This window comes from Rana temporaria, chromosome 5 (genome assembly GCF_905171775.1).
Source record: "Rana temporaria chromosome 5, aRanTem1.1, whole genome shotgun sequence".
NCBI lineage: Eukaryota > Metazoa > Chordata > Amphibia > Anura > Ranidae > Rana > Rana temporaria.
In genome coordinates this window covers 105,921,883-106,043,778 of record NC_053493.1, presented here as the reverse complement: position 1 = coordinate 106,043,778, position 121,896 = coordinate 105,921,883, and the positions used below count along the sequence as shown (strand labels likewise).

Genomic DNA, 121,896 nt, shown 5'->3' with positions numbered 1-121,896 from the left:
TGGACGCCGCGCAAGACACAAAAACTGTAAGTACAAAAATAACCTTTTTTCCACAGGATTGGGGGTCACTTTAGGGGTGCGTGGTATACGCGGGAGCGCGTTATACCGCGATAAATACGGTATGTTTATTGTGATTTTTTTTTACCAAAAAAATATGTAGCAGAATACATATTGGTCTAAACTGATGAATAAATTAGTTTTTTACTTTTTTTGGAAATGTTTTATAGCAGAAAGTAAAAAAATTGGATATTTTTCCAAAATTTCAGCTTTTGTTTTGTTTATAGTGTAAAAAATAAAAACCGCAGAGGTGAACAAACACCACCAAAAGAAATCTCTGTTTGTGGGGAAAAAAGGACATCAATTTTGTTTTGGTACAACATCGCACGACCTCGCAACTGTCAATTAAAGCAACACATGATTAAGCACTAGTTAATAGTGCGAAACGCGTCAGCTGTATATCCCATCCCTGCTGCGATTTGTAGTGCTTTTATCCTTTTTCCAATAAAGGCAACCGTAAAGTTTTTTTTTGGAGTGCGGCTGTCCATATATCCTTTCTATTTTTGCCTTGTGCATTGCTGGCACCCATGGTTTCCTGAGAGTGTGAAAAAGGGGAAAATACTGCGCTAATCTAGAAATATGAAATAAGCAGCTACACAAGCAATATGACAAAAATTGAAATAGAAACAGTGAAAAAATATGCAGCGCTAAAAATTCTTTTACAAAAATGCAAATTATGCGTCAATGTGAAAAGAACACAGTGACCTGTGAATATGTGTCCATTTTGAAATAACACACACAAAAGAAAACATAGAGACAAAAAGTCCATCAATAGGGGGTGTATGACCACATCCTCATCATTGGAAAAACTTTCTGCACGATAAAATCAGGAGTAGATGGAATACTCTTACCAGATGACGTGGATCTGCTTGTCAGCGACAACAGATCGTAAACGCATGGAAGGACTCCACTCGACTCTGCTCGGCTGGATGATGGCACAATAGTAGACTCACCACGGGGTATCCTGATGGATGGCTGTGAGCCTGGACTGGAACCTCACCGTAGGTGTACTTGCTCCAACTCCGATTCGTGAACAGGAACAGAGGATCAGCTTGTTTGAGCGACAACTGGTGATGTGAACAGTAGTGTCCACTGATGCAAGGTGCACACAGACATGGAGTTTGAAAAACTTTGTATCCAAGCAGGTCATGCAGGGAAAAGAAAGAAAACAATGCTCCGGATGGTGCAGGTAAAAGAGGATAGGTTTTATTGTAATAAAACCAAAAACATAAAAGTGATCACTTCAGTATAAAAAGAGAATAAAAGCAATATGGGGTGCAGGTATAGCAAGCTGAGAGGACATTGATTGTTAAAACACATCCACCTGGAGCGGTAACTCCCTTTTCCCCCTTAAAGCAACGCAGTGCCGTATTGCAAAAAATGGCCTTGTCAAGAAGTGAGTTAAACCTTTCGAGGGCTGAAGTGGTTAAAAAAAATAACAAACATGTTATACTTACCTGCCCTGTGCATTGGTTTTGCACAGAACAGCCCTGATCTTCCTCTTCTCGGGGCCAATGGCTCCCACTGCTTCGTCTCAGCCAATAAGGAGGGAGAGCAGGGTTGCCACCTGTCCAGGATTCACCCGGACAGTTCGGGTTTTGAATCATGTGTGATTTCAGTCCTCCTGAAACCTGGACACAATTGTCAGACAGGAATGTGGCTCAGAACAGGGCCTGATAGGAGGGTGAGAGCCGGGGGCACTATGCACACCACATTACTGTTTTTTTTTTGGTACGCACAAAGGTGTCCCAGGTCTTTTACAATCCTCTAGTCCAGTGGTTCTCAACCTGGGGGTCGGGACCCCCTTGGGGGTCAAATGACAATTTGCCAGGGGTCACCAAATCCTGGGCTGTTCCTGAAGCCCGCAGCACTCACAGACTTTTCGCAGATGCCCAGCAGGGCAGTTCCTGGAGCCTGTGGCCGCCCATTCAGTTCACAACATGACTGTGGGGCAGGCAGAGACTAGATGTCAGCTGACTGGTGAGGAATGTGAAGTGGGAGGGGCTGGAGAAGACCCTATCTTCTGATTTCAGCATAGGGGTCACTGCTGCAATACACTATAGAGCTGGAGACACAGTGGGTAACACCACTTGTGATAAGAGTTGCCATTTAAAGTCCCCACTACAGTTCTCAGGTCAGCAGGTGATCTTGATCAAGAGCACCCAAGTTGGCTGATCAGAACTCCCCGCCGGCACTGCCACTCATCCCGACTCCCCCCAAGGAGTAAGAGAATGCATAAAAATAGAGAATACATGGAAGGGAGATGGAGAGGAATAAGAGAAAGAACAGAAAAGACAGCTAGAGGGGATGGGAATAAAAAAAAGGGAAAGAAAGGAGAACATAAAGAGAGTGTAACATCCTAAAATTTACCAGAAGGGGTTTTAATATGGTCAGGGGCGGACTGACCATTGAGGCTCTCGGGCACTGCCCGAGGGCCCCATGCCACTAGGGGGCCCCATCAGGGTTGCCAGGCTCAGTAAAACTAGGGACAGTATGTAAAAATCTGTGTTTTTTTTTACATCTGTCCCTCATATGTCCGAAACCGACATGCTTTTGATGTGAAAATCCCGAGATTTTAGCTGCCCCGCCTCTGCACTGCCTCCTGGCATGGTGGCCATCTGTAAGCCCAGGGGGCCCCATAATCTTCTATTGCCCGAGGGCCCCATGAGTTGTCAGTCCGCCCCTGAATATGGTACGAGTGGAAGGGACTCAGGGAGCCCTAAATGTCCGAGGGTTAGGGGCGCTGACAACCCACGCTACGAAAAGTCTACTGTTGGGGGTCCCAACAGCTTGGGAAATTTTATTAAGGGGTCACGGCACTAGAGAGGTTGGGAAACACTGCTCTAGTCACTAGTGTATGCTAAAAAAAAATGAAAAAAAAAATTGAAGTGTTCGGGTTGGGCTTGAAGAAAAAGTGGCAACCCTAAGGGAGAGAACCCAGAGAGCCTCAGGTCTAGTGCACATAGCTGGATCGAGATCAGGCTAAGGTAAGTAATAGGGGGAGCTGAAGGATCACGCCAGTGGCCTGACTGATGTTTGCTCAGGGCCGGCACCAACCTTGCCTATAGGTAGCACCGGTATTCCGTCAGAATCGGCGGCTCCTCAGATTAGGTAATGGAAGTGATGTTCCGTCAGCTGTGCATGCGTCCACCTCTAACAGGTTTGCTAATCTGACAGAACACCTGCAGTCAGAAGAAGACGGCAGCGGACATCTTATTACACCCAGCTACTTCTTGAATTTAACATAATTTTTGCAATAAAGTGGGCGTATGTAAATAAATACATTCTGTTGAGATGTGTGATGCTGTTTTGTAGTTACATTTTGAAAGAAGCTGGATGAGAGCAGTAGGAAGGTGGCGGAGGCCATGTTGGTACACCCCGCACTGCTCAGTGCTAAACATGTATGCCGCGTACACACGACCATTTTTAATGGTCTTGAAAAAAGGCTTTGCCTACACACGATCATGAAAAAAAAATGCTCTAGCAAAGCGCGGTGACGTACAACACGTACGACGGCACTATAAAGGGGAAGTACCATTCGGATGGCGCCACCCTTGGGGCTGCTTTTGCTGATTTTGTGTTAGTAAAAGTTTGGTGAGAGACGATTCGCGCTTTTCAGTCTGTTACAGCGTGATGAATGTGCTATCTCCATTACGAACGCTACTTTTACCCGAACGAGCGCTCCCGTCTCATAACTTGCTTCTGAGCATGCACAGTTTTTTCGACGTGAAAATTTAGCGCATGTTCTACATTTTTAATGCCCATTTTTTACGTAGTGAAAATGCTCTGGAGCCCACACACGATCGTTTTTAATGACATAAAAAAAAAGTTATTTCTTACATCCCGAAAAACGGTCGTGTGTACGTGGCATTAGACTTTACAAATTAAACCTGCAAACAGCATCACAGATATCAATAAACTATATTTAATGATATACGCTCACTTTATTGCTAAAATTACTGTTAACCACTTCAGCCCCAAAAGGATTTACCCCCTCAATGACAAGGCCATTTTTTTGCGATACAGCACTGCGTTACGTTAACTGACAATTGCGTGGTTGTGTGATGTTATACCCAAACTAAATCAACGTCCTTTTTTCCGCACAAATAGAGTTTTCTTTTGATGGTATTTGGTGCTTAGCAGGAAGACAGATATTAATGTCATCCACGTTCTGTCTCTTTTGGGGAAAGATTACGAGTGGCTGGCGGACATCGAGTCTGCTGGACCCGCTGATTGGCTCCCCCGCTGTCCAATCAGAACGCTCCCACGAATGCCAGTACAGGAATCGGTGTACCGCTACGGCAATTTGCACAACCGAGCCACCTTGCCGCAGTACATCTGCGGTGGGTGGTCGACAAGTAGTTAAGTTCAAGACGTAGCTGGGTGTAGTAACACCTGGTAGTGGTGGAACGCATGTGCAGATGACGGAACGTTACTTCCGTTACCCAATCTGACGGGTCGCCGATTCTGACGGAACACTGGCCCTAAATCAACAAGTAAAAATATAATGAAAAAACTGTTAAAACAGAAATGTAAGGGCCTTTTTTTACATGGGCGATCCGCTTGGCAGGCTCTGCTTTGCTCAACAGAGGACAGACCTGTCATAACCCCGCTGTCCTCTATGGGGAGATTTGATGAAAATGGACTGCCTATCCTTTTTCATCAGATCTGATCCTGATTGGATCTGACTTAATCTGATGCTCTATTCGATCAAGTCAAGGCTTGATCGGATGCTCCATTTATCCCTATGGAACAGCGGTGACATGTCCTCTGACACCCGCCGATATCCGATCCAATCCTGTCTGTGAATTCCAGATGGATGGTGACCCTATTTTCCATCCGTCTGGATTTCAATGACACAATGGGATCGGATATCGGCTGGTGTCAGTGGACATGTCACCGCTGACATCCGCTGCTCCATAGCGATGAATAGAGCGTCCGATCAGGATTGGATCTGATGAAAAACTGACAGGTGGACCTGATTGGACAGCCTGTGTGGAAAGGGGCTTAACCACTTGAGATCCGCGCTATAGACAAAAGACGTCTACAGCGCGGCTCTCAAGTGCCGAGTGGACGTCTTTGGACGTCTTTTTCTTTGCATTACCCGCACGCGCCACTGGGGGGCGCGCAGCGGTTAAACACTGTGCCGGCGCATCGCTGGGAAGCCGATGCGTGTACCTGGCGTCCGCGATGTCCGCCGGGTACACGCGATCGTCGGTGACAGCAGGGACGGGGACCTCTGTGTGTAAACACAGAGCTCCATGTCCTGTCAGGGAGAGAGGAGACCGATCTGTGTCTCTTGTACATAGGGACACAGCATCGGTCACCTCCCCCAGTCAGTCCCCCTCCACACACAGTTAGAACACACCCAGGTAATACATTTAACCCCTTCCTCACCCCCTAGTGGTTAAACCCTTCCCTGCCAGTCACATTTATACAGTAATTAGTGCATTTTTATAGCACTGATTGCTGTATAAATTTGAATGGTCCAAAATTTGTGTCAAAAGTGTCCGATATGTCCGCCGCAATATCGCAAACCTGACAAAAAAATATAAAAAATCGCAGATCGCCGCTATTACTAGTAAAAAATAAAAAAAAAAAAAAAAAATCATAAATCTATCCCCTATTTTGTAGGTGCTATAACTTTTGCGCAAAGCGATCAAATACGCTTTTTGCTATTTTTTTTAACAAAAATATGTAGAAGAATACGTATCGGCCTAAACCGAGGAAAAACATAAAAAAAAAAAAAAAATTGGGATATTATTATAACAAAAAGTAAAAAATATTGGGGTAGATTCAGAGAACAATTACGCCGGCGTATCCATAGATACGCCGCGTAATTGCTAAGCTGCGCCGGCGTATCTATTTTCTGTATTCAGAAAGATAGATACGCCGACTTTAGCCTAAGATACGACTGGCATAAGTCTCTTATGCCGTCGTATCTAAGGCTGCATTCACACCTGAACGCGGCGTATTTTACCGCGATTTGCCGCGACAAATTGCAGCGTTTTGTCCCGCGATTTGCCGCGACAAAACGCGGCGTTTACATATGCCGGAGGGGTGATTAACATTGTCGGCTATGCCGAACGCCGAAAGCCGCCTGAAAAAAGGGTACGGGACTTGTTTTGAGCTTCAGGCATACGGCGTTTTTCGGCGTTCGGCGTAGAGATGTGAACCATCTCCATAGCCGACAATGTTAAATCACCCCTCCAGCGTATTTCAGGCTGCAATAGCGTTGCGCTACAGGCGACAAAAGGGGCGCTTCCGTTGTTGTCGGCGTAGAATATGCAAATTGTCTACTTACGCCGATTCACAAATGTACGTGCGCCCGGCATTCGTTTTTTTACGTCAAGGCTTTTTCGGCGTAAGGCTGCTCCTGCTATTAGGAGGCGCAGCCAATGTTAAGTATGGACGTCGTTCCCGCTTCGAAATTTTAATTATTTACGTCGTTTGCGTAAGTCGTTCGCGAATAGGGCTGGACGTAATTTACGTTCACGTCGAAACCTATACGTTGTTACGCCGTACCTGGAAGCAATGCACACTGGGATATGTACACGGACGGCGCATGCGCCGCCCGTACAAAACGTCAATTACGTCAGGTCATCATAAATTTAAATAAAACACGCCCCCCTTCCACATTTGAATTACGCGCACTTACGCCGGCCCCTTTTACGCTACGCAGCCGCGACTTACGGAGCAAGTGCTTTGTGAATACAGCACTTGCTCCTGTAAGTTACGGCGACGTAGCGTAAATACGAAACGGTGCGCCGCCGTAACTATGCGCGCCCATACGTGAATCTACCCCATTGTGTTTTTTTTCCAAATTTTCTGTCTTTTTTTGTTTATGGCGCAAAAAAAAAAAAAAAATCGCAGAGATGATCAAATACCACCAAAAGAAAGCTCTATTTGTGGGAAAAAAATGATAAAAATATAATTTGGGTACAGTGTTGTATGACCGCGCAATTGTCATTCAAAATGCGTCAACGCTGAAAGCTGAAAATTGGTCTGGGCACGAAGGGGGTTTAAGTGCCCAGTAATGAAGTGGTTAAAGCAGTCACATCTAAGAATTGGTAAATTACAATATGACACATTTAAATTTTTGGGTTTAAATTTCTTACATGACAATACAGATTTTATCCATAACAACCCTCCTTCAGGATCCAGCTTGGAAAATTACATCTAAAATCATCGGTTGCCACTGTTTCCCTCTTTTGATCCAGCTATGAGACATATTTCTTTAAGTTTAATTGAACTAAATGTTTTAGTAAAAACAATAAAAATAAAATGATAGAAAATCTGAAGTTGGTCTGTGCCAGGGTGATTGATCAGTATTAGAAGCTCCCATCTCCTAGGAGGGACAGCAGTAACACGATCCGTGCTGCAGAGCGGGCCACGTGACCTCCTCCTGTTGCCTGGTAACAGTAAACATCGGCCGGTGCCCGGTGCGGAGCGGAGGGTGCTTTTGGTTTGGCATACAATGGGCGCCCCCAAAGAAGAGATCCCGGTGCCCATCTACGGGGGAAGATTTCTAGATCGTTCCCCGCATGTCCGTTCTGTGAGTAGAGAGCTCGGGAAGTGTGCCTGATAAACGTTGTCATCTTGGGGTGCTTATCGCTGCGTGCTTCATGTTCTGTACTAATGATGTGCAATGCTAATAAACTGGCTGCATGTGGTCACCCTTATTCTATCCTCACAGACACTAATACTCATACTGATTACATTGAAGGAGAGTAGAGATTCATTAGTGAGCTGAACTTATTATGACTGTGATAACTTTATTATATTTACAAGCTGCTCTTTTCATTTTTTGTTTGGTAACATGGAAGTAAGCTCTGATTTACAATTTGTACCCATAGGTAAGCTTATAGTAAGTCTAAGGGCCCTTTCAGACGTGCGCACCGTATGTCCGCATTTTCATCCATCCGTTGCGGATGAAAACGGGACATACATTGGTCCCTATGGGATTGCGGGTGTCAGCGCATGACCATCCGCTGACACCCGTAATCGTCCGCCTCCGCAAAGATCCGATTTTTCGGACGGAAGAAAATCCTATTTTTCTTCCGTCTGGCGGATCGGATCGGATGAACATGGATATACGGTCCGTGTTCATCCGATCCCCCATAGGGGAGAGTGGAGGAAAGACAGGGCGGTCCCTGCACAGTGTGCGGTGCGGCGGGGACCGCCCTGTCAGCCGACGGCTCAGCAGGGATTTTACGGAGGATCCCCGCTGAGCTTTTATGGACACACAGAGCGGATCATTCACCTAACCTGTAGGTACGGTGAATATCTCATAAACTTGGGCCGTTTAGGAGATATTCACATTCTGAGTGTGCCCAGAATGCAGAGCGCCATGGGCACACTCTGCGAGGATGACTCCCATGCACCAGTCACAGTGTCCCTGATCACCTCCGCGTCAGTCATAGTGTCCCTAATCACCTCCACACCAGTCTCAGTGTCCCTGATCACCTCCACACCAGTCTCAGTGTCCCTAATCACCTCCACACCAGTCTCAGTGTCCCTGATCACCTCCACACCAGTCTCAGTGTCCCTGATCACCTCCACACCAGTCACAGTGTCCCTAATCACCTCCACACCAGTCACAGTGTCCCTAATCACCTCCACACCAGTCTCAGTGTCCCTGTCTGATCACCTCTGCGTCAGTCACAGTGTCTCTGATCACCCCAGCACCAGTCACAGTGTCCCTGATCACCTCCACACCAGTCTCAGTGTCCCTAATCACCTCCACACCAGTCTCAGTGTCCCTAATCACCTCCACACCAGTCTCAGTGTCCCTAATCACCTCCACACCAGTCTCAGTGTCCCTGATCACCTCCACACCAGTCTCAGTGTCCCTAATCACCTCCACACCAGTCTCAGTGTCCCTGATCACCTCCACACCAGTCTCAGTGTCCCTGATCACCTCCACACCAGTCACAGTGTCCCTAATCACCTCCACACCAGTCACAGTGTCCCTAATCACCTCCACACCAGTCTCAGTGTCCCTGTCTGATCACCTCTGCGTCAGTCACAGTGTCTCTGATCACCCCAGCACCAGTCACAGTGTCCCTGATCACCTCCACACCAGTCTCAGTGTCCCTAATCACCTCCACACCAGTCTCAGTGTCCCTGATCACCTCCACACCAGTCTCAGTGTCCCTAATCACCTCCACACCAGTCTCAGTGTCCCTAATCACCTCCACACCAGTCTCAGTGTCCCTGTCTGATCACCTCTGCGTCAGTCACAGTGTCTCTGATCACCCCAGCACCAGTCACAGTGTCCCTGATCACCTCCACACCAGTCTCAGTGTCCCTAATCACCTCCACACCAGTCTCAGTGTCCCTGATCACCTCCACACCAGTCTCAGTGTCCCTAATCACCTCCACACCAGTCTCAGTGTCCCTGATCACCTCCACACCAGTCTCAGTGTCCCTAATCACCTCCACACCAGTCTCAGTGTCCCTAATCACCTCCACACCAGTCTCAGTGTCCCTGATCACCTCCACACCAGTCTCAGTGTCACTAATCACCTCCACACCAGTCTCAGTGTCCCTGATCACCTCCACACCAGTCTCAGTGTCCCTAATCACCTCCACACCAGTCTCAGTGTCCCTGATCACCTCCACACCAGTCTCAGTGTCCCTGATCACCTCCACACCAGTCACAGTGTCCCTAATCACCTCCACACCAGTCACAGTGTCCCTAATCACCTCCACACCAGTCTCAGTGTCCCTGTCTGATCACCTCTGCGTCAGTCACAGTGTCTCTGATCACCCCAGCACCAGTCACAGTGTCCCTGATCACCTCCACACCAGTCTCAGTGTCCCTAATCACCTCCACACCAGTCTCAGTGTCCCTGATCACCTCCACACCAGTCTCAGTGTCCCTAATCACCTCCACACCAGTCTCAGTGTCCCTAATCACCTCCACACCAGTCTCAGTGTCCCTGTCTGATCACCTCTGCGTCAGTCACAGTGTCTCTGATCACCCCAGCACCAGTCACAGTGTCCCTGATCACCTCCACACCAGTCTCAGTGTCCCTTATCACCTCCACACCAGTCACAGTGTCCCTAATCACCTCCACACCAGTCTCAGTGTCCCTAATCACCTCCACACCAGTCTCAGTGTCCCTAATCACCTCCACACCAGTCTCAGTGTCCCTAATCACCTCCACACCAGTCTCAGTGTCCCTGATCACCTCCACACCAGTCTCAGTGTCCCTGTCTGATCACCTCTGCGTCAGTCACAGTGTCTCTGATCACCCCAGCACCAGTCACAGTGTCCCTGATCACCTCCACACCAGTCTCAGTGTCCCTGATCACCTCCACACCAGTCACAGTGTCCCTAATCACCTCCACACCAGTCTCAGTGTCCCTGATCACCTCCACACCAGTCACAGTGTCCCTAATCACCTCCACACCAGTCTCAGTGTCCCTAATCACCTCCACACCAGTCTCAGTGTCCCTAATCACCTCCACACCAGTCTCAGTGTCCCTAATCACCTCCACACCAGTCTCAGTGTCCCTGATCACCTCCACACCAGTCTCAGTGTCCCTGATCACCTCCACACCAGTCACAGTGTCCCTGATCACCTCCACACCAGTCTCAGTGTCCCTAATCACCTCCACACCAGTCACAATGTCCCTGATCACCTCAGCGCCAGTATTATACTGTATTATACTGTTTCTGAGATGGTCCATGTCAGCTAGGATGCTGTTATATATTTACCCTACAATGTATTATCTTGATACAGCAGTTATATGTTTATTATACAACGTATCATTTATTGTTGTTGCCGGTTTTCTAAATACCATGTTTGTTACATGTTGTCATTGTGGACACAAACCTATGAATTCATTTTCTTACATGTTATGCAATTATTATTTAGCAATAAACATTGTGTTTTATATTGGCTGTGTTTCTGTTGCAGCACATACAGTACCTCATATAAAGTCCCACCCCAGTTCTCTTTTGTTTCTATTGGATCAGGGATGGAGACGTATTTATATACATTTCATATAAAGTCCCAACAAGTTCCCTCCCCCCCCCTTTTTTTGCTACCCCTTAGGCCCCTTGGGCGGGGGCGATGTCGGCAGTAAAGTGCCGCTATTTTTTTACCGCCAATTTCACTGTGCTATTCGGCCGCTAGATGGGCGGTTTTACCCCCTGCTAGCAGCCGAGGTTAACCACTTAAGCCCCGGACCAATATGCTGCTAAATGCCCAGAGGTGTTTTTACAATTCGGCACTGCGTCGCTTTAACAGACAATTGCGCGGTCGTGCGACTGGCTCCCAAACAAAATTTGCGTCCGTTTCTTCCCACAAATAGAGCTTTTTTTTTAATGGTATTTGATTGCCTCTGTGATTTTTATTTTTTGCGCTATAAACAAAAATAGAGCGACATTTTTGAAAAAAAATTAATTTTTTTTTTACTTTTTGTTATAAGAAAAATTGAATAAACTAAATTTTAGTCAAACATTTAGGCCAAAATTTATTCAGCCACATGTCTTTAGTAAAAAAAAAATCGCAATAAAAAAAAAAATTAGCTTCCTAGCGGCAACAGTGACACTAATACAGCGATCAGAAAAATGATCGCTTAGTGACACTGGCAATAGGGAGTGAAAGGGTTAACTAGGGCGGTGATCAAGGGGTAAAAACTTTATTAGAGGGGGGGTACGGGGCTACCCTGGACCTAACACTAACTGCCTGTCACACTAACTGTCAGATTGACACTAAATGCAGTGATCAGTACGTATATGATCACTGCATTCAGTGACAGTGTGACAGGGGGGGGGGGTGATCGCAAGGGGTTAAATGTGCCTATGTGTACTGGTGTCAGTGTAGTGTTAGGTGCGACTTACTGTGACTCTTCTCTTATCTCGGCAGTTTGAAAATACCGCCGAGATGAGAGCTGCATCACTTCCTCTGCCTATGTTTACAGGATTGGCTGGAAGCGTTCACGAGGGGGCGGACAGAAACGAACAGCCGTCCCCTCGAGTCGGATCGCTCCCGGAGGTAAGCCACCCGCCGCACGCAGCGGAGGGGGTCCCGATCGGACCTCTGACCCGCTAGAAGGCAGGGACGTATATATACGCCCATCTGCCTGTACGTGCCATTCTGTGGACGTAAATAGTCGTGCGGCGGGCGTTAAGTGGTTAAAAACCACCGCAAAGCACCTCTGCAGAGGCGCTTTGCCGGCAGTATAGCCGCGGTGCCCCATTGATTTCAATGGGCAGGAGCGGTGAAGGGGCAGTATACACACCGCTCCTTCGCCAATCCAAAGATGTGGCTAGCAGGACTTTTTTCACCGTCCTGCTAGCGCACCGCTCCAGTGTGAAAGCCCTCGGGGCTTTCACACTGGAGACACAGCAGCTGCTGTTTCAGGTCGGTTTGCAGGTGCTATTTCTAGTACAATAGCACCTGCAAAATGACCCAGTGTGAAAGGGGTCTTATAGCTGCAAGAGCAGTGGCTGGGGATGAACATATGCTGCAGCTGCAATGCTTTGCTTCTCAGCTGTGGCAGCAATTATACCTCCTATATGCCCACCAATCGCAACCCATTTAAGTGAATGGGGGTGCTTGTAAGGGGTCCAAGGTGCTAAAGCAGACTGTGAGGAGGCAATGCAATCCCTTTTCACTGCCTGTCAAATGCTCTCTGAAGAGGAATCCTGAAGACTGATGTGGCGGTATTCAGGGGGCACTGTGACACCACACTCCTCATAGTACTCAGCCTTGTAATGATGAATACTTACATAGTTACATAGTTAGTCAGGTTGAAAAAAGTCCATCTAGTTCAACCAAAAAAATAAATAAAAATACAACCCCATATAAACAATCCTTCATCCACAGTTGATCCAGAGGAAGGCGAAAAACCCCAGCAGAGAATGATCCAATTTGCTACAGCAGGGGCAATAACTCCATCTTGATCCCCCGAAAAATATTTTTTTTTTTCACTGGATCAACTTTACCTATAAGTGTCAGTACCCAGTTATATTATGTAAATTTAGGAAAGAATCCAGGCCATTTTTAAATACTTACGGACCACTCCCGCCGCAGTTGTACGTCAGGCGTTTGAAGTGGAATACCGTTGTTATGGCAGCAGATAGCTGCCATAACCCCAGTATGCTCTTCAATGGCGGACTGTCCTCTTTCAGATATAAGTCGTCTCCACAGTGGATTCGCCACAAGATCAACTTTTGAAAACGTGAGGTATCGCCATGATCGTTAGAGTGAGAGCAATAATTCTAGCACTAGACCTCCTCTGTAATTTAAAACTGGTAACCTGTAGAAATTTTTAAATGTCCCCTATGGAGATTTTTTTAAGGGTTAAAGTTTGTTGCCATTCCATGACCGGGCGCAATTTTAATGCGTGACATGGGTATCAATTTACTCGCATAACATTATCTTTCACAATATGACACAAGTTGGGCTAATTTTATTGTTGTCTTATCCTTTAATTCAAAAAAAGTGTACCTTTTCCCAAAAAATTGCGTTTGTAAGACTACTGTGCAAATACGGTGTGACATAAAGTATTGCAGCAGCCACCATTTTATTCTCTAGGGCAGGGATATGCAATTAGCGGACCTCCAGCTGTTGCAAGTCCCATTATGCATCTGCCTCTGGGTGTCATGCATTCGGCTGTCAGAGTCTTGCTATGCCTCATGGGACTTGTAGTTCGGCAACTGCTGGAGGTCCGCTAATTGCATACCCCTGCTCTAGGGTATTTGAATATATATATATATATATATATATATAATATTTGGGGGTTCTACGTATTTTTCTGGCAAAAAAAAATATTTTAACTTGTGAACACCAAGTCTGAAAAATAGGCTCGGGGCTTAAAAGGGTTGTAAACCCGTTACAACCACTTTTACCTACAGGTAAGTCTAGATTAAGGCTTACCTGTAGGTGCTCGAAATATCTCCTAAACCTCCACGGTTTAGGAGATATTTACTAATGAGACATCTTAAAGTGTTAAAGCATGCTTGTTATACTCGCTGTTAAATCTAAGGGGTTAATCCTTTGCATCGTGTAAAAAGGCTGTTTGAGCCTGTCTTCTCTGATCCTCCTCCCCTTCTTTTACAGTCCCCAGTCCATCTGCTGATAGTACAGAGCCTTGGGGGCACCCTGCACATGCTCAGTTTGGTGTGTATTGCTAGCCTCCTTGGCGGTGTTCCCGAGTGTGACTCGGGGTATTTTTTTATGCTAGGATCGGTTACCCCGAGTCACGCTCGGGGTAGCTGTGCAGAGCCTGCAGCGGCGTTCCTTATCTTCTCCTGGCGATCCAGCGATGATCTCCCATTGCTGTGATCGCCAGCGAGATCACCGCTGCTCCGTTCGTCGGTCTGCTGACTTCCTGGTTCCATTCCCTGCAGCAGCAATGGTGCATGGGAGCGGAACTGGGAGGGAAATTCAAATGTGAACACAAACACATAAAAGGAGGTGATACATTGTAATCTGAGAGGATTACACTGTATGACATTACAATCTGACACAGTGCCTTTACAGTGCCCCTTGCCTGTAATTTTTTGCCCATAATAAAAACTTTTGAAAATAGCATCAAAAAAGCGCCACTTTCCTACAAAGGCGCTTTTGGATCAGTTGAGTGACAGCGGCAGCGACACGGAGGTGCTCGCAGAACAGAGCGATAGTGAGTCGTGGGGAGATTTGTCATCTGACTCTGACACTAAGGCCGCGTACACACGGTTGGACAAAACCGATGAGAATGGACCGAGGTTCAGTTTCATCGGTCCAAACCGACCATGTGTATAGCCCATCGGTCTGCTGTCCTTTGGTCCAAAATTTTAAAACATGCTTCAAAATCGAACCGATGGCCCGCTGCCCGATCGGTCCAAACCGATGGTTAGTACAGAAAGCATCGGTTCAAAAGCCGTGCATGCTCAGAATCAAGTCGACGCATGCTTGGAAGCATTGAACTTCGTTTTATTCAGCACGTTGTGTGTTTGACGTCACCGCGTTCTGACCAGATCGGTTTTTGGAACTATGGTGTGTACGCACTTCAGACCATCAGGCCACTTCAGCGGTGAACCGATGGAAATGGCCCGTCAGACCATTCTCATCGGTTTGGAACGACCGTGTACGCGGCCTGACACTGATCCGGAAAGTGATAATGGCGATGATCCTGCACCTGACCTAAGCGATATGTGCACTTGGTGCCCTATAGACAGCGATACGGACAAGATAGCGCCCCCGAGATTCAGATTCACTGGATCAACTGGGGTGAAGGTAGATGTTGAGAGTGACAACCCTCTGGCATACCTGCAATTATTTCTTACTGAGGAGGTAATTTAAAAAATTGTCACAGAGACAAATCGCTACCAAGAGCAGCAATCCGCTACGCTGCATGCCAGGTTTTCCAGAACCAGAAAATGGGAACCTGTGACTAAAGAGGACATCTGGCAGTTTCTCAGACTCATCATTCTTCAGGGGGTGGTGGGGAAACCGCTCCAGAAATTGTACTGGACCACAAATAGGTTACTGGCCACTCCGTTTTTTGGCACCGTGATGTCCGAATACCGTTTTTCGCTCATCATGAAGTATTTACACTTCACTAACAATATAGAATTTAATGAGGCCATGCATCTTGCGCCCAAACTAAAAAAAATCTGGGAGGTATGCCAAATGATTGTGACCATCTTCCAGCAGGCCAACGTGCCAGAAAGGGACGTCGGTGTGGATGAAAGTCTGATGGCCTACAAGGGACGCCTAAGCTGGATACAGTTTATTGCATCCAAAAGAGCGCGGTTTGGTATCAAATTCTACATGCTCTGCGAGTCAGGCCTCGTACACACGACCGAGTTTCTCAGCAAAAACCAGCAAGAAACTTGCTGGGAGATATTTTTTTGTCGTGTGTACATTTTCGTTGAGGAAACTGTCGAGAAACTCTACAAGCCGAAAAGAGAGCACGTTCCCTATTTCCTTGACGGGAATGGAGAAAATTGGCTTGTCGAGTTCCTCGACAGCCTAACAAGGAACTCGACGAGCAAAACGATGTGTTTCGCCCGTCGAGTTCCTCGGTCGTGTGTACGGGGCTTCATCCACCGGATATATCTGGAATTCGGTCATTTACACCAGTAAAGGCACGAAGTTCAACCCCAGGTACAGCCGCTATGGGATGGCCACAAGCATCTGTCCTTACACTGCTGGAGCCATTACTGAACCAAGGATATTGTGTGACAACGGACAATTTCTACACGTCTCCGGAACTGTATGAGGTTTTGCTCCAAAACAAAACGTATGCGTATGGTACCGTTAGGCCTAACCGACGTGACATGCCATCTATATTTGGCAAGAAAAAAATAAAAACCGGAGAAATGGTTGCATTTCAGAAGGGTAAGATGATGGCAATGCGATAGCGAGACAAGAAGGACGTGTGTCTCATGAGTACCGTGCACAATACCTCCACTGCCATGGTCCATACAAAACATGGGAAAGATGTGCTGAAGCCGCAAGTCGTGATCGACTATAACAACACAATGGGAGGTGTCGACAGAGCCGATCAGGCAATGACATTTTACCCGGCTATGCGCAAACAGCAAAAAAAATATTATAAGAAGATTTCCAGGCATCTTCTGGAACAATGCCTTTGGAATTCTTATATCCTTTATAGAACAAAGAATGGCATACCTCTTGTTCATTCTGACTTTATCTGGAAGGTGGCTGAGCAGATTTTTGTCAACCACCAGACGCCATCAGTAGCTGCACACCCGGACGAAGTGCTGTTGACGTTGTCAACCCAGAACGCCTGACAGGTCGTAATTTTATGGACTACATAACGCCAACCGCAAAAAAGGCAGCACCTACCAGGATGTGCGTGGTTTGCTGTTCAAACAGAGATGGCAATGGAAAGAAAGTCCGAAAAGAAACAAGGTTCCATTGTCCTGATTGCGACATCTGACTTTGTCCAGTTCCATGCTTCAAAATGTTTCACACTCAGGATGTTTATTGAATTTCTTTGTTTGACAAATTTCATTATTTTTCGTTACATTATTGAATAAAATTATATTATTTATTAGATTATAATTCATGAGTTTGTGTTTCAAATTTATCACATCTGGGATATCTACTAGAGTTTTATTTGGTCAGGTTTGAGTAAGTAGGGCCGGATTCACATAGAATTGGGCTACGCTGCGGCGGCGTAACGTATCCCATTTACGTTTCACCGCCGCAAGTTTTCAGCGTAAGTGCTTGATTCACAAAGCACCTGCCTGTAAACTTGCGCCGGCGTAGTGTAAATCCGCCTGGCGCAAGCCCGCCTAATTCAAATGGGATGGGCACCATTTAAATTAGGCACGTTCCCGCGCCAAATGTACTGCGCATTCTCCGTCCCTAAAATTACCCGACGTGCATTGCGCTAAATGACGTTGCAAGGATGTCATTGGTTTCGTCCAGCGCCATTCACGGACGACTTACGCAAACGTCGTGAAATTTCAAATTTCGACGCGGGAACGACGGCCATACTTAACATTGGCTAGGCCACCTAGAGGGCACCCTTAGTTTTACGCTGCGTATCTGTACGGAAACTACGTAAATTTACAGCGACGGGCAAAGCGGACGTTCGTGAATCGGAACTAGTCATTTGCATATTCTACGCCAACCGCAATGGAATCGCCACCTAGCGGCCGGCCTAGAATTGCAGCCTAAGATCCGACGGTGTAAGTCAATTACACCTGTCGGATCTTTGTGAGATCTATGCGTAACCTGATTCTATGAATCAGGCGCATAGTTACGACGGACGGATCTCAGAGATACGACGGCGTATCAGGAGATACGCCGTCGTATCTCTTTTGTGAATCTGGCCCGTAATCACTAGGAATTGCAGGCCTATAATACATATCACCGAATTTCCAATGTGAAAAATTGTACCGCTTTTGGTACAAAATTCCAGACATAATCATACCGCCAGGGAGGCTAGAGAGTTTTTTTTTTTTGGGGGGGGGGGGGGGTGGGTGCTTGTGATCAGCACAGGGCCAATCAACACTGTCCAGACAGAGGCTCAGGGGTCATGCAGCCTCATAGGACAATCAGAGGAGATTGAAAACTCCTCTTACAAGATTTAACCAGTGCTTGGCCAGATACTGATAGAAGTCAAAAGACTGCTATATACTGCTGTTGATAAAAGTTAATTAGCAGTTTATATTTACAAAAATAAATGCATTTCCATGTTCTGTGTATTGTGAGAGACAAGATATAGTGAATGCAGGGTCCTGGGTTTAGTAACACTTTAAAAAGATGTAACTAAAATAGGAAGCATTTTCTCTTCTTTTCCATGAAAGAAAAGAATTAGCCACATAAAAAATTTAAATAGCAAAATATGTGCGAATCTTCAGTAGCAGATTTTAAGGTGTTTGCGCATCTCTAATTAAAAGTATATTTTAACACTAAACCTGACACAGATTGAGAAGGAGGAGACAAGGCTGATAAATGTCAAACCATTACTGGCCACTCTCTCAGTTACACGTTAACTGATTAATCATTTATACTTTGTTACTATTTCCAGTTGTATGTGCCTGAGGCGAACAGTGCAATGCAGCCTGAACCACCTCTTATATATAACCATTGTACAGTATCTATAAAAGAATAAGAAAAGGTTAGGAATTGAAAGGCATCTTTTAAACATCTTTACATTCAGCAGCTGCTCAAAAGATATATATTTTTTTTAAAACACTTTCACATTTTTCTTTATCTAACTTTATAGACTCTTTGCGCTCTATTGTAAAAAACATTATAGATACTCTATAGAGTATAAATCATTATCATTGTGTTTTTTTTATTACTTTTTAAAGTAATTTGTAAATACATGTCAAAAAATTTCTGACGTTTGCAAAGTTTTGGCCACTGGCTATCCTGACCATAGCTAGCCAGAAACCCCAAACTTACCTCTGCTAAGCCATATTGGACCAAAAATTTTACTATGAACTACCGTTACATCTAGTGGCAACCTACTGTGTTAAGTAACCCAAATTTTAAGTGAAACTGTATTTAAAGCTACATATATCGATATGTATGCTACTTTTCATGTATTTGCTGATAGGTGCAGAAACTGTTACAGTATAGATGCATATTATTGGAAGAGTATATTAAACAAATTATTATTGGTAATAATAATTATAAAAATAATAATAATATTTAACCTTTCAATAATTTGTACTTTATTATATTTTTAGCATATGTCTGGGATAGACTTACAAAACATATTGTTGGTAAATTAAACAAAACCAAATAGGATATTAATGGACGAGTATATTAAACAAATTATTATTGGTAATAATAATTATAAAAATAATAATAATATTTAACCTTTCAATAATTTGTACTTTATGCACTTTTTAGCATATGTCTGGTATAGACTTACAAAACATATTGGGCCAGATTCACAAAGGAGATACGACAGAGTATCTCAGATACTCCGTTGTATCTCTCAGAGTATCTATGCGACTGAAGCCTCGTACACACGGCCGAGGAACTCGACGTGCCAAACACATCGAGTTCCTCGGCCAGTTCAGCACTGAAGCCGCCGAGGAGCTCGGCGGGACGAGAGCTCCCATAGAACAACGAGGAAATAGAGAACATGTTCTCTATTTCCTCGTCGAGCTCCTCGTCGGCTTCCTCGGCTGAAAGTGTACACACGACCAGTTTCCTCGGCAGAATTCAGCCAGAAACTCGGTCGGAAGCTGAATTCTGCCGAGGAAACTGGTCGTGTGTACGGGGCCTCATTCTAAAGCCCCATACACACCATCAGATTATCTGCAGATTTTTGTCTTCAGATTTACCAAAACCATGTAGTACAAGGGCCTGCCTGATTGCATACAAATTGAAACTCTTAAGGTTTGACCTCATATTATATGGTTTTGGTAAATCTGAAGACAAAAATCTGCAGATAATCTGATGGTGTGTATGGGGCTATAGAATCAGTTACGCATAGATAGCCCTTAGATCCGACAGGTGTAATTGTTTTACCGCCGCTCGGGGGAGTTCGCGTCGTAAACCAGCGTCGGGTATGCAAATTAGGAGTTACGGCGATCCACGACGGTTTTTCGCGTTCACTACGTCGCTGCTAGTCTAGTTTCCCGTCGCAAAGTTAGTCGTCGTTTTTGGTGCCCTAACTTTACACAGTTAAAGTATGGCCGTCGTTCCCACGTCGAAATTCAAAAAAATGTTTTCTTGCGTAAGACGTCCGGGAATACGGAAGTACGATACGCACGTCGCCGTTTAAAAAAATTACGTCACTTCGCGCAAAGCACGGCGGGAATTTCGAAACTGAGCATGCGCAGTAGGTCCGGCGCGGGAGCGCGCCTAATTTAAATGGCACACGCCCATTTGAATTACGCGGGCTTACGCCGGAGGCCGCCAGCGTAGGTTTTCATTGCAAGTGCTTTGTGAATCAGGCACTTGCGATGAAAACTTGCGGCGGTGTAACGTATCTACAATACGTTACGCCGCCGCACTTCTACGTGAATCTGGCCCACAGTTGTTATATTAAACAAAACCAAATCGGTTATTAATGGAAGAGTATATTAAACAAATTATTATTGGTAATAATATTTATAATAATAATATTTAACCTTTCAATAATTTGTACTTTATGCTATTTTTAACATTTGTCTGGGATAGACTTACAAAACATATTGTTGGTAAATTAAACATAACCAAGGAGGATAACTGGGCTATAACCTACTAGGGCGCAGACAGGTTACATACTCCTGTACCCATGAGATCAAGGCACTTGGCTATTATTTATTTTTATTAGTTGCTGTTGTTTGCTTAGATTCCATTTTGCATAGAAGACTTGTATCTTGCTTGTCAGGACTCGAAGTGACAAGAAATATCTCCAATGCACTTAAAGGGAAAAATATTGACTGGGATTGGGCTTTAGAAGCTCCTACTATATGTTTTACTATTGGGAAATAAATTACACAAATCAATAAAAAAAATAGCACCCCCAGGGTATGAAAAATAATGAGGTGTCTCCAGTTTAAATTCTGTACAGGGTTGTGGGACTTAAAGAGACCTAGCCACAATAGATATTTATTTTTAAATATACTTATGCTTCTGGCTCCAGGGCCATCTTAATAGCATCATGGGCCCCTGGGCAAAGTATTGCTCTGGGGCCCCTACAATGAAGACAGTGCAGGTAAACAGATATCAAGTAGGTAGGAGGGAGACAAGCGGAGCTTCCCTTTTTGGCTGGAGCTCCGCATTAAAAGTGGTTGTAAACGCTTACAGACCACTTTATGCTACAGGTAAGCCTATAATAAGAGTTACCTGTAGCTACCCAGGATATCTCTAAACCTGCACGGTTTAGGAGATATCCCCTGCATGTGCTGATGTCATCGGCACATGCGCACTGGGGCAAACTGAAGCAATGGCAAAAACTGAAGCAATGGTCTGTGTGCGATTACCAGCGGCTCCCGCGCGCCAATGTGCGGGAGTGACATCATCCCAGCTCCGGCCAATCACATCACCGGAGCCGTGAAACCTGGGAGTAACCCCCGGGAGAGATGTCGGCCGCCAGAGCAGTGCACGAGGACGGCTGCAGGGGCTTCGATCTCAGGTAATTCATAATGAGCAAGTATGCTATTTTCGGGGAAGCGTGGGCTCAAGGACCAGCTGCTTTAGGGAAAGTGCAGGTTCCCCACATGCAGCTGGGGCCTCTGGGCAGTTCCCAGGTGTGCCCTCTCATTAAGACAGCCCTGTCTGTCTCCTCCCTCTTGAGCAGTTGCCCCAGAGAAAATTCCCACAGAGGTTCTTCCCCTAGTGAGTAGTTTGTGTTTTTAGCCTCAAGTGCATTTCCTTTCTCCACATTAAACCTCATCTGCCATCTAGTTGCCCACTCCATTATTTTGTTCAGGTCTTTCTGTAAAATGTCTATATCCTGCTGTGAATTTTTTGTGTCGTCTGCAAAAACTGAGATTGAGCTATTAATCCCATCCTCTATGTCATTTATGAATAAATTAAACAGATTTGGTGCGAAGATGGAGCCTTGGGGTACCCCAGTTACCACTCTAGACCAGTCAGAGTATATGTTATTTATCACCACCCTTTGGTTCGCGAACAAATCTTATGGTTTGCAAAATCCAGATACACCACATCCACAGGCCTCCCCCTATCTAGATGGCAGCTCACTTCCTCGTAGAACAGATTGGTCTGGCAAGAATGACCCTTCGTAAACCCATGCTGGTTACTACTAATGATACTGTTATCTTCACCAAATTTGTGGATATAGTCCCTTATCATTCCCCCCCCCCCAATAATTTACCTACTATTGATGTTAGGCTGACTGGCCTGTAGTTTCCAGAAATATGTCTTTGCAATTTTTTAAATATTGGTACCACATTGGCTTTTCTCTAATCAACTGGTACCAATCCTGTCAGTATGCTGTCCACAAACATTAGGAATAATGGTCTGGCTAGAACCTGACTGAGTTCTTTGAGGACTCTCGGGTGTAAGCCACCCGGCCCTGGGGATTTATTTGTGTTAAGCTTACTTAGTCTTTCCTAGTGTTCCCATTGGAAGATTTCCTTTTTATTACTTTTCTGGGGACAACCCACCAAAATTTGGGATTTTCTTACTTTCAATGATAATAGTATCTAGGACAAATAGAGAGGGTGAATGTCCTTAACGGGGACACAGACAGCAATAAAAATTTGACAGGTGTTCTAATCCACCTCCCTCTATCTAAAACGCAAAAATTCGGTATTAGTGGGTTAAAGTTTATAAGTAGAACAGCAGTTACTAGAAACTAAAAAATGTCATCATCAATTATAATTTTTTAATTGGTTTTTAAATTATTTATGTTGCAGGCTGGAAAGCTATTTCCTATTGGAGAGAGAGCAGCAAGGTGTCTGACTGAGGTCTACCCAAGGGTAAGGAAAGAGCACACCTCACCTGTCTCGTGTGATTAAACGAAAACTGACCATGATACACATCTTTCTTAGGCTATGTGAACAGACACATTACATTTTTAAAGTGAGTCTTCCATAAATACTTTTAGACAGGCTACAAGCAAAATATTATTTCTAGGGCTGTTACTGATCAAAATTTTTGTGTTCGATTAATCGATTTATTTTTTAATCGATTAATCGACTAATTTTGATTAATTTTAACGCACATACAGATCCAACTACTTTTAGCTGATCTCCTTGCAGGCTGATTCCCAACAACTGGAAAAATGGATAGCAGGATACAAAAAACACACAAAGGCAGCGCTCGATGGGAATAGCATTAAAACTTTTATAGTCTTCAAGTAGGTAACCAAATAAATATTGCACTGGAGATAAAATCGATGTAGCTACATAAACTGTAAAAAAGGTGCGAGTAATACCAAACGGTTACAAAAGCAGTCATGAAAACATGTAGCTAAGTATGATACTGGTATAAAATGTGTACATCGATGCCACTGCTGAATCCAGATGAGGAGAGGTTAACATCAGTCCGTCGGCATGCAGATGTCCCGTGAAGGGAACTATCACAACTCCCAGTGGATGGTTGTAGAATCCCAGGTTGATAGAGGGAAGTGTAACAGCCCTTGTGTGTGGCAGATAGTAAGGTCCCGCCGACATGCAGATATGAAGGCACAGCAAAGGAGCCCTTCAGATGGACACGGCAAGCCCTGCCGGTGGCCGTGACGTCACCGGATCTCCGACGGAACTCCCTGGAACTGGCGGAGAGGTGAGTACAAATCAAAATAATTTTGATTGATCAAAAAAAAATTGATCGATCAAAAAAATTAAAGATTAATCGATGAATTAATAGTTAAGTTCCACAGCCCTAATTATTTCCCATCAAAACTTACAGTATATATACTTAAATTTTACAGGCATGATAGAGAAAAATGCATACAAATTTTAGTTGCAAAGCATATGCAGTGGAACCTTGGATTATGAGCATATTCCATAAAGCGAGTTTCCCCATAGAAGTCAATGGAAACGAAGATAATTAGTTCGGCAATGACTTATATTGCATGCGATACCGCATTTGGTCAGAGGTGGGGGGGCGCTGGAGAGACCCGGAGAGACATAGAAATACTCAGAGACCGTTCGGATGCAGTCATAAACCCTCGGAAACCCTCGGGAACAGAGTATTTCCAAGTGTTTCTGAGCGGCTCTGAGTGTCACCGGCACCCCCGCACCTCTGGCCAAATGCGGTACTGCACACCGCAGAAGCTTGAATCCTGTTAGTTTTGGGAGACAACCCTCGCAAACCAAATCAGGATTTTGAAGAAAAAAAAAAAGCTTGTATTGCGAAAAGCTCGTTAACCACGTCACTCGCAATCTACTGTAATTTCATGTCCCTGATATCAAATATTATTCGTCAAGAACAGTCAAGTTATGTTTCACAAAAAAAATAATAATTTGCAGATCAGTTACATACATTGACTTTCTCCCATTATGAAAAAAGGTAGGAACCATAATACGTAGTATAATTTGCTACAGAGTTTAGTGAATGAGGTGTAGCTCTGCAGACTTCCATCATCCAATCATGTGCAAGCAAAATTGACTTTTTTTTCATTTTCCTTCTGCATAAGTTATACCTGTTTATCTGCAGTATTCTCTTCTCTACATCTGTTCAAAGTCCAGCATTTATAAAGCTTGTCTGAGATGTCAGAAAAAAGTGAACGAGAGCTGAAGTTACACTCTGCAGAGCACAGTGAGGAGCTCTGAGCGCTGATTGGAGGGTAGGGCCCCCCTTCACACAGCACACAGGTACAGAGCTGAAGCTGTAAATCAGCTGGAGCTGCCTCCCCTGTTACCTTGGTGTCAGGAAAATCATAAGAAGTGACCCATGCAGATAGCAGAGGAACAAAGCAGCAGACAGAAATGACGTGTAGTGCTCTGGATTGAGACAAGCAAACACTATAGAGGTATATGCGTTGTTCATATTTAATGTCTCAGGATTACAACCACTTTAAGGCTTTTTCTAGGCTAAAGGAGCATTTAACCCTTAGGGCTCATGCACACAGGATGTTTTTAAAATGCCAGCGTTACAGCAGTGCTAAAAATGCCAGTTTTACATGTTTAGCCACGTTTTTACATTAGCGTTATTGCACGATCTCCTGTAATTTTGGGTGTTTTTTCATTAAAAACATTATAATGTATAAACGGCTAAAAACGTCAAACGCGGCTTGATGCACCTAGCCGCGTTTAGCAGCGTTTTTAGGCGTTTTTCATTTGTACAGCTCGTTTTGACTGCTCCTGGAAGCAGAAACTGTCGTTTTTTTTCTACTGCCCCTAAATGCTTATACCTCCAAATGCCTCTGACAGTTATTGTGTACATAGACACATAAGCTAACATAGAGAGGCTTTTAGAGGCAGCTAAAAAACATCAAACGCCCCTAACAGAAGCTGTAAAAACATCCTGGCCCAGATTCTCAAAGACTTACGATGGAGTATCTCCAGATACGCCGTCGTAAGTCCGAATGAGCGCCGTCGTATCTATGCGCCTGATTCATAGAATCAGTTACGCATAAATTCAGCCAAGATACGAGCAGCGTAAGTCTCCTACGCCGTCGTATCTTGGGTGCATATTTACGCTGGCCGCTAGGTGGCGCTTCCATTGATTTCCGCGTCAAATATGTAAATGAGCAAGATACGCCGATTCACGAACGTACGTACGCCCGTCGTAATTAGTTACGCCGTTTACGTAAGACATACGCCGGCGTAAAGATAAAGCTGCTCTCTAGGTGGCGCAGCCCATGCAAGGTATGGACGTTGGAACAAGCGTATCTTTTTACGTCGTTTACGTAAGTCGTACGTGAATGGGGCTGTGCGTAGGTTACGTTCACGTCACAGGCATTGAGCCGGCGTATCTTAGGGCGTAAATTCAACGTGATACTGAGCATGCGTGCGCATGCGCCATTCGTTCGGTCATGCTTAATTTAAATACAACACAGCCACGACCTGCCTACTTTGAATTACGCGCGCTTACGCTGGCCCATTTACGCTACGCCGCCGTAACTTAGGACGCAAGTGCTTTGTGAATACTGCACTTGCCTCCATACTGCACTTGCCTCTAAGTTGCGGCAGCGTAAATAAGATACGCTACTCCCGCACAAAGTTACGCGGCCCTACGTGAATCTGGGCCCCTGTGTGCATGAGCCCTTACTGTGTGTGGACACACCATTGCAAGGGTATTTTTATTTTATTTTTATACTGGAGTTCAGCTTTGTCTTCATCTTTTTTCTTTCAGCTGTATTGTAGGTGTACTTGTTTCTATTCCTTCCTTTTTGGGTGATATGTTTTCCCTTTCAGTTAGAATGTATGTCTTTTTCAGATGCATATGCTTCTATTTCACTGAGAAAGAGAAAATATATATTTTTTTTCATTTGAGAATATTTTTTTCTGCTTTGCCCGAAAAGTATTGCTTTTATTTTAAAGTTGTTTCCAAAATGTCTTTCTTTGTACTTCCCTTTCCATCTACTGACTTGTTCTTTTTTTTATTCAGCACATTAGTGTAATTTATTCTCTGCAATTAGAAATTACCATCTGCTGACATCATTTCTTATTTGGAATGCAAACATAAACAAATATGATGACAATTATTAATATAAAAAAAATGAATATATCAAAGTTACAGATGTATAATACAGCTCAACACAATGGGGGTTATTTACGAAAGGCAAATCCACTTTGCACAACAAGTGCAAACTACGGGGCAGATCCACATAGAAATAGATGGGCGCAGCGTATGTGAGATACGCTACGCCGCTGTAACTTACTTTTGGCCGGTTTGAATCCCCAAAGAATTTGCGCCGTAAGTTACGGCGGCGTAGTCTATCTCTGGTGGCGGAATTCAAATCAGCAATTAGGGGGCGTGTTTCATTTAAATGAAGCGCGTCCCCGCGCCAAATGAACTGCGCATGCTCCGTTTCTAAATTTCCCGCCGTGCATTGCGCTAAATGACATCTCAACAACGTCATTTTTTTAAACTTAGACGTGAATTACGTCCATCCCGATTCACGGACGACTTACGCAAAAAAAATAAATTAATTAAAAATAAACGCGGGAACGACAGCCATACTTAACATGGCAGGTCTAACTATGCGCAACGAAATACCAGCTTTAACTATACGCCGGAAAAAGCCGACTAGAGACGCCGTAAAAAAATGCGCCGGCCGCTCGTATGTTCAATAGCTAATTTGCATACCCGACGCGGAAAACGACGTGAACGCCACCCAGCGGACGCCGAAGTATTGCATCTTAGATCCGAAGGCGTACGAAGACGTACACTTGTCGGATCTAACCCAGATGCCGCTGTATCTTGGTTTGAGGATTCAAACCAAAGATACGACGCGGGTAATTTGAAAGTACGCCGGCGAATCGGTAGATACGCCGGTGTACTCGCTCTGTGGATCTGCCCCTACAAGTGCAAAGTGCTCTTGAAATTGCACTGAAAGTGCAGTGGCTGTAAATCTGAGGGATATATCTAAAATGAGGGGAAGCTCTGCTGATTTTGTCATCCAATCATGCTGTTTTTTATTTTCCATGCATGTCCCCCTCGGTTCTACAGCGACTGCACTTCCAAGTGCACTTTCAGTGCAATTTCAAGTGCACTTTGCACTTGTAGTGATAAGTGGATTTGCCTTTCATAAATAACCCCCAATGGCTGACAACACAGCTGAGATGAGGGGAGAATTTTTTTTTGTAAATTATCCACTAGAGGGAGCTCTGTATAACCTTATTTCATTTCAATTATTTTGCTATCCCTTCCTGACCCTAATGCCGCGTACACACGATCATTTTTCGACATGAAAAAAACGTTGTTTTTAAAAAATGTAATTTAAAATGATCGTGTGTGGGCTTCACATAATTTTTCAGGTTCTGAAAAAGGACAAAAAAAAAAATTTGAACATGCTGCATTTTTTTAACGTCGTTTTAAACGATGTCGTTTTTCGGGTTGTAAAAAATGGGGTAAAACGACGTTAAAAACCAGCGCATGCTCAGAAGCAAGTTATGACGGGAGCGCTCGTTCTGGTAAAACTACCGTTCATAGTGGAGTAAGCACATTCATCACGCTGTAACAGACAAAAAAGCGCGAATCATCTTTTACTAACACGGAATCAGCTAAAGCAGGCCAAAGGCCAATGGAACTTCCCCTTTATAGTGCCGTCGTATGTGTTGTACGTCACCGCGCTTTGCTAGATGATTTTTTTTTAAACGATGGTGTGTGGGCAACGTCGTTTTAATGATGAAGTTGGAAAAATTACGTTTTTTCTACATGCTGAAAAATGATTTTGCAAAGTGCACAGTGTATTTTTCTTAGTAATTTTACCTCCGCATGCTATGCATAGCAAACTAAAATCAGCAAGAAGGAAAAAAAAAAGGCTTTGTAGTTTAACCACTTAAGCCCCGGACCTTTAGGCAGCTTAATGCCCAGGCCAGGTTTTGCGATTCGGCACTGCGTCGCTTTAACAGACAATTGCGCGGTCGTGCGACGTGGCTCCCAAACAAAATTGGCGTCCTTTTTTCCCCACAAATAGAGCTTTCTTTTGGTGGTATTTGATCACCTCTGCGGTTTTTATTTTTTGCGCTATAAACAAAAATAAAGCGACAATTTTGAAAAAAATACAATATTTTTTACTTTTTGTTATAATAAATATCCCCCAAAAACACATATATATATATATAAAAAAAATTCCCTCAGTTTAGGCCGATACGTATTCTTCGACCTATTTTTAGTAAAAAAATCTCAATAAGCGTTTATCGATTGGTTTGTGCAAAATTTATAGCGTTTACAAAATAGGGGATAGTTTTATTGCATTTTTATTGATTCTACTACTAATGGCGGCGATCAGCGATTTTTTTCATGACTGCGACATTATGGCGGACACTTCGGACAATTTTGACACATTTTTGGGACCATTGTCATTTTCACAGCAAAAAATGCATTTAAATTGCATTGTTTATTGTGAAAATGACAGTTGCAGTTTGGGAGTTAACCACAGGGGGCGCTGTAGGAGTTAGGGTACACCTAGTGTGTGTTTACAACTGTAGGGGGTGTGGCTGTAAGACTGACGTCATCGATCGAGTCTCCCTTATAAAAGGGATCACTCGATCGATACGCCGCCACAGTGAAGCACGGGGAAGCCGTGTTTACACACGGCTCTCCCCGTTCTTCAGCTCCGGGGAGCGATCGCGACGGAGCGGCTATAAACAAATAGCCGCGCCGTCGTCCCGGATCGCTCCCCGCGGGAACCCGACCGCCGCATGTAGCGGGGGTAGGGGGGTCCCGATTGGACCCCCCACCCGCTAGAAGGCAAGGACGTACATGTACGCCCATTTGCCTGTATGTGCCATTCTGTGGACGTACATATACATGCGGCGGTTGGGAAGTGGATATCAAGAGTTAGAAATATATTTTAGTAATGCCAAAATGGCTCCACATTCCAATCTGATTATAGCAACTCTTTTTTGTCTGCATAGTGTGAGGACCTATCTGTTCGGATATAAATTAAATATATTGTCTAGATATTTACATGATTGTTGACAGGTCTAAGGGAGATAATACAATTCTACTGTAACATGTATGGTCATAGGTGTGCGCAGCCTATGGCATTAGGGTGTGCACCCCTAAGTTCAAACACACATGAAAGCCACCTGCTGTCACAGGAAGGGGGCTCTGGTGGTGGGAAACAGTTGATTGGGAGCATGTTACAGTACACCCTAAATACAGGTGTTCCTAAAGTTTAACCTAGACTTTAATATAATGGGGGCATTTACACTGGCCACTAGTACCCCCAACCACCCACCTGGTTCTGCTCCTGGATAATGCTAATGCACATGGGGTGATTAGGGTGTGCCCAGGCACACCTGGCACACCCTGTGCGCATGCCTATGTGTATGGTCATTTTTATATTTTAGCTGGTACCTCTATATAGCATGTTTATATATAAATCAAAACGGAGCATCGATTTACATAGGAACATAAGCAGCTACAGCCAACAAGAATGCGACAGTTTATGCATAGTTCTGTTCATAATCCTCATCCCTATCCTGGAGAGCAGATGAACACAACAATTTAACATGGCATAATAATGTTATTATCTAAGCATGATGTGTATTCTGTGCATGTCTCAAGAACTCCATATGACATTTTGTATTTATCGCTGTGTAATTATTTTGCTATTTGCTGTAAAAGTAGAACACAAAAGACTGCTTTGTGTTTTTTTTTTTTTTGTTAAAACTGGAGACAGGAAAGTATGGTGTTCAGCCATAGCAACCAACGATTTTTAACTTCTAACTTTAAACATATGATTAGAAGAAAAGTTCCTGTTTGCTGAAAGGGGTGGAAATAAAAAGTCCTAAAATGTTGCTGCATTCGGATTGATTTCTGTATATTTATAGTGCAATTCTATGATCATATGTAGTATGTATCATGGTACATTGTACAAAGTAGCACAGTCCAGAGTATGTAATATTCAGCACATTTTACAGAACAAGCAATCTGGAGTGTTTTTTGCAGGCAATTTGTCGGGGCAATGGTTGGTGTTGGTGCTTCAATCACCACAGCACCATAGTTGATATGGTGTCAGGATGATTCAATCACATTATTTTTATTATTACATTGTAATATAAAATCAAATAGATCAACTCACCATAATGCAGAATCGGTGGGAGCCCTGAGCGTGTCACTTGCCACCATCACCTGCCACCAGATGCAGCTTGTGACTTGCCACTTCACCTGCCACCAGACGCACTTACCACTGTTGATAAAAAAATATAGTTGCGCTAAAATCAACCCATTAAATATAATAATAAAACATACCACCTGTTTAAAAGTATAAAAAGTGCTACTTTTTACACGGGTGTTATCTTTTATTATCATATTTAATAGGTTGATTTTAGCGCAACTATATCTTTTTATCATTCACTTAAGTGCCAGATACACATCTATTGTAGCTGCAGATTTTATCATTTGATTATCCATTATATATTTATTCATTCATTTATTAATTATTTATTTAGCGCTTTAGTCATTTCTATTCAAAACACTTACCTCTGTTGCCTACCACCAGATTTGGATTGTCACTTGCCACATCGCCTGCCACCAGATGCGGATTGTCAATTGTCACCTTGCCTGCCACCAGATGCGAATTGTGACTATCCTGCCACCAGCTGAAGCTTCCCATTGTTGCCTGCCACCAAAAAATACCAGATGCAGCTTGTCACTTTTTAAATGTGAGGCTCCGTACACACGACCAGTTTCGAGGAGCTCGACGAGGAAATAGAGAACATGTTCTCTATTTCCTCGTTGTTCTATGGGAGCTCTCGTCCCGCCGAGCTCCTCGGCGGCTTCAGGGCTGAACTGGCCGAGGAACTCGATGTGTTTGGCACGTCGAGTTCCTCGGCCGTGTGTACGAGGCCTAAAGGCAATTTGGTGTCTGGCAACTGTGACATCAGAGAAAGAGGCTTCTGGCAGTCTCTCCCCAACTTTTGAGCACATGCGCATTTGCTGGGTCCCAGAGTGAGGACAGGTAGTGAGAGCTGAGGAATAACCTCAACAGGATTCAGCATGCAATGTTGATGATCTGCAAATGGGCCACTTCTGATATCGACATATCGACCATCAGTAAATGAGCTCCATGAGGTGCAGTGATCCACATCAAATGTGAACTTGGTGATCCATGAAGATGGGTGTAAAAACATAAAAAACACACATAGTGTAACACTGTACAGTTGGTTTATTGTAAAAACATCAAGTTGACAGCCCAAAAAAGTTCCATAAAAGGCTAGTAACATACTTTTTAAAAAAGCAATGTGCTGAGCATCAACCGACACGTTTCGTCCGATTTGATATCTGGAGGGGTCACACCCCTAGATGATGTCCAATCGGATAAATGCATCCGATACAACCGTATGTTACTAGCTACTAGCCTTTTATGGAACTTTTTTGTATTGTTGACTTGATGTTGGGAAAGAATGGGATAAACTGCCCAGAAATAGGTGTGCCAAGCTTGTTACATCCTACGCAAAAAGACTGGAGGCTGTAATTGGTACCAAAGGTGCTTCAACAAAGTATTGAGCAAAGGCTGTGAATAATTATGTCTTTTTTTTTTTTGTTTTTTACTTTTAATAAATTTGCAAAGATTTTAAACAAACTTCTTTCAGGTTGTCATTATGCTGTATTGTTTGTAGATTTTTTAGGAAAATAATGAATTAAATCTTTTTTGAAATAAGGTTGTAACATAACAAAATGTGGAAAAACTGAATGTCTTTAGTTATTTATTTTAAGTGAAATGTAAAATGAAGCCATACTTCAACATTTCTTTTTTTTTTACAAGAAGTACTTCAACATTTCTTGTTTGTGAATGAACTATACAGTATATGATATACAAAATACATACAGTCATTAGCCATTAGCTCCATTGCTACAGTGAAAGTACATGTCTCAGCAAAGCTAATTTTACATATGAAAGTGAGATAATGGCCTCATTTTATGTATAATGAGTAATACATTCTCCCCAAAGCCATCTCCACACTGGAACATCGTTACACCACACACCTCAGGCTCAGTTCTCACAGAATGTCTTTATAGCTGCCTAGATACTGTTGCAACATTCATGTGTTTATCGGGCAGGCACAGTAAGCTGTGTCTTCATACCCCATAGGTATGTAAGTGATTTTACAGCCTTCAATGTCTCTAAGAATTTATGTAAACTGCCTGTAACTGCTAGTAAGCCAGGTAGAAAAAAAATGCATTCTGACATCCATGTAGATGTATAGCAATTATATCACCAAAGTTGAAAAGCTATTTGCAATAAATCAGACAGAGCTGGGGGGGATACTTGAAGTTTTACTTGAAGCTTTCCATAAAGGTATCCACTTCCAGAAATCTTCTACTTTATGTAAATAGCTTGAAAAGATAAATCTAGAGCCGGTTCACACAGGGGCGACTTGTCAGGCGACTTATTCACCTGACAAGTCGCACTCCATTCTGTTCTATGGAACCGTTCTAATAGGAGCAACTCAAGTTGTTTCGACTTAGAAAAAGGTTCCTGTACGACTTTGGGGCGACTTCAGGGCGACTTGCATTGACTTCAATACAGAAGTAATTTTGCAAGTCGCCTCTGAAGTCGTGTGCAGATCTCCTTGCTGAGTCGCTCGGCAAGTCGTGCTGCCGCTGTGTGAACCGGCTCTGCCACCAGGTTGTTTATGAATATATAATCTCTCTTGCTGTATATGCTTCTGCCATAAATCCCTGCCAACTTGAAGGATGACGTCCTGGTTTGCAAACAGGGATTGGTCAGAGTGTATCCTACTTGAGGGACTACTGCAATATTCAGTTGTAGTTTTCCTGTAATACTGCAAAATGTGACAAATAATTATTCTGTGATCTGATTCTAAGGCTTCATGGGATGTTTTTACAACCTCTCCTGAACGATTTAACATGACCGATAGTAACCCATGTTTAAACGTCTATTTTGCTGCGTTTACATGCCGCGTTTAGCGGCGTTTTGCGTTTAGAAGAGTTAAAAAAATTGCCAAAAATGAAAAACTTCTATAAACAAAACGCTGCTTAACAGGGGTTAGACGTTTAGAAGCATTTGGCGTCTGAAACGTCGGAAACGTTGGCGTCTGAACAAATATTTTTACCTTAAAAAAAAAATGCCTATAAACGCAACTGCCTAAAAACGACAGTAAACAAACCTGTGTACATGTACACAAACGAAAACATTGAATGAGTTCATGGGGAGTGGAAAAAAGTATCCAATTTCCTCTGAACGTCCGTTTAGCAGCAGCAGTGTACATGGGGCCTAACAGAAGCTGCCAAAATGTTATTTTCTGCTTCCTATCTTCTTTTTCTGCAGATACTGCCAGGATAAAATTATATTATAATGTTAATAGAGGCTACAGACATATCAATTTTTTGGGCCTTTATGAAATGTAACTTCTGCCTGTCGTATTTCAAATTGTTGCATGTCCCACCCAAATAAACTGCCAGCCTCCAGTTAGTGTATTGTCTTCTCCAAAATGTCCACTGAATACATGCAAACAGTTTTACATATTCCCAATGGTATCTTCATTGTGCTCTCTCACAAGACGGCTCTATAGCTCTGAACAGATCCCTGATATTTTATTTTGAGATAGTCATGGCGATTGAATGGCTTGTAGTCTAGGGGATCCATCTGTTTTATTTGCTTGATTGCTGAAGCGACCATGAGTTTGCAGAATGGAATGCAACCAATATAATACTTACTGAGCTCACTGGTTAAAAAACCCTCTGACATAAGGTCTTCTAAACAGTATTTCAAAATTGTTTTAAAGTGGAAGTAAACCCGCATATCATTTTCAAGCCAAGGAAGCTGCCATGTTGGCCTTTGTTTAATCTTCAACTGCCCTGATGCTGCACATGTGATCTGTTATGACACCAGCCATTGGATGGTTTGACAGTTTGATTGAGAGCACAACAAATGAAACTGTTAAAGCGGGAGTTCACCCATTTAAAAAAAAAAAAAAAATCTCCCCTTAGCTTCCTGCTCGTTCGGTCTAGGGGAATCGGCTATTTATATTAAAATATGAGCAGTACTTACCCGTTTTCGAGCTGCATCTTCTTCCGTCGCTTCCGGGTATGGGTCTTCGGGAGCGGGCGTTCCTTCTTGATTGACATTCTTCCGAGAGGCTTCCGACGGTCGCATCCATCGCGTCACTCGTAGCCGAAAGAAGCCGAACGTCGGTGCGGCTCTATACTGCGCCTGCGCACCGACGTTCGGCTTCTTTCGGAAAATCGTGACGCGATGGATGCGACCGTCGGAAGCCTCTCGGAAACCTGTCAATCAAGAAGGAACGCCCATTCCCGAAGCCCATACCCGGAAGCGACGGAGAGGATGCGTCTCGTAAACGGGTAAGTACTGCACATATTTTAAAATAAATAGCCGATTCCCCTAGTAATAACGAGCAGGAATCTAAGGGGGAAAAGTGCCCTCTAAGGGTGAACCCCCGCTTTAAAGTGGATGTAAACCCCAATTTTTTTTTCTTATTAAAGGGGAGTTCCAGCCTTTTTTATGTTTATTAAAAGTCAGCAGCTACAAAAAGTGTAGCTGTTGGCTTTTAATAAACAGACACTTATCTGTTCCACTGTCCAGCGACGCGGCCGCCCAGAGCTTCGCTCGTCTCCCCCCCTCTCCGCTGGTGCCTCCATTCTAACTTTGGGCACCCGGCCGCGTCAGCTTTCGGCTTCACGGCTGGGCACTCACTGCGCATGCGCGAGCGGTGCTGCATTTCCTGAGTGGACAGGCGATCGCCTGGGACCTGTCACGTGTCCCAGGTGATCGCCTACAGGGAGGGGCCACCTAAGGCGATATGACGAGTCGCCTAAGCGCTCACTGCGCGGAAGGAGAAAGTGGGACAGGAAGTCCCACTCCTACTAAAGCCCCCACTCCCCCCCCCAAAAAAAATGACATGCCAAATGTGTCATGTAAGGGGGCGAGGAGTGGTTTAAGCGGAAATTCCACTTTTGGGTGGAACTCCGCTTTAAGACTCATATCTGTTACAGCAGAGGATGTCATTTCATCTGTGCCCAGTCTTGCCACAAAGAGTTAATCCAGTTCTGAGCAATCCTCTTATCTTTTTTCAGTAAGATAAAAACAGACACACAGAGAAATAGGTATCCATTTCTTCCCCCTTGCTCTGACAGACATGTGATTTCTTTATCTCATGCAGGAGTGTGAGAGAGGCATTCTGTGTACTTCACATCCCCCCTCCTTTCTTCTCCAGCTCTCCCAGGATTGGCTACTCCACACCTCAGCATGACTAGGCATGCTGAAGTCATGTGGTGACATTCTTGGGTTTTTACTGGATGTTAGTGATCATGGGGCATAATCCATGAGACCAGCAGAAATTCAGTGTAAGAAATATCGATGCCTTGCCAAGGGGAGTAAAGAGGTGGGCGGGGAGTGTACTCACATCACGACTCCGCCCACTGAGCCCTGGACACCAGACTTGCCCACAGAATCTTGAGTATTTGACAGGTAAGGATCCTTATAGATCAGCACTATGGAAGTATTTTAGAAATGACGATAGTGGGTTTACATCCACTTTAAATCAATGGGTTTACTTCCGCTTTAACAAGTGCATATTATTCATAAAAAAGGCCAGATAACAAGATTTGGCTCCAATAGACTTACAATGGCTTTAGCGTCATGTTCAGTTTTTGTGAAATTCCTAATGAGTTCAGCGAAGACGCAGAAAATGAAAATTTTCCTTGTTTGCTTATCACTAATTATTACTAGTGGTACACACATAGTTTCTGAAACACTCTTATACAAAATGTAGTACAATATGTCATGGTATAATGTTAATGTTTTTTGTTGCACTTCCTGTTACAGTCTTCAACTCCACCTGTTGTCCAGAAGTTCCTTAACACCAGACGCTCCAAACCTGGTGCTAGGACTATATTCTATGGCAAAGCAAACGATCCCGATTTGGAAAATTACATTGTGCATGGTGTAAGCACCCACTCATCGCTTAGTGTAAGTAACTGTATTTATTGTACAAATATAAGAATGGGGGGAAAACACTGCGATAAACCCAAATGTGTAAATCAAAAAACAAGCAGCTGACACTCAAACAAACAAAGTCAAATGGAAATAGTAAAAAAATAGTGTAGCGCTAGTGCTATACATAATTAAGGATTACTCCTAAATAAAAGGGTAAACTCAAAAATACAATGAAAAACCTTAGTGAATAAACATCAAGGATAAATGGTGAGACAACATATGTACAAAACACGCTGTAAATATTAAAGTCCCAAATATAAATGTGAACTCTCAATAGTGTGCAAGTGAGGTATAGAGCATAGTCCACACAAACGGGAGAAAGCAAATGATACTTCTCTCTGTTGGAGTGACACTAAATAATAAAAATGACGAAGAGTTGCCTGTAGTCACTCTTGTAACTCTTCTAGGGTGAATAAATGAGGTACTCTTACCAGCTGTGGTGGACACACGTCTTTCAACAGTGGGTCGTATAAGCTTAAGATCCTGGATGGTCTGGACCCTCTATGGAGCAGGGAGGACGGATGGAGTGGGATGTGAAATTCCCAGATCCCAACTGCCGAATCCACGCATGTAAGAACGTCCTTTCCAAGGCATATCTCTGTCCCCTCACATTGCTACCACATTAATAAGTTCAAACAATATGGCTCCGCCTCTGGAAAGGGACGGAACCGGAAATATAAACAATAATATATCTCCCAACCTCGGTATCATTCAAGGTGTGGAGTATCATAATAACCAAAACTGAATATGAATTCATAAAATGAATATATATATATATATATATATATATATATATATATATTACTGGAAGACCAAACAAATATATAAGTACATGACATGCACTCAGGGCCATGACACCCCATGCCTTCTAAGCCTCGTTTGAGAATACAGAACGTTAGCCAATGACAGAGCGGGGGATCCCAACCAATCTCCAAGCCTCATTTAAGAATTCCAATCATTATCCAATGGCAGTGCAGAGGTTAGGACCTGCCTCCAATCCAGGGGTCACGTGACACTGGCAACTTGCGTGATGCGGGGCCGTGTTCCCCTCACTGGGAACAGGAAACCGCCACGATCCCGTCGCCGGGGTCACACACTATATTGTACAAATGTTTATTCTTGAGCTGGACAGACAAGCCCTGTCTCTTGAAGTTGTTCTAAAGTCAGACATTTTTATTTTTTATTATTTTAACTAATGGTATGACCAGACAGTTTGCATCTTGATGTAGCATATATTATGTATATGCAAAATTTAAAATGACAAATAAATGTAGCATTCCACAATATCCATATATACAGTATCTCCTGAATAAAAATAGTTTTATGGTTCTAGATAGATTACTGTGATCATGAGCTGATCATCACATAGTGAAAGGAATCTTTGCATGACATAACCCTAATTTTCAGAGAAAGTACATCTCTTGCTTTAGAGAAAACGTAAGGGCCTGTTTAATGAAGGTTGTAAGCTGGGACACTGACCTAAGGCAATGCTGCAGGAATATCTTGCTCTGATATACTAAAAGCAAAATCACTGCATGCATGTAATGTTCAAGAATATATACCGGTACATGAAAATCCACCAGAACTGAGTACTCCCCATGGCTGTTAGTGCATGCTTATACGCATCCATCACATCATCTCACAGGAGCAGGTCTTTATTGGTTGCTTAACCACTTCCATACAGGGCACTTACGTACCTTCCTGCCCAAGCCAATTTTCAGCTTTCAGCACTGTCGCACTTTGAATGGCAATTGCGCGGTCATGCTACACTGTACCCAAACAAAATTGGCGTCCTTTTTCCCCCACAAATAGAGCTTTCTTTTGGTGGTATTTGACCACCTCTGCGATTTTTTTTTTTGCGCAACAACTAAAAAAAGACTGAAAATTTTGAAAAAAAAATACGTTTTTATTTTTTTTCTGTAATTTTTTTGTGAATAAGTACGTTTTCTCTTTCGATTACGGGCACTGATATGGCGGCACTGATGAGATGGCACTGCTGGACATCGATGAGGTAGTACTGACGGGCACAGATAAGGTGGCACTGATTGGCGGCGCTGGTATGCGGCACTGATGGGCACACATAGGCGGCACTGATGGGCACACATAGGCGGCACTGATGGGCACATAGGCGGCACTGATGGGCACTCATGGGCGGCACTGATGGGCACTCATGGGCGGCACTGATGGGCACACATAGACGGCACAGATGGGCACTCATGGGTGGCACTGATGGATACTTATGGTTGGCACAGATGGGCACTGATAGGTGGGCACTGGGCATGGATGGGCACTGTGGGGTGGCACTGATGGACACTGTGGGGTGGCACTGATGAACACTGTGGGGTGGCACTGATGGACACTGTGGGGCGGCACTTATTTTTCCTATGTTGCCAGTCAGTGCCCATTTGTGGGCACTGATTGGCATCTTTTTTTTATTTTTTAATGGGTTTTTTTTTTAAACTTTTTTTTTTGAGACTTTTTCTTTTTTGGGCCTTTTTTTATTTTTTTTTTGACTTTTTTTTTATTTTTAGACTTTTTTTGTTGTTGTTGCCCTTCCCTGGTGGTCCAGGGTGGGCTTCCCTGGTGGTCCAGTGTGGCGATCCGAGGGGGGGCTGCGCTGATAAACAATCAGCGCGAACCCCCCCTGTCAGGAGAGCCGCCGATCGGCTCTCCTCTACTCGCGTCTGTCAGACGCGAGTGAGGAAGAGCCATCAAGGGCTCTTCCTGTTTACATCGTGATCAGCCGTGGTTGGAGACTCCGTGAGAGACTCTTTACCGAGATCGGTGTTGCGGGGTGTCAGACTGACACCCTGCAACAACGATCGCCGCGATGCGCGCCTCCTGGGGCGCGCAGCGGCTCAGAATCCTGAGGACGTCATATGACGTCCGGTCAGGATTCTACAACCACTTTGCCGACGTCAATTTGTCATTGGCGGGCGGCAAGTGGTTAAAACTGGAAACTGGATGTTGAATTACTGTGAAATGTTCAAATTCCAGGTGGTCAGATTTTTTTTCTATTGAAACCTGATGGAAGGCTTTGTCACAAAATTGCTAAAGGTATGGCCAGCATTGCTGTTTATGGGTGCTCCTCTAGAGCAGTGGTTCTCAACCCTGTCCTTAGGTACTCCCAGCAGACCATGTTTGCAGGTTTTCCCTTTATCTTGCACAGGTGCTTTAAATCAGAGTCAATGGCTTGGTATTTTGCAAATGTGTGAAACAATCAGCGCCACCCTAATTATTAATCAAGTACAAAATTGCAGCTGCTATACACATTAAGTGAAATCACTACACTTTAAAAATCTCTCTCTCTATACAGTATATATATATATATATATATATATATATATATATTACAGTACAGACCAAAAGTTTGGACACACCTTCTCATTCAAAGAGTTTTCTTTATTTTCATGACTATGAAAATTGTAGATTCACACTGAAGGCATCAAAACTATGAATTAACACATGTGGAATTATACATAACAAAAAAGTGTGAAACAACTGAAAATATATTTCATATTCTAGGTTCTTCAAAGTAGCCACCTTTTGCTTTGATTACTGCTTGGCACACTCTTGGCATTCTCTTGATGAGCTTCAAGAGGTAGTCACCTGGCGCAGCACCCCATCACTCTCCTTCTCGGTCAAATAGCCCTTACACTGGAGGTGCCTGGAGGTGTGTTTGGGGTAATTTTCCTGTTGAAAAATAAATGATGGTCCAACTAAACACAAACCGGATGGAATAGCATGCCGCTGCAAGATGCTGTGGTAGCCATGCTGGTTCAGTATGCCTTCAATTTTGATTAAATCCCCAACATTGTCACCAGCAAAGCACCCCCACACCATCACACCTCCTCCATCACGGTGGGAACCAGGCATGTAGAGTCCATCCGTTCACCTTTTCTGTGTCGCACAAAGACACTGGGGGTTGGAACCAAAGATCTCAAGTTTGGACTCATCAGACCAAAGCACAGATTTCCACTGGTCTAATGTCCATTCCTTGTGTTCTTTAGCCCAAACAAGTCTCTTCTGCTTGTTGCCTTTCTTTAGCAGTGGTTTCCTAGCAGATATTCTACCATGAAGGCCTGATTCACACAGTCTCCTCTTAACAGTTCTAGAGATGTGTCTGCTGCAAAAGGTGGCTACTTTGAAGAACCTAGAATATGAAATATATTTTCAGTTGTTTCACACATTTTTGTTATGTATAATTTCACATGTGTTAATTCATAGTTTTGATGCCTTCAGTGTGAATCTACAATTTTCATAGTCATGAAAATAAAGAAAACTCTTTGAATGAGAAGGTGTGTCCAAACTTTTGGTCTGTACTGTGTGTGTATGTATATGTATATATATATATATACCAAAAGACACACACATACACACAGTGCAGCGCTACTACAGTGAAAATTCAATGCTATACTTAGTGCTATTTATACATGCAATAAAATTCTAATTCATAAAATCATATTAAATGTCCCATAAGTCAATATAAATCTTGATAATAGTGCTCCAGTGTTATTATCATATCACTGTGCTTCTCAATACTTCTTATAACTTGTGCACACCACCACCAGCTATTTTATCTGCTCACCTCAAGGATCAGTCAGGAAGACTCAAATGAACTCTTTATTTTCACTCCCCAAACGGCTCAGCTGTTCCTCTACTCTACTAAACACAGCCGACAGAGTGCTCTCTGCTATTAAACTTCTGTCAATGAATTTCCCCGCTGACAGCTGAACAATAAAAAATAAATAAAAATGTGTCAGTAAAAAAAATAAAGACAAAATCGGCATGGGTGTGGGATCCCCCCCCAAAATCCATACCAGACCCTTATCTAGGCATGCAGCCTTGCAGGTCATGAAAGGGGGGGGGGGAATAAGCACTCCCTCCTCCTGAACCACACCAGGCCAATTACCCTAAACATCCCAAAGCACTGTGTCCCCATGTTTATGGGGACAAGGGTCTTTTCCTGACAACCCTTTACTAAGGTTGTCGGGGTCTGCGGGTGGAGGGCTTATCAGAATCTGAAAGCCCTCTTTAACAATGGGGCCCTCAGACCCCCCTCCTATGTGAATAAGTAGGGGTACATAGTACCCCTACCCATTCACCAAAAACTTGTACAAAAGCAATAAACACAAGAGACAGTTTTTGACAAATCCTTAATTAAAAAATTAAAAAATGTCCCTCTATGTAAATCCATCGTCAATCACACTGCCTGCCAGACTGAAAAATAAAATAAAAAACGCTCTCTCTTTGACATCTCTTATACAGGTGAAACTCGAAAAAGTTCATTTATTTCACTAATGCAACTTAAAAGGTAAAACGAATATATAAGATAGACTCATTACATGCAAAGCAAGGTAGTTCAAGCCGAGATTTGTCATAATTGTGATGATTATGGCTGACAGCTCATGACAACCCCAAATCCACAATCTCAGAAAATTTGAATTTTACATTCAATCAATAAAAAAAGGATTGTACATGGGACAATATGGGACCTATGAAAAGTATAAGCATGCATATGTACTCAGTACTTGGTTTGGGCCCCTTTTGCAGCAATTATTGCCTCAATGCGGTGTGGCATGGAAGCATGGAATCAGCCTGTGGCTCTGCTGAGGTGTTATGGAAGACCATGATGCTTCAATAGGGCCTTCAGCTCTTCTGCATTATTCAAACTCATGTCTATTATGTTTCTCTTGGCAATGCCCCATAGATTCTCTATGGGGTTCAGGTCAGGTGAGTTTGCTGGCCAACCAAGCACAGTAATCCCAAGGTCATTGAACCAGGTTTTGGTGCTTTTGGCAGTATGGGCATGTGCCAAGTTCTGCTGGAAAAGGAAGTCAGCATCCCCATAGAGCTCGTCTGCGGAAGGAAGCATGAAAAAGCATGAAGCATCAAAATCTCCTGGTAGACGGCTGCGTTGACCCCGGACTTAATGGACCAACACCAGCAGACTCACAGACTGTGGAAACTTCTCACTGGACTTCAAGCATCTTGCAGTGTGTGCCTCTCCATTCTTCCTCCATACTCTGGTTCCTTGGTTTCCAAATGAGATGCAACATTTGCTCTCATCAGTAAAGAGGACTTTGGACCACTAAGTAACAGATCAGGCCTGTTTTTTTTTAGCCCAAGTAAGAAGCGTCTGACATTTGTTGTTCAGGAGTGGCTTGACAAGAAGAATATGACATTTGAAGCCCATGTCCAAGATCCGTCTGTGTGTGGTGGCTCTTGATGCACTGATTTCAGCCTCAGTCTACTTGTGAAAGTCCCCAACACTTTTTAATGGCCTTTTTCCTGACAATCCTCTCCAGGCTGCGGTCATCCCTGCTGCTTGTGCACCTTTTTCTTCCACACTTTTCCATTCCACATAACTTTCTATTAATGTTCTTTGATACAGCACTACTTTGGGAACATCCAACTTCTTTTGCAATTACCTTTTGAAGCTTTCCCTCCTTGTGGAGGGTGTCAATGATGGTTTTCTGCACAACTGTCAGGTCAGCAGTCTTTCCCATAATTGTGATTCCTACTGAACCAGACTGAGAGACCATTTAAAGGCTCAGGAACCATTTGCAGGTGTTATGGCTTAATTAGTTGATTAGAGTGGGACACTTTGAGCCTAGAATATTGCACCTTTTCACAATATTAAATTTTTTTTGAGATTGTGGATTTGGGGTTTTCATGAGCTGTAAGCCATAATCATCACAATTATGACAAATCACAGCTTGAACTATCTTGCTTTGCATGTAATGAGTATATCTCATATATTAGTTTCACCTTTTACGTTGCATTAGTGAAATAAATGAACTTTTGCACGATATTCAAATGTTTCGAGTTTCACCTGTATAGGCAAGGGGCGGGCCACCTGGTTACGTCACGCGGTGGCACAACTCTCTTCTGACGACACATGACAAATTACCCTGGTTTGGTGCATATCATGCTCTCGTGGGCTTCGGACAGTTGCCCCATTTGTTCATTTGGTCAAAACAGCCCTGAAAATATATTTTTGAATTTTAGAAGCCTATTTGGATAACCTCTGGTCTCTTTAATACATACAGTTTCCAGTATTCTGTCTTTTAGGTAAAATTTTCACAGCATTGGTGTGCATATAAAGTGGCAAAGTAGATAGCACTCAAGGCTTACGGCACTCAAGCCTTACAGCACTGGAGTCTTGAATTTAAAGCATGTCTGGGTGGAGATTGTATGTTCTGTGCATTTTTGTGAGGGTTCCCTTCAAAAAACATGCTGGTAGATAAGTTAGGTTTAATAAAACTGGCCCTACTACAGTGAAACCTTGGTTTGAGAGTAACTTGGTTTGAGAGCGTTTTTCAAGACAAGCTAAATTTTTTAATACATTTTGATGTACAAGCGATGTCTCGATATACAAGAAGCGTCATTTCACAACTGAGTATAAAAGAGAAAATAGGTGCCTCTAAGTGTAGCAATATGGTTACATTTAATGAAGATACAACATTTAGCAACATATTGCTACACTTGGAGGCTCCTCTCTTTTATACTCTGTAGCTCTTGCTGGATTTGCTTCTGTTCCCTTTGTGGAGGCTGCCATTTGTGGATGGACATTTTATGGTTACTCAACTTGGTCACATTGCTATAATCTTTTTATATGTACCATAAACTGAAGGACCTATGAATAAATGGTTGTGGAACGAATCATTTGAGCTTCCATTGTTTCTTATGGGGAAATTTGGTTTGATATACAAAGGCTTTGGATTACAAGCATGTTTCTGGAACAAATTATGTTCGCAACATAAGATTTTACTGTACGTGTATATGTCTGTGATAGGAATATTAGTATGAAAAGCTCCTTTGGGGCAGGGACTAGTGTGGATGAGAGTGTAGTCTGTAAATAGTAAATAGATGCACATTATATCAGTGCTAAAGAAAAAGGGGAAATAAGAAAAGTAAAACAATAAACTAGATTTGTATTTTGTATAGTTTATGTGTAATCTTTTTATAACCATTGCTTAGTATTGGTTATTGTATTACTGGTAATTAACCTATCTAACTTACTTGTGTCTTTTATCTGCGGCATAAGTATTGTATGATAGAAGCAATGTTTTTGCTTTTGTTAATTTGTAGTTAGTCTTTCATCCTACAAAATTTATATTTGTAAATATTTATGTGTATGTCATTCACCCCATCCCTTCCTTCATGCAGGCTGGTTCATTAATAAACGTACCATCAAAACCACTGTTTCAGCAAAAACGTATTGAGAAGCGAGAGTCCTTATATTCTAGTCATAGACGAACACCACTTGGGAAATCGCATGATCAGACAACAGCGTTTCCACCCAATATAAATGTTAGTGAAATGACATTTGGAAGGAAGAATGAAAGAGGTTGGTAATCATTATTTGGTTATTGTTATTTATTATTGTCTTTAAAACGGAGTTCCATCCATTTAAAAGTCAGCAGCAACAAAAAATGTAGCTGCTGACTTTATATTAACAGAAACTCAGCTATACGGCCGCCCAAAGCCTCGCTTCTCTCCCCCTCCTCTCTGTGGCGCCTGCATTGCCAGTGTGGGCGGCCGGCTGTGACTTCACAGCCGGGCGCGCACTGCGAATGCGCGAGCCGCACTGCTTGGTATGAATGGCCGGGCAATCTTCTGGCACCTGTGACATGTCCCAGAAAATTGCAGGGAGGGCGTGGGGAGAAGTGAACGTCTGATAGGCGCTGCGGCGCCATGAGAGGAAGTGGAAGCTGGGTACCTGTGAAAACTGGGTACGCGTTTCCCCCCTCTAAAAAAAATGACATGGCAAATATGGCATGTCAGAGGGTCGCAAGTACTAAAAGTGAAAGTTTCACTTTTGGGTGGAAATCCGCTTAAAAAATGAACAATTATGCTGTTTGAATATTTACATACATTTTTAATTATTACATTCTTTGACTATTTTGAGTTTAGGTTTATCAGCAGGGATACTTATTAATCCGTCTAAAAGCAAGCAAGATATAGAGGAGGAAGAACGCAAAGGACATGAGATTTATGTGGTCACACATAATGATTACGATGTAGGTGAGTGAAAAACAATAACAAATATGTCATACTGAAAATTACCATTTTTTTTCTTTTAGCAAATACAGTTTGGTGTGTACGAAAAAAATAGTAGGTACATTTTTACAGATGATATTCAGATGGTTAGGGAGCTGGGAGGGGTTGGGGGAAGACACTTTGTGGTATTAAGAAGGAATTCATTACTCAAACCCCAAATCTTCTAGTCAGGGCCCTGGTGATCTTCTCTGCTATGGCCTGTCTGGTTGGCAAACATCTCTGTGCTTTACAGAGTAGAATAGGAGGTATATTGAAGCTGGCTGTACATTTTAGAAGTGAAGCACAGCTGGACTTGCAATTAAGAGAAGGGGGTGATGAAGATAAGTACTATTTACTACTCTATTTACGCTGACCCTTAATTGATAAAACACCTTAACAAACTATTGTGCCTTGCATAGGCGTGCGCACAGGGTGTGCCTGGGCACACCCTAATCACCCTTTGCTGCACAGATTTCCCCTGCTGCTTGTCTGCTGAAGAAAGGGACTGGGGAATCTCTGCCTCAAAAGTGAGACATCAGGGGTCGCTTTAGACCCCTGATATTTCACCAAAGTCCCCCAATGCAGCTTGTAAACGACTGTAAAAACATTAATAATAAATTATTGTAAATAAAAAATTTTGAAAATTGTTAAAAAAAATTGTACAAAGTAAAAAAAAAAAAAATTGAAAAAGTAAAAAAAAAAAAATTGAAAAAGTAAAAAAAAAAATGTAAAAAAAATGTATTGCAAATTTTTTTGGAAAAAGTAAAAAAAAAATTGTAAAAAAGTAATATAATTTTTTTAATAAAAATAAACTACTAATCTCTGCCCTACTGACAGTGTCTGCTGCTCTACTGGCACTATTCATTTCCCTACTGATACATATATACGTGTTTGAGCTTTGGGGTGCACATCCTAATGCAATAGGCTGCGCACAGCTATGGTGCCTTGTGTGAAAGAAGTGGCCTATCTGCAATGATCCAGCATGCTACCTACCTAGTCAGAAAATAACTTTGCTGGCATAAAGACCACTGCTTTCTTTATCTGCCAGCAGGATTTTCATCTTCTGCACAATGAGAACAATACCAAAAGTAATATGGTTAAAAATAATTATTCCTGCACTATCAAGTGTGAGTAGGGGACTAAAAAAAGTGGAACTGCTGCAAACACTGATAAAGTGTCAGATCATACCCATAGGCAATAAGATAAAGAGAGGGTTGGTGCTGCGCAGCACCAACCCCCTTTTTATCTTAATACCAAAAGTAATATTTTTTTTGCTGCAACCTCAGTTTGTCTACATTGATAGGTATCATCACACACCAGGTGATACTTAGCATTTATATGGTGTTTTTAAGGTCAGGTGTACCTAATTTAATAAACCTGAGAAATACTGGTCTAGATGCATTAAACCAACTAGGTATAAGGAGTATAATATTTTATCAATATAAAACTGTAGTATTGTTAATAGCATAAGTATCATGGAAGTGCTCTTAATCATTAAAATGGTCTAATTGGTTATATATTTCAGACATGATTTGCTGAATTTAATAAAACTGGAGAGTTCAAAATCTGGTGCAGTTGTGCAGGGTAGCCAATCAGCTTTTAACTTCAGTTCATTCAATTAACCAGTTCCCGACCCCCGCATGTACATATACGTCCACAATATGGCACGTACAGGCACATGGGCGTACATGTACGTCCTCGCCTATTAGCGGGTGGGGGGTCCGATCGGGACCCCCCCCGCTACATGCGGAGGTCGGGTCCGCTCGGGGAGTGATCCGGGACCACGGCGCGGCTATTTGTTTATAGCCGCTCCGTCGCGATCGCTCCCCGGAGCTGAAGAACGGGGAGAGCCGTGTGTAAACACGGCTTCCCCGTGCTTCACTGTGTCGGCGCATCGATCGCGTCATTCCCTTTATAGGGAAGACACGATCGATGACGTCATTCCTACAGCCACACCCCCCTACAGTTGTAAACACATACTAGGTGCACCCTAACTCCTACAGCGCCACCTGTGGTTAACTCCCAAACTGCAACTGTCATTTTCACAATAAAGAATGCAATTTAAATGCATTTTTTGCTGTGAAAATGACAATGGTCCCAAAAATGTGTCAAAATTGTCCGAAGTGTCCGCCATAATGTCGCAGTCACGAAAAAAATTGCTGATCGCCGCCATTAGTAGTAAAAAAAAAAAAATTAATAAAAATGCAATAAAACTATCCCCTATTTTGTAAACGCTATAAATTTTGCGCAAACCAATCGATAAACGCTTATTGCGATTTTTTTTACTAAAAATAGGTAGAAGAATACGTATCGGCCTAAACTGAGGAAAAAAAATGTTTTTATATATGTTTTTGGGGGATATTTATTACAGCAAAAAGTAAAAAATATTGCATTTTTTTCAAAATTGTCGCTCTATTTTTGTTTATAGCGCAAAAACTAAAAACCGCAGATGTGATCAAATACCACCAAAAGAAAGCTCTATTTGTGGGGGGAAAAAGGACGCCAATTTTGTTTGGGAGCCACGTCGCAGGACCGCGCAATTGTCTGTTAAAGCGACGCAGTCCCGAACTGTAAAAACACCTTGGGTCTTTAGGCTGCATATTGGTCCGGGGCTTAACTGGTTAAACTTTGACAAAAAGAAAACTGGAATATGATTGGTTTCTATACAGAGCTGCACCAGATTTTGCACTCTCCAGTTTTGGTAAATCAACCCCATATATGAAATAAGCACATCCTTCTACAGTGTGTACTTGTCTCTCTCCAAAGCTCTGAGTGTAATTCATCTCTGCTGCTAAATTTCAAAGTTATTGCGCAGATAAAGCCAAATTGGAAAGCCGCTGGCAAATACAATATGGATAAGATTGTAAACAGCATATAAAGAAAATGCCATGCTAAAATGACAAAGAAATAAAATCCCATAAATATTACACTCCAATTAGAAGTGATATAGCCCAATCATAAAACTAGTAGCTCGCTCCAGTGAAAATGTGAGGGATTAAGTGTTCAACATATATGAAAAAAACATCTTGATAGTGAATATTGTCTAAAAAGGTAGAACACCCAGATGCGCCTTCACCATATACAGCTGATAAGAGTCATGAGTGCAGTAGGATAAAATATCCTTAAGACAGGAATCATCAACCCTCTTTCCTTTGCAGCAAAACAGGAGACCTCTATGGCTTTTCTTGGGTGTCTAATGGTAATAATCACATTGAGAATAATAGATGGTTCACTGTCAGATCATGCATGTAAGATCAAAGAAACTTCCATAGTGTGAAACCGTAAAAAATGTATTAAAGATAAAAGATACCAACTACTTACATTGAGACAGTTAAAAAAAAAGCATATATGCACTGTATATCAGTCCTGGGATTCAAGCCAACAACCTCTTGGGATCGGCAGGCATGGTAATGTTGTGAGCATGGACTCCGCTTAATGCATTTTGTGAAAGATCATGTAATCGGGGGGGGGGGGGGGCATGGGGCCACACATTTATATAAAATGGAAGAGTACAGTTAAGACCAAATGGCTGTTTGTCAAACCTCGGTTTGAAAACCAAAATGGCCGCTGTTACCATATATTAGATGGCCAAGCCTCGTTTCAGATTACACCACTATAATGAGATGAGAGGCCATACCTTGTTTTGATCTCTATATGGAACTAGATATCCAAGCCTTGGTTTAAGTTAGGGGCTACTGATGAAGCCATTTATATCCCATTCTACCTTCATGCCATGTGGTGTATTAGATTTTAATTCATGGATCCACCGTGTCTCAAGCTGGAAATCCCCTCTTTTGGTGGAACTTCCCCTCCAAGGGGCAGTATATTTGTCAATTGCTATAAAAGGGGTACCTCGCGGGTCCCTGTCATGATAACATGCAAAGTGTTTAGGAACAGATGCTCCTTGATACCTTTTCTGATGTTGTTGATATGTTCACCAACACTTACAGAGAAGGATCTGATATTTCTGTTGACGTATTGTTTGCCATAAGCGCAGGTGATCAGATAAACAATTTTTAGTTGTACCGGTAATAAATTGTCTAATTGTATACCTTTTGGTAGTAACAGTGGAGGTAAACGTTCAAGTTTTTCTGCGACCTGCAGTATTGATATGGCAGACTGTACATTTTTTACAAGGATAGTACTGTACTAGCTCATGGAACAAAGTGGGTCTTTTCTGAGGATCAATTACATTGGTGGCTCTTCTGGCCTGTAATGATGGTAGACCCCTAAAGACCACTCAGGTTTCTTGGTCCTCTATTGCTGAACAAACACTATCAAAAAATATATATGTTTTTATATGATAATGCTTTTTGGAGAATGTAACGATAAAGGACTATCTGAATTGGTTAGAGTTGGTAGTTTTGACATTGTCTGTTAGTAGAGTCCCCCCTTTCTAAATCCCTTACTCAATTAATTTCATTATCAAGGGTAGATGTATTGTAACCTTTTTCCAGGAAACAGTCTCTAAGGATAGGTACTTGTTTATCGCAATCTTCAATATTGGTGCAGTTGCGACACAAATGGATGAACTAACTCCGAGGTACAGACTGCAGCCAAACTTTTTGGTGACAGCTGTTAGTCGGTATAATAGAGTTACGATCAGTGGATTTTAAAAAGGTGCTGGTGACCAGCTTGTTATGTTTTACCTTCATTTCCAAATCTAAAAGGTGTATGGATCTCTAATTGTAAAGAAAAACATTGATCATTCAAGTTTAGGATGGCCATAAAGTTTCATAACGATTCAAGCTTTCCCTTCCATAGGAGGAGGATGTCGTCTATATACCTCGACCAAAGGCTACGTTTGGGCCTGGCATATGTATAGACAACATCCTTCTCCCACTTGGCCATGAAAAGGTTGGCCAGACCGGGGGCAAATTTTGCCGCCATGGCCACACCCTTTTTTGGATATAATACTGTTGGTTGAACCAGAAATAATTATGTGTAGTGGCAAATGACAACAGGTCCAAAATGAAATTGTATCTGAGGAGATAAAAAGTGTTTAACTGCTTTGAAGCCCAAATGGTGGAATATGCATGTGTACAATGACACAATATCTGCTGTTACCAAAAAAACTTCTCCTTCACAAATGAAAAGGCTTGGCTTCTCATCATATTATAGTGATGTAGTAGAAAAATAGGCTTGACCATCTAATACATGGTAACGTCGGGCATTTTGGTTTTCAAACAGAGGCTTGACAAACCGCTGTTTGGTCTTAACTATACTCCCCTATTTTATATAAATGCATGGTGACGAGTGTGGCCCCTATGTCCCAGATGACGTGATCTTTCACAAAACGCATTGAGAAGAGTCCATGCTTACGACGTTACAAAGCCCGTCAATCCCACAAGGCTGTTGGCTTGAATTCCAGGATGGATATACATTGCATATATGCTCGTTTTTAACTGAAGTTGGTATCTTTTATCTTTAATACATTTTATACGGTTTCACACCGCATAAAGTTCTTTGATTTGTCTTATATACATGATTTGCCAGTGAACCATTGATTATTCCCTATGTGAGTGTTCCTATTGGACACCAAATAAAAGCTATAGAGGTCACCTGTTTCTCTGCAAAGCAAAGAGGGTTGATGACTCCTGTCTTAAGGATATTCTATTATACTGTGCTCATGACTCTTATAATCTAGAATCCATTTCCTCTGGTAGGTGGCCACCTAATGTTATATGGTGGAGGCGCACCTGGGTGTTTCACCTTTTTATACAATATTCACAATGAAAGTGTTTTTTTTTTCTATATATGTTGAACACTTAATCCTTCACATTTTCCTTGGAGTGGTCAACTAGTTTTATAATTTATCTCTGCTGCCTGGTTCCTCTGTTATAAGCATGATAAAATGGTGTCTAGGAGCAGTAGCGTAGCTAGTATATCTGGCTCCCAGGGCGGGTAACTTCCCCCCCCCCCCGAAAAAATATAGTGTGGTAGCATAACGGAGCACTTTGAGTGCTGCCCCAAAACTGTGGGTGTTGGCACACTCCCCTCCTACTCCAGGGCTTCCTCTGCACCCCCTCCTAGTCCAGGGCCTCCTCTGCACCCCTGTATGTAAGAAGTAAATTATTTTAGGTAGTATACTCATCTTTATTGCATTCACCCTTCCGAACCAAGTTAATAACTGACCCTTCCATTTCTGAATGTCTTCCCTTACCCCCTCCATCAAGACACCATAATTCAAATCGTATAGACGTTTTGGGTCAGGCGTTATATGCGTCCCTAAGTAGACCAAACATTTTTTATTCCATATAAAGCGATACGCGTCTTGCAGAGTCTTAACCATACTTGAAGATACATGGCAGGGGAATAATATATGGCTACTGCAGCTTTGTCAGAAAAGGCGTGGGTTGTTTGGGCACTGGGCAGGACTTGTGCAGAAGGAGGAAGACCTCACAGTACTCCAGTGCTGGATCACTCTGCTCCTACTGCCGCCGGGGGTGCTGCCTGCACTGGATACTGCTGCTCTAAGGGTGTCACTGCTGCTCAATAAAGTATAATGGATCACTCCCACGCATCCCCATTAAGTTGCTAAGCAACAGTAACTACAGCGACGCTCAGGAATGCTTTTTTAGGGGGCGGGCAGGCTGATGGAGCGATTCAGCGTTAGTGCAGTCTTCCTCTTCCTATTTGTTTCTCTGGTATTTGACGAACTATGCAGCAAGCGCCGCCTATCCATTAGAGTCGGGTGGCAGTGGCAGCCTTAGAGCAGCGGTACCCAGTGTGGGCGGCACCCCTCTTGATGCGGCACCTGGGTAATCTGCCCCCCTAGTTTCGGCCCTGGCAGGGAGGAAGCTGTAGCACAGCCTATGACTGTTATCCACAGCTGTGCTTGTTCTACTTACTGCGTGAAGGGGGTGGATGTCTGTATAAATTCTGGACTTGAACAGATGTACAGAGTTATTGTTCCAAATTAGGGACAGTCCCTTGAAATCAGGGACAGTTTGGAGCTATGTTTACTATGCTTTCGTTCCAGTATGCTTAATTTCTGTATAGAGCACTTCCTGTTCATTCATTCTGTACTGTAGAGGCTCCAGAGATTGTTATTGAGGGCTGTGTCCTCAGTCAAAATCTACTGTTCTACTGACTGACACTGTCCACTTTTAAAATCGGCTAAGTTTTTATTTTTACAGTAACATTTACTCATTATATTTTTCAAGTTTTCCTTACTGTTTAGTTAGGCCTTGCTAGTTAATTTCTTTAACAAAAATAAAGGGTGCCAAACCTCAGGGATCTTTGATCTCGTTCAAGTTGTTCAGGTAGATCTCCACCTCTCTTAGGCCTCGTACACACGATAGGTTAACCAGAGGACAACGGTCTGATGGACCGTTTTCATCAGTCCAAACCGATCGTGTGTAGGCCCCATAGGTTATTTAACCTTAGGTTAAAAAAAAGCCAACTTGCATTAAACTTAACCTATGGATTCCTAACCGATGGGAAAAAAAACGATCGTTAGTAGGCACGTCCATCAGTTTTAATATCCACGCATGCTCAGAATCAAGTCGACGCATGCTTGGAAGCATTGAACTTCGTTTTTTCAGCACTTCATTGTGTTTTACGTCACCGCGTTCTGACACGATCGTTTTTTTAACTGATGGTGTGTAGGCACGACGGACCATCAGTCAGCTTCATAGGTTAACCTAGGACAACAGTCCTTCAGACCGTTGTCCTCTGGTTAACCTATCGTGTGTACGAGGCCTAAGTGTGCCTACCTATGCTCCAAGGTATTTAAAAGAATTAGAGAGGTACAGTATGTCAACATAGACAGTTTCTCTAAAATCCTTTGAATTACCCTCTCAATATGTAAATAAAGATGTAAAAGAACTCTTTAGCCACTTGAAGTATCTTGGCGCATGGTGGGTGTATCTTTGTGCACAGTGGAGAAAGCTAGTGGGAGGGAGGGCCTAGGTTAACTTCTGCATTGGAACCCACAAATTTCAAGCTATTCCTCTACCTAGGAGAATCTCCATACAGGGGCACACATACCAATAAAAGCTCAAAAGAAGTTGTAATATTTCCATACCCTTTTAACAAGGTGATTTTATTGCTGCCTGGGTACCTGTTGGTTATGCTCACTTACAATCCTGTAGACCATTCTGGAAGGGATGAGAAATCTCCACAAACGGGACACTGCATTTAAAATCTATCTGAGGTTCTAAACCTTTCACACTTTATCCAACTTAAAAACGTTGAGGTTCCATGTAAACTTGTGGTAAAAATAATTGGGTTGTGTCACAAGAGAAGAACAACTAAATTAATGGGGCTACTTCATGCTTTACCCATTTCTTGCAGGAATGTATATTTCATTACATGGAGATGCTAAGGTTGTCAAATCTCACTTCAAAGAGATTGAGCAAAATTAAGTCAAATTAAATTTGGAAAGGATGCATATTCTGGAAAATCCAAACAATCTGCTGTCTGCTGCTATAGTTTGGATAGAATAACGTGCTGTGGTTTTATATACAGGAAGGAACATCACCCTTGTATTTGAGTGTGGTTTACATACTAATGTGTGCTGATAGCGTTCATTTGAAAAAAATTTCAGTAGATATCTTGCTATCATGATTTCATGCTAACCCTTCTAGGTGAAATAAAGGACAGAAAATATGACTGGACGAAATTCAGAAAGGACGGATCATTTGGAATCGAAACACCTCATTTTAGTGATGGTAGGAATGTTGCAAAATCCTTAAGGTGGCTCCAAGAAATCAAAAGGTAGATATCTTTCTTTGTGTTTATTGGTTTGGTTAAAAAGGAACTGTGAGCTGCTTTGTACCATGTAATAATAGTATGCATGAAAGCAGGAACCACTTGTAGCTTGTAGCATGCCACTTTTGAGCTTTCCCAGTTAAGCGTTGCATGTATCTTCATGATGCAGGGAATTTAATGGGTTAATGAGGACATAGACAGGGGCATATGGTAAAAAATATGGTACCTGTCCTGGAGTCCAGCGATTTCCATCAGCTGTCAGGTCCTGACGCCGCCATTGCGGGTAAGGATACTTTGCAGTGTAGCCCTTCGGCTTCACGCCAGGAACCCTACTGTGCATGCGCGAGTCCCGCTCCTCTCTCCTACTAGCCCGGCAACATGGGAAGGAGGAGGGAGCCCTAGCCGTGACGTCAATACCCGCGGCTGAGGCTCCTGGAAGTTGGAAAGGACAGTTTGACAGGTATCCTGTCCCCCTCCCTCCGAATGGTGCCGGGGAGGGGGGGGGATTTCCACTTTTGGGTGGAACTCTGCTTTAAGGAAGGACTTAGAAATCAATCCGGGAAATTTTTAAGGCTAATAGGTTACAGGTTGTCAAATGAAGGGCAATGAGAGCTGGGCATTCCCATGGAGAACAAATGAACCAACGTAAAAAAAGATGGGAGAAGGTTCTCCCTGTTATGCGATTTTAAGTGCAACATTCCTTTCTAATTTATGCTTTGGAGACACTTTGTTCTTAGGCAGTATTACAATACAGTACGATTCTCATGGACAACATCAACAACATCGTATTCTTGAATCATATATTTTGCAGGTCTGATTTTTTGCTGTTATATTATTGCTTGAATTAACCCTTTTGCTGCCACTGATTGAAGACCTACATTTCCACACGCGGCAGCATATACATACATTACTTATAGCAGCCAGGAGTGTTAGTACTTCTGCAGCTGCTTGTTGAATTTTTTGTGAAAATTATTAGGGAGGCTGTAAATCTGCCTGATCGCGTGGGCAATGTGCCAACATGCTACTGCCATGGTAAATGGCAGTAGGGGAGAGTGGAGGATGATCAGTGAACATCCATCGCTGATTGTCTCTACACTAGATGAATCTAGAAGAGACAAGCGACAGTTTCAGAGCTTCCTGGCTGTTATGCCTGTGGAAAAAGCTGACCAAGCACGATTTGGGCTTGATTCGGGTCAAGAGTTGACATTAGGGGTCTGATTGGCCCCTAGTGTCTCCTTAAAAAAGATTGGTCATGTACATTTTACTATCTTATAGGGGTTAATCAGTCCCAAATGTGATAGCTATAAAATTAAGATACATAACAGAAGATTCAAAATTATAAAGGTACAACCATTTTTTAAGGCCCCTACATCTTCACTTACGCAAATCTAAACATATGTGTCAAGTTCTCCTATGTATATACATGATAGTTATGCAATACATATTGGGTATTGCTACAATGCTGGAATAAGAGCAATAATTATAGGGCTATTATTTACTGTTAACTTCTAATTGATGACCTTTAAAGTGTTTCCTATGCACAATTTTATGTATCATACTTTGTCGTGCTATTTCACGTGCGTGTTCAATTTTGAGATGTGATATGTTAGTGCTTGCGTTTAGAAGCGTTTAAAAAAAAAATATATATATATATATATTTTTTTTTTAAATGGGCAAAAATGAAGAAAATGCCTATAAACGGAACGCTGCTAAACGCGGGTTATCGCGTTTAGCCGTGTTTGGTGTCTGAAACGTGGAAATCTTCAGTGTCTGAACCCATTTTTTTGCTTTAAAAGAAACGCTGTTAAACGCAACTGCCTAAAAAACGTCAATTAAAGAGACTGTGTACATGGTCACATGGGACAAAATTGAATGAGTTCAGGGGCAGTTAAAAAAAGCGTCCAACTGCCTCTGAACGTCCGTTTAGCAGCCTCCAGTGTACATGGAGCCTAAGTCCTCATTGTCACTGAAGATAATGGTGTCCTCAATGTTTTTACTCTACCCATGTACAGCTGCTGAGGTTTGGGAGGGGAAAAATGAACCCCTGAAAGGCTGTCCCATTTATTCTTCCTTCCGCTGGTACCCTATCCCTCCTCTGTCGCTATGTACTCCTCTTCTGCCTGCTGTTGTTTCTGCATCATAGTTTCTAAACTTCTAGCTAGCATTTGGGGCATTCTGATCACTTTTTGCTAGCAATCATGTACATTCTGGTCCCCTTCTAAACTCTTACCATATGTTAGGAAAATACTGTAGGCATTTGACAAGTGTTTGAACTAATTTGTACTCCTGCATGAATTGATTTTTAGGAACGAAACTGCTAACATAGTTTCTAAAAGGCTTGATGACTTTCGTGAACGTACTCAACATCAGCTCGGAAAAGTTCTTGACCCGTAAGTACTGTGTCATCAGCATTATTCATTAGACCAAAGAAGAGCTAGCGTAAGTGAAACTATAACTACATTTTTGTTTATCCTGAAGGGCGGCATTAAAAATTTAACAGTTGGTACTTGCTCATGTTTTTCAAATTTTTCACTCAAAAACTCAAGTTTTGCTGAAAAATACATTTCAACTATTTAGTGGTGACCCTTTTAAATTATTCCAAGCGTATCAGGTAGAGATGAGCGAAATTGAGTTTTCATTTCCCTAAATTTGGAAAAAAAATCAGGACATTTTGTCAAAATATAACTATTTTGTTGAAGCAAGAAAATAAAGTGTAGTGCTAAAGAAAAAAACCAAGTGATTGAGTCCTAAATAATGGTATAATGACACCAAAAAATGTTCATATGAACAATGAAGAAAGTGTATCTAAGTCCGTGACAAACTCCAATTCATCAGATGATAGTGACTTATGTGATACACAGTGATTGATAGAAGATCCACCACCAATTGATGATAATTATGAGGCTTACCAGAGGGATCAGACCCAAGTAAGTGTATACTTATCAGGTCATATGAGCTTGAATAATACCAGGGATCCAAACGAACTCCAGAATTGGATAATCAATGGGCCTCCTAGAACATCCTTATGGTCAGTATTTGATATGAAGCGAATTCACAGTTGAGTGGTGCTAACAAATGCTCCCATGCAATGATATCGTTACATCCAAAGGTTTCAAATAATGCAGAGTAGGAAAAAAGAAATAAAGGTGCACATAGCGTGATTCCGTATTTAATACTTAACAGTATTTAATGAAAACTGGTTTGACACTCACATTTCAGTAGATTAAAACAAGCGCTTAAAACCAGCAGTCCAGCAGTGGGGTCAGTGTACAGTCCCTAACTATTTTGTTGAAATACATTGTCAGCTCAATGAGCACTTTCCTTTGATGCAAATTTCTTAGGCACCATTTTTAATCTCACACCAATATCTGCAGCTGCATCATGCTATTATGGCACAGATGCTGGTCCTTTGTATAAAGTCTCAACAACCTTTCCTGCTTAGATGTGTGATCAGTGCATATAGGAAGGGGTTTTATTTTTACACTTGATGTATAGGCAAATTTTTTTTTACATTTGCACATAGTAAAAATAAGTTACCTCCAGCGAAGTTTGCCCATCTCTGGCGGCTGCAGCATCTGTTTTAACTTTAGCCTGCACTCCCCTGTTGGCAGAAAAGCTCTTGAGCTGAGAATGATAGTTATTGCTGTAGTACACCGGAGTTTGCTGGCTCTGCACCTCCTTCAATTGTAAAAAAAACAAAAACCTTGATTTTTTTTCACTAAATACAAGGCATTCTGTGAACAGAGGAAAAAAAATTCTGTGAACAGAGGAGACAAACTTCTCAATCTCCCTATGCCTCCTGTCAGTACCAGGATCTTCTTTTTTTGCTGTCAGAATGGATGCTGTTCATCCCTTCTGACAGCAATAAAAGAGATACAAATAAAAATAAAGATACAGAGCCAGATTCACAGACGAAGTACGCCGGCGTATCTACTGATACGCCGGTGTACTTTCAAATTTCAAAGAATCCTCAAAACAAGATACGACAGCTTCTGGGTTAGATCCGACAGGTGTACGTCTTCGTACGCCTTTGGATCTAAGATGCAATACTTCGGCGTCCGCTGGGTGGCGTTTTCCGTGTCGGGTATGCAAATTAGCGATTTACGACGATCCACGAACGTACGCGCGGCCGTCGCATTTTCGAACGTCGTCTGTAGTCGGCTTTTTCCGGCGTATAGTTAAAGCTGGTATTTTTCGGTGTATACATAGAATTGCCATGTTAAGTATGGCCGTCGTTCCCGCATCGAAATTTGATTTTTTTTTTTGCGGAAGTCGTCCGTGAATATGGATGGACGTAACTCACGTCTAAGTTCAAAAAATGACGTTGTTGCGACATCATTTAGCGCAATGCACGGCGGGAAATTTAGGAACGACGCATGCGCATTTCATTCGGCGCGGGGACGCGCTTGATTTAAATGAAACCCGCCCCCAACCCGCCCAATTTGAAATACACTGCCAGAAATACACTACGCCACCGTAACTTACCGCGCGAAATCGCTGAGGATTCGAAAATGCGCCAGGTAAGGTACGGCGGCGTAGTGTATCTCTGATACGCTGCGCCGTTCTACATGTATGTGGATCTCGCCCACAGTGTACATTTAAAAAAAAAATATATATAATTATTTTTAGAGCAACCCTGTGCTGGCGTACAAAGGCGAACATAAACATAGGTTGTGCAAACAAATGTAAACAGTGCTCACACCACATATGTGAGGTATCGCCATGAATGTTATAGTGAGACTAATAATTCTAGCACCAAACCTCCTATGTAATACTAAACTGGTAACCTGTAAAGGCTTATAAAGCGTCTCCAATGGAGATTTTTAAGTACACTAGTTTGGCGCCATTCCACGAGCGTGCACAATTTTAAAGAGTGACATGTTTGGTATCTATTTACTTGGCGTAACATGATCTTTTTATATTTTACAAATCAATTGGGTCATATGTTGTGTTTTTGTGCTTTAAAATTTACAAATTTTCCAAACAAAATGCATATGAAAAACCGAAGTGCAAATACTGTGTGGCATAAAACATTGTAACACCCACCATTTTATTCTATAGGGCCACATAAATAATGTTTTGGGGTTCTAAGTAAAATTCTAGCAAAAAAAATGCGATCTTTACATATATGTGTCAGAATTATCCCAGTGTTGAAGTGGTTAGAACACCTGTGTCAACATGTCACCAGTGGTGGTGATAACAGCTTTGCGTGCTCCTGTTTGACCCAGCTGATATCTTCTCTGAGAATCCTGTGTATGACCTGGCTTTTTCTGACTCTGCTCTTCCTCACTGCTGATTCAGTACTGTTTGGACTCGAATCTGCTTGTGTATGAGCTGGCTTGTTCTGACTATGCTCTTCCTTGCTGCTGATTCGCTATTGATTCAAGTCTGATCTACATGTGTGTGACCTGGCTTACCTAGACTATGCTTTTGCCTAACCTTTCAGTGTTACAGCTATTCTGAGCTGCTCCTGTTATTAATTTTCAAAAGCCTACTCTGCCCTAAACTAGAGTTATTTTATACTGTATATTGTACTTTTTTATTGGGCTGGTATTTTTTCTTTATTTTAATGGTTTCCCATAGTATTGCAGATACTTTGAATGTTCCTGCTGATCATACTTTTGGTATTCTTCTTCGCTCTGAAAAACATGGTAATAAATTTGTATTTTTTTGGCTATATTTCTGAATGATATGTTTTTAAATGATGTTTTCCAGTGCAATAAGTTAAATAGAGTGATTAAAATCCAAAGTCCTAGGACTTTAGACAGAATATAAAAGAAAGATGCGTATTACTAGGTACATAATTATATATCATAGTTGTTCAAACAAACCTAAATAGCCACAAACACAGATACACATATGTCAAATCAACCTTAAAATGCAATACATACTTTTTATATTTACATTTACAGCCAGCAGCTGTTAAAATGCTGCTTTTTCAGCAGGGGCATTTGATAGAATGATCTAATGTCTAATGATCAGATTCTGCTACACACAGATTGAAATTCGGCTGGCTCAGCAGGAATTTCGATACATGTGTACCCAAGCTTTACTGTATTTATATGGTTGCATGAAGATTCAGTTAGAGAGAGACAGTCAGAAGTCAAACAGCTTTTGTTGCAGTTTCTCTTCAGAAAATCTAAAAAACTTTGTGACACTAGTATAATAGGTGTATTAATCTGTATGCTTGTAAAATACAGAATTTACATAACTCGTAAAAAAAATGTATTATGTAACAGTTTAACATACTGTATACAGTTTATCCGGAAAGTATTCACAGCACTTCACTTTTTCCATATTTTGTTATGTTACAGCTTTATTTCAAAATTGATTAAATTCATTATTTTCCTCAAAATTCTACAAACAATAACCTATAATGACCACAGAAAAAAAGAGGTTTGTTTGAAATCTTTACAAATTTAATAATAAAAAAAAAATGAAAAAAAAAAAAAAAATCCCATGTACATAAGTATTCACAGCCTTTGCTCAATACTTTGTTGAAGCACCTTTGGCACAAATTACAGCCTCAAGTCTTTTTGAGTATGATGCTACAAGCTTGCCAAACCTATTTTTGGGCAATTTCTCCCATTCTTCTTTGCAGGACCTCTCAAGCTCCATTTTTAGATCTTCAGAGATGTTCAATTGGGTTCAAGTCTGGGCTCTGGCTGGGCCACTCATAGACATTCACAGAGTTGTCCCGTAGCCACTCCTTTGTTATCTTGGCTTTGTGCTCAGGGTCGTTGTCCTATTGGAAGATTAACCTTCACCCCAGTCTGAGGTCCAGAGTGCTCTGAAACAGGTTCTCATCAAAGATGTCTCTATACTTTGCTGCATTCATCTTTTCCTTGATCCTGACTAGTCTCCCAGTTTCTGATACGAAAAACATCCCCACAGCTTGATGCTGCCACCACCAAGCTTCACTGTAAAGATGGTAATGGCCAGGTCATTAGAGTGGTTTCCTCCAGACATTATGTTTCCCATTTAGGCCAAAGAGTTCAATCTTTATTTCAGTAGACCAGAGGAATTTGTTTCTTATGATCCGAGAGTCCTGCAGGTGCCTTTTGGACAAACTCCAGGTGAGCTGTCATGTGCCTTTTACTGAGGAGTAGCTTTCATATGGCCTCTCTAACATACAGACCTGATTGGTGGACTGCTGCAGAGATGGCTAAAAGGTTCTCCTCTCTCTACAGAGAAACGCTGGAGCTCTGTCAGAGTGACCATCGGGTTCTTGATCACCTCCCTGGCTAAGGCTCTTCTCCACTGATCAGTTTGGCTAGGCGGTCTGCTCTAGGAAGAGTCCTGGTGGTTCCAAACGTCTTCCATTTACAGGTGAGGCCAATGTGTGGACATTTTTCTGTACCCTTCCCCAGATCTGTGCCTCGAACCAATCCCATCTTGGAGATCTACAGACACTGTAGAACCTTATGTAGATACATGTGTACCTTTCCAAATCATGTCCAATAAACTGAATTTACCACAGATGGACTCCAATCAAGTTGTAGAAACATCTCAAGGATGATAATTGGAAAAATGATGCACCAGAGCTCAGTGTCATGGCAAAGACTGTGAATACTTATATACATGTGATTTTTTTTCGGTTTTTATTTCTTTTCAATTTGCAAAGATTTCAAACAAACTTATTTCACGTTGTCATCATTGGGTATTGTCTGTAGAATTTTGAGGAAAATAATTAATTTAATTTATTTTAGAATAAGGCTGTTACATAATACAATGTGGAAAAAGTGAAGCGCCGTGAATACTTTCGGGATGCACTGTACATTTTAAACACATTTAAACTAAAGCTGTCATAGTTTCTTTTTGATGCCACCTATTTCAGTAGAGTGGCAACCTTGTAAATAATCCTATCATTTGATATTATCAAGTGTTTTAGGTGTCACCGGCGCAAGGAAATTATATTTTAAATATATATAAGTGATCTGCTGCAATTCTGTGTGAACCCTCAGCGGAGGGTTAAAGATGCATATAGAAAAAAAGTTACTGCGCTGATCTAATTATCCAAAAAGTGCAATTTCATAAAGTGTTATTAAGCTGTGAACTAAATTAGTGCACAAACAACCATAAATAAGGTGCTATATCAAGTACAACGACATAAGTGATATGCTATATGGATAAACATGCGTGAGGCTATCACGATATATACCGAAAAAATAACATCCATCTATTTATTTATTTATATATTTTTTCGGTATAGCGTGATAGCCTCATGCATGTTTATCCATATAGCATATCACTTATCTCGTTGTACTTGATATAGCACCTTATTTATGGTTGTTTGTGCACTAATTTAGTTCACAGCTTAATAGCACTTTATAAAATTGCACTTTTTGGATAATTAGATCAGCGCAGTAAAAAAAAAATCTATATCATTTGATATTGCCAAATGTATGCAGACTGTTTATAGGCTCTAAAAATGACTGCAATGAAACATAAATATGGGCTTAATAATTACAAACAAAACAAATTCTCTTTTTTCTCTTCCACCAGGAGTGGGGGATATTCTTCACAATAGGGCACCCAAAGACTTCTTGCGTGGTAAGGACAGGCAGAGAGCCACCCTGGCAACTATTCAGCAACACTTGAAGAGAGCAAACTATCATCAATTTGGCTCATTACTGGAAGCTTTTAGGCATTATGACAAGGTTGGCTGCTGCTTTAACTGTAATGCATCCATCATTCATTGCTTGTATTCTTAAGATAATATCACAGATTTTTCACTGTCGATTTTAATTATACATTATTAAGATCATTATTTGCAAAAGCAATGAACAGTATGATTAAACATTCAGTAGAACGCATAAAATAATATTAAATAATAATAAACCGCTAATGAGACTAAGGGAAGATTCTGTTTAATTTCCAGCTGATAAAAAAGGAAGGTGTTTGCTATAACTCTAAGGAGGTTAAGGGAAAGGTCATTATACACGTTCTCTTCTTCATAATTTTTTAATTTATAGAGTCAAAGGAGAACTCCATTGAGATATAATTCCATATTATCAGTTTGCAGTGCTTTTTAGAGGTATGCACCTCATTGCAACACAAAAGCTAATTTAAAAGCTGATATGTTAATTGCATAACTATTCTGTCCCAAGTACTTCATAGACTCCAAGAAATTTGAGGCTAAAGCCCCGTACACACGATCGGAATTTCCGATGGAAAAAGTCAGACGGACCTTTTCCATCAGAAATTCTGACCGTGTGTATGCCCCATCGGAAATTTAGGAATTCCGATTGGAATTCCGATGTGATTTTTGTCAGGCAAAGGTCCGACCGTGTGTACGAGGCTTAAGTGTCTACCAGAATTACACATTTGGGTTCGGCAGTTTTTGGAATTATGCCATTATGCTATTGTAAATAGCACAGTGGTAAGTGAATAGCACTCTGGATCCTGTCTTCAAAGTCCAACGCGGATGCTATCTGCATGGAGTTTGTATTTTCCTCCTGTATTTGTCTAGGTTTCTTAAAGGCTAACTCACCTTTAGCAACCTGCTACATGTTACACATTTATTTAGGCAACCTCCTCACCCCCAAACCACCTACCAGCATGACAGACAGACTTGTAGTTGTCAATGGAATACAAGTGTGGTGATCACCGCACTTGTAATACATTGACACTTCCTTTGCAACTAGAAGCTTGTACAGAGGTACAAGCAGGGAACTGGAGGAATAGTTTGTAGGAGCCTGGCATTACACCCATGTTCCACTGATTGTGGGTGAAATGCTTTACATGATCCTGTGGAAAAAGAATAAGTGCTCTTTCACTCCATACCGTGGTGCGGGAAACCCCTGTTGAAAGTGTGTTTCCCACACCGCGTTCAAAACACAAAGGAAATGTCAATGCTAAGTTAACGACACTCCAAACAGGTCGCAAACGCAGTTCCTGGAATTCCAGAAGACTGGCGCATGCAGATTTTCGAAACTGTCTCTCATGCATTAAAAATAATGGTTCAAGCATGCGCCAAATTCATGTATCTGTCTAGATAGAACGTGCACTTGCTTTTGGCTCTTGCTACACCACTTTTAGAATGCACATGAGACACTTTCACAAAACCTGTCTGCGCCAGTTTCTCTCTCTGTATGAAAAAAAGAGTTGGTCCTAATTAGCTCCATTTTCGTGAGATACAAACTTTAAGGATGCCCTAGTTTCCTACTAAAAGCATGCTGGTTGGTAGGTTGATTTCCTCACAAAATCAACTTGGTATGGTATAAACATTACATAGTGACCTCCTTTGTGAACAAGGGCTGGTGTGAATGTGTTCTGTACAATACTGTGCAACATGTTGACCCTATAGAAATATGAAAAATAGATAACCGATGCCTCATAACTACAAGTAAAAAAGAGACTTTTTATATAGTGTCAGAGGACATCCTTTCACAATGACAGCTTCGCTTTCCTTAATGTTAATTCATGTTGATCTTACTGCAAAGTTACAATGTTCAGCTCCTCTCCTCTGATCACCTACACATACTGGGCCAGATTCACAGTAGAGATACGACGGCGTATCTCCTGATACGCCGTCGTATCTCTGAGATACGATTGTCGTATCTATGCGGCTGATTCATAGAATCAGTTCCGCATAGATAGCCCTAAAATCCGACAGGTGTAATTGACTTACACCGTCAGATCTTAGGATGCAATTCTAGGCCGGCCGCTAGGTGGCGATTCCATTGCGGTCGGCGTAGAATATGCAAATGACTAGTTACAGCGATTCACGAACGTCCGCGTTACCTGTCGCTCTAACTTTACGTCGTTTCCGTCGAGATACGCCGCGTAAAACTAAGGCTGCCCTCTAGGTGGACTACCCAATGTTAAGTATGGCCGTCGTTCCCGCGTCGAAATTTGTAAAATCACGTCGTTTGCGTAAGTCGTCCGTGAATGGCGCTGGACGCCATTTACGTTAACGCTGAAACCAATGACGTCCTTGCGACGTCATTTAGCGCAAGGCACGTCAGGTAATTTACCCGACGGAGCATGCGCAGTACGTTCGGCGCGGGAACGCGCCTAATTTAAATGGTGTCCGCCCCATTTGAATTAGGCGGGCTTGCGCCGAGGGCATTTACGTTACACCACCGCAAGTTTACAGGTAAGAGCTTTGTGAATCAGGCACTTACGCTGTAAACTTGCGGCGGTGTAACGTAAATGGGATACGTAGCGTAAATGTCTGTGAATCTGGACCACTGACTTTTTAGATGAGAGAGCTGTTCTCCTCTATATAAGGGGGAATTCTTCTTTAAGTCAGTTCTTGAGTTTTGTCATCAAATGGGAATATGCTTTATCCTTCTTTTTTGTGCTCTATCATGATATAGTTAACAGCTAAAAGGGGGTGCTGCAATAATACTGTATGAGTCCTTATCATATTTTTATTCTACATTTATACGTATTATTTAATTTCTTTTTATAACTTGTGAATGGGCAGATTGAGGAGCTGGGAGGGTTAATCCAATTAATATTTCCTGTTAAAAACAAAACTTTGATATCTCTCTTAGAATGGTGACGGAAAAATTGATAAGGAAGAGTTAAAAGATGCTTGTGTGACATTTGGCCTAAATCTAGACTCTCATGTCTTGGACTTACTTTTTGAATATTGTGATGAAGACAAAGATGGTTTGATCAACTTTGTAGAGTTTGCCAATTTTTTAACCTGGAAGGATAAAATGTCCATCAAGAAATTGGAAGAAAAAATACTAACAGAAGGTAAGCAAGGTTGACTGACAATGTTTATTTAAAACTATAATTATCCTTGATCGGTGAACTAGGAATTTCTTCTATCCATCTCATATTCAAAATATTCTGTAAGAGTTAAAATCACAGATGTTTGTCTCTCACTGCCATAAGACACACTGGGGTAGATTCAGGTAGGGGCGCGCAATAATACGGTGGCGCAGCGTATCGTATTTACGATATTCCGCCGTAACTTACAGGAGCAAGTGCTGTATTCACAAAGCACTTGCTCCGTAAGTTGCGGCGGCGTAGCGTAAATGGGGCCGGTGTAAGACCGCGTAATTCAAATGTGGAAGGGGGGGCGTGTTTTATACTAATGTGTGATGACCTGACGTGATTGACGTGTTTTACGAACGGCGCATGCGCCGTCCGTGTACATATCCCAGAGTGCATTGCTCTCAAGTACGGTGCAACGACGTATTGGTTTCGACGTGAACGTAAATTACGTCCAGCCTTATTCGCGAACGACTTACGCAAACAACGTAAAGAATTAAAATTTCGAAGCGGGAACGACGTCCATACTTAACATTGGCTGCGCCTCCTAATAGCAGGAACAACCTTACGCGGAAAAAGCCTAACGTAAACGACGTAAATAAATTGCGCCGGGCGTACGTACGTTTGTGAATCGGCGTATCTAGGTAATTAGCATTTACTCTACGCCGACAACAATGGAAGCGCCCCTAGCGGCCAGCGTCAGAATGCACCCTAAGATACGACGGCGTAAGAGACTTATGCCAGTCGTATCTTAGGCTAATGTCTGCGTATCTAGCTTTCTGAATACAGAAAGTAGATACGCCGGCGCAGATTTGAATTTACGCGGCGTATCTATGGATACGCCGGCGTAAATTCTCTCTGAATCCACCCCAATAATTTGTTCCATAGATTTTTAAATTATTATCTTGCATTATTTGCTTGCAGCACTTTTAAAGAAAAAGTGCAGGACTAATAAAATAAACAACAACAAACACACTTAATGGCTGCAGCATCGATCTGATGCTGCAGCTGTCCCCCGCCGGCTCTAACCCCAAGAAGTTCTTGGTCTTCACTGCCCCTCCAGTTCCCCACTGGTATGCCGGGCTGTAGAGGGGGTGGGATCAGCTAATTCAGGCTCTCAACCAGCTGCTGGTCAGGCATCTGGGTTGATCCCAACATTATTGTCGGGTTCCTTGTTGAGCCTGGACCGGCTTTGTGACGTCAGCCAGCAGAAGGCTTTGGCACAAGTAAGTGCACTCATGTGACCCAGAAGAGAAGTATGATCAAACAAGCTTTGGCCATACTTCTCTTTTGGCCATACTTCTCTCTGTTTTAATTGTTTTGCTGTGTTTGTTTCATATAGTTGTATCATGCAGGAATTTCATTGTGTTTTGCTGCATTCAGGTTCATTGATTGTTATGGGGGAAATCCCAGAGAGTGTTCACAAACTTTTAGTATGAGCAATAAAACATACTTAAATACAGTCCCTAGATGTGGTGGCTGCATTCATTTTCCTTTTTCATTTTTTTCCTTTATTTTCCTGTATTTTTGGCAAGGTCAAGAGGTATTTTCTGTACTTTAACGGCAACAGGGTTATGTGCGAAAATATAGCACTCAAAATGGTGTCATGTATTTTAAAAGTAACAAAAGCCTTATTATTGACAAAAAACATTCAAGATAAAAACATTAAATAGCATAGATAAAAAGGCTATTCGTAGTTTAGTTAGATATACAATGTTACCACCAAATGTTTTGAGAACGGTATTGCTCTTCTTCAGGGATATAGATATACCACAGAAAGGAACTATACTCTATAATAGAAACATACAATTAGATATAAATATAAAATAGAGTTGTCATTTAAAGGGGGGTGGGTATTTACTTATTACACTGTGGTACGATATATTGTCAGAATAGCCATTATAGAACAATGTGTAAAATCATGAAAAACATCCTTGAATGACCACTGGGGGAAAAAAACGAGAAGAGTCAGCCAAAAACCTTTTGGGCCACTTATGGGTCGCAAGAAAACCAGGCCGCGACCGTAAAAAAGCAGGGGGTCAAATAAATATAATATTCTTTAAAAGGTGGAAGAACGTTACATATAAATATATGTGGATGCTCTTATTTGTATGATATAGGAATATTGTGCAAGCTGGTCACATAGTAGGTACATATACAGAAGCTACAAAAATTAGCAGAGAGAAGGAGAGCCTCCAATCATTGGAGGCTCTCCCTCTCTCCACTAATTTTTGCTGCTTCTGTATATAGAGTCACAGTGGGGGAGATTTACTAATACCCAAGCACTCAGAATCTGGGGCAGCTGTGCATGGTAGCCAATCAGCTTATAACTTCAGCTTGATTAATTAAGCTTTGGCAATATAACCTGGAACGTGATTGGTTTCCATGCAGAGCTGCACTAGATTTAGCATGCACCAATTTTAGTAAATCCCCCTCATTGAGCCATATTGGGATCACAGTGAACTGGCTGTTAGTTAACACATACTGTAGGTCCTTTAAGTTTGGCTGTGTTCATAAAACAAAATTACTTGTCTTTTGGCTACATATACAGTATATTGTATGGGCCAGATTCAGGTAGCTCGGCGTATGTTTGTGCGGGCGTAGCGCATCTCATATGCACTACGCCAACGTAACTTAGAGAGGCAAGGCCAGTATTCACAAAGCACTTGCTCCCTAAGTTACAGCGGCGTAGCGTAAATGGGCTGGCGTAAGCCCGCCTAATTCAAAGTAGGCAGGTAGTGGGCTGTTGTATTAAAATGAATCGTGACCCCATGTAAATGAAGCGCCGAACAAATGGCACATGCGCACGCATGCTCAGAATCACGTCGAATTTACGCCCTAAGATACGACGGCTCAATAGCAACGACATGAACGTAACCTATGCCCAGCCCCATTCACGTACGACTTACGTAAACAACGTAAAATACGACGCTGTTCCCGCGCCCATACCTTAACATGACTTACCCCTGCTTTATGAGGGGTAAACTTACCCAGGATGTACCCCTTACGTAAACGGCGTAGATTACTGCGACGGTCATAAGTACGTTCGTGAATTGGCGTATCTTGCTCATTTACATATTCTACGCGTAAATCAATGGAAGCGCCCCTAGCGGCCAGTGTAAATATGCGCCCAAGATACAACGGCGTAGGAGACTTACGTTGGTCGGATGGAGCCAGAATTCAGGCGTATCTGGTTTCAAGAATACGGCGCATAGATACGACGGTGCATCTGTGGACTTACGCGGCTTATAAGTACTACCTGAATCTGGCCCTATGTGTGTGTTATATGAGTTAAGCAGATACATTTTTGGAAAAAATCTGCTTTTCTTTCAGAATGCCTATTGAAACCTGAGGAAATTGTTTTGAAAGAAGAAGGGGGATCTGAAAAGACAACAAAAATGCTAATAAAAGGAAACCAGACTCCAGACATTTATGAAACATCGTCTTCTAGGATTGGTGCATCTATCACTCTTCCAAGTTCTATTTGTAAGTGGAATATTGTGTATTAATACTGTGTTTTTTTTTTTCTACAGTTAAAATAAAGAAAAATGTATATAAAGAGGCTGATTTAATAAAAGAAGCTGGGAATCGTCATACAGTGAATTGTGACTAGCACTTTTCACTTTATTTATCCAATCATATTAAAAAGAAAACTCAATTGTAATTATTTTGTCCACATATGATTCTGTATTCAAAGTAAATCAGCCTAAACACCTGTTTACATTGGAGCGACTTGTCATGCGATTTGACAGTCGCAGCCTATTGTCTGCAATCGCTCTGTTCAAATCGTTGCCACATCAATTTGAAAAAGTACTTCCTACACTACTTTTGGAGATTTCTGGTGCGACTTGCATAGACATCTGTGCATGAAAACGCACAGGTATCTTCCAAGTCGCACCCAAGGTCACTCTGACATGCGGATTTCAGATGAAGTCGCACAATTTCAGAGCCACAGTCAACATGAACGGGGGCTAAGTGCTAGTTCACACCAGTTGCTAGTCCTTATTGAAATGCCGCACAGTGACATTTTATTTAGTTCTATTGGCTGCAGCATGGTACGAGGTAGTAGAATGCCTCGCACTGTGCCGTGCTGAAAAAAATACTTCATGCTGTACTTTCATTCAGTGAACACCACGGCAACATGGTAGTGGGAATTGGCCAAGTAGGAAACAAGGTATTTTTCCTTGTCTTGCCTTGTCTCGTAGTGAGACTGCACTGGAATAGCTGCTTAAAGTAGTTGTGACGGTATTGGTATGATATCCCCGTCAACGTTCCCTTCTTCCCATAACGAAAATCACCCCAATATTCCACGAGAAGGAATATCCCTGGAGTCGCCCAGAAAGCCACACATGCCAAGCTTACTGCTGGAACAACACAGAGTTTAATGTTATAACACACACAGCTTATATGTCATTTCCAAAACTGTTACAATGACAAATCTCCGCCCCCCTCTTACACAGTGGGGGGTCTTCAATACAGCTCCTTTGAAATAAAGATATTTCTTTGAACTAATCAGTATCTAGCCGGTTCGGCACCGCATATAGAGAGATAATTACCACAATGAAGCAATCAGCATAATTAACATGAGCCACTTATCTAATCACAGTAACCAGTAAACACAGGGCTAGAACAATTAACATTTGAAACATGACTAGCTGCAGAAGGGTAAATACCATAACAGCCTTAAACAAGCAGGGAGGATTAAACTGAAGCATATAGGTAAAAAGTCCTTCACAATGGCCCCCCTTTTTCTCCCTGCTCCGGAAAACCCGGTTGGACCTTCCCTGGTCCAGTAGGGTTGACGGGTTCAGAGCTTTCAGTCCGAGGTTAACTCCGTTTGGCGTGACTGACCTCCCTTGGCAACTGCTTCAGACTCAGGTATGCCACCGGGTCGTCAGATCACACGCCGTTCAGTCCCCAAGTCTTTGTGCGATCTGCAGAGTCACCAGAAGTCAGTGTGAAGACGGCGAATGGGTCTGTGCGCCGCCATCTAGGTGTCCCGCTATGGGAGGGGCAGGTTATGGCTCTGAAGTGACAGTCACAGGAGATTCATAAAAAGAAAAAGTTATATTTGTTGAAATGCTGTAGCACTGGTGCTCAGAGTTCGGGGGGGGGGAATCAGGGCCCCATAAGGTCAGCCACCCCCTGCTCCCTCCGCAGCCGCCGGTTCTCCTCTTTGAGCTTCTCCAGCTCCATCTCCAGTTCATGGAGCCTGGGGGGGTCAGCCCGCTGTGACCTCAGGTGGTTGTTCTCCTCCTCCATGCGGCTTATGCACTCCTCCAGCTCTATGTACTCACGGATCAGATCCTGCTTGCTCATGTCCTGCAGGCTTTCCACGTGGTCCTTCATCATCAGGAACTGGGTGGTGGTGTAAGGGGCCACCGGTGGGCCCTTGGCGAACATCTCGGCCCGCATCTGGGGCGCCCGCTGCGATTCCATCTCCTCCAGTCGCTTCTTCTCCTCCCAGGTCCGCTGGTTATATGACTTCCAGGACCTCTTCTTCTTGGAGGGTAGCTGGCGGTGCCTCTTTCTGCCCAGCTCCCTCCAAGGCCCCTCCGGCTCATGGCTGTCGCCCATGACCAGCTGACAATGGTGTTCCCTGTTGTCCGTAATAACAGATTGTACCATGAGGGCTTCGTAAGGGGTGCCCAATGGTTCTTCCTGACCCAGCTCCTGGGGATCCCAAGCCGAGTCTACACAATGGGCTGCTGCTGGTGGGCGGTACCCCGGTTGAGACCAATTTGACCTGGTGTTGTCATTCATGGGGCAATTCTGCTTGAAGTGACCCAACTGTTTGCACCGGAAGCAGCGTTGTTCGTTGTCCTCCTGGCGTGGGTAGCGAGGGCTAGATGTCATCGGTCTGTTAGGCGGTTGGTATCTAGCGGCTGGTGGGTGTGAGGGCGCCGTTGGTTGTGGAGGTTGTACCCGTGGTGTGACCTGGTTTGTCTTGCGAGTATCTGCATATTCATCCGCCAACTTTGCGGCCTCTGGTAGAGTCATGGGCCTGCGATCTCTCACCCAATCCTTGACGTCCGTCTGGATGTGATTGTAAAATTGCTCCAGGAGCATTAGTTGCAAAATGTCCTCTGCGGTGGTGGCCTGGCTGCTGTTAACCCAGTTAGAGGCCGACAGGGACAACTGGCATGCCCATTCCGCGTAAGAGTCTTTCGTGGTTTTGCGTGAGTCCCTGAACTTCTGTCGGTGGGACTCTGGGGTTACTGCATAACGAGCCAGGAGCACTTCTTTAACCCTGGCGTAGCTATGGATATCCTGATCTGGCACGGTCCGGAAAGCATCAGAAGCTTTGCCTGACAGTTTGCCTGACAATATTGCAACCCACTCTCCTCTAGCTATTCGGTGCAGGTTACATTGTCGCTCAAAATCCGCCAGGTAGTTATCAATTTCACAGTCCTTTTCATCAAAAGCTTTAAAAGCGCTAAACGGAATCTTCCTTGTGTCTGCTGTGCTGTACTCACTGTTCGGAGAAGGTGCGGCTGCTTGTTGGACTGCTGCCAGTTTTAACTGTAGTTCTGCGTCCCTTATTTGTTTATCCTTCTGTAGCTCTGCGTCTCTTATTTGTTTATCCTCCTGTAGTTCTGCGTCTCTTATTTCTTTAGCCTTCTGTAGTTCTGCGTCCCTTATTTCTTTAGCCTCCTTCGCTAACAGGTCCATCACTCTCAGCACCACATCTGCCGTTGGGTTCGGGCCGAACCACGCTAGCTTCTCTCTCATTAGCTTGTTGGCTGGCGATTCCTCCTCCTGAATCACTGGTGTCTCCATCTCTTGTACTGCTGGCGTTGCTGCAATCCCGTCCTCCTGGTCTATCTCCATTGATTCTGCTATGATGACCCGCTTGGTTTTGTTGCTAGCAATCCTTCCACGAACTTCCAGTAGTTCTTCCAGTGTCTGCTTGGAATCCGGGTGTGAAGGGGAATAGAAGGGAAAAATCCCACCGCTGCCAACCAATTGTGACGGTATTGGTATGATATCCCCGTCAACGTTCCCTTCTTCCCATAACGAAAATCACCCCAATATTCCACGAGAAGGAATATCCCTGGAGTCGCCCAGAAAGCCACACATGCCAAGCTTACTGCTGGAACAACACAGAGTTTAATGTTATAACACACACAGCTTATATGTCATTTCCAAAACTGTTACAATGACAAATCTCCGCCCCCCTCTTACACAGTGGGGGGTCTTCAATACAGCTCCTTTGAAATAAAGATATTTCTTTGAACTAATCAGTATCTAGCCGGTTCGGCACCGCATATAGAGAGATAATTACCACAATGAAGCAATCAGCATAATTAACATGAGCCACTTATCTAATCACAGTAACCAGTAAACACAGGGCTAGAACAATTAACATTTGAAACAGGACTAGCTGCAGAAGGGTAAATACCATAACAGCCTTAAACAAGCAGGGAGGATTAAACTGAAGCATATAGGTAAAAAGTCCTTCACAGTAGTCCTACTGTATCTGGTGTAAATAGGACTTATTGGTATTGAACAGATACATCAGAAATATTTTTATTTTTTTGAATAAAACAGGTACTTTGTTGAATTGTAATTAAACAGATACAATCCAGCATCATGAAATCGCTGTCAACAACAGCTGAACAAACACCATCGGTCAAACATATGATAATGAAGGCAAAATATCTGAACGTACAAAGGCATAGTACATGCACATGGATATCCACTTATAAGCATGCTGAAAGCATAGCGATAACCATTGAACACACCCATTGAAATTAAGATCACTGCAACCCAACAGGTTAGACACTGGTCAACCTGGGCATTGCAGTAGCCCCAACTGTATCAGTTCATGTGGACTGAGCCTGGGGGTGTCCAACCATGGCGCCCACAACCTCTCAAACTTTCCCAGACAACAAGACAGCATGGATTCATGAAAGACAGAAGTTGTCAGACAAACCTGATTTCTTTTTATGAAGAGGTAAGTAAAACCCTCTTATGTATTTGTACATGTTGATCATATCCCCCCTTATTCTCCTCTTCTCAAGAGTGAATAAATTCAGTTCCTCTAGTCTTTCCTCATAGCTGAGCTCCATAGGGGAGACTGGAGGGTCCGTTTAAGTCTGCCTAAAACACTGACAGGTGGACCTGATCAGACATCTAAGGGTGAATTTAGACATGCCTCTAAATCGCCCTTGCCTCTAAAGCCCAGGGCTACACTCCAGAGGCTACTGACAGGCGGCGAGGGAGCAATGCAGTGCCTCCTCACCACCTGTTTTAATCCTATTTTTGCCAACAAATGAGTCGCAACTGCATGCCGCCCCCTCCCCAACCATAAGTCTCACCAAAGCCTAAGGCCTTGCTCATGCAGGGAATACCACTACTGGGCTGTGTTTTGCTGCAGAGGGATGCACAGGTGTTCCGATCATCCCCTTTCAGGCAGTCTCATTGATGTCAATTGGGTCACTGCAGCTGCATGGGAAAGCACAAGTGTTTCGTGCATTCTTGTGCAGGCAGTCCCATTCATGTCAATTGGGATGCAGCAGCTACAAGGACACAGCCACTGCTCTCAACTTGACATCTGTGTGGGTGCATGTCCCTGAACTCACCCTGTCTGTGTTTGGGTCTATGCACCTACACCCACATGGATGTCAGATCTGTCCTTGCAGCTGCTGTGTCCCATTTGACATGAATAGGACTGCCTGCACAGGGATGTACAGAATACCTGTGTATCCTTGTTCAGATAAACACGGCTCTCCATGGGCGTATGCTTTAGTACACCCCACTGAATGAGGCCTAAGTAGGAATTTAGCAGGAATTCTGTAAGTTATATTATGTTTATGAGTGCAAATAAGTATTTTTGTGTTTTTTTTTGGTGAAAATAGTGAGTTGATACACATTTGCGCAAAAATTGCTGGGCCTTAAAAATCAGTAGCAACTTCTTTTTATTCTACTCGTCCCATGTTTTCCGAAAATTTATGGTTTTGGGGGTCTTTCACAAATTCTGAAAGCTGTAAGGGAACGATATAAACTTGAGAAATTTGGATATTTACACTTTTGCATCTGTCCAATTTTCACCATTTCGCAAAAAGGCGCAATTTAAAAGTTACAAATATGTGTTATTTATTAACTCAATTCAGGTTAAACATTTATATTTGGTAGGAATTTTGTAAAATAATACCGATATAAGGAATGATAAGCTGCAATATATTCCAATTTTATACCTTTATAGTTATGAATGGCTACTGTCTGCATTTATGTTCCCTTCTGTTTATATTGCCTTATATTCCAGTGGCCCTGTCACTTATGTTTTTTTGTCTATTTCCTCTGTTCCTTTAAGAGTATGCCATATCTGATATTAGGATTTCACTTGGTTAATACCCTGCATACAAGGTCCTTCTAAAATTACCTATAGACATCTTGTAACTATTGCCCAGTCTAGCTAGTCTTGTCTGATCACCTCATTTATAAAACATTTGTCATAAAATTGCTCAGTACATCGATTTTTTTACTCTTTTGAATGTTATATTTTAATTTAGACTATAGGACCTATGGTATTCCTACCATTCGAACAGATATTGCTCCTCCTCGATTACGCAGGATTAGTGACAGAAACAACTATGGAGATGAATCGAATGCCTTTGGACTGCTTTGTCCATCTATCTTTACACAGAACATGGTCTATGAACGTGATATTTTCAAATCTCGTCCCAAGGAAGAGGTAACGTACAAAGCAAGAAAGAAACACATTTATAGATGTAGTGGTCAACCAAATCTAGCCAAGCATTCCAATCCAAATATTGTTGGCAGGGACAGGTGCTTGGAAGATATAGGTCTGATTGCTTGGTTATATACCAAAATACAATGGCACATTGTGAAATTAGAAGCAATGTGAACTCAATTTTGAATACCATTGTTAGGCCCCTTTCCCAGGGGCACCTCAGTTGGATGGAATCCGCTTGCTCAGTGGGGGATCACTCCTCTAATCTTTGCTGAGCAGGTGGTTGACAGGTCTGTCTCCCTTCACTATGCAGAGCAGAGATGGACACAGCCCCTCTTTCCCCTATGGGGAAATCAGGTGAAAACGGCTCGCCAGTCCATTTTCATCTGATTTGATCCGCCAGTCGGGTGAAAAAAAGGGCCTCTATACATTTAGATTTTGCGGAAAGGATATGATAGCGGCAGATGTCATAGGACATGTCACCACTGAAATCCCTCGCCCCATAAGGGTGAATGGAGAGTGCAATCAGGTCCACCCGAAAAACTGACAGGCGGACCCGATTGGACAGCCCGTGTGAAAGGGTCAATGCTCTTGATATGAAAGAACTGAAAGTTTGATGGTGGGGTCACAGAGGGAAAATTTGCTGCACTACAAAACATGAACTACCTGTATGTATAATTCTAATGTTTTACAAGAAAGATAACAAAAACTAGAGGGAAAAATGCTTCTGCGTATATATGAAGTTCTTATTACACACAGATTTTTCAACATATTGGAAAAAAAAATGTGGCAGAATTTCTTTTGTTTTGTTTTTTGGGGAGACAAGGTAATGCAGTTCTTTCTGCCCATTCTCCATATCTACACATTGAAGCTGAATAATTAAAAAAGAGAATGTTACAAAGCAAGTAAATGTTCAGTTTAGAGAATAATATTGGATTATATTCTTCACCCAATCCGGTGCAAGGGAAATTTAAAAACACATATATAAATATATAAAGTATATTGTTTTTGGTTAAGATATCTCTCTATCTATGTTATTAAAGTTATTAAGTTATCTTACTTTAAAAAGGTTTGTTCCTGAGTTCAGCCCAGGTATAGACCAAGAATAAAATAAAATTTATTTTTTTTCCAGATTGCACAGATACTACGCAACATAGGTGTTCATATTCCAGATAATCACTTTGAAAGGCTATGGGATCTGGCTGCAAAGATACATCCAAAAGGAGAAGTGTCAATTGAGACAATAAGGAGTGTTCTAGATGACATGCACACAAACCCCATTTTACTTTCCTAAATTTCAGTCTATCATCCGGATGGTATCCAGATGATATATTTTAAAATAAATAGGTTACCTTTATTTTTTGTATGCCTTATTTGAAAATATTAATATTTTCAGTGAGAATTTATAAGTTTTATAAACAGTGTGGTAAACTGTAATTAAACAATACTTCAATAAATAGATAACAGAGGAAAATAATTGATGAACCTGTTAATATTTAGACCTCTTTTTTTCTGGTCTTTTTGCATCTGAGAAGGTGAGAGTACATCTTTTAGAGCACCGTGTTGGTGGATGCAGGATCAATGACAATTGTCTTTCTGATTATGGCGGAGATTATTTTTATACTTAAAGGATTTATTATGGATAATTTATACTGTGTTTATTCATGTATTTATTCAATTGCTGTATGGGATTTTGTGGTTGAACTATATCACATGTAGTGCACTGAAAGTGTTTACTGGACTATTATATCAGATTTTTGCAACGGAATTTTATCACATTGATTACACATTACACACTATTATTAATTCATATCTGCACAGTAATTTTAAGGATTTGAATTGTGTGATCTTTTTAAATTTTTGGTTTTATTTGATACTAGGTTATTGGGGGAACACTGCAACATTTTGATCAGGTCCGGACTGGCCATAGGACACACAGGCATTTGTCTGGGCCGCATGCCCTAACAAAAGCTGGCTAATGTGACAGAGAGGGTGAGAACCTTGTCATAAAATATGTGATCATATTGCATTTATCATGCACATAGTTCTCACCAACGAGTTTCTTCTACCACAAGCCATGTGGGCCTCTGGGGAGTGACACTGTCCAAACAGGACTTTGTGAGTCCTCCTAGGCCAGTCCTCTTTTTGGCCTTACCGACAAATTTGATGCTGGCGCTCAGTGGTGGCTGCCTGTAAAAACCCGCTGGAAGAAGACAGAAAACAGGATCTGTTATGTGATACGCGTAGCCAGATTTTTTATTCTATTGACATAGCCCCTTGTACCCTTTTATGTGTCCCTAATAAACCATTTACTAAGGATTTGAAATGATGACTTCTTCTATTGGAATTTGCTGAATTCTTGCTGTCGTGAGGACATCGTAGTTGGAGCACCCTCCTGTGGACTGCAACTGATACCTAGGATATTCCCTCCAGGGAGGGATTGTGACATGGGCAAGAACTTACTCATTAGAGAGGCCAACGCTTGTAGAGATGCGAGAACACTGGTAGTTGTCATTATTTATAAAAAAAAAAAAAATTGGCTGCTTAGTCTAAAATGCCAGGGCCTATTTTTTGTCCCAGTCCAGGTCTGATTTTGATTAATATGTTGTGATCGCACATTTTGGTGGGAGCAGCGTCTTTTAATGACTACACGTATTTTTTTATTGTGAGCCCCAGGATTAGCGTGGAGAGTCTTTTCTGTAATATTAATTACACAACACAATTCAAGTTTGAGATAACCAGTTTGCAAAAACTACAGTCAACGCATAACATTTCTCACCTTTTTCTATCAGTGGAGGCACATATTTCCCCGTTTCCTGCTTACTTCAAGAGGGATTGTGGTTTCTGTTTTGGGGAAAAATGTGTGTAATAAGAAAACTCAGAGTTAAGTTTTGTCAAGCTTTACCTCAGCAGTAAATGTACTTCTAGTACAATGAAATAAACAGTAAATATAAAATAATGTCAAAGCATATAAGTGAAAGGTAAATTGCACCAAACAAATGGTAATTCTTCAAAATGTCAAAAAGTTTTACTACATTGTGTAAGCCTTTGACTGTGATGCATATACAACACTTAATACTTGTGTGGGAGTGGAGGGCAGCCTAAAAATTTCATACATTACTCCAAACAATAAGCAGCTCTCTGACAATCAAAAGCTGTTCACATCAGGCATGGAAGTACTTAAAGTATAACTAAAAACAAAACTATTTTAATTTAATGAAGAGGGATTAGAATGCTTGTCAGTTTTTATTGCTGTCTGTGCCCCCGTTAAAGCGGTAGTTCACCCACTATCCCATGATGTTACCATCGAGACAGGCATTGTAGCGCGAGCTACAGTATGCCTGTCCCGATTTTTTTAACCCCGTACTCACCTCGTAGTCGTCCATCGTAGATTCCGGCTCCCGCGGGGAATGGGCGTGCCTATGGAGAGGGAGGATGATTGACGGCCGGCCCTGGCACGTCACTCTCCCCGAAGACAGCCGGAGTAGGTCTCGGCTCTTCACGGCGCGTGCGCACAGGCTATGCGCACGCGTCGTGAAGACCAAGCCTATTTCGGCTATTTCCGGAGAAGCGTGACGCGCCAGAGCCGGCCGTCAATCATCCTCCGTCTCCAGAGGCACGCCCATTCCCCGGTATCTTCGATGGACGACTACAAGGTGAGTATGGGGGGAAAAAATTCGGGACAGGCATACTGTAGCTCGCGCTACAATGCCTGATTTAAAGGTAAAAGAAAAAAAAATTTTTTTTTTGCCGTCGATAGGGTGAACCCCCGCTTTAAGTAGATTCACCCTCTCTATTTGTCCTGCTTACCATTATCATTGAAAGTGAAAGTAAAGGAAAATACCACATTTTGGGTTGGCCCCAGAAAAATAATAGTGGGGAAACCCTCCAATGGGGACACTAGTTCTGATGACCTGGGGGTCCCCAAGGGATTCCCTTAATTTGCAAGGATTTCCTCTCACTTTCTGTGCGGCTATGCAAGAGGAAGTGAAGAGAAATCTTGGCAATGGGACACAGTTGGGGGGAAAAAAAATCTGACTTGTTATAACCCTCCCTTGCTCTATCCAAAATGAAAAGAAATGTTTTGCCTATGGTTCTACTTTAAGCAGTTCTAGCAGTGTTTTTTTAAAGAAGATTTAAAGCTCAAATGATGTAACAGTAATATATATCTAAATATGACTGCTCAGTCCAGAAGGCACTAGAATTTTGCCAAACTGCTTAGGGAATTCAGTATCCTTAACCTCCCTGGCGGTATGATTCTTTCAGAAAAAAGGTGCTGAAAGCGGTACCATTATTTGCAAGGAAATTTGGCGTTTTATACTGTAGGCCTGTAATTCTTAGGAATAACTCACTTAAATCTGATCAAACAAGAGTCTAGTAGGCATCCCGGGTATGACATTTTTTTTAAAAACAAAATTATAAATTATAATATAATAAATAATTATAAATAATTATAACAAGTAATAATATAATTATAATAAAAATTATTCAATAATGTAATCAACTCAAAATCACTGAAATTTGCTCAGTTGCAGAATTGTTGCTGTCATTATTTATTTATTTTTTATGACAAATTTCCCCACAAATCGCTATCGCACAATTCTGCAAGTGATTATAATTTATTATCGCTGTTTTTTAGCTGCTCTAAAATCATTTTTGACATAAAGGGACACTTTTGGTTGCTATGGACAATCTACAGTTTGCAGGGAGAAAGAACAGTTTTTATTATATAAAAGTACGTGTAGGTCACTGGGCAGACCACTAGGGACAAGGGGGTGTGTATTTTTTACATACAGTACTGTAATCTATAAGATTACAGTATACTGTATGTAATGTGTTTGTTTACGTTTTTGAATTTGGCGCCGTTCTCCACTCGGAGATCGCCGTCACACAGAGGCACTGTGTGAATCGAGCGAGGTCCCGCTCGCTCACACAGCGCGGTGGCATCGCTGGATCCAGGGACAAGGTAAGTAAACAATGCCTGTGGATCCAGCGAGGCGAGCCTGAGTCTGACTCAGGGTTACCGATCGCAGCACGAAAATTTAACCCAGAGTCAGACTCGGGAACACCGCCAGGGGGGGTTAAAAAATGTATCAGATCAAGTCACTTGTGCTAAAGGTTGCAGTTTTTACTCCTCTAATCCAGCACAGAGCATTGGATATGAGAGCAAGAAGCAACAGTTTCACTTGAAAAAAGTGAAAAGGGAATTGTATTTTGTGTCCAAGCAAACAAAAGTTATACACATAGAAGGTGTTTCTAAGCTGTTAGAAACCAACTGAAGACAGAATTTGGGGTTTTTGTTGCAATATTTTAGGCTTTTTTGGGAATTAATTTCTTCACAGTATCAACGGCTAAAAAGGTGAGTAAAGACCTGTTTTTAAGCTCTTTTACTGCTTATTAACAATATGTAAATAGTTTAATGTCCAAAGTCTGGACATAGGTGCACAAAAGATGCATCTCACTATGGTTAAATGTACATATGTGTATGGATTTGTCTTCTGAAGTATCAAGGGAAATAATCGCGAGTTGCACACAAAAGGTTTAATTTGATATAGTGACAGTTACCCAGATTTAATAAATGACTCTAAAGAAGGATTATTGTTGGTGTACGATGAACTACATGGGTTTACTTCTGACCTGTTTGTAAAGCATTTTGAAGGATCTGACATACAATGTTTGAAATTTGAATGGGCTCCTAAAAACATGTACACTTGTTTTTGTTGTTACTTCCATGTATCACACATATGCAAGTTGATACAAAATCTATTTTAAAAGTTTTTTTTTTAAGGTAATCACATTCTGACCTTAGGGCTCTTTCACACGGAACGGACTGTTTCCGGGTCCGCTCCGTGTGTCTCCGTCGGCTCAGCGGGGATCCCCGCTCAGCTGTCGGCGGATAGGGCGGTCCCCGCACACAGTGCAGGGACGGCCCTGTCTCTGCTCCGCTGTCCCCTATGGGGAACCTGATGCAGACGGACCGTCTGTCCGTCTGCATCAGTTCCGCTCCGCCGAACGGAAGAAAAATAGGGTTTCTTCCGTTCGGAAAAGCGGATCCCGACTGACGCGGACGCTAGCGGATGCTCCATCCGCTAACGGACGCGTTCCCATAGGGATTCATTACAAGTCCGTTAACGGACTTGTAATGAGCGGACGAACGGTCCGCCAGTGTGAAAGAGCCCTTAGACTGATGTTAAAATTACCTACAACAGATCAACGGTACCTTTTACATTTAAGCACCTGCAAATATGCTGCTTTTGATTTGTTGCCGAGATTGAGACTTGTTCACACAAACACTAAAATAGGTAGAACAAAGAAAGATGATTTTATTTTGGTTGCTGTAATTTTTGAACTTTGTACATTTGAAACTTTATGGGCTTACTCTTAGGCCCCGTACACACGACCAGTTTCCTCGGCAGAATTCAGCTTCCGACCGAGTTTCTGGCTGAATTCTGCCGAGAAACCCGGCCGTGTGTACACTTTCGGCCGAGGAAGCCGACGAGGACCTCGGCGAGGAAATAGAGAACATGTTCTCTATTTCCTCGTTGTTCTATGGGAGAACTCGCCCCGCCGAGCTCCTCGGCGGCTTCAGTGCTGAACTGGCCGAGGAACTCGATGTGTTTGGCACGTCGAGTTCCTCGGCCGTGTGTACGAGGCCTATGTGGTGGCTACATGATAGTTAAAGTAGATCTAAACTTAAAGGGGGTGTAAAGACAAAAATATTTTCCTCTTAAATTAAAGTCTGACAGTAGCTGATAAAGTAAAAAGTAATGTTTTGCATTATAACTAGTTTGATACCTGTTGAAATCGAGCTGTTTTATTCACCTCCGTCACTCCTGAATCATTATTCTCACTGACTTCCTGGTTTGCGGTGCGCATTCATTCTTGCTACATCACGGCCTAATGGGAACTACAGTTACCATTAGGCTTAGCCTCCATGCCTGTGAGGGATAAGAGAGCATCTTCACGCAGGGCTGTAGTCATAGGGAGGGGGTGAGCACATTCTGCTTTCCACCATGCAAAATGGCTCAGATGCTGGTGGAAAGCAAGAAGAGGAGTGTCAGGAAATGGCATTTTCAAACCTGGATTACTGTATTTTGGAGGTCAAAAGGAAAAACAAGGTAAGTGATATTTAAATGCTCTAGCTTACAACAATCAATTGATCTAATAAAAAATGAACCTTTAGTGTTCCTTTAATAACTTAAATGGCATATAGCCCTAAATATGTCAATAATTTCAAAAGATGTTTCCAATATTTTTATATGCAGCGTTGAGATGTAAAAAATAAATAAATAAAAAAAAAAACAGCGATTTTTACTGTCATGGTGAAACATTATGTGCTTATTCATGGTGGTGGCTACATTAAAGTTAAAGTAGCTCTAAACCAAATAACTTACATTCAGTATAGGCTTCAGGATTGCCAACTTTCAGTAAATTTACAAACAGTTTGTAAAATCCATAATTGTCGCATCTGTCCATGAATGTCAGTTACGGACATTCAGCCTACATGTCCGTAATGGACATTCAAGGACAGATGCAAAATGTACGGATTTTACAAACTGTTCATAAATTTACTGAAAGTTGGCAACCCTGATAGGCTTAAACATGTTGATGTAATTTTCAAAGATGTTTTCAATAACTTACATGCCATATAGCCCTAAACATGACAAAGTAATTTCAAAAGATGTTTACAATATTTTTATATGCAGCATTGAGATGAAAAAAAAAAGAAGAAAAAAATGGCTATTCAAACTGTCATGGTAAAACATTATGGGCCAGATCCACGTAGCGTGGCGCATTGTTGCGGCCGGCGTAACGTATCTCTGATACACTACGCCGCCGTAACGTATCTCTGATACACTACGCCGCCGTAACTTACAGCGTATTTTCCTTATCCTGAAAGAATTTACGCCGTAAGTTACGGCGGCGTAGTGTAACTTTGGCGGCGTAAAGGGCGCGCAATTCAAATGGATGTGATGGGGGCGTGTTTTATGTTATTACGTCTTGACCCGATGTAAATGATTTTTTTAACGGCACAAATTAACCCGCAACAAGCCAATGCTTACGACGTGAACATCATTCTACGCAAAGCCCTATTCGCGAACGACTTACGCAAATGACGTAAAAAATTCAAAATTCGACGCGGGAACGACGTCCATACTTAACATAGGATACGCCTCATATAGCAGGGGTAACTATACGCCGAAAAAAGCCTTACGGAAACTACGTAAAAAAATGCGCCGGCCGGACGTACGTTCGTGGATCGCTGTATCTAGCTAATTTGCATACTCGACGCGGAAATCGACGGAAACGCCACCTAGCGTCCAGAGTAAAAATGCACCTTAGATCCGACGGCGTACTAAGACGTACGCCAGTCGGATCTAGCACAGCTTCAGGCGTATCTTGTTTTGTGGATACAAAACAAAGATACGCCGGAGCAAACTAGAAGTTACGCGGTGTATCAATAGATACGCCAACGTAACTTCTTTGAGGATCTGGCCCTATGTGCTTATTTATAGTGATGGCTACATTATAGTAAAAGTTGATCTAAACCCAATAACTTAAATTCAGTATAGGCTTAAACATGTTGATGTAATTTCCAAAGATGTTTTCAATATTATTTTAATTTAATTTAATTTTAATATTTATATGTAGCACTGAGATGAAAAAAAGCCGAAAGCAGTATTTTATTACAAAAAAAATAAAAAGAAATTGAAAACATGGCAAGTGTTTTGATACACAGTGCTTTAAGAAACCTAATTTCATAAATTTAGGGTTTAGATCTTCCTTATTGTGATTTCATAGATTACTTAAAACTGAATTCTTGACACCCTGCTTCTACCCTTTGCCTCCCCACTGCTTGCCCCCCTTTAACTTTCATGCAGTTCTAAATGTCCAAAATACTCACCAGGATCCATGGTCATTTGGCGTTCCAGCTCCCAAGTCTTTTAAATTCTTTATGCTGAGGAGGGGAGTCCATATTTGCTGTACATGTCACTGTCAGCATGGAAACTTTGCTGAATGAGTGAGGGGTCTCAGTTTTAGTTGTCTCACTTAAAGGAACCCCTAAAAACATTACTTACTAAAGGAAATTAAGTACTATAATTAGGAAACCCCACTACAGTGCATGTAAGGTAATGGTACAAGGTAATGGTACTAGCAAGTATGCCGGTAGCTGAAAAAATCACCAGTGTTTGTTGCCTTAACTTACCGTATGTTGTGCTCCCTACTATGTGCTGTTCCCAGAGTCCTGGAACTTGTAAAAGTTAAAGCTGCTTGTTTACTGTTTGTCAATACCTTCGAGAAAACTCTTTCACCTTGACAGCTGTTACATTTACGCTTCTGATATATTTTATGGAGAGCAAACCTAAGGTAAATGAGGCAAGAGTAGTCAGTGTTAGTTTCTTTGAAATGTTTATACATCAAGACTCAAGCGTAAAACAAATCTAAGCAAGCCATTTCTATTTTGTCTTTTTTGATTTTGTGCACTGCTGTTTATAATTGTGTGAAGCTCATCCATCTATAAGCACATTGGCACATTCATTTATTTTTCTTCAGCCAAAAATTTCTACCCAGTTCCACTGCTGGGAAAAATAACATTGTCCAGACAGTTTGTCTGAAAAATCAAAATAAGGACTAAATAAAGAGCGCGTGATTCCTTTTGCCAATCTGTTCTTGCTGAGTGAATAGAGGTTCCCTGTTGAAGTCAGATTTGAAGTGAACTTGAATCAATGCTTCTCCAGCCTTTTCATCTTTCTAAAACCCATTATTGGTAAGTCTCAGAACGGGCTATTGAATTCTGTCTTGCTTTGACTCGCAATATGTGCTAAACAGTTCTGTAAAATGCAATCACTCAGAAGCATAGATAAGAGAGCATTGTTGAAATGTAACAGACTTTATGAAACAGTAGTACTGTAAGAACTCTGGAATGCATGATGTCGGCATAAAAATTTGAGCATTAAAGTCATTTGTCATAAGCCTTATGCCTTCCATTTCCAAAGCCAAGAAACTTGTTATATAGTGGAATTGAAAAAAAAAAAGGATTGGCACTGACTACAGTGTCTACACACTACGCACACACAGTCATGCACACACACATGGGGATGCACATTCTCTCCCTCCCTCTGTTTTTGTTCTTGTGCCTCTTATTTCTCTTTTCCTTTCTCTTTCCCTTTGTCTGTATTCAATCTCTCTTGCCTCTTTGCTTCTGTCTTTTCCTCCTGTTGCTTTTTCGTTTTCTTGGTTGGCTTCCTTTTCTATTTCCTTCCTTCTTCCTTTTTTAAACTCAAACTTTATTGGATTTATATCTCTGTCTGTCACCCACCTGGTAGATGCCAAACTGATATGCGGGCTCACCTCCTGTCCTGTTTGTCCCCTGAGATTGATGACAGAGTAGGACAGCATATCTAGTGGCACAGGAGCCTGTACCAACTACTGGCCAGTGGCCAGCAGAAGAACTGGATTTTGCAATAATGTTGAAGCTAAAGAACAGTAACATGTGCCAGATGTCACAGGGCTTGCAAAAGCAGGAAGCAGACATGTGAGCAGACAGGCAGAAGTTGGTGATGGGCAGGCAGCAGAGGTATAGATTTGACAGATGAAAGAGTAAACAGGAGCCAGGCTGAGGTCAGTATCACATGGGCAGAAGATAAGCTAAATTTATAAGCAAGGTGCAGAGTCAAGATTCAAGCCAGAGGTCAGGTACTGAAGGGATCAAGATCAGGCATAGTGATCTTAAATTTTACAGTGCTTTGGGTACCAAAGTGAATTCAAATGTGCACACTCATGAGCATGCTAATGCTTGTGTAGATATCCCGATTCTGTGCACAGTTCTGTGAACCGGTTTGCACGGATGCACAGTCCTTTTTCTCAACACTGTGTGACTATTTTGTTTCTCTTTCTTCCCGCTTACACCCACTCTCCTCCTTCTCTATTCTTCTGCATGTCTTCTTTCTTTCTCCCTCTTTCTGTCTATCTTCCTTCTCTCTTTCTGTCTATATTTGCTTGTTCTCTACCTCTGTACATATAGTCCAACCTAGCTATTGTTTTTCTTTCTCCATTTATTCTTTTCCCTCTTCTTTCTCTCCACATACTGTATGGTGGTGCTTATATGCCAAAACTCAGTAAGGCCCTGTACACACGATCAGTCCATCCAATGAGAATGGTCCGAAGGACCGTTGTCATCGATTAACCGATGAAGCTGACTGATGGTCTGATGCGCCTACACACCATCAGTTAAACAGTTAAAAAACCGATCGTGTCCAACGTGGTGACGTAAAACACCACGACGTGAAGAGAAAAATGAAGTTCAATGCTTCCAAGCATGCGTCGACTTGATTCTGAGCATGCGCAGGTTTTTAACCGATGCTTTTGCATACTAACCATCGGTTTTGACCTATCGGTTAGGCGTCCATCGGTTCAATTTTAAAGCAAGTTCTAACATTTTTGACCGAAGGATAACTGACCGATGGGGCCCACACACGATCGGTTTGGACCGATGAAAAGGTCCTTCAGTCCGTTTTCATCGGTTTGGACCGACCGTGTGTGCGCGGCCTAAGAGCCTGTCAGATTTCTTGTTTAAAATAACAAGCCTTATTTGTTATAATTTGTCTTTGGTCCACTTTTCATAAAATAGCCCCTGTATGCCAGACATGGCCTTATCTAACCTCTCTGATGTGGGGGTGCAGTAAAACATCAGAAGGGCAGTGAATGCGAGGTCAGCAGGGCAGTATGTAGGAGTCAGTAGGGCAGTGTAAAAGGGGTCAGCAGGCCTGAAGATTAGGCTCAGTGGTTTGTAGGGCAGAGTGCAGAGGTCATTATATTATAGGGCAGTGTACAGTGGGTTATTAAGGCAGTGTACAGAGGTTAGCAGGCCAGAGGACAGGGGGTAGCAGGGCAGTGTACAGGGGTTGAGCAGGGCAGAGGATGAAAAGTCCATAGGGAAATGTCTAGATTGTCAGTAGGGCAGAGGATATGGGTCAGCAGGGCAGAGGACAGGGGTCAACAGAGCAACTGACAGGGGTCAGCAGGGCAGTGTACACAGGTCAGCAGGGCGGGATACAAGGGATCAGCAGGGTAGAGGACAGGGGTCAGTAGGGCAGTGTACAGGGGTCAGCAGGGCAGAAGATAGTGTGCAACAGAGATGAGGGCAGGTTCACTGCTGGCAGAGCACTTAGCAGAGCTCCTTCTGCCATCCCTGCACTGCACACATCCTGGGCACTCAGGCGGTCTCTTCTTCCCCACACAGCACATAGCTGAGATCAGATGCCCTTACAGACACAGCATCAAACTGCACAGTGTTAAGCTGTCTACTGCAGCTTCTCTGCCATTCCTATTTGGGGATTTCACAGATCAGAACTGCTACATACCAGCCAGCATACACCATGCAGATTTAGGCTATGTCTGAGGAAATCCAATCTCAGCTATGTGCTGTGTGTGGAGGAGGAGATCTGTTCAGTGCCCTGAGTGTAATGCAGGCAGTGCCGGGACAAGGCTATCTAGCGCCCAGGGTGAAGAATGACAAACTACGCCCCCCAATGTGTGAGCATACTGTCTCATAAATCCACCCCGCTCAATCTTTTTTAAAAACAGCACTATTCAGCATGGTCACCCCTAAACTTAAATTCTGTATGCAAGCCAAAATACTCCCCAAGCAAAAAATGCAAAAAATCCTCCTCCTCCCTGTTCAAGTGCCCCCCTCAGCTCAAGTCATTGCCCCCCAATCCCACCCCCAGCTCCAAAGCCCACAATTTCCCCTTCCTAGCGCAAATCTCCCTTACCCACAAAAAAAATAACTTCTAGAACACATCATATTTCCCCTCAAATTACCCATCCTAGCACAAATCCCCCCCCAGATCCCGCTCCTAGCATAAATCCCCCATCCCTTCCTCCTAGCACAAAGTCTTCTTCCTAGCACAGCCCTAGCCCCTGCCCCCAGTTCCCCCTCTTAGCCCAAATACCCACACCTAGAACAAATTCCTCCCTCCTAGCATGGATTCCTCCTCCATCCCCCAGGACAATTACCCCCCCCCAATTCCTACTTCTACAACCCCCTCCAAATTACCCTTCCCAGCACAAATCCTCCTCCCTTATCCAAATTTTCTACCTTCCGAAATCCCCCCTCCTAGTACAAATACCTCCCTCATCCCCCTCCTTAAATCTCCCACTCTTAGCACAAATAGGCACAACAATTCCCCCAAATCCCCCTCCTGTCTCAAATCCCCCTAAACCCCCTCCTAGCACATGTATTGCATTGTGTAAAATTTGCCTGTAAGCTCCAACTTATACACTGTATACTGTGCTTTCCCCCTCCTGTCAGAACAGCTCTCCTCCATACAGCAGATGACACAGGATTGCTCTTACATTGGAGTGTACACAGTTTAATTACTTGCCCCCTAGCTTCTCCAAGGACCGCTCATCTCCTGGCCTGCAGGAAATGTTGGTAGGGGCAGGTAATAAAAATGTGTACTTCACACCACCTTCCGCTGGCTCTCTCCTCTCTGTCATTTCTCTTTTTCAGACTTCACTGCTCCAGGCTGCCCTCCCCTTGTTCCTGCCTTCAGTGCAGGGATGGAGGGAAGGAGCTCAGCAGCCAGGCGCAATGTCCATGAGCGGGCTTGCCTGGGGGGGGGGGGGGGCACCACTGCAATCTGGGGACCCTAGCAACCCCCTAGATCTGGCCATGATGTCAAAATAATATTGTCTCATTCTACCTGCAGTTGGCCCTGTTGTACAAGTCCCAATTGTACAAGTCCAAAATTGGAGCACTATCCAAAATCTCCATGCAAATCTATGCATTTTCCATTCCTACTTAGAGAACTATTATTTTCACATGTGCACTAAAAATATAAGCTAAAAAATATGTGCACTAAAAAGACAAGCCAGTCCTAAGCTGCCACATCCCAATAAAAGTGATGTTGGGTTTATACGTCAAAAAATGACATTATCGTAGCAAAGTGATTCCCTAGCTGCCAGGGGAACAACTCCTCCAGTGAGGATGAGGGCAAGGTTACATGAAAGGTTAGACATATACTGGTGGTAGGGGACTCAATTATTAGAAGGACAGATAGGGCAATCTGTCACAATAACATGATAGCTGAACAGTATGTTGTTTTATTGGGTGCTTGGGATGGCACATCATGGATCAGATGGACAGATTTTTGGGTAGTGTTGGTACCAATAACAAATGTAGATGAAGATGGAGAATCCTAAAACATGATTTTAAGGACTTAGGAGCAATATTAAAAAGAAGGACTTCCAAAGCAGTATTCTCAGAAAAACTGCCTATGCCTTGAGCCACACCAGAAAGGCAGATCAGGTAGAGACATTGACTTAATTCCCAATCCCTCAGTTGCTGGTAATTCTTGTCCCTCTGGACAGATGCGATACAACTATAAGTAAGCCTATCCCTTTGAAGAAGTCACGTGTCAAGTGATGCAACGCGTCGAGTGAAGCTGGTGACATCCCATTGGGTGTCTCATACATCAGAATTAGCGGTGAGGAGGCTAGGAGCTCACAGCCTGGATATTTTATTTGCATTCTATACAAGATGTAGAAATTGTGAGTGCACAATTCTTATGTTAAATAAATCTTTTTAAAATGGTATTGCTCAATGAACTCTTTTTATATATTTTGAGCAACATCTTAGAAATCGTTTTCCAAGAAGTTTTGTGTCCTTATTAACCGGAGCTGGTGTACCTGATGATTGAATATCCTTTTTACTTACACACAAGGCTTGATTAGACCCATAATCCAGAGGTGTATGGTGGTGGTTGTTTTGCACATCCATTAATTTGCGGCACGGATTGTATTACATACTTGCAAGAGTGAGGGACATTCACTCATCTAAGAATCATCACAAGTGTTGGACTTTTATTCACTTTATTTCCATTTTTCATTGTTTGGAATTTTTGATGATATTCACTGTCAAAATATTTATATTTTAGTTGTTTAGATATTTTATATGATTCATTTATACTGCTGAATAAGCACACCATTATTTGCATAAGTAATCCGGCACTTCCAAAACATCATCCACACTCCAAAGTAACATGTGCAAATATTTAATGCAAATCCCCAAAGTCAATTGTAGTGCTATCCCGTTAGGAGCCATTGCATTTGGGTCCCCTTTTTCCGCACAGTTAGGCAACATGCATTTTCAGCAGGCACACGTACTGTATTCAGAAAACCAACCCAAGGGCTTTGTGTTTGTTATTTTATTTTAGGATAATAACTTGGATGGGGCTAGGAAGTTATGGGATTCCCAGAACTTGGTCAATGTAGAACCTTGAGGACAACTTGAATGATCACAGACTTCTAGCAGAGAACCCACACTGTACTACTCCCTTTGGAATAACTGTACATCCTGGCTAGCCACAAGCCCTAACTTGAGTTCAGGTACTGTAATCTTCCCTGCAAAATGCCAGCACATTTGGCTCCAACTGTAAATCCCCCAAGCAAGGGTGGAGGATAACAGTATACTGTCCCTCTGAAAGCTAACTAAATATTGCCACTCGGCTGAAATCTCCCTTGTAGGCTTTGGGGGTAAAAAGTGTCCCTTTTAATCTGCAGCATAGATGGTGACCTCCTGCTGTTCAGGTCCCACTTGCTGGCCAAGGTGTCTCAACCAGTCGAGATGAGAATGAAGAGGTAGAGTCTCTCTCTGGTTCCTTCTACTCTCTACTCCTTTCTTCTTACTGCCACCACATGCCAGGAAGCAGAGCCCCCCAGCACACCGATCCCCTCCAGGCCTCTGGATACTGGATTCTCTCCCCACATTATCAGGCTCATGAGCATTTATGGACCAACTCTCCACCTTCTAGATCATCCTCACCCAGGGATTGGTAGAGCTCCATTAATATTCTGGCTTCTATCTTGATCCCTCCTCCCACTAATATGCTGGAATTTTCTGGAAGCTTCCAGAGGCCAGGGGAAGGCGACAGAGTCTCAGCCCTTATACACTGTATACTGTGCTTTCCCCCTCCTGTCAGAACAGCTCTCCTCCATACAGCAGATGACACAGGATTGCTCTTACATTGGAGTATACACAGTTTAATTACTTGCCCCCTAGCTTCTCCAAGGACCGCTCATCTCCTGGCCTGCAGGAAATGTTGGTAGGGGCAGGTAATAAAAATGTGTACTTCACACCACCTTCCGCTGGCTCTCTCCTCTCTGTCAATTCTCTTTTTCAGACTTCACTGCTCCAGGCTGCCCTCCCCTTGTTCCTGCCTTCAGTGCAGGGATGGAGGGAAGGAGCTCAGAAACCAGGCGCAACGTCCATGAGCGGGCTTGCCTGGGGGGGGGGGGGGGCACCACTGCAATCTGGGGACCCTAGCAACCCCCTAGATCTGGCCATGATGTCAAAATAATATTGTCTCATTCTACCTGCAGTTGGCCCTGTTGTACAAGTCCCAATTGTACAAGTCCAAAATTGGAGAACTATCCAAAATCTCCATGCAAATCTATGCATTTTCCATTCCTACTTAGAGAACTATTATTTTCACATGTGCACTAAAAATATAAGCTAAAAAATATGTGCACTAAAAAGACAAGCCAGTCCTAAGCTGCCACATCCCAATAAAAGTGATGTTGGGTTTATACGTCAAAAAATGACATTATCGTAGCAAAGTGATTCCCTAGCTGCCAGGGGAACAACTCCTCCAGTGAGGATGAGGGCAAGGTTACATGAAAGGTTAGACAGATACTGGTGGTAGGGGACTCAATTATTAGAAGGACAGATAGGGCAATCTGTCACAATAACATGATAGCTGAACAGTATGTTGTTTTATTGGGTGCTTGGGATGGCACATCATGGATCAGATGGACAGATTTTTGGGTAGGGTTGGTACCAATAACAAATGTAGATGAAGATGGAGAATCCTAAAACATGATTTTAAGGACTTAGGAGCAATATTAAAAAGAAGGACTTCCAAAGCAGTATTCTCAGAAAAACTGCCTATGCCTTGAGCCACACCAGAAAGGCAGATCAGGTAGAGACATTGACTTAATTCCCAATCCCTCAGTTGCTGGTAATTCTTGTCCCTCTGGACAGATGCGATACAACTATAAGTAAGCCTATCCCTTTGAAGAAGTCACGTGTCAAGTGATGCAACGCGTCGAGTGAAGCTGGTGACATCCCATTGGGTGTCTCATACATCAGAATTAGCGGTGAGGAGGCTAGGAGCTCACAGCCTGGATATTTTATTTGCATTCTATACAAGATGTAGAAATTGTGAGTGCACAATTCTTATGTTAAATAAATCTTTTTAAAATGGTATTGCTCAATGAACTCTTTTTATATATTTTGAGCAACATCTTAGAAATCGTTTTCCAAGAAGTTTTGTGTCCTTATTAACCGGAGCTGGTGTACCTGATGATTGAATATCCTTTTTACTTACACACAAGGCTTGATTAGACCCATAATCCAGAGGTGTATGGTGGTGGTTGTTTTGCACATCCATTAATTTGCGGCACGGATTGTATTACATACTTGCAAGAGTGAGGGACATTCACTCATCTAAGAATCATCACAAGTGTTGGACTTTTATTCACTTTATTTCCATTTTTCATTGTTTGGAATTTTTGATGATATTCACTGTCAAAATATTTATATTTTAGTTGTTTAGATATTTTATATGATTCATTTATACTGCTGAATAAGCACACCATTATTTGCATAAGTAATCCGGCACTTCCAAAACATCATCCACCCTCCAAAGTAACATGTGCAAATATTTAATGCAAATCCCCAAAGTCAATTGTAGTGCTATCCCGTTAGGAGCCATTGCATTTGGGTCCCCTTTTTCCGCACAGTTAGGCAACATGCATTTTCAGCAGGCACACGTACTGTATTCAGAAAACCAACCCAAGGGCTTTGTGTTTGTTATTTTATTTTAGGATAATAACTTGGATGGGGCTAGGAAGTTATGGGATTCCCAGAACTTGGTCAATGTAGAACCTTGAGGACAACTTGAATGATCACAGACTTCTAGCAGAGAACCCACACTGTACTACTCCCTTTGGAATAACTGTACATCCTGGCTAGCCACAAGCCCTAACTTGAGTTCAGGTACTGTAATCTTCCCTGCAAAATGCCAGCACATTTGGCTCCAACTGTAAATCCCCCAAGCAAGGGTGGAGGATAACAGTATACTGTCCCTCTGAAAGCTAACTAAATATTGCCACTCGGCTGAAATCTCCCTTGTAGGCTTTGGGGGTAAAAAGTGTCCCTTTTAATCTGCAGCATAGATGGTGACCTCCTGCTGTTCAGGTCCCACTTGCTGGCCAAGGTGTCTCAACCAGTCGAGATGAGAATGAAGAGGTAGAGTCTCTCTCTGGTTCCTTCTACTCTCTACTCCTTTCTTTTTACTGCCACCACATGCCAGGAAGCAGAGCCCCCCAGCACACCGATCCCCTCCAGGCCTCTGGATACTGGATTCTCTCCCCACATTATCAGGCTCATGAGCATTTATGGACCAACTCTCCACCTTCTAGATCGTCCTCACCCAGGGATTGGTAGAGCTCCATTAATATTCTGGCTTCTATCTTGATCCCTCCTCCCACTAATATGCTGGAATTTTCTGGAAGCTTCCAGAGGCCAGGGGAAGGCGACAGAGTCTCAGCCCTCAGAGTCTGCCAGTTAAACTGTACATGACCACAAATAACCCTGGCTTTACTGACTACAGTGGATCATAACTAAATGTGCCTAACCTATACACACTATGTACACAAGGGGGTGCTACACAATAAAAGTCCAACATCTAAATCTTCTCTTATGTGATACATTATTCCTTTTTCCCTTATAAAATTATTAAACTCTCACCAGATATTTTGACCCCATAAAACAGTGGGTCATGCAACGCTTGATGAAATAACAACCATATTCTCCACATATGCTATTTCCTCACCAAATCAGTGCTACTCCTTTATTCCTTCCTCATACATACTCCCCATATGGAGTAAAGAAGAGACAAATGTATTGGATCTGGACCTTAAGTTTGCTCCCAAATCCAATCTAAAAAAATTGAACACATAAACTGATTTAAACAGGTTTGAAAGTTAGAAAAGTACTATGCTACCCTCCAAACACCAGATTGAGGTCTTTAAGCAGATGGTGGATGGCGAACTGGAAAGCAAAATGGAGATTGCCATACATCCAGCAGACAAAGGTGGGAGAGTGGTATTGCTTGATAGACAAGATTATTGATTATTAAAAAAATTGATAGAATATTATGTGATGGAACCACTTATGAGAAGTTAAAATAAAGTCCTGTGATAAAGTTTAAGAAGGAACTGAAAAGTTTGGTTTAGCAAGCTAGTGACAAAGGGGTTTTGAACCACAAGGAGGCTAAATATTTGGTCCCTTCGGTATGTAGAATACCTACGCTTTATTACCTACTCACGATACACAAACATCTGGAAAAAAGCCCCTGGTTAGACCCATAATGAGTGGGATTAATGCAGTTCATGCTAGTATTGGGGAACTGTATCCAGCCAATCATAATGAAATATGAGGATGTATAAATACACAATGTGATAAATATCTTGGAGGGATGGAAATTAGAGAAAATACCATCTTTGCTACTATTGGCCTGGCCGATTTGTAGACCAATATAGATAACCACCATAGAATGGAAGCAGTTAAATTGGGTATGTCAAAGTTCGAAGGATGTTGCTATGGGGCTGTCAGGGAAGACGTCTGCAAGGTACAGCTGCGGTTCCCTGGCGCACGCCTGTGTGCAGGCGTCAACCAAGGATGCTCAGAACGGCCGCAGGCGCTTCTGCAAATGCTCCCGTGTGTGCGTGCGCCTGTTACCGGAAATAGTGCCAGTCGGCCTGTTTAAACAGAGCTGTGAAACTGACTTTTTGCTAGTTGGTGTACATCGTTTACCTGAACCCTTATACCTGTGTGTGTGACTTCTGATACCAACCCGGCTTTCTCCCGATTACCTCTGCCTGCTTCCTGCCCTGACTTCTGGGTTCCTACCAATCTATCCCTGTCTCCAGTCTCTGTTATTCAGTACCTGTTGCCAAACCTGCCTGTGACCCGACTACGCTTCTGCCTGCTGCATCTGCCTGATCTGACCTTCCATTGCTGAAAACCTGCCTGTGACCCTACTACGCTTCTGCCTGCTGTCTGTGCCCAATCTGCCAATCTGTTGTCAACCCGGCTTGTCTGACCTCGCTTCCAGCTGCCAGTCTTCTGCAGCTCCTGCTTCCAGTGGTGCTCCTCTGCTCGCCTACCAGAGGAAGCTTGAAGAAGTTTGAAGGAGGAATGTAAAAAGTCAGCTGTTTTCATGCATTATATAGCCATGGGGTGGAAAGGTAGTATGTTTGGTAAGAGAACTGTGTGTGGTGTGTGACACATGGGAGAATTCAAACGTTGACTTAAATCCTTTCACAATTGCACTTTATGATCAGACTGCACCTAAACGGGGAGGGTGAAGCTCTATTGGATGAGTAGATGGTCAAACAGTTAGTGGAACTTTTAAAGTAGGTGGTGGTGGGGGGAGGTGTAAATAAGAGGAAGGTATTTATTGAAATAGGATCTCTGCCTACTATTGACACTCCAGTCATCCACCATAATAAGTATACTAATGGTGTCCTTACAGACAGTACAAGCACTGACAGACAGTTCAGACAGACAGATCCCATTCCCATGGACCTTTGACCCTTTCCTGGTATGCACCAGTTTTTTCCCTCGTACATCCTTTTTTGGGTTTGTGGGGTTGTATGGGGGCTTTTAGCATGACCCCCCCTTTTTGTGGACGTTCTCAGTCATTCTGTTTCTGCCTCTAAATTAGGGAATCTGCAATTTGGGCAAAGTATCAATTTGGTCTCTAAAACAAAAAAAATGCCAGCCGCTAGTTGCTGAACTCTAACCAGGTAAGACATGATTCTCCCCACTTTTGGTCAGTTTTTTTATATGACCTCTGCTAGACCTCATCTGCAGGTTGCACAATTTTCACCTCCAGAAAGATCTGCCACTGCTACAGAAAGGGTAACCTGCTCACTACACTAGACAGCATTGAGAGGGTCATTGTGACAACACTGTCTTTCCTACAGTCAAGATATTGTTTCTGGGTGTTGGGAAGCAACGTGGTGAGTTTTTTTATGTTGCCATTTAATGTGATGTCGAACTGGAAGGCTGTGTACATAAGCTGCAAATATACACTCACCGGCCACTTTTAGGTACACCTTGCTAGTACTGGGTTGGACCCCGTTTTTGCCTTCAGGACTGCCTTAATTCTTCATAGCATAGATTTAACAAGGTGTTGGAAATATTCCTCTGGGATTTTGGTCCATATTGACATGATAGCATCATGCAGTTGCTGCAGATTTGTCGCCTGCACATCCATAATGCGAATCTCCCATTCCACCACATCTCAAAAGTACTCTATTGGATGGAGATCTGGTGGCTGTGGAGGCCATTGGTGTACAGTGAACTCATTGTCATGTTCAAGAAAAACAGTTTGAGATGATTTGAACTTTGTGACATGGTGCTTTATCCTGCTGGAAGTAGCCATCAAAAGATGGCTACACTGTAGTCATGAAAGGATGGACATGGTCAACAACAACATTCAGGTAGGCCATGGCATTTAAATGATGCTCAATTGGTACCCAAAGTGTATGAAGAAAATATCCCCCACACCATTACATCATCACCACCAGCCTGAATTGTTGATACAAGGCAGGATGGATACATGCTTTCATGTTGTTTAGGCCAAATTCTGACCATACCTTCTGAATGTCGCAGCTAAAATTGAGACTCATCAGACCAGGCAACGTTTTTTACAATAAACGAGAAGAAAAAAAAAGGTGCACCAGTTTAGTGCATTATCTTTGGATACATTTTATGAAAAATGAATAAAAGGAAAACTACTCACAAATGTATGCGAATAGCTCACAATGTAAATATTCTCCAAAAGTAGCAACGATGAGTCCGAACCAAAAGAACTCCAGGTGATCACAGAGGAAATGATAAGGGCCACTGCCATCTGACGCGTTTCGAAGGAATACCTTCTTCCTCAGAGCCCAGTCAAAAGACGTGGTGGTGTAAACTGGCCAGGTAGGACGCAAGGCATGTTGCCTTGTCTTGCAGTGGAGCTGCACTGGAATAGCTACCCATCCAGTTCCACCTCACTAGGTGTGAATATGCCCTTACATTAACTGTCAAATTACTGATCTAGAAAATCCTGGAAAACCTAATATGCACATGCAAGTTCCAGGTTAAATCTGATATATGCATGCTGGTTCCAGATCATATTAGATGTTGGGACACAGGGGCGTGGTTAGCCGCGGAGGGAGATGGCTGCTTGAGAGCGGAGCTCCGTGACTTCGGGACATACAGCGACACATATCGGCATCGCAAGGGTCATACAAACACCCCAGCTGGGTGCCCAGTGACCCATACAGATGGGGAATCATGAATAAAAAGCGCAAGGAGAACAGGCAGAGAAACTGACGGATTTTTATCTGTACCGGCATGAGGGAGGTAAGCAAGATGGCACTGGCTCGTCCTCTACTGCAATACACAGCGCTCATTCCCCGCCTTCTGTGTCCACCTCCCGCAACAGGCATGGAAGCTCCATGGTGAGCACACATTCCAGCCCCAGCACTCCACAGTCAGCAAGCCCTGCTAAGGCAAAATTTCGGCTGGAGGACCCTAGCTGCAGTCCAGTGATAGGGACAGAGGGTGATACAGGGGAGGACACACGTGAGTTACCAGAGAGGATTGAGGAGTTCCCCACTGCTAACCAGCCTGTAATGGACACGATGTTAAAGGATATGCTCCTGTCACTGCGCAGTACTATACAGGCAGACATGGTGTCCTGTATGCAGAAATTTCATACAGATATCCAGGAGGTGGAGGCGAGGGTAGATCACATTGAATGCAAGATGGGGAAATTTGCGCCCACTATAAATGATTTAGTGGACTCACAGGAAGGGACTGAAGATGAAATGGAGAGTATTAAGGCAAAGCTGGCAGACATGGAGGATAGAAGTAGAAGAAAAAACATGAAAATAAAAGACGTCCCTGAATCTGTCCAGCAAGGAGACCTGAGAGCCTATGTCACTGCCTTATTTACAGACCTCCTTCCTTATCTGACCGCACTAGATGTCACTATTGACAGGATCCATCGTCTCCCTAAGCCCTCTTATCTCCCCGATCAGGTTCCGAGAGATGTGATCCTGAGAATGTACTTTTATCATGTTAAAGAGCAAGTCATGACGTCAGTGCGCACTAGAGATCGCATAGCTCCCCAGTATCAACACCTGCAATTCTATGTAGATTTATCGCGGTACACATTGAAAAAATGGAGAAGCCTGGCCACCATCACCAAAGCGCTCAGGAATCATTAGATATCCTACAGGTGGGGTTATCCGACCAATATCACTATCACCAGAGAGGGGTCCACGTATGTGGTGTCATCGCTCGATAAGGGCCTGGCTTTGCTCAAGGAATGGCAAATTGTCCCTGACTTGAACAATAATTCCAATCAGTCTAAGAAAGCTCAACCGGTGGTGTCTGACTGGAGGCTAGTCACTTCAAAAAACTCTAAAACACACGCCTGATCCTTGGGACGTGTCTAGGAACTTTATGTCCCGGAGGGGGAAAGGAAGTCTCCTAACCACAAACTTAATCATTTTTCTTCTATTGAGCAGCAGCCTGCTGCACTCGAGCGAATTGCTTGATTGTTTGGTCCCGGGTATTTAACCCAGGACCAATATGTTCCTCTCTATCCAGGAAACTGGACTTCAGTTGTGTTCTCTGTTTTTTGTTTTTCCTCGTTTTTTCTCTTCATTCATCGCAGACCACTTCAACTAGCAAATGGTATCAGCTTGGCTGTCGCACCCAGGAACCTACGATTGCTAGCAGCCCATGGTGGGAAAGTACAGTATGGTCTTCAAGTCCTTCATCCTGCATTTTGTAAGTCCACTCATAGATCCACATATGGGTCGTCCTAATGAGGTGGGACTTTTGTGTATCCTTTTTTCTGCAATATTAATTCTCTCTCTGACTGGTGGAGGGACTACATACGGCAAGTATCTACTCTTTTGCTGAATCCTCTACGTTACAACATACACGGACCTTCCGCATGGGGGTGACGTTTTTGTCAATTAATGCAAAGGGCCTCAATCATCCAGCTAAACGTAAATCCTTTTGGTCTGAGGCATTGCAATTTAAGAGCGACATCTTGTGTGCCCAGGAGACTAATTTTTGCGCTACGGCGATGCCCAAATGCTCACACAAGAGTTTTCCGTATGTTTTCACCGCCAACACCGAATCAAAGACAAGGGGGGTCCTTACGGCAATCAGGGATACGGTTTCATTCCAATTGCATGAAGAAATTAAAGATCCCGGTGGCAGATACCTCATCCTTATCTGTGATATAAATTCTACCACGTACACAATTTCAAATATATACACCCCTAATATTCGCCAACTCAAATTTCTTAACAAATTGCTGCAAAGCCTAGAGAGGATCAAAAAGGGAGCGTTGGTGATTTGTGGGGACCTCTGCCTCACCCACAAATGCACACAAGGAAATTCTCCTTAATACTTATGCGAGAAAATAAAATGCTACACCACCCATCACACTCTCCAATCATCTAACCAAAACCTCCTCTACATCCCCAAGTACAAATACAAATCGAAGGGAGAACGAAGATTTGCAGTCCAAGGACAATGGCTATGGAACACTCTACCAACGGATATCCGCATGGAAGAAAACCATCGGGCCTTCAGGAAAAAACTCAAGATCCACCTCTTCTGAAGGATTAGGACGACACCTGGATGAAAAGCACCTTGGGGCGATTTAGTTTGCATGTGTAGCGATATACAAGTTATCCACTCACTCACTCTTTAACTTGGCTCCTGATAGATCCCTGGACAATACTTCTACATCAACTAACAGGGGCCCTGCTCTTTTGGACACAATGCATCAACATAGCCTGTACGACGCATGGCGTTGCTGTCATGCAGGAGAAAGAGACTATACCTTCTTTTCTTCACCCCATTATTCCTACTTCCGCATTGATCTCTTTCTTGTGGACCAACATCTATTGTCCCGAGTTGCCAAAGCATCTATAAATACCATTACGTGGTCAGACCACGCTTCAGTTACCCTTACTATTGCTGACTCCCTCTCAGCCGGGGTCCCTCCGGTTTGGAGAGCGAATCCACTCCTCCTACAGAGGGAGGACACTAAGAGTATCCTGGAAACTCACTTGAAAGACTTCTTTGTTAATAATATAGATTCAGTGGATGATTATTCTAAGATGTTGGGACACTTCACAATGAATGTTTGTTGCAGGTAATGTAGGTATATTGCATGTAAATTGTGTAATGCATGTAAAAAATACAAATATTTTCAGACTCATGTGAATGCTTCTTAAGTAATAAATCAACTACAAGGATGAAAGTGCAACTGAAAAATACAGGCCAGCAATGACAATTACCATATATTTAATCAGGACAGATAATCTTTAATATGGACAACGTCATGGATAATACTCAAATATTTTATTGACATTTAGCAGGTAAATTCAATTGCAGTGCAATAAAGAGCCATACTATTTACAAGAAGGAGATATGAATAAAGACAGTAGAAAGTTCAACATCACAAAGAACATAGCATGGTCAGTTAAAGACCTGGTGCCACCGCAAGTGCCAAAAAAAATACATTCAGTCAGTGATATGGCAATTAATGGTAAAAAATGGCATTTCACTTTTGAGAATGTCATAGCATGTCACAATTTCTGATATTCCATTGCCAACAAAAAAAGCAGATGCCATCAATTATAATACGATTTTAATGATACTGCACTTACTTAAAGTGGAAGTAAAGTTGATTTTTAAACAAATGGCTGACAGGCAGGGTATTTATGATAGAAGAGACCCTATTGGTCTCTTCTGCCATAAATGCATCCTTCTGCCCGTCAGCTGTCATGTTTATTGAGCCAAGCGTTCACTGCTCAGCGAAAATGTAAGGTCCCGATTGTGTCACAGCGAAGTGACTCTGGCATCATCGCGGCCTGGCCTATCAAATGGCTGAAAAGCACAGGACCCGGAACGAAGAACAGACAAAGATGGAAGCACCAGGAGAACTGTGCTGGAGAACACCATATTTCAGGTAAGTCTGCCATTATGGCATAACCCTCCTGGTGGGCCTTAAAAAAAAACTTCTGCATTAACTGGCATGCAGAATATTATACGTGATATTCCAATGGGTGGTTATTGCATCATGAATCAGGAAGAAAGAAGTCCGCCAAAGGTGCAAATGATCCACAGGACGGTGTAAAGATGACGACAAAGGGCCAGATCCTCATAGCGAGTACGCCGGCGTATCTACTGATACGCCAATGTACTTTCAAATTACCCGCGTCGTATCTTTAGTTTAAATCCTCAAACCAAGATACAACGGCATCTGGGTTCGATCCGACAGGCGTACAGCTTCGTACATCTTCGGATCGTAGATGCAATACTTTGCCGTCCACTGGGTGGAGTTCGGGTCGTTTTCCGCATCGGGTATGCAAATGAGCTTTTTCCGACGATCCACGAACGTACGCGCGGCCGTGGCATTCTCTTACGTCGTCTCTGGTCGGCTTTTTCCGGCGTATAGTTAAAGCTGCTATTTTGTGGAGTATAGATAGACTTGCCATGTTAAAGTATGGCCGTCGTTCCCGCGTCGAAATTTGATTTTTTTTTGCGTAAGTCGTCCGTGAATATGGATGGACGTAAGTCACGTCTAAGTTAAAAAAATGACGTTGTTGCGACGTCATTTCATGCAAAGCACGGCGGGAAATTTCGAAACGGGGCATGCGCAGTTCAATCGGTGCGTGGACGCGCTTCATTTAAATGAATCACGCCCCCTAATCGCCGATTTGAATTCCTCCGCCAGAAATACACTACGCCGCCGTAACTTATGGCGCAAAATCTTCCTGGATTCGACTTAAAGCCAGGTAAGATACGGCGGCGTAGCATATCTCTGATACGCTGCGCGTATCTAAATGTATGTGAATCTGGCCCAAAGAACCTCCACCACCATCAAACACTGACCCTTACCAGAGCCTGAGATCTCAAGGAGATCAAACACAGCAGTGCTATGAGATAGCAAACATCCTTCACAGTGGGAACACCATAGGAACATCCATCAGGATAAAAGAAGCAGCCAAATCTCCACCAAAGTCTCAATCATCGAGGGGTGTCAGCACTTGCTTTTGACTAGAATATCAATGCATCTGGGCTTTGGCCAGCTGCTCTCTTTCAGTGCTTATTTTCTCTTCTCAGAAGAATACACAGCCATTCTTATAGGCGGCGGGAGGGGACAGATCGTTCTTATAGGCGGCGGGAGGGCACATCCCCCCTCCCGCCGCCATCCTGTGCTTCTCCGGGCTCTCCCGTGCCATCGGAGGCCCGGAGAGATGATCACCATGCGCCGGATGGTAGGCATAGAGATGACTGGTGACCAGATGGTCACCAGTCATCTCTATGACCGCCGGAGGCCCGGGTGCGATGTGATGACATCACGCCCGGGTACCATAAGTAAACAAACCGCAATTGCGGCTAGTAAGAATGAGATCTGTGAATTTTTGCTCAGGATCTCATTCTTTACAGCCTGGAGGAGAGATGTGGGGTCTTATTGACCCTGCATCTCTCCTTAAAGAGGACCTGTCACACACTATTCCTTTTACAAGGGATGTTTACATTCCTTGTAATAGGAATAAAAGCGATCTGAATTATTTATTTTTTTTTAAAAGTGTAAAAAATAAAAAAATAAGTAAAAAATAATAATAAATTAAAACGCCCCCGTCCCCGGTAGCTCGCGCTCCGAAGCGAACGCACACGTAAGTCCCGCCCACGTACAGTATGTAAACGTTGTTCAAACCACACATGTGAGGTGTCGCCGCGTGCGTTAGAGCGTGTGCAACAATTCATTCATTTATTTACTCGGCGTAACATCATATTTCACATTTTACTAAAAAATTGAGCCAACTTTACTGTTTTGTTATTTTTTAATTCATGAAACCATGAATTTTTTACAAAAAAAAGGCGTTTGAAAAATGATTGCGCAAATACTGTGCAAGATAAAAAGTTGCAATGACCGTCATTTTATTCCCTAGGGTGTCTGCTAAAAAACATATATAATGTTTGGGGGTTCTGAGTAATTTTCTAGCAGAAGAATGATGATTTGTACATGTAGGAGAGAAGTGCCAGAATAGGTCCGGTATGGAGGTGGGGTTTAACCTGCCTGGCGGTCTTCCCGAGTCTGACTCGGGGTTAGATTTTCCTGCTGCGAGCGGAAACCCCGAGTCAGACTCGGGCTTGCCTCGCTAGATCCACAGGCACAAGTTACTTACCTTGTCCCTGGATCCAGCGATGCCACCGCGCTGTGTGAGCGAGTGGGACCTCGCTCGATTCACACAGTGCCTCCGTGTGACGCCGATCTCCGTTCCCTGCGACGTTACGACGCACGGGGACGGAGAACGGCGCCAAATTCAAAAAAGTAAACAAACACCTTACATACAGTATACTGTAATCTTATAGATTACAGTACTGTATGTAAAAAAAACACACCCCCCTTGTCCCTAGTGGTCTGTCCTGTGTCATGCATGTCATTTTATATAATAAAAACGTTTCTTTCTCCCTGCAAACTGTAGATTGTCCATAGCAACCAAAAGTGTCCCTTTATGTCAAAAATAGTTTTAGATCAGCTAAAAAACAGCGATAATAAATTATAATCACTTGCAGAATTGTGCGATAGCGATTTGTGGGGAAATTCGTCATAAAAAAAAAAAATAATGACAGCAACAATTCTGCAACTGAGCAAATTTCAGTGATTTTGATTTGATTACATTATTGAATAATTTTTATTATAATTATATTATTATTTGTTATAATTATTTATAATTATTTATTATATTATAATTTATAATTTTGTTTTTAAAAAAATGTCATACCTGGGATGCCTATTAGAATCTTGTTTGGTCAGATTTAAGTGAGTTATTTCTAAAAATTACAGACCTACAATATAAAACGCCAAATTTCCTTGCAAATAATGGTACCGCTTTTAGCATGTTTTTTCTGACAGAATCATACCGCCAGGGAGGTTAAAGCCCTGTATTGAAGTGGTTAAAGGAACCTATTTAGAAAATAAAAAACGAACCCTTACAACCCCTTTGTTTGTAAACATTCAAAGCAATCCCACCTATTCATTCATGTCTTAATTCTTTATTTTGTTTAGAAATCACTTTAAAATACACCCCCTAGCCATCTTGAATAAGGGCAGATGATTCATGTAGCATTTACTTACTGGAATCCATCTTCACTTATCATGTAGGTAGGAGGGTGTGCTTAGCTGAGAAAGCCTCACCTCCCCTCTTCCAGATGAAAAAATATAAATGCCCATGATGATTTCTGGAATGTATGACATCATTTAGGCCTAGGCCAGAAACCAGGAAGCAACTGAAAAAAAAAAAAGGTTAAAACAAGAAAATATAATATTGGGGGTTATTTAAGAAAGGCAAATCCACTTTGCACTACAAGTGAAAACTACAAGTGTAAAGGGCTTTTGAAATTGCACTGAAAGTGCACTTAGAAGTGCAGTCATTGTAAATCTGAGGGGTAGATCTGAAATGAGGGGAAGCTCTGCTGATTTTATCATCCAATCATGTGCAAGCTAAAATGTTGTTTTTTATTTTCCTTGCATGTCCCCCAAAGTGGAGTTGCCTTTTGTAAATAACCCCCATTATTTTCTATCCATATACTAAGGCTAGCAGCATAAGAATAGCTAATGTTGATTGAGAGAATATAGTTCCACTATAACTGCTTTACAACTGCACAACCGCAGGGCGGAATACCCTATTGCTCTGACAGGACGTCATATGACATCCTGTCATATAAAGCCGCTAGGGGGCGCGCGTGTCGTGTGTCCCTTGTACATAGGGACACAGATCGGTCACCTCCCCCAGTCACCCCCCTCCCCCTACAGTTAGAACACTCACTAGGCTACACATTTAACCCCTTCCCTGCCCCCTAGTGGTTAACCCCTTCCCTGCCAGTCACATTTATACAGTAATCAATGCATATTTATAGCACTGTTCACTGTATAAATGTGAATGGTCCCAAAAATGTGTCAAAAGTGTCCGATGTGTCCGCTATAATGTCGCAGTCCCGAAAAAAATCGCAGATCGCCGCCATTCCTAGTAAAAAAAAATAATAAAAAAAAAATCATAATTATGTCCCCTATTTTGTAAGCAATATAACTTTTATAACCAGTCACTATACGGTTATTGCGATTTTATTTTTTATTTTTATTTTTTTACCAAAAATATGTAGAAGAATACATATAAAATATTGTGTTTTTTTTCCAAAATTTACGCTCTTTTCTTTGTTTATAGCCCAAAAAATAAAAACCGCACAGGTGATCAAATACCACCAAAAGAAAGCTCTATTTGTGGGGGAAAAAGGACATCAATTTTGTTTGGGAGCCACGTCGCACGACCGCGCAATTGTCAGTTAAAGCGACGCAGTGCCGGTAGCTAAAATTTCGTCTGGGCAGGAAGGGGGTGTATGTGCACAGTAGGCAAGTGGTTAAAGAACAGATGCTGATGAATGTTTCTTCAACCTGCAAATGTGCCTTATAAACAGGACAAATGCTGCATGGTGAATCTAAGGCAAATATGCCATTTAGTATTTTGTTTCTTAAGCATTCTTATGACTCAAACTTTAGGCTGACATTCTGGCAGTTTGGAATAGTGCCAGATTTTAAGTATTTTAGTAATCTGAGAAACACATGCAGCGTTCCAACACAGATGCTCCAACTGGCACCAAACCCTGGCGCATATCAATCAACTTCCCCAACCTCAAAGAGATAATAATTTCACCTATTATTCTATGGGAAAATTTGGAAAACAGGACCCATTAACCTCCCTGGCGGTATGATTCTGTCTGGAATTACGTACCAAAAGCGGTACATTTATTTTGCAAGGAAATTGGCGTTTTATACTGTAGGCCTGTAATTTTTAGAAATAACTCACTTAAATCTGACCAAGCAAGAGTCTTGTAGGCATCCCGGGTATGATTTTTTTTTTTAAAACAAAATTATAAATTATAATATAATAAATAATTATAAATAATTATAACAAATAATAATATAATTATAATAAAAATTATTCAATAATGTAATCAACTCAAAATCACTGAAATTTGCAGTTGCAGAATTGTCGCTGTCATTATTTTATTTTTTTTATGACGAATTTCCCCGCAAATCGCTATCGCACAATTCTGCAAGTGATTATAATTTATTATCGCTGTTTTCTAGCTGATCTAAAACCATTTTTGACATAAAGGGACACTTTTGGACAATCTACAGTTTTTAGGCAGAAAGGACATTTTTTATTATATAAAAGTACATGTAGGGCACTGGGCAGACCACTAGGGACAAGGGGGGTGTGTATTTTTTACATACAGTACTGTAATCTATAAGATTACAGTATACTGTATGTAATGTGTTTGTTTACTTTTTTGAATTTGGCGCCGTTCTCCGTCCCCGTGCGTCGTAACGTCGCAGGGAACGGAGATCGGCGTCACACGGGGACTGTGAATCGAGCGAGGAGGTCCCGCTCGCTCACACAGCGGGTGGCATCGCTGGATCCAGGGACAAGGTGAGTAAACCAAGCCTGTGGATCCAGCGAAAGGTAAGCCCGTCCAGCCCGAGCGCGACTCGGGTTTGCCGATCCTAACATGTAAAACCAACCCCGAGTCGCGCTCGGGTTTACCGTCAGGGGGGTTAATGGTTCCTGAGCAGAGGTTTGGACACTACTACAGTCAAATACTGTACTAAACATCAAACTGGCAGCACAAAAGGTGATTCTATAATTTTACAATTGTATACAAAATCATATGTGATGTCCCACATTATCTATTATATGTCATGTTAAAAAATATGCATATCTACAGGCCTTTGTAAAACATCTTGGGTTATATATTAATAGACACATATATGTATAAATATATGTTCGTTATAATCTAGAGCTGTTTTATTTCCATCTATTTAAGGTTGTAATACTGCTCATATAATTACATCTGACAAGCCTTTCTGGAAACTTTCCAAAATTCCATCAAACCATGTTGAAGCGTTAGACAATTGTGCAGTCTGTCAGTTTTTTTTTTTTCCAGAGCAGTAGCTCAGGCCAATTCATGTAATGAACGGAAGTTGTTAAATGGTTCACTGAAAATGTATATACGATTATACGGTAACTAGAATATCCCCCTATGCTTGCATACATGCAGTGCCTAATGCTTTCACATTGATGTATTGTGTTGATAGCAGCTTTAATAACGTGTATGTCAACTGATGATGCATCCAGCACATGTTCTTGGTTATATTCTATTACCATCTACTTTACCACATACTTCCTCTGTATATTTTATATTGTATGATATATTTTTTCTATCAGAGTATTACTCAGGCTGCATATGTACAGTAAGTGACAGATTGCTCCTGCTTGTAGGGACCCTGTCTTAAGCTGAAGTATGGCTAGTCCAAATGTAAGTGTTTGCAGCTAAACTGTAGCTGACCTATGCTTGTTATTATCTGGGTTCATTAGGTTTCTCATGAAGTCCAGGCATTGTTTGCTTCTGCCTGATTCTGGGGACTGATTTCCAGTAGTTAGTGTAAGGGGCCTTTCACACGGATGGATAGAATGGTGCTTTTAGCTGCAGATTTTACAGCAGCTAGAAGCACACAATGATTTCCTATGACATCTATGACATCATTCACACACTACGGTTACCTGCGGTTTTGTTCCCCACAGTTTTGTGCGGATAGAAGCAATGGGGACAGGTGCTTTGGGGTGGGGGGCCACAGGGCGCCCCCCTGCCTCAAAGCACTGACCCCCCCATGTTGAGGGCATGCGGCCTGGCACGGTTAAGGAGGGGGGGTGCTCGCTTGTCCCCGCCCCTTTCCTGACTGGCCGGGCTACTGCTCGGATACGGGTCTGGTATGGATTTTGGGGGGAACCCCACGCTGTTTTTTCGGCGTACGGGTGTCTCCTTAAAATCCATAGCAGATCCAAGGGCCTGGTATGCTCCTGTAGGGGGAACCCATGCCGGTTTTTTTATTTGAAATTTGGTGTCGAGTTCCCCCTCAAGATTCATACCAAACGCAGTGCTTGGTATTGGTAGGGATCCAAGTCGGATCCCCGTTCAATATCGTGCCGCGGCTAAACGCAACCGCAGCTAAAAACACTGTACAAATGCAGCTGATCGCTGTGCCTGGAGTCTTGAATTCCAGCAAAACATAAACATGCTTTTAGCTGCGGCAAAACAGCCGTTCGTCTGAAAGGGGCCTAAGAGCCCATTCACACAGGGGCAACACGACTTCTAGCACGACTTTGGGAGGCAACTTGGACATGACTTGAGTATGAATCATCAGGCAACTTACAAGGCAACTTCAAGTTGCCTCCAGGACAGGAGGCTTCCCAGTGGCCAATCAAACAACAATCAGCTCTGTGGGAGGGAGGGGGAAGGGGTTTGCCTAAGAAATGTATGTAAGTGCTTCAACCAACTCTACAAAGTTTATTGTGCAAAATAAACCTTTAAGATATACTAAAGTATGCTGCCCTTTCTTTCACTGTATAAGCAAAAGTTTTAGCTGTCACAAATGGGTTAACATTCATGAACAGCTTGCTTATGGAGTGATCTGTGATTGGCTACAGCTAATAATATGGTACAGGTAGCCAGGTACCATATGATTGCTGTGGGCCAATCACAGACCACAACTGTAAGCAAGCTGTTCATAAATGGAAATACATTCATGACAGATTGTTTACATTGGTATCATGTGATCGCTATGACCAGTCATAGTGATCACATCATACCTGGTACCTGCTTACCAGTAATTGTGATTTACTGTGTCTGACAGACACAGTGAGTCACAGGGGTGGCACGCTGCACCCCCTCAGGTGGCGCCCAGCATGTCCCTAACCCAGAACAGGCTGGATGACATACAGGTACGTGATGCAGCCTGGCTGTACTGCCTGTCTGCAGTAAATGTACTGGAAGGTCCAGAAGCTGTTAAAGTAAATAATGTTTTCATTGTGTAATAATGTTTTACAAGCTATACATAGGAGCAAGGATTTTAATTGTGATATATGCATGTGGACAGCAGTGGCAAAACTGACCATGGACCCCCTGATCGCTCTAACCAGCCACCACGCACCATATCCACACCCTCCCAGTCGCCGGCTTACTTGCCCTGTGCACCTGGTGCTCAGCACATGGCAATGCCTGCTGCTGGCAGAGAATGAACAGAGCCGGGCAGAGCAGGGAGGAGGACTCCCACGTGTTTGAATCCATCGGCGGCGTCTTCCCCCTCTGTCTCCTCCGTGTCTTGACCTCTGTGTCCCCCCTCCATCTTCTCCTCCCTACCTAATGTCACACAAGTGGGTGGGCTTGTGGCGCAGTGCCCTGGGCCCCAAGCCCACTCTTTTTTTAAGTCAACCGTGCACCCCCTATGGATGGTGGACAGATAGCAGTACTGCATGATCTCAGTTTTTGTGTTCATTATCTCAATTGTTTTATATATTATACATTCAACTCAAGCTCTTTTACTGGCAACTGTTCATTATGCAAACATTTTGAATAATGGAGATTCCCTATTACAGTACATAGGCAGGATTAGCATCCTTCTCAGTAGCTATCCAAGTAGAGTAGAGTAGAGTAGAGAAGTAGAGACTGTTCACTTAGCATAGTGAATAATATAAAATTATGTTCAGTTCAGTTATCCAATTGTGTACACACGGAATACTTTTCTTCTTAAATTCCCCTGCATTTAATTGGGTTTTCACAGTGAACACAAATTTGCGTAGCTAAGCAATCATTCTACTCGGTCCTAGTGACTCTGCTTTTTTTGTCTTACTGCAAGTCTATCAGGTAGGTCTTTCTGCTTTATCACACTGCTGTTGAGGTTTAAGGGTTTGCGAAACATGGGGTTTGATTTACTAAAGCACAATAGACTTTTAATTTGATTTACTAAAGGACAATAGACTTTATTTTTTACTTGAACATGATTGGATGTTGGTAATCAGCAGAGTTTCACCTCATTCATTAAACTAAGGGAAAAGTCCCTTGAAAAGTGAACGCTCTATTTGACTTTAGTAAATCAAGCCTATTGACTGTTCAATTGGCAAGTGAAAAGTGAATGTTCACTTACCTTTGTAAATAGGAAAAAGCTTTGTTCACTATAATTACTCTTATGCCGCGTACACACGATCGGTCCATCCGATGAGACCGGTCTGATGGACCGTTTTCATCGGACCAAACCGATCGTGTGTGGGCCCCATCGGTTATTTATCCATAGGTTTAAAAAAAGCAATCTTGTTTTAAATTTAACCGATGGATACCTAACCGATAGAAAAAAAAAACGATCGTTAGTAGGCACGAGCATCGGTTAAAAATCCACGCACGCTCAGAATCAAGTCGACGCATGCTTGGAAGCATTAAACTTCGTTTTTTTCAGCACGTCTTTGTGTTTTACGTCAGCGCGTTCTGACACAATGGATTTTTTAACCGATGGTGTGTATGCACAGTAACAGTCACTTTTGGAAAGTGAATGTGCATCTTGCTAGGTGAACAACCTCTATTCCTTCAATAAATCAACCTGATAAGGTGTTCCTAGCAAAGTGAATGGTCACTTAGCTTAGTAAATGAGGTGAAGTTGAGTTTATGCTAAATAGCTAATTATGAGCAAGGAAATAATAATAATAAAAAAATATGTAATTAAAGGCTTTACCTTATTTAGGTGAAAATTCACTTCCTGCTTCACTTTAACCACTTGCTTACTGGTGCCCAGTTATAAACCCCCTTCGTGCCCAGGCGAAATTTCAAAGGCCGATACGTATTTTTCGACGTATTTTTGTAAAAAAAAAAAAAATCGCAATAAGCGTCTGGTTTGCGCAAAAGTTATAGTGCCTACAAAATGGGGGATAGATTTATGTGTTTTTTTTTTTTTACTTGTAATGGCGGCGATTTGCGATTTTTTTTTCAGGGCTGCGATATTGCGACGGACGTATCGGACACTTTTGACACAATTTTGGGACCATTCACATTTATACAGCGATCAGTGCTATAAAAATGCACTAATTACTGTATAAATGTGACTGGCAGTGAAGGGTTTAACACTAGGGGGTGAGGAAGGGGTTAAATGTATTCCCTCATTGTGTTCTTACTGTGTGGGGGGAGGGGACTGACTGGGGGAGGTGACCGATGCTGTGTCCCTATGTAAAGGACGTGTACGTCTTTCGACCATAGCGCGGATCTCAAGTGGGTAAATACAGACATCTGTACATTTTTTACAATAATGGAAGCATGTCAAATGCAAAGTTATAAAGGAAAAGATTCAATGATAATTTGCATAATCAGTATACAGTATGTGCTCTCTAAATTAACATTATAGTATCGCGTTAAATGAGCAACTCCATCCAGGAGCAGAAGGGGGCACCAGAGGATCATACTGATTTATATCCCCTACAGCTAACTGTATTCAGGTAAACCTAAAAGCATACAGTAGAAGAATTGAAGTATCAAACATTAATACTGTACACACTGTTTAAATGGAGGAACTGTTTTCTGCATGTTTAATTATTACCCTATTTCTTAAAATAGCAACATTAGCAATGTATTGAAGCTTAGCTTTGTTCTGAACATGTTTCAAAAAAGGAACAGTAAAGTGTGTTTCTATTTAGCTTTTGATTTTGGTGAAATAATGGAACAGCATGCATCTTACATGTCCTTGCTAGCTTTAACAGTTTACGCTTTGAACTGCGTTTTATATTTACTATCCTGACATCATTAGGGGAGTACGGTTGTATACTGGGGCTGTATCTGTAGTACTACATGGACAGAGGATTTATGTTCATTATCAGTACCTATTTGCATATTATACATTAAACACAGGCTTTTCTTTTATTTCCAGCTGTTCTTTTTTTATAAAGAATAGTTAGTAAGGATGTTATCAGTGACACGTGACTCACCTAGATAAATGTTGCTATGCAGCAATGCACACAAAGGAGAAGAATATTATATAATCTGAGAATAAAATAAGATTTCATATACATGCCGACACTAATGATCAAATTAAGGGTTTGTGTTGATGGGTGTCCTAGTCAAGCGATTTTCATTAGAAATCATGCAGGATTCTGGCTTTCACCATCTCTGTGTATCAGTATGCATTCTCAAGGGCCCTCCTGTACCCCTTCCCTTCCTTGTTTAGTTGGGTATGTATGATACATAAATCACAATGACAACCTCTGGGTATATGTGGTTATTTCACATAGAGGACTGTAGATGATGGGAGAGCAGTGATGTTCAGAGAATCAGAAGGATGGGAGAGTTTGGTGGAGCACAGTTACCCCCATTTTCCTCCTTTTGGCTGTCTATGGTAAAGTAATAATAGCCTATGATGACATATAAGGCACACTTATGCCCTGTACACACGATCGGTTCATCCGATGAAAACAGTCTGATGGATTTTTTCATCAGATATCCGATGAAGCTGACTTTCATCAGTCTTGCCTACACACCATCAGTTAAAAAAACGATTGTGTCAGAACGCGGTGACGTAAAACACAACGATGTGCTGAGAAAAATGAAGTTCAATGCTTCCGAGCATGCGTCGACTTGATTCTGAGCATGCGTGGATTTTTAACCGATGGACGTGCCCACAAACGATCGTTTTTTCCTATCAGTTTTTTAACCAGCAGATAATTTTAAAACAAGTTCCTATTTTTTTCACCGATGGATAAAAAAACGATGGAGCCCACACACGACCAGTTTGTCTGATGAAAACTGTCCATCAGACCGTTTTCATCAGACAAACCGATCGTGTGTAAACGGCATTACCCTCCTCCTTCTGGTTGTCCTATATAACAGAAATATTACTCCCAGGTGAGGTATAAGACACAATGACCCCCTCCTACTCCTGGCTATCCTATGGTACAAAACTTTAAGGAGGCATAAGGCACAGTTACCCTATCCTCCTGACTGTCCTATGGTACAGTAATATTACAAAAAAAGCGCCACTGCCCCTCTTTATAACTGCCCATTGCAGTAAGTAGCATTGGGGTGCGACATAAGGTATAAACAGGGCCAAGGATATCCTGGTATCTGTGGCCCCTAACTCTAGCTTATAAGTGTCTCCACAGTGGAAGCACATGCATTCTGATGGATAAGTGAGGGCAGGTGGACTGAAGGGGAGCCCAACCCTGCATACTGTTAGACAGGTTGATTTGGTTGTTTGATAACATTTAATAACTTCAGTATGTTCCAGCTTGAACATTGTTGCCAATCTTCTTAGCAATAGTTCATTTCGCTGAAGAAAGCCATCCAGCCAGTGTTGTAATGCTTTGAATTCTTCTAGGGATATTTCTAACTGTGGTACCATTACAAGGGCAAATGCTTGATTATCAGCCCTGTGCACAACCAACACCTTTGTTCTCCTGTCGGCCATCCATTCACCGATGATGTCTTCCAGCTCAGGAAATAATGTCTGCCACAGTGCTTCTTAACAATTCCCTCGTCCACCTGTTGGTCTAACTTCATCTCTTTACAGAAAGCCATAAGATTCTTGCCTCCCTGATTTTTTTCTTGTTCCCGATGAAATAGCTCTTTCTTTTTGCACTCGTTTTACTCTTTTTGCACTCATCATGTCTGGGGATCAAAATATTACTAAAGGCATTAAGTATGGCTGATGATCTTAACTTGAGCTTAGTTTTGGGTTTGGGCTTATATTGCAAGCATCCTGAAAAATCATGCTAGTGCTTATTTTCGGTGTAAATACAGTATCGTGTTCAACCTCTAGGCACAAGCATATGTGTTCTTTAACACACAATAAAATATGTGTTTTTTAACACATTTTTAACAAATTAACATCTGAATTTTTATTTTAAAGCGGAAGTCCACCCTAAAATAAAATAAAAAAATTGCCAAAAAGGCTAAACAAAATTGGATTTTTTTTATACTTACCAGAAGTGGCTGTTACTAGGCAGATCTCCTAATCTGCCTCTTCCTTGTCCACGGTGGATCTTCTTCTCCTCATGGCACTGCCTCCTGGGAAATGAGGAGTGGTATCTTCTTGGACCTTGTGTGTGTCCCAGGAGACATCCGCCCATTCACATAGCGCCGCGCGGGTCGCGCAAGCACAGTAGGGAATCGGGCAGTGAAGCCGCAATGCTTCACTTCCTGATTCCCTCACCGAGAATGGCGGTGGGGCAGCCGCGACCGAGCAATTGCTCGGCTTCAGCTGCCGACATTGCGGCCACCCTGGACAGGTAAGTGTCCTTATTAAAAGTCAGCAGCTACAGTGTTTTTTTTTTTAAAGCTGGACCTCCGCTTTACGTACCTTTAAATTATCTTTCAATATAACATTTTTTTTTCATTAATGGCCAGCATTATTCAACCTGCTTTCTTTAGACCAGGATCTACTGGACCTACCCCAGCCTGTGACTAGACAGTGTAAGTCTGCTTTCCCCCACTAGTAGCATGGCTCTTGTTAGCATATGAACTGATTGGCTCCATGTTCTACTACTTTCTCTTACACTTTAGTTCTGCTATACAAAAAATGCAAAGGGCTGATACCAGGTCCAATTCTGGTACTTACCTCTTTAAAAATAATGATGTTTTAGTGTGCATACTTGCATTCATTTGTAGCTTTTATATCTACACAGAGATTGACTTTAAGGTAATGTGACAGCTAAATTCAGTAAATGCTTTTATTATATATAAATTAGACTGAGAACACATAACACATAGAGATAAAACAGGTGCATACATGTAGATTATTTTTTCCAAAAAGCATGTAGACATAACATATACCAGGTGACAGAGGGGCACTGTGCAAGTATTGCTTAGTGATTGCAATCACTTAGAAAAATCACTGAAGAAACCATCTACTGTATACCTGACCTACAATAGGAGCACTTAAGATACAATTCCTGACTTTACCTTGGTTCATGGCCTCATGGAAACATAAGACTTCAGTAACCTTTAGTTGTTATGTATAATACATAGCATGGGAATAAATTATTTAATTCATTCGTAAAAGCAAGTTGAATGAAACAAGTCTGCAAATATGTGTCACACCTGAATAGACAGCTTAACTGATTAGAACTGTTCCTGTGTTACTTTATGTGAAGTTTACAAGTAGATTTCTGCAGAATGGGTTAACAGAAGAGCAGCCTATTGAACACAGGGGAGTTATGCAACCTACTTTATATACAGTATGAGGATACATTGGGATGCAATACATTAGGTGGAATATATACTGCTGAATTGTATAATCCTTAAATCATTGAATTTTTATGGCTAAACATATATAATATATTATATATGTAATTTTAATTTAGCTGTTTATCACCGTTTTCAGAATAATTAAAATACTTGACCTCCAGAAGGTTTCACCACCTTCATGACCAGGTTATTTTGTGCTATTCAGCACTGCACTACTTTAACTGGCAATTGTTTGGTCATGCAACATTGTATGGAAATTAAATCTTTATCAATTTTTTTCACACAAATAGTGTTATATTCTTACAATAAACATATATTAGCTTACTGCACAACCTGATGCTGAGTAGGAGTCTTAGGTTTTCCTGGTTCAATCCACAGGGATGCTTATAGCCTACAGCTCTGTGTCCATGCTGTTTACAGAAGGCTCTGGCGTGCTGGACTTTTGAACCAGCCCCTTCTTGGCGCTTGCACACAGGTGTCCTGCATTGCGCACAGGTGCTAGCAACCACTTTGGGCCCCCCATCCATGTCTCCATACTGACAGAAACGATTGTTTCCGGCGTGCGAGCGTTCACACATCCGTGTGCTGTCATGGCGGCGCCCAGGAGACGAGGAAGCTGGAGCAGAGATTACTGGGGGGCATCTTATGGACCCCTGTATGCATATCGTGGCAGAGCCTGCAGCGGAAAGAGGTGAGTGGTGTTATTATGACCGATTTACCTGAGCATGTTTATCATGAAAGGCTATGTAAGAAAACACCAGGCTGCACTCACTCACTCCAGTGGTTAAAACCAGGAAAGACATCCTACTCCAAGAAGATAATACATAAATAAAAAATTATCTTCTTCTTACCTGATCAACGCCACAGGAAAGCTACCAAAAGTAGTTCCAGCTTTCACCCATCACGGCGGGCAAGTTGTGCCAACCTTCAGGTTTACAAAGGGTTTTATTAGAGAAAACTTCATACCTGGATCTGTAGAAGACTCTGCCAGAAACTTTTCATGCCAATCTAACTTTTTTTGACATATTATAAGAATGTCTAATCTGTAATTTGATGCCTTTTGGTTAATAGTCGCTAATAAAACAATTTATGTCAAGATCGACATTTAACCCTATAGGCAGTAATGTATCGACTAAGAAGATCCATTGAGTCTCGCGTTTAGAAAGTTCTCTCACTAGGTTTGATCCTCTCCAAAAAGGTTTTAAATGATCAATACCCCAGAATTTTAACACTGAAGGATCCTGGTTATGATGAATTTTAAAATGTAATGACACATTATGATCCTTAAAACCTATTTTAATATTGGCTATATGTTCTGCGATCAGTATTCTTAGCAGTCTTTTTGTGCGGGCTATATAGATCAATCCACAAGGACACTGGAGTGCGTATACCACATATGCCGTATTACATGTAATGAACTCCTTAATTCTGAATTCTCTATTATTGGAGGTAGACACAAACTTATCAAGAGCTCTTATCGGCATTCTGACTTCTTTGCATGCACCCATCTTTGTCCCAAAAGGCGGGGGGTCTGCATGGAGGATCAATCACTTTCTTTATAATTTTGTCCACATAGCTGGGAGCCCTTCTATAGATGAACCCAGGTCTGGGTGGTAGTGAGAGTTTGAGTACCCTATCCATGAGCAGAATAAGCCAATTGGTACCGAACATTTCCTCCACTTCCTTATATTGGTAGTGAATCCCTGAAATGAAGCTCCATTCCTGGTTATTGGTATTTGGAGGATGTATCACATCCCTCAGAAATTCCTTTCTCGGGACTGAGGCGATACGCTCAATAATACAGTCCAGATTCTCTTCACAGTAGCCTTTTTCTACAAATTTCTTCTTAATTACCAGAGCTTGCGAGTTGTAATCTTTATTTTTTGTACAATTTCTCCTCACTCTGGTTAGTTGTCCCTTTGGGATGTTTCTTTACAACATGGGGTGGTGCCCACTTTGAATTGGTAATTAACTATTAGAATCTGTTGACTTGAAGTATACTGAAGTCCCCAATTTGTTTCCTTGCCTGTAGATATTTAAATTAAGAAAGTGAATGCTGTTTTCACTAAATTCACTAGTTAGTTTTATATTGTTGGTGTTGTGATTTAATTCTCCCAAGAATTCATTTAGAGATGTCACCGTTCCTGACCAGATGAAGAAGAGATCGTCTATATATCTTCTTTATAGTAAAAGTTGGTCCCACTTTACAGAAAATATTGTTTTGTCCTCCCATTCCCCCACGAACAAGTTTTCTATACTTGGGGCAAACTTGGCGCCCATTGCAACACCGTGTTTTTGGGAATAGAAATTGATCAGTCTTGATATATTCATGGCCTAATACATTTCTTGAGGCCCTTAAAATGCCAGGACGGTACAAATACCCCACAAATGACCCCTTTTTGGAAAGTAGACAGTAGCAGACATGGCAAGTCTTTTGAAGTTTTACTTTTTTGAAGTTGTAATTTTTTGTCACATTTTTTGGATAATGAAGAAATTAAACAATTTGTTTAATTTTTTTTTTACATACTGTCACTAGTGCAGTACAGTGTCATTTTATGACCTATGTGGTAGTGATGACGGATACTGACTGGTGACAGTATGAACAGGATTTTTTTTACACTGTTATTGCTTACAACACTGATGTTACAATAACTGTCATGAATGGCTTTCCATTTATGACAGCTCACTTTCTGTTGACATGATTGCCTACAGCTAATCACATGGTACAGTGTGTCAGGTACCATGTGAAATGTTTGCGAAAATCACAGCTTTACAGCACTAATCAAACAGTCATGAATGGAAAACATTCATGACTGTTTGTTTACATTGTAATCATGTGATCGCTATGACCAATCATAAAAATCACATGATACCCAGACTGCTCATAACAGCTGGGTACTGAGCATCGTGATCCGTTGTGCCACCCGCCTGCCCACAGTAAAACTACTGTTGGCGGGCTGCAAGTGGTTAATAAAAAGCATGCATAAAATATGCTTAATATAAAATACACACATACACGTGTTAATGCTTGACTGTGCATTTACATGCACAATGCAAGTATACAGTACTACATTATTGCCACATGTAACCTGACAAACAAGGACTTCCCCTATTATTAGGTAGAGTATTTATACAACACCCTTCCCCCCATATCAGCTACTGCTTGTTTGCATGCTTAATGTGGGTACACAGACTCCATCTTACTTCAAGGTAATACAATCTCCTTCCTGACTGATACTCTTGGCCCTATGAGATTTAACACATTTAAAGCTTACAAATCCCTTTTCTACTCTCTCTGGTTTTGATCATGTTCTTTTATTTATTATTGATCATGATTTTTAGACTCCTATAATACTGTTTTTTACTTTCAGAGATACATCTTTGCTGGCTAGCGCCAACAGGGGCTAATTTGCATTATTAGGGGTCCTTGTATATGCACAACCAACCAATTTACGTATCTTTTCCGCTCTCCCTTGGGGACAACACCATGTGGCCATCCCAACAAGCAGGTATTTATGTGATTTTACTAATCACATGTGTATCTATGATTGACTACTGTAAGTATCAATAGCATCCTGTGTTATGCAAGATACAATACGATTTATGTATAATGAAGCTATTTTTCCTATGTAACTAAGGTTCATTATGTATCTATAATTTAGAAGCAAAAATACCCAGTATATTCCCCGAGGAAGGACTACAAGTCCGAGACATGTTGGATTTCATCACAACTGTTTATTGGAGCTGACCTGGAATTGCATAAGGGTAGCCCCCGGGTTGTGTCTGATATGTACAGAGTATTATAGATGCAATTTCATGATGATATGTCAATACATGTATGCTTATTTGTAATGTCCTTTTATCAGGACTAATGACCTTTTTTATGAATTTGCCTAAATAAAACGATGTAGTTTCAATTCAGTTTCATACATGAGTTTGCCTCCAAAGTCCACAAGGGGATTTTGGTGCACTACGTGCACATAGCGCTTTTGTCTATCCATTAGACATGGTTGCATTGGGGTTGTCACGACCCTATTCACTTCCATGGGGAGTGTAGGAAGGCAAGTTCGCCCATCAAAGCAAAGCAGGGCTTAGCAGCCACAACAATGTGGATAGAGCCATCTGGCAGCTATTTCCAGGTGGTTGAGGCAATGTTAAAAACACACCCCAACCACCTTGATTTACAGCGTCAACATGTCCATGTGAAAGAGACCAAAAGTGAGTAGCTCATTGCAAAACATGTTCTACTATTTTTTTTACATAAATATTGATGAGCATACAGGGTTATGAGTTGTAGTTTATTATTAAATAGCAACACATCTGCAATTTCGCACTTGGTGACTTGGTTTACTTATTCATACAGTTAAAATTGTTAGTTTATTAAATTAATATATTACATTTTTTACAATCCTACTCTCACTTTGGAAATGTTTATTTGATCCTTAGGCTAGAATTAGCCTAGTTGACTTCTACATTATAGTGGTACACACTGATATTTTCTGTGAGTTTATAATTCACAATGCTTTAACTAAAGTAAGGCTCTTTAATTAGGTAAAGCAAAAAGCAATGGTGAGTGCAATCATCCATGGCATCCAATTAGATTTCTCTTTACAGAAGTTGTACCTGTAAGGGACATTAATAATAATTATGTTGCTCTGGGTTACTGCACTTTGCTTGTATCTTACCTTGATCAGTAAAAATGTATATATTTTGTTAATTTGTCTTTAAATGCTCTTATATAAAGATAAGTAAAAAGATAACACGAAAACATGGGGACATTCCGCTAGTGAAGGTCTGCGGTGAATACATTTGTGTTTGATTTGCCAAAGGTTTGGCACATTACTTTATTGTACACGTGAAATGGTGATGTGCTACAGACAATGACAGCTTTTCCTGTGTCAGCAACAAGTTTATGCTGCATAAACTGACATAAAAAGGTCTAGCAGCAGAAAATAAAATGAAAAATCTACCCTCCAAAGAAAAAAAACACAATCCAAATATGCAGTACTGTGCAAAGGTTTTAGGCAGGTGTAAAAAAAATTGTAAATAAAGAATGTATAGAAATAGAAGTATTAATAGTTTACTTATATCATTTAACAAAATGGAAAATAAATGAACGTAAAATAAATCCAAATCAAGTCAATAATTGGTGTGATCACCCTTTGTCTTCAAAACAGCATGCATTTTTTGAAGGAACTTGGCAGGTAGGTTGTTCCAAAAATCTTAGAGAACTAAACACAGATCTTCTGTGGATGTAGGCTGCCTCAAATCCTTCTGTTTTTTTTTTATCCCAGACAGACTTGATGTTATTGAGATCAGGGCTCTGTGGAGACCCAAACCATCACTTTCTTTAACCACTTAAGACCCGGACCATTACGCAGGTAAAGGACCTGGCCATTTTTTTGCGATTCGGCACTGCGTCGCTTTAACTGACAATTCCGCGGTCGTGCGATGTGGCTCCCAAACAAAATTGGCGTCCTTTTTTTTCCACAAATAGAGCTTGCTTTTGGTCGTATTTGATCACCTCTGCGGTTTTTATTTTTTGTGCTATAAAAAATATAGAGCGACAATTTTGAAAAAATAAATCATTTTTTTTTACTTTTTGCTATAATAAATACCCAAAAAAGATAAAAAAAATTTTTTCTCAGTTTAGGCCGATACGTATTCTTGTACATATTTTTGGTAAAAAAATTGAAATAAGCGTTTATCAATTGGTTTGCGCAAAATGTATAGCGTTTACAAAATAGGGGATAGTTTTATTGCATTTTTATTAATTTTTTTTTTTACTACTAATGGCGGCGATCAGCGTTTTTTTGTGACTACAGCATTATGGCGGATACATCGGACAATT

General features: G+C 42.1%; 1 protein-coding gene across 1 annotated transcript; it reads left to right on the top strand.

Annotated features, from left to right (window-relative positions):
• The first annotated feature begins 7,462 nt into the window (after positions 1-7,462).
• Positions 7,463-78,076, top strand: EFHB (EF-hand domain family member B). Its single transcript, XM_040352975.1, has 13 exons — positions 7,463-7,612; positions 22,877-22,939; positions 36,397-36,540; positions 44,740-44,920; positions 45,487-45,597; positions 54,204-54,333; positions 56,634-56,717; positions 59,911-59,978; positions 62,833-62,987; positions 65,832-66,039; positions 69,394-69,546; positions 75,576-75,757; positions 76,890-78,076. Exons 1-13 carry the CDS (start codon positions 7,535-7,537, stop codon positions 77,049-77,051), a joined length of 1,719 nt encoding a protein of 572 aa, XP_040208909.1. The 5' UTR covers positions 7,463-7,534; the 3' UTR covers positions 77,052-78,076.
• Positions 78,077-121,896: the final 43,820 nt, after the last annotated feature.

Bases quoted from the DNA above. Each gene is read 5' to 3' on its own strand.
- EFHB (XM_040352975.1), top strand. From the start codon at position 7,535: ATGGGCGCCCCCAAAGAAGAGATCCCGGTGCCCATCTACGGGGGAAGA. The intron at 59,979-62,832 runs GTAATAAATTTG...CTCTTCCACCAG, and splicing joins TCTTCGCTCTGAAAAACATG to GAGTGGGGGATATTCTTCAC. The intron at 62,988-65,831 runs GTTGGCTGCTGC...TATCTCTCTTAG, and splicing joins CTTTTAGGCATTATGACAAG to AATGGTGACGGAAAAATTGA.